A 126,659-nucleotide genomic window follows, 5' to 3' on the forward strand; every position below is an offset into this window, starting at 1 on the left:
ACAATAGTAATGAATATTGCTAAAGATAACAAACCAATTTTACCATATTCATGAATAGGGTCTGCGCCGGTCACTGCTGCTGCCCGTTCCGAAGGCGCCTCGGGACCGAGTCGTGTCATTGTGAGGTGACTCTCCGGTTCGTCCTGCCACTTCACAGGATCCGCCTCCCCTTCCATCTCGTGTACAGCACTTTCTCGAACTTCCGTGTTTATATCACCGTTCACCCCGAAGGACATAGATTCTGTTGCGTATTGCAATTCATTATTATAACCTGAGATCGCCGGGCCCGAAAGGATGACCATCTCAGACGGTAAGAGAAGTAAATTGGGAGAAACTGCCATATCAAGTTTGACACCAGTATTCATTATTGTGTCTTGATATCGCCTATAACTAATTACTTTGTCGGTATTACGAATTTCATCTTCGAGGAGAACGCCGAATTCTTTTCGGACTTGCTGTGCACTGCCAGTATCACCTACTATGGTACTGCGAATATTTGCTTGTGCGCCGAGTATGCAATATACGTAGGCTTCAAGGCTTTCATTGAGGCGAGCGAGACCGGCCTTTGTTAGTCCCGAGTCTCCCTTCAGAGGAATGAAACTATTATATTGTCCCTCCGATCCATCATTTCGGAAGAAATAGTAGTGCGGTCTGTCTTTGTCGGGCAGTACATGTTTTTTCTTTCCAAAAATGGTATGTGTATAGAAAACGCCTCCGTCGGCGGAGAGGAAAAAGTCCCGACCGTTGTATATCGCTTTTGGCTGTCGAACAGGCCCACGATTAGTGTAATATTCATATCCATAACCAAGACCTTTATTTTGACCTTTTCGATAACGAAAGTCGGACTTCGTTGGACTTATATTTCCAAATTCTGTACATAGAAGTTCATATTGGACGAGATTGTATGGATTGTCGCCGCTTTGAAGGTGGGGGTATCGTCTGGAAGTGCAACGCCCATTTCATGAAGGATACGACGTATTGTAAAATATACATGAAAACGACAGAATGATCGTATTTGTGGCGGAAAATCCCCCCTTCGGAACCGAAGAGATGTGCGAATGATATACCACAACCAGTAGTGCTGCACCATACAGCGAAATTTAATTGCTGGTCCCAGTATTTCATGTTTGGTCCGCCCAGCCAGACATTACTTTCTTTAGCTGATCGATGAGTGATTACGTTATCTTTAAATATATCCCGTGGATGAAAAGTAAATTTATCTGTCGGCGTTACATATATTTCTAAGTCCATGAGAATAGGTTTTATTCCCCCGTCCGGTTTGGAAGGGGGGGTATCAGCATGCTGTACTGTCGGTACGCTCGTCTTATTCAATTGAAAAGCAACTGGGAATGCGTCTGTACTCATTATTCGTGTTTCTATATACAGATAGATTTAAATGGAGGAGAATTTTCCCGGAATCCCTGTCGGAATCCTATCGGTACGGTTCTGTTAGGGGTACTAACATTCCAGACTATGTTAATACTTTATTTCGGATTCAGGTTTAAAACGAATTTTTTATTTTTTACTAAGAATAGATAACATACTGCAAACAATGGAGAATTTAATAAAGTCATCGGCAGCAGCAAATACGCGTTCCGAAGGGTCTTCGGTGCCTTCAGACGCTCGATCCATAATAGAAACAAAACGTGAAAAAATACTCTGTGTCATCGCAAGTGGTCAAAGCAAGTTATTTTTTGGTAAGGAGATTACAGTTAGAGAAGTGGAAACGTGGAAAGATGAATTCATAACACGAGCCTTTAAAGTCTATGAAGCGAAATACAGTTCTCTTATAAGTGATACCATCACTCAAAGTTTCCATAGATCTAGGAGCCCGCGCAATCAGTCAGGTAGTTCCAATCGATGATCGAGATAACTATGCCACTGATCTTAAAAGGATTTTATTCTAAACAGTGAAATAAAACGATTATCAGGACGGATAGCCTACACATGGGGCCCATACTTGCTCTAGTTTCCACCGGTTTAATTACGGGTAAACATTTAAATTTTAAAAAAATCGGTTTAATATAGTACCTGAAATAAATGGATTCAACTTCACCGACTCAGCAAACGGAAACGACCTCCACACCGCAAACGACTCCGTCAGGGACGACCTTCCCGACTACGTCACAGCGCAACATAGAGAAAGTTACAATGCCGCCGAAGCATCCAGGGAGAGTTGCTGCGGGCAAGAAATTAGCGGAATGGAACAGGAAAAACAAGGAGAAGAAACTAAAAGCAATGGAGGGGGGAGAGGGGGGGAGGGGAGTGATAGTGATGCGGTAGCAGACCTACCGCCTACAATGAAAGAACAGTGTGATAGCTGGTATAATAATGTTATCTTGTTTTAGGAATTGTGGGAGTTTCATTGACTGCATTAGGGCTATATTGGGGGCGTGCTCGGCATACCCCCTGTCCCGTTCGGCCTCCCCAGAAAGCGAAAAAATAGAGCACGTAGCAGCTCCATCCGGAACAGTTCCGACAGGGGAGGGGGAGGGGGAGGGGGAGGGAGAGGGAGAGAGAGGTCCCAGCTCCTCTACATTGTATGAGATGGATTAACTCCCATATTTTTTATTTTTATTTTTTTATTTTATATACTAGTCAGCAATCATGGATACTAAAACAGTTGTAAACACAATGTACGATGGTATTGTAATCGCAGGACTTGCGATGGGATATCTTATGATCTCCAGCAAATTTTGAAGATGGATATGGGCGATCCAAGTCGTCCAATTTGACTCGATTGGCAAAATTAGGCGGTGCACTGCTGCTGCGGTTGCGACCAAAGATCTCCTTGAACAGAAAAATATTATTCCTGCAGAACCTTATACTTCGTAATGGGCACCTTCGGATAATAATAATATTCATCGAACATTTATACTTAGTAATATATACATACAACGTACAACGATGATCATTTGGATTGAAAGCAAAACAGGTGAACCTGTTACTGTTAATTTTTACCCTTGTATTGACACGACACAGTTTACGAAGATAAGACTGCTAGAGTGCGGACTATATAATTCATGGCATAACATAACATCGACGAATAATGTAATAAAATATCAAGAAGGTGACCAACCGAAGAAGACTAAATCAATACGTCCAGGTAACTACAATATCGATACGTTAAACAAAGCAATCGGGTTGAAGCAAAAAATTAATTTTGAAAAACATCTGCCGACAAACCATGTTTATCTAACTTTGGCTAAAGATATTAAAGTCTATTTCAATGCCACAGGTAGCTTCGCCAACGTCGTTGGCTTTTCAGATAAACCTGAGGACAACCCAGTTATAAAAAGTACTATGAGTCCGAAGAAAGTGGATTTCTTAACAGTCACTAAATATATAGTTCATTCAGATGTAGTCGATGTTACTGGAAATTATGTTTCATTTGGTTCGGGTGCCTCCGGAGGATACATACAGGGAAAGTATCGAACTGTTTACAAATACTTCCCATCCGGGATACGAGAGAAATAAGTGAAAAGGTTACTTACGATTTTAAAAACGGAGCAATTTCTATGCCTTGAGAAAAGGGGGAGATTACATGAATTCAATGCGTATCTGGATAACAGATCAGGATGGAAACATGATCGATTTCAATAACTGGCCAATTAGCTTTTGTATTGAATTGCTGTAGTAGTCCCGAAGCGGGGCCGGTGCGTTCCGAAGGAACCCTATCGGAAGATAAACCATCCCACGACCAATCCTCCAGCAATATAGATCATCTCATATTTCTTTTGCTCAGGACTGGGCTGATAATAATCTGAGAATTGCGCAACGCTTGCGCTGGACTTGACGTAGAGTTGCTTTGCACCGCTTCTGCTTCTTCTAGGATTTCTGCATCTGTATCTCTTATTCTGCCGCAGCATGTGCATCCTTTGCCTGATTTTCTCTTCCCAGTCAGCCTGTAGTAATCTTTTTTCTGACCAGACGTTGCGATCATGTTCAAATTTTTCTAATGCTTTATCATGTCGAACTTTCTCTTCAATAAGAGCGTCACCATTCCCAGAAAGCTTTTGTCCGATAATATTTCCTCCTGTGAATGCCGTTGCATTTAATACAGCACCGAGAACTGTCATTCCTATTGCTGAAGCCATGACTGTGTATTGTATATTACAAGGTATTATTTTAATTTTCACTGTATATAGGTCCCTACGGAGTATGTCTGATCCAAGTGGCTTCGGTCTAGGTACAATTCGTATGCAAAATCTTGAGCTTGAAGATCTGAGTGATGTTAAAGTTAACAATAATACTAAGATGGCTGCTAATCATAATAAGGATTACGTCCTTCGTTATAAAGACCGCGAAAAATATTTCGTTTTAGCCAATGCCGCGGTCGCCACCCCCCACGAGCATGCTGTAGAATTTTCCGAACTTAAAGACATTGATGAAACTGTAATTGACGCCACAAAGGCTTCTAATGATTCTACTCCTTTTGCTCTGACATGGGATTCGGCTAGTCAGAAATTCATGCCTTATAATGTGCCGCGTAACATCTTAGATATATTGGATAGTGAAATTGCAGGAGGTGTTGCTGAACCACCAGGAACTCCGAATGTGATTTATTTTGATAGCAATGTAAACAAATATAAATTGTTAGATTTTCGTAGTTGGCTTACTCCTACAAATCCATACATTGCACTTCTTGGTATACCAATTCATCTTAAAATTAGTCCTCTTAATACAATAATGAAGCAGATAATACACTAAGAAGGTGGATAAACGAGGGGAGAATTATTGCTCGTATACAGCTAGCGGAGTTCCAGTAAGATTATTTTGGGACACAACTTTAAAGAAACTGGGTCTTAAAAGTGTCGGTGATGAGGCAGCTGATTAACTTTACAGACTGTAAATCAACAGATGACTGATAATATGAAAATACTTCAACATGGTACAGTTCTCATTAGATGTGTAAAGTTAGCTACTGGAGATGAATTTGACGATTTGGTTGGATATTATGCTATGAAAACAGATAACAGAACAACTTGTGATATTATCATAAGTATTGATAAAGATCGGGGAGGGGAAATGAGTATTGAATGTTTTGTTGGTGGGAATAGAATAGAGAACGACTTAGGAACTACATTTGTACGTAGAGATAAAAGAGTGAACACTTTAGATATCAGTACCATTCATCTGAAACGTCTCATATTATTTGAAGTAATGGTCTTCCGTCACATTTTAAGTTCAGAGGAAATTACTAAAATTTTATCTATCGGGTGAACAAGTTCGCTCCGATAGGAACTTCGTGTTCAACATCAGCTAGACTCCGCGACCGGCCGGACTGACAACGGGGCTCCTTTATATAGGCTGTTGACTCACACGGAATTTCCCACCTTCCCACCTTCGGAACGTGTATAAACATGCTCAGCAGGCCCGCTTAGTTCAGGACAATGCACTGTTGCGCAAGCTGCCAGCTGTTGCGCATGCGTGAGTTCGTATATAGGTCAGGGTCACACTTTAGTTACATGGATGGTTAATTTTTCCTTCGCTTCATGTAGATAAATGAATAAAATGGGGTGTAAAATTCTTACTTCATCCCAGTTGTCCACGTTTACTTTACTACTGACATGGGCACATACATGCCTAAAATGCATCGTGCCAGCCACAAATTTCAACATTCATTTGCATTGTTTGGCCCGCCCTTCGGGCGCTTAACTTTTTTATCAGACATATCTTTTCGCATGCCCTTCGGGTGCATGACTGTAATATATCAGACATATATATCAGAGATATCAATATGTTTAAAATTTTCGGCGCGCTTTTCGGGCGCATTACTTTAAACATCAGTCATATTTTTCAGCACCCCCTTCAGCCGCATGACTTTCATATATCAGATATATATATCAGAGATATCTGGATGTTTAATATTTTTCGGCGCGCCCTTCGGGCGCGGTACTTTAATGTATCAGAGGTATGTCAGAAATATCTTGATGTCTGCATGTTGAAATCTGTTTCCCAAAATATACTAATCGTTATGAAAGCTGCAACTCATATGAAAAGCATGACAAGTTCCTGATACTTTTCTGTTTTTTCTGTGAGAATTCAGAACAAGAAAGCAACATGCACTAATATTTCACAATATATTGGATACAGTGACATAGTTTAGAAAGAGAAAAATGACAAGATATTTTTCGTTGTCATTGACGCAATTATTTTCCTTTGTGACACAGGTAATTTCTGTAAAAAGCTGCATTTTTCACGACTAAAATAATAGTTAATAAAGTCGGTTTTTGTCATTATTAGCTGTGCTTTCATGGTTTCCATGTTAAAAGAAAAGATCTCTCAGACACTGGACTCCGTACATCAGATTTGGCTACACCTTATAAAAATAGCTCTCTATGACTTCTCAGGAGATGTAACTGGACAACTGGCAACAGTCTCATTACAAACTGAAATATTTGATTTACTGCTGTTCTCTCTTTGATATTAATGATTGACATCCATTTATGTACAAGATTCCTGGACATCTGATTATGCATAGAAAGTGTGGAATACATTCACAGCTCATTCAAAATATTGTATTGAAACTTAAGAATTGACACTTTTAAGTTCCTATCTTAAAATTGACATGACAACAATTTCATTAAAACATAAATGACTGAATGTTTAAAATATGCCAAAAAATTATATACAAATATAAATATAAATATATATATATATATATATATATATATATATATATATATATATATATATATATATACTAAATTAATGAATTTATATTCCACCTTTTGTTTTTACCTTTGTCGCGCAAGGGGGGTCACCCTGTTCGAATTGGAAGGGGGGGTCAACCACTTTTTGACGTTGGTAAAAAATAATCAACCCCCCCACCACCACCACCAAGGCCGAAGAAACTGACCAGTCAGAGCCTAATGGTACATGCAAGATACCTAAGCTCATCTTGGCTAACATCAACATATGCGCCTTGCCTTCAGTTTTTAACGTCATATTCTTCCGTAGTTATCAACTGCGATTGTGGAACTGTTCACAGGGGAAATAGGGGTGAACAGATGGAACATGTCCAAAGACAACGACTTGCAAAATATGTTCGCGACAATGGCAACACGTCAGTCATGTGCACATGATTTAAATTATCATTGTAACAGTCACCATAGTGTCTTCATTGGAAATATCACATATATCATAAAGATATCATGTAAAAAATGTGTGAATTTCGTGTTTCCCCCTGTGCTCCAACATCAATAAATCGGTTTCATAAATACTACAACACATTTTGTTACATTTTGCATTATTGTTGCTGTGTTCTTCAAAACGCCTGCACCATACAGCTTCTTGCTCCCCAAACCAACGTCGAACTCTAAGTGTTCAATCGTCAATACTGCTTGCATGGTTGTAATTTTAAATGTTAATGTTCATAGTTAAAAGGATACAGTCGTCGGAACTGCGCTCAAAGGTCGTATGGGACCCATACGACCAATGTAAACACTGTGTCCAATTGAGGTACGATGGTGATTGATGAAAATTAAAACATGTCTGTCATAATCTACATCGTATAATTTAAATGTTGCAGCTGTGATGATGAGGTGCATCTAGATATCGTGCACGAAATACATTGTTTGTAAACAAGAAAGTCGCACATGCGCAGTTCCGACGACCGCCTCCCTTTAATCCGGACTAAAATCCATTTGTGAACATTTACATTTTGTACACAATGCGATGTGTTGACAGGACTGGTATTTTGTATTTCAACGTACATTTGGCAGCAAAATAAGAAAGATTAAAATTAAGTTACAGGTATATTGTCCATTTACACAATGACGATTGGCTATATCGTACGTTTCTTGTCCCGGTGATAAAAAATACGTTTTAATACATTTGCCTAAGATCTGTAGATTCATTAATGTCTCAATTAATCATTGATTAAATAAAGGAGTGCATTTCAGCAATGAAACTCTGCCGTGTTGATAATTTTGTGATCGTCAAACCCATAGATTGTTGATGTGTTACCAAAAGATCGTCGATGGTTAAAATTCACATGACAAATGTCACTGCATGTAATTATATTTGCCATCAACCTGTTCCCCATTACAGAAATTTGGAAATGCCAGAATCCGAGGACAAAATTGTGATTTTAGCTTCCTTCAAAAACGACGAAGTGCTGAAATATGTTCCTCGGAGTTCAAACCGTTAACAGATTTTTAAATAACACGCTTCTGAAAACGAAATCTGAACCGGAATTGAAATTCCGTGGCGTAACCATGGTTTACAGCAGGTACGAATTTGCACTCGATGATCGTAATGTGACATATTCCCCTAAACCGCTATGTATTCCGTTTGTCACAGCTCTCGCACACTCCTGTACGCCCCAGCAAAATGATTAACAGAGAAAAGCTTAAACAGTGAAAGAAATAAAATTGTTCACACACAGGAGAGGTTTGAAAACTGATCAAATTCCAATAAAGGCTAAGCCGCTGTCACGTTAGGTTTAGTCACATCCTTACAAAAACCCTCACTTCCCGGCATTCTGTACAGTGTTTCAGCGTAGGTTTTCAAGGCAAAAAACTTCACTGTGCGTGTCTTGATTAACTTTCCTCAAGTGGTCATGAAGATCTAGCGACAACTGATTCTTAATAACTCAAGATGAAATCCACACTTGGGAGACTTCAGGATGAGGTTATATAGATGAGAAAAAAATGCTACATAGAACAAGATTGGAACTAATTTGGGATAATTGGATGGTAAAGTATGTCGGGTTAATCTGCAAATGTAAGCTCACCTGCTTTTCTTTTTAAAGTTGTACACCAATGAGTATTGCAACATTCAGCTATAGGGCACCTTATAACACTTTTGAGAAATTTGAAAATTATGCAGATCCAATTCTCCCAAATTAGTTCCAATCGTGTTAAACGATACCTCACGAGTTGATGAATGTTTGTGACGTCAGTGCGAGTCACATCATTGATACCATTGGAATAAATCCAACCCGGGCGTTAAATTGATAGCACATTGATACACACCAATACACATGGTACGTATATGTGCACGTATTTAGGTAGGGGTATGTGGGTATGTATGTTTAAGAGTATATGCAGAATACGTATGGAAACATTGTGAGCAATGCGGGTGACAGTGTCACAATTGTCAGGTTGCCTTGAGTCACAACTTTGGATATGCATCGAGCACTGTAATTTCCAAAAAGTACATCTGTATACTGAGAGAGAGAGAGAGAGAGAGAGAGAGAGAGAGAGAGAGAGAGAGAGAGAGAGAGAGAGAGAGAGGGGGGGGTGAGTTTCCTAATCATTGCTGATCATCCCTTGACATGCTTTATAGTCTGGTAGACTGTAAATTCAAACTGTGTCCTGTGTTGTCAATCTTTATCGAGTGACACCGATCATATCATGAGCAAGTACACTTTATGCCCTTTGTAGAACAGCAATTATCAAATTCTCTTCCGTAACAGTGATGTGATAGTCTATAAAACATTCACTTCTTTACTGATCAAGATCATGTATTGACTTCAAATGATTATATCGGCTGATTTGTCCAGGATTACCTCTACAATAAGTGTTTGTACAAAATTCATTGACAGTGACAAATTTTTATGGATTGCCATTATTTGCTCCTACATTTCGTTCAATTCAATGTTACTGTAGAATTGATCATTTGGATGAAGTAGGTTCTCACAGTCGAATTCCCTGACATTTTTAATTCCTGAAAATAAAGTATACCTTTCCGCCAAGTAGCGCCCTCTATGGTTCGATTTGATAGAGACATCGTGTGGTGAGCTCACGGCAAGAACGGCTTGCTTCGTAGATTGCAATCGATATTCATTGATAGTTTGCGCAGCAAACGTTTGAGGTACACTAGGGATGAAACCATGAATAAAGCATAGAGACCTACCCTTGAATTTTTTACCAACAAGTTTCCAGTAATCCCAGTCAGCTAAAGATAACTTGCAAATCATCATGGTATTTATTACCATAGCTCTGCGGGGCTGTGTGCCCTCCCATTGGCTATTGGCTTCCCACCACCTGTGGTGGTAGACCAATAGCCGGTAACACACAGCCCTGCCACGCAAAGCTATTGTGTAATACCAATACGATTGTCACTTTTGTTCTGGAGCATCACCTTTTCATTCAAACAAATTTTGCTGGCATTATCAGCATAAACAGCTGGAGAAAAAGTATTGATTATCTCCTCGACAACTGATCTCTGACCTCAGCACCGGTGGAAGTATGTTTACTGGGGACTCCCTCGTGACAGACTCTCGGTCAAGCTAACAAACCGATCAATTTAGAAAATGATCTCTGAGGTCATTGATGACCTTTGCAACAGACCCGACCATGATCACTTCAATTTATGGTACAGATTATATTACAGTTGACAAACTTAGCAGGGTGTGTGTAGCCTTCAAAATACTAGTATTCTGTGTTCTAACCTTCAGTCCTGGGCTTACCACAGTGTATCTCGAAATGTACATTTTCAAACATTATATCATTGCTATTTTAGGTATCCCTGGAGACAGTTCGATTGCTTAGGTGTCTGCGAAGTATTTAGGGAGCCCTCATTATTTACGGCCCGACGGGTCGGAGGAATGTGAGGGGGGGGGTCACTCAAAAAATTGAAAACTTCAAGAGGGTTGCTCAAATGTGTAGAGGAAGTAGAGAGGATATTCATCAATTATGCCCTTTTCTATTAGCAATGCAAGACTTGCTACCATCATCACCTGTATATGTATTCAATCATTGAATTTGATTCTATGAAAGATTGCAATTGTGTAGACTGTTTTTTAATTGTGGACAAACACCTAGACAATTAATAATAGCAAAAATCTGTTTTTTCTTGTTAAACATATAAGAAGAGTTAGATGAAAATACTCCAACCTATTGTTGTAACTATCAAAATAAGAAAATCATTTTGTAATTTTGTTGTGAAACAAATTGAAACACCTCTCAGAATGCACCATTACACACATCACTTACTAAATTTTTTCCACGCAAGATAAGGGTCACCCCCTCTGACACCTCTCCCCTTCAACCCCTCACGTGTCCCCCCCTCTGTATTTTGAAACTTTGCAAAGTCAGATATTCTCGTGCAAACCCTATCACGATACCCATCCAAATTAACAATACTATATGTTGGATACTGGCAATAGCATGAGCTTTTACATCTTTATATTGTTGTCACTTTGAATTTAATTATGTTGGTGTCACCTTTCAACCATAACGAGATAACCGATGATAATCTAGAAGGGTACATCAGGATTTGAAAGTTCTATTGCTATATTTTTGTAATTTTACAAATACATGTATTTGTATTTAAATTTTCTAAGTGGGCGCCAGTCAAATTTCTGAGTCAGGGGAGTTTACTAAAATTCATCATGGTTGGCAGGGGTTACTCAAAATTTCGAAGCTTGCAATGATGTTCCTCCGACCCCGGGGAGTAAATAATGACGGCTCCCTTAGAACTAGAGGCGTGGTTGGATCCGCACCATGGATGGCTTTCACTTGCAACGAAACACAAGGTAACGAATAAGTATTTCACGAATATGTTTATGATGGCCCCTACCGTACCGCGCCTTGTATATGCTTGATATAGGTTCAGCATATTTACGTATATGGAACGCAAAATTAGTTGCATGCGGTACGTATATCTTTGCGTATGAAACATATCGATACGCTGATATACATAGCGTATATCTATGCAGAACAAGAGTATACGTAAAGCAGATCTTTGCACACCAAGTGTATACTGTATTTGTGCATTTTATAAGTATACGTACATGTATACTTAACGTATCTGACAAATGTACAGAGTCCGTATATGTGTGTATATTGTTGTATATCAAGCATTTTGTCAAGTGAATTGCAGACACCGATGCCACATAATTGGCCAAAGCAAAGAGTCCGAGGTCAAAATAAAACCACAGGGAACTCTGACAGAATACCAGTAAACAAGTAAATGAAGAAAAGGAAAAAATAGAAAAAAACTGTTAAAACGAAAAGAAAAACAAACAAGTAAACAAGCAAACAAACAACTGACGGATCAATTGTGGGACTTCCATTGGAACAGACTAGATTCACCTTGCCAGGCATCTCTATACACTCTAGTAGTGTTATATATATATATATATATATATATATATATATATATATATATATATATATATATATATATATATATATATATATATATTCTACTTCTACTACTAGTAGTGTGTATACAGAGGAGGACCATGCCCATTGGTGGAAGTTGCATGCAGGGTGATGCTTTACACGACCTCAATGCATCAATGCTGGAATCTTTGATATCAGCCGAGAGAACGCTCATGTAAGTCTAGATACATCCACAAAGAACAATATTATTTATGTTTTGAGAAGACATCTTTGTGATTCTGAAAAGAAAACAAAGAGAGTCTTCAAATGATTATATTGGTGTTCGTGTTTTACGAATTTTGTTCGTTTGTCATTTGATCGGAGTTGTGCTCTTTGTTTCAAAACAGCGTCCCCGAATACGCCCGTGCTCCAGCATTGCACGATAGCTTGATGAAAATGTGCGCGTCAGAGGTACAAGTCAATCATTATCAGCGCTAATAAAGAACGCCTATTAGCGAAGCATAAAGTGCAGTTTTCTTTATCTAAGAGATATTTTAGAATATTAATGGAATAAGTTTGAGATTTTCAGCAACTTTTCGAACTTGGGAATTTGGGAACTTAACTGCGTCAAGTTCCTACATTGAGTAGTACATCTAAAACACATTTCCAGCAAGCTGCACCTCCCATCCCGTCCCAACAAATGTATTTGTAGTCTGAGTAAACCCAGTAGTTGTCGGGTATCGGGAATAAGGCGACGAATGTGCTCGATAAAGGTTTTGCAATACCAACCAATAAAATTGCCGAGGACTAGAAAGTCGGGCGGCGGGACTTTGGTGACCTGTGTATCCGATAAAGAACAGACAATTTTCCGTACATTAGTGCTTGAAAAAGAATATCAGCGGCGGGACCAGGGTGACTGATTGTCCGGTAAAAGACTGACAATCTTCGATACCACAAGTACGGGTATTTGAATGTTGGATGGTAGCGATTTGACAACAGGTGTGCTGATTAAAGGGGCGACAAATTTCCCGTACTTAAAGTGCGACGATTGGAATTGCATTGAATGGGCTTTCGGGGACAGGTATGCCGTGAAAGAGGTTGAAAATTTCCCGTATAAAAAGCGCGTAGGTTGGAATCGCTGTCGACCGACAGCAGACCACAGTGTGCCCGGAAAGGGTATTCATTTTCCGTACCAAAGAATGTGGATTAGGGCTTTAGCGGGCAGTTGGCGAAAGTTTTACCCAAAATGGATTGACAATCTGCTGTACCTAAGGTCCGTGAAATTGACTGACTTTGAGCGGGCAGTTTGCGACAGTACAAGTGCCCGATAAACAGCTGACTATCTTCCGTACCTAAAGTGCGGGAATTTCAATGGTTATAAACAGGCAGAAGCCCACAAGTATGCCGCCGCGGTACTACCAATCTCCCGTCAGAAAAGTAAATCAAGACAAAACGAAAAAATTTTATTCTGCGTCTACATTTGCCGCAGATGGAAATATCTCTACCTGCAAAACATCAATTTTGATTGAATTTCTTTTTTAAACGAAAGTTACCTTTCAATGAGTCAGCAAAATTTAAATTGCGGCAATGCCTATAGGTGTGTGGGAGCAGCACGGTTCTACGTGGATTTTAAAATCTTCCCTAAGGCAGTTGACGGCCGTACTTATAGAAGCTTAAGAAAGTCTCGTACTGCTCCTGAGTGGTCAAACCAAATCTTGACAGAACGGATGTATGTTGTCGAGTATCGGGAATTAGGCGACGAATGTGCTGGTTTTGCAATACCGACCACTAAAATTGCCGAGGACTAGAAAGTCTGATGGCGGGAATTGGCGACAGGTGTATCCGATAAAGAGCTGAGAATTTTCCGGACAGAAAGAGCGTGAATAACGATGTTAGGCGAGGCATGCTCCAAGACCCTTCTCAACTGTATGCATATGGCTCCAGATCAAGAACGCAGTGTTCGAGATTCTACTATCGATGCTGTTACCTAAAGTTATATTTTGACGGTCAGCTTTGCATGCAGAACTTGACAACCAATCCTATTCTTCGATATACTGTTCTTTGCTGCAAAGGGAACATTTTTCGAAAGGGCATTTCAAATGCCTACAAGCTGCAACAATCGAGGAGCCGTTAAGGTAGAACGCACCTCGGGGACAGACATTCGGACTCTCAAACTTTTACAATTCTCTTCTGATATACCACATGTGGGGGTTCATTTTAAAGCTCTTGGTGAAAGAAAACTTTTACCGGCTTAGTTTTTCGAAATTCGGAAATTTTTATTTTTTTTCCATAGAGTTAACACAGTGATGGCGGCCATTTTGAATTTCTAATATCGGTAAATCTTTGGTAATTTGTTTCTCTAGTACCAAAATTTGCACGGTGACGCCCAATTTTTATTTTTGATTTTGAAAGAGAATGATTCAAAGATTCCTTGAGGAAAGTCAGAGCAAAAGTTTAAGTCTTTCACTTTCGAGGTGCATACTACCTTAACCGACGACAGCACAGTCACCTGAGGTCTATTCCGCTCTGCGTCTATATATGCGCCCCATAGACGTGTGTACCTATGCCTGAGAAGAAGGCATATGTACACACGTCTATGGGGCGCATATATAGACGCAGAGCGGAATAGACCACAGGTGACTGTGGACGACAGTACCTGATTTAGTCTCTCTCACTCCCTCACTGTGACCTATTGCCTAAATGGCGGATTGTTTTCGTCTCGTACAACTCCATGGAGATTTTCCCATGGACTGTTGTCATGGAAATATCAAAACGAAGTAAAATGAAAGAATAAACTTCATCAGCCTGTCACGTTAGTGCTGAGGCGATCGCCAGATTGAAGCAATATATACTTTGGCGACTGACGCGTGCACTGTGGAGTGAACGCCAGTATGCATGCTCTGTATGCCCTGTCCTGCGCAGTAGTGAGTTAGTTACTGCTGGATTCACCAGGAGAAACTCCCCTGTATAGCGTTCACCCTACTCACGCGTTCTCCATTCTCAAACATTCACAAACTTAGTCTGGTCCGCCCCGCGGGGTGTAGTGACGCGTAAGAGCGCCCGCTGTGTCAAATATTTAGGATACCGGATGATGTTAAATAGATCGATTTACCACACAGTGTCGATTAAAATTAATTTCTCAATATACGCTATTCTTACTAGCCTGTACAAATTTCCCGGCTGTTGTGTTACATATTGCAAATGGGTAGCTGGTTGTGCTATAGGTGTCCTCTGAGATCTAGATGTTAGGGATGGACCATTAGATCTTGGGAGGGGGTGGTCAAAAACAGAAAAAAAAATTTTCAGAGCAGAAAGTTAGGAAAAAAAAATTTTCAAACTAGTTTGCAAAATAAAAAAAAAATAAATAAGAAGACAAAGGCGTAAAAAAAAATCTGCAAAAGTCTTTAAAATTTTGAATTTGTTTTAGATTTTACCGACAGAAAGCAACTTTCTGTATTTTTTAGTACATCCTCCAGGCACATTTTTAATTTTAATTTATACATTTAGAGTGACTGTATCCCTTATACTGGAAGTTGTGATTATCTTATCTTTTCAGGACTTTTGTATTCTGATCACTTGAAAATTATGAAATTATAGAGCCTGTTTTCTACTTGTTTCCTGCGTACAAACCAAGCAGGTACATTAGGTAAAACATTGAAACTATGGTATGGTTGTCAAGACAGAAAGTTGTATTTGCCTTTTAAGATCAAGGTAAACAGATGCAGGCCACATCAGTTTCATTTTTTCACAGCATTTTATTGCAATGATGAATGCAAGAATGGGTGAACAAGTAGAAACACGTCAATAATGATAAAACAACATATCAAGTCATTATGTATTATTTTGCTTTTAAAAAGGCATTTTCTCAAAAACAGCCTCAAAAAACAACAGCAACACATGTTTTAACATTCAACAATACACTATGTAGAATGCCATCTATCCAACAAATCCCAACACAAAAACACACAAAAGGGTTGAACTTTGAAAGTTTCTCGATAGCAAATACTGAATAAATCTGCATGAATAATCGTTTTTGTGTAGCAAATTTCAAAGAAATTGGACAAGCCCTTTCAGAGAATACAGATTTTTTTAACATGAATGGTATAAATTGCCCTAAAAAGACAAATGTTGAAATTTCAACACATCTATACACATCCAATCAATTTGGACATGCTGCTACAGAGAAATAGATGTTTTGATCAAAAAAGGGCAACAATTGCTCTAAAAACACAAATATGCAAATTTAACTATATTATTTAGCTTATTTTAGCTTCTCAGCTTGTCAAAATCAATTGTAAATCATGAGATATGCATGATGTTTGGTGGGGTGAATGTAGGCATTTCACCACGCAGTAGAAAGGGAAGCCAGGAAACCAAAATAGTCAATTTTCAAAGCTATAGGAAGCTACTGAGGAGCAAGAAGACCATGTTTCAGAGGAAGATGTGTTATCCGAAAAAAATGCTCCCAAAGTGCCACCAAATAACACCATTTTTATCTCTATTTTTCAAAAGCTCCAACAGCAGGAGGGGGAAACCCCCCTCCTGACCTCCCCCCGCAAAAATACTCCCCAAGTGCCACCAAATAACACCATTTTAATCTCTATTTTTCAAAAGCTCCAACAGCAGCAGGGGGACACCCCTCTCCTGACCTCTCCCCCCGTGACCGCTTGCGTGGCCGCTTGTGGTGCTTGGCACCACATCTTTGCCCTCTTTATCTTCAGACAGCGACGAACTAAAAATAAATTATAAGTCTGAAAATTTACTCTGAAAAAAAAAATTTGCACAGCTAATCTCAATTGGAAAAAAAAAATTTCAGAAATTTACAATAGTAAAAAAAAAAATTTCACAATTTCATTGTGACCACCCCCCTCCCAAGGTCTAATGGTCCATCCCTTAGATGTGATCTTTGAATCGGTGTGACGTCAGCATGTAAGTAAATAACTACCAAGAGTATACGTATCCTATGGTACAAGACAATTTGATCATGAAATCTTCATTCATTTCCAGGAAAATGTACATTATAAGTCCTATCATAATAGTTCCAAATAGGGCATTTTATTTGCTCACGTGTTTACCACGTGGGCATATGTCGCAGCGATGTCTGTCTGTCTGTCTGTCTGTCCGTCTGTCTGTCTGTCTGTCTGTTGGTCCATTTTCTCAAAAACGGCTTATCAGATCAGAATCAAATCTGGTACATATATTCAGTTAGCAAATGGCAAGAACTGATTAGTTTTTGGTGGGTCTGGCTTGCATAGTTTTTGCTCATTTGCATAATTAATGATTTTAGAAAAAATGGATATATATTAAAAACAACTACACAAAATTTGATGAGATTTGCTACAAATGTTGATCACACCAAGATATATCAGCAGTGGGAACCATTAAGGGTGACATGAAAGATAAATGCTAATTTGCATATTTAATGAACTTTCCTAACTAGGGATATATGTCTGATTTGACTTGATCAAAATTAACCAAACTTAGTACATGTATGTATATTAAAGATACTATGATTTAACATTATTGAAAGTCTTTAAGCGTTTTAATTTCAGCCAATTCCTAATTTGCATATTTCATGAACTTTGTTAATTAGGAATATATATTTGAAATGACTGGACCAAAGTTGATGAAACTTGCTACATGTATTGAAGCCACTATGATACAACATTTTTGAAAGTCATTAAACATTTTTACTTCAGCCAATTCCGATTTTGCATATTTAATGAACTTTCCCAATTAGGGATATATATCTGAATTAACTTGATTGTAGTTGTTGAAACTTACTATATACATCAAAGATACTGTGATATAACATTATTGAAAGTCAAAAGACATTTTTACTTCAGCCAAAACCTAATTTTAATATTAAATGAATTTTCATAATTAGGTATATTTATCTTAATGGACTTGATCAAATTGATGAAACTTACTATGTATATTAAAGACTCTATAATTCAATATTATTGAAAGTCATCAAGCATTTTCTCTTCAGCCAATTCCTAATTTGCATATTTAATGAACTTCCTAATTAGACATATATGTCTGAATTGACTTGACCAAAGTTGACAAAATTTGCTACACATATTGCAGATACCATGATACAACATTACTGACAATCACTGAGCATTTTTACTAAAGCCACTTCCTAATTTACATATTTAATTAACTTTGCTTATTAGGGATATATACCGGGATTTACTTGATCAAAGTTGGCAAAACATGCTATGTACATTGATGATTATACCAGGTACTAGATCAAAACAATATCGAAAGTCATTTCACATTTTCATGTCAGCTTATTTATAATTTGCATATCTAATGAGCTTTCACAGCTCGGCATGTATGGCTTGAAGGACTTGGCCAACGGTAATTACACTTGCTAGATAAAGTGGTGATACAATAAGAGCAGTAAAATTACTTTAATATTTTTATTTCAGCTAATTACATATTTGTATACTTCATGACCTTTTAGAATTAATCGGCGGTGATTATTGTTCATTATGTTGATCATAATAATTTCAATGAAGTTGCAAACATGTGGCAAAGGTTCAAATTTACACATAACTTCAATATATAATGAAACACGTGAGCATTTACAGTTCATATCTGGTTTACAAATAATGCACGCCCTTCGCCTTAAAATAGCTTATGGTATATGACGTTTTACATAACTCCCAAAATACTACAGAACAATTTATTTATGTTTATGACGACTTTTGAGTTAGTTCGAACTTACAACATCAACACGAGATGTTAAAAATGTTGACAGTGATGTAATGGGAGATGTTCTGCAGGGTGGATCGGACATACAGAAACAGCAAACCAACGAGACTCCATTGTTATACCGATGACGTGTGACAGTCAGGAGAGTCGCTGGCCAGTACTGTCCGTAGCATACGGAAGTGAGACTGCGCACTGGAATACCCCGGGGCCACCCATCGGAAGACAAAATAGTTGATGGACTGTGTGACATGATGCAGTTGGTTACGGTATTCCTAATCCTGTTGTTGCAGATTTGTGCGAAAATGAACCGTAAAGAAATAGACCAATGACAGATATAAATCTTACAAAAGACCAATGGGCAGCCTCATTACTGATGATTTGGACACTTTCAGGTCAACCTTGGCATGCTGACAGGGTCTCGCAATCCATTCGAGATACTGAAAGCACCAGGACTTTTTTGGTCAGTTTGGCCATTCGTTGTAGACTCAATGATTTAAAACTTTACCTGCAGTACACTATTACGCAGTGTGTCAGATCCGCCAATACATCGTCAAGGTCGGATGAAGCCCTTGGTAAAATAATTGAGCAAGTCATAAAGGGAACATTTAGACACGGAGAATATTTCGGTTAAAACACATTGATGTTAGGGCAACAAAGAGTTTTAAAACATCAGCCTTATATTTTGTGTTTAAGAAATGACCGATTGGAACATCCGGGATCTTGCGATATCAGAATATTCACTTTTTTGTTGTCTGCATCACTCACGCTGAGGTCGCACTACAGATCCATATTATGAAGGAGGACACTCGACGCAAATGCGAAAAATATTGATGTGGCGGGTAGCAACAGGATTGAACCCTTCAACGACGACGTTCTCCGTATGTGACGTACCACGATTATTTATGAAGTAGCTCAATTCTAAAGCCTGGTTTCTCCTGTTCAGATGTACAAATTATTTAGAAAGTTATGCAACCGCTGGAAACACATTTGCTGATGTTATATATAAGTCGATAAAAATATAGGCTGACACACAAAATTTGGGTACACTTCGCTACGTATAACAAGATTGGATAATAATCTTTGACTGTCCTAGTTTGTTCTGTTCCAGATGGAAATAAGTCAATAAAATTATTTCATTACAATTTTATCCGCAAGCTACTCTGAAATCTGCCTTTAAAAACAAACATTACGATGCATAAAATTCGTATTGTCAATTATTGGATGAGTTTATTTGATTCAATCGTTATATTGATGGTCGTTGCAGAATTTAACTCAAATACTTCCATATTTGATTGGCTGTTTAGCTGGTACGATTTGTACGTAAGGCCAACTTCGATCGACTCCAGCTTTGACCTTACTGCAAATGTGACAATGGACCGAGAAGAATGAAAGCAAGCTCGTCCTTGTTCCCATGGAAATTAGTGGTAACGGTACCTGTCAGTAAGTTTCTATCAGTTTCCATGGTAACAATACTTGAAGGATTGTATTTAGTTAGGTGTCCAATATAACAGGTTTAACGGCGATTAGCTCAAAGGTATGCACAGAACCGTATGATTTATGGATCAGTTTTGTCAATGTATTACCCTGTCTTAATAATTTCATCTTCCTGTCAATATTTGTTTAACGTTAGTTTTTGTTGCACGTTTTTCAAAATGGAATCTCATTGATTTATCGTGTAGCCTCGGGTACAGTGAAGGCCAGGGATTGCTGCGATGAAGTCGATTCATTGTCAAATCACGGCAAGTTGCTTCTGTGTAAACCATGCATGATTTGACTCATGGATTACTTGCTTGAAGAAACAGCGTTTGAACGGTTTGAGGGGATGATGCAGCGAAATACGGATTACTTGTGAGAGAGTGAGAGAGAGAGAGAGAGAGAGAGAGAGAGAGAGAGAGAGAGAGAGAGAGAGAGAGAGAGAGAGAGAGAGAGAGAGAGAGACAGACAGACAGACAGACAGACAGACAGAGACAGACAGACAGAAAGACAGACAGACAGACAGACAGACAGAGACAGACAGACAGAGAGAGACAGACAGACTGACTGACTGACAAAGAACGTACTTAGGTTTACACTTGGACAAATACAAATGACATACTTGCAGTACGTTCACACTAAACAACACTTCATTAACATTAAAACTCCGGAAGACACGTCGCGCTGTTCGGTAAATCATAGTTTCTCCTCTCTGATCCAACTCCTCTCTGATCCAAATTACAAGTTCATCCACAGCGCACTAGAATTCCACTGTTATCATTACTTTTCTATATCTGCAATATTACAATTGATAGTATTTGTGGAGTATTTCTATAAAAGCTCAATGTTTTATGTAACTTGATGTCTGCAAGTCTGCGATATTTATTAAGGAAAATGTAACAACGCTTGGGGTGATTGGTCAGAAGATTTCTGATTTATTGAAGTCCAATTTGCCTTCTGGCCTTGAATTCACGAGAACGACTGCTTAATGGGGAAGTGTGATCGTTTTGTTTGATGATGCAGTTAAGCCATAAATCCATATCCGAGAAACTTCGGTGGAATAATCACGCCACCACGTGACTACACGAAAATCAACACCACTAAACGATACCGTGAAAGTGACATCACCTGTTAACCACACGACTATGTAGGGTTGTCATGGGAACATTCTTCTTAAAATAATTTCATGTTTAATATAAAAATCAGTTTCTGGGTCATCATCAGTTGTATATTCATTGGCCTAAAATCGTACATGATCCATTAGTTTAAGATATAAATGAATATCAACAATTTCAGAGTAGAAAACACACTTGGTCAATGGTAGCAGGAAGGCTTTTGAGTCGTTAATGCTCAATGTATCGGTTCAGCGAATATGGACACTGGAAATAAACACGGAAGAGAAACTCTTTTCGGTTTTTCTTTCATTAGATACGGATCTTCTGCTACTACAATTTGCATGGCAAAAGTTGTTTGTTTAAATGTAAAAATACGGAATTTTCTGACTGCTCGGTTGCTACCTGAGTGTCTCTAGCATGCTAAATGTATAACAGTCTCCGTGAATTCAAAGTGATACATAAATAGCTCGTTTTCTTTGTGAGGAAACTTTGTCGTAGATGACGTATTTCGACGTGATAATCCAATCCAATAAATGCACCGTGCTTTCGTATTTATTTGGCAGTCCATGTAATTATTAAAGGTAAGCGGTCACCGTAAATATGCATATTCCATATATGGTAAAGGGGCGGGGCTTAGCGTACTACCCGTGACACATGTAGCTGTCAATCCCCACATTCGATACGTGAAAGCTCATGCAGACGACGCTGCTAAGTATGCCATGGCTTGTCGTGTGGGGCGCCCTTTTTAAAAAGCGGCCACCCGCGTAAAATCTGTGATTTGCTGTTAAAAAACAGGTGACCGAATACCTTTAACCCTGTTCACTTCCTATTCCTGTAAAAAAGTTCGAAATTATCATCGATAACAATTGGTTCTGGCCAAACCATGTTGAGGAAAATTTTAACAGAGAAGTTCGAGGGGAATACAGCGTGAAATCATGGCTCGAGCTACATATTGTCACGGGTATGTAATTGTGAAACCAGGGTTTTCACCAGACTGTTTTCAGGCGGACAACTGCACATTATTGGACAAAAATGCGGAGGTGCATGGCGGGATGCGCAGGGGAAGGGCTTGTTTTCCATGCCGTATATGCCAATTTTGAAATAAAGGTATCAAAACTTTATACCCTTAAGTGCAATCTGAGACAACTGCTATAAAATACGTTATGTATTAAAATAAAAAAATCATGGTATTTTCTGATATTTTCAAACAAAACATCGTTTTGGTGTCAGAATGAATTATCATGATACCAACATGAAAAATAATAGTTGTGACTATCGATACTAAAACTTTAGTTAAATCTGATCGATTTAAATCAGTATCTGATAGATTTCCCAAGTAAACCACTGTTTTTGTTTTTGTTTTTGTTTTGTTTTGCAGTATGTCACCTCTAAAAGAAGATTGGTGACTCTGATATGTTAAAATACACCAATGTGTTCCGTTAATGTCAAACCAGGAAAAACATTAAATCGGATATTTGAATATATTGGTCAGAGAATATCACAAAACATGCCCAAATGACAGTCCTGCCTGTATTTCTTCAAATCACTACTTTTCACAAATACCATAATGAAAACTTAAATTAACACGTGTGTATCGCTATGTAAAGAAATCTACATTGAGAGACGACTGATCACCTACCGTAACGGTGAAAACACGTGATTACAAACCCCATTCGCAGTATCTTGATCTGATTTCAACATGTGTTCAATGCGTTGCGAAAACGCACTTATTCAAACCAGAAAACGTCGCTAACACTTTCTCCAAAACAGGGAGAAGTACTAAAATGGTACATACTTCTATATGACGACTTCACAATGCCCATCAAAACATCTCCATCTGTTGTGACGTATTCGTATTACTAATATGTAGTTAGGCCTGGAAAAATATATCCAATCTCAGGCGAAATATATAATAACTTCGTCGGTCTTACTCTTAACCGTCTATGCTTCAAAACCGCAACAGATTACATTTGCTCGATTATACCTAACGGGTGAAATCGTCCTAGCCGCCGCGGTTGTGACAAAATTGACTTTCTGTCTTTGGTAAATCAACATGAGTCAATGATGAACGCCGATGGCGTTTGTGATATTTATTCAGAGTAATATGGTATGTGAAAATACTGTATTTACAGTGCATTGCTAAAAGTATTACTTGATCAACGTGATCAATACCATTGAATGTCCATATTCTAATCCAGTCTACAACTAAGATATTTTGCGTTTTCACTCCAATAATTCCATCTGGGTCGGGCAGCAATTCGTCCAATAACTTAGTACACAATTTTATTAAAAGTGACTCATATGCCCAGTGCTTAGAAATCGCATGCACAAAAGAAAATTCTTGAATGTACAAACAACGAAAGATACTACACGTCTTCTAGTACTGTTATCATATATACATGTCTGTCATTGCCTAACGTTGTTTCAATAAACATTTTTCACCGCTCGCTCACTGGCAGTCAACACTGATTTTAAAAGAAATGCTAACAAATCATTAGATACACAGTAAACAATTTATCTCAAGTTATATCTCAATGTCATGGTCAACACGAATAAACACATAAGTACCAATGGACAATCTTATCCCTGGTGTGCAGTATTAATGTTAGAAATATCCCTTAGTTTGAATGTGCACTAAAATAACATCTATCTTGACACTATGTTACTAAAAGTTGCTGTGTGAGGTCGGGAACTTTTGAAGTGGAATCCGATGTACGTTGTGGTTCCAAGGCATGTCTTTGGGATTCCGTATTTCAGTTAGCCACCAAAAGTCCAGGAGAAGCTGTCTCAGTAAGCTGGATTGTCTGATGTGATGCATTGTGAAACACAAAAATGCTGACGATACGATATGAATTTAATTTGTGATAATTTTTTAACTTATTTTAATGTAAATTTTGAAAGGAACCTTCAGGATGTACATTTAACGGCTGCCTAAGCGACATCAGATCTCACACAAAGTATTTCAAGTTCGATATTTGATGTCTTCTTGTGCGTTCTATAATGTATTGGTTTTTTTTGGTGGGGTTTAAGGGGTAATCACGCTTCACTCCTAGTTTCCAAAAGTGACATTTGTGTATACATATACGAGCACAAAACTGAACTTTCAGTAAATTATTATATCAAATCATTTATAAAAAATTCTTTAACTTGTTATCATAAAATTACAAGGAAATTGTTCTTTAAACACAATGACTTGCAGTTGTTTTATAAACACAATAACCCATATAGCGGTTCAAGGTACATACACTTACGGAAATGCTGTCACTGGTATAGCTGATTTAAATATACCTGTTTTTGAAATTCTTCTCGACTTAAGTCACGACTAAATACATTTCAACTACCAGTTATTTTTTTTACATCACAAAGGGGGATTAAATTTCAAGTGAAAATTTGCCAAATTCATATAATTACGATATTCCCTGATTATAGATAGCATCACACTTGGAAAAGCAAATGACAAAACTGGCTAAAGTTCGTACATTATTGACGTCATAACGGGTGCCCATCGTCGAAAATGTAGGATAGAAAGAATGCAAGATATATGGCCAACGTCAGGAGATGATGACCTTTGACCTCACTTCCTGCTGAGACACCATCACACTGTTGTGAGATAGGCGTCCAGGTAGTTGACGCAAGCAGGTCTCTTTCAAATTCAGGTCCATTGCCATTTCCAATGCTGGGGAAATTAACGCTTTGCATGACACCAAAGGCGGCGTCTTTAAATTTCATGTACACACCACCTGGAAACTTGTCATTAAAATGCAAATTATCACCGTAGTACCACAATTCCCCGTCGATGGATGCTTTGAAAGTATGTTCATCGTTGGTGGCGTATAGCCTGCCGCTGCCGTAGTCACCGTAGGTATACCTGAGATGCTTGTCTTCTATGTCACTTTCGGAAAAGGAAACTCTTAAGTTACCGTAAGCTAAATGTCCGTATGTTCCGACGTACTTATCAAGGCTATTAGACCTATCACCGACTGTAGGAAATGCGTCCTCTGGATCATTAGCTCCGCTATCTGGCTGAGTTGAGTTGACCCACGGATCGGGATACTTACACGCACCTTCACTGTCCATCCAAGGCGGTTCATTTAATAGGTTGTCCGCGACAAACCAAGTTATCGTTTTCATGGCAGCCACAGCGTCCCTTTCGTCCATGGGACCGTTGAGGGCGACGAATACGCCAGTGTCTTCGCTCGGAAACAAGAAGATGTTCGAAAAGTACGAAGCGATGTTTCCCGTGTGGCTCAGACGCCTGAAACCTGGAATAAAAGAGGCGTAGAAACTGCTTAACTAGTTCTGTAAAATTTCGTTGATATATGGAGCGTTGCACACATGTTTCATGCACTTTGAGCCACAGTCGCTTGTGGTTCAATGAACGGCGTACGCCCCAGTAAGCGTTAGAAAGGTTGTTTTCTATTGCTAACGGAATCCTTCGCTGTGTATCGAACCACAAGCGACTGTTCTTTGATTTAACATGCATCTAACGCAGTCTTACATGTCGGAGAGCGAAAAACTACTCGCGAAATTCTCCACTAACCATAGATGGTTGTTTTAAAGGGAGGGGTCATCGCCCGTGCGATTTCTTTCAAGTTGATTACAAACAATGTATTTCATGCATTATATCAAGATGCATCTTGTCAACACAACTAGAACATTTAAATTTTACGAAGTAGGTCTGACATTCATGGCAATCATGTTTTAACTTTCATCGATCGCCAACGTAATTTTGATACCGTGTTCACGTTGGTGGTGTGGGTCCCATACGACGTTTAAGCGTCCGACGACCCCTCCCTTACATAAAATGATCCAGGTTATCTCCCTGAGGTCTATCAGCTTCATTTCCTTGCTAGGAAACAACTGTAATAAGTTATGCATTACGTTTCATGATGTAGGGTTTCAAGCCCAAGTGTTTTAAATCTGAATTTACTTTTTTTCAGAGCGGTAGCTTTGACAGGGAAAGGGGTTGAGTCCAAGGATGAGGTCTGTACTGTATATTCCAATGGCAGATGCCCATGAACGCTGCATCCATGAACGGGTAAAGAAATGACTCATGACATCATACGGCGCTGGTTATGAGTCCAAGTAATACTTATAACAATGAAACACTGGTGAAGCTTGGTAAATATAAGAACAACAAACGAAACAGTAATTAAGTAAGTAATTGATTGATTGATTGATTGATTGAGTGATCGATCGATTGATCTCCACATCGAATAGTGTTTCAATGTATCCCTAGGTTTTGGGTTTAGTGAAGATGTGACGACACAACAAGATCAAATTTCAAGGTATTCGGCTCACTCGTATCATGGTAGACTGTGACAGTCCTTTGCGGTTTTTTCTCTCTCTCACTGGTGTTGTCTCTCGCACAAACGACGGTCGGGGGAATCGCAAGCGAAGCGCCGAAGGCGCGAACTATGCTTTCGGAATGTCCAGCTCGCGCGGCGCTACGCTTGCAATTCACCCGACCGTCGTATGTGCGAGAGACAACACAAATGAGAGAGAAAAAAGGCACAAGGGACTGTCGACAGTCTAGTTTCATGTGAAAACGAAACAATACTTTAAATTAAAACGCTGGGGTAAAGCTGTAAGGTTATATATCAGAGTTACACTGCATGAAGTAGAACTTTCATTAAGAAAACATCCCTGTGCTGAACAATCTCGTCTCGACGCCATTGGCGAAATGAAGTCTCCGCTCTGCCGTGACGGATGATACAAATTCCCAGTTCCACATTTCGATCTCCTACTAGTTTAAAGCAATTTAGCAACTCTTTGCAATCGACAATCGCTTTGAGAGTAACAAGAATTGGAATCGCTTGAGGCAGCTATTTCACGCTGTTTTAGCACGATGATTGATGTACCATACTAGTGTTGAAAAGTAACCTCCGCTTTGAATGGCAACAACACAGTGCGCTGCGCCAAGGTGTGTATGAAGTAGACATTACAACATAGACAGCACAACTCAAATGTATTTTCTACGTCCCTTTAAAGTTTCAAGTCACAACTCCTAAGTGGTTCAAATGCGTACTACATTCCAAAACGTGTTTTCCCCTATATCTGCATATCTAGGTGATCGGACTTCAACCACGAAGCATGCAGGGTAGTTTTATACTGTCGACATTTTCGAGGGTCGTTTCTTCACGCCAATGTCACAAGTAAGACTTTAGGGTCACGGTCACAAGCCAGCAAACGCCCATGTAATGTGATTCAGTATCGATCTGGTATTTACTGCAAGCTGTTCAGGGCCGTAAGGCGTAACTTAGTTTCTATAGAGCGAAACCAACCGTCTGTTCTCACGGGTCCCGGACAGGAGACCTTGGCTAGCGAAGATAAGTGAAACCGTGGAAAAGGGCAAATTTTACCTCCAATCCCAGCGAGAATATCTTCACGCCAATGTCACAAGTAAGACTTTAGGGTCACGGTCACAAGCCAGCAAACGCCCATGTAATGTAATTCAGTATCGATCTGGTATTTACTGCAAGCTGTTCCGGGCCGTAAGGCGCAACTTAGTTTCTATAGAGCGAAACCAACCGTCGGTTCTCACGGGTCCCGGACAGGAGACCTTGGCTAGCGAAGATAAGTGAAACCGTGGAAAAGGGCAAATTTTACCTCCAATCCCAGCGAGAATTGTTGTACGTTTGGACATAGAGAAAGATAGATAGAGTGGCAACGGGTATTGTTTAAGGCGTGAAGCGGTTACGTAACCCATCCATGTTCGCCTCGCCTCAGGTTGCTCTCGCCTCTCTTTTCCGAAGAGTGCCGACCATGAATCCTTCGGTAGTTTTCGGATTTTCGCCAATTGTTAAGCGAAAGTATGTTCGGCAAAGTTTGTGTTGTTGTTGTCGTGTGGTGCTGAGCAGAATTGACGTGCTGGCGAAAACGGGAGTGTTTTGAGCTTCAGGAAAACGAGTTTTACCGTTTTAAAAATTCCTCTCATATTTTATGAATATATAATGAGTGTGTTTGAACCAAATTTGAAAGTCTTTTATCGATACTGTCTGGTTTTACTCAATGGTTTACGGTCAGTCGTACCCTCTTTTACACGTGCGTCAAGGAGGACATGTTTATGAAACTGCTGCCGTGTTATGTTTGATTGGCGTGAAGCAGTGTTTCTGGCCTGAGAGTTCACAAAATAACTATGGTTGCTACGCGACTGGCAGTACGATGCCATCTCGTCGTATTTTTCGCATAATCTCGTGTAATCATCAACCACAAACAAGCCTCCAAAAGTTTTAACACCTTTGAGCTCATTTTAATATGAAAAGCCAATAGTCTACCGAGACGACCATGGAACAAAAGGCATGCAAGTGTTGCTACTCTGTCTATGTTACTCTGTGGTTTGGACGGTATGGTGAAAATTCGTGTTCTCACCGAGGATGTAGACTGTTAAGGACGCTTTTTTTAAACATAACCGGTCCGAGTCTTTATTATTGGAATATTGCAGTGACCTAATGACAGGGTTGCTTTTGAACGTCTAACAAACTATCCTCTACTTTTAGTTGCCGACAGAAAGACTGAAAATCTTACAATATTGAATCCGTGAAAGTGTGCAAAGGCTACGCGACTGCATCCGCTTGAGCAGTTGAGGGAGCTTCTGACAAAACTCTTTGAATCAGGTTTCGTTTTGCAATACTGCGATTGACAATTAGAAAAATGGCTATGTGCATAATTAATCTAAGACAAAATTGATTGGTTGGAATATGTATAGAAATATTCAATATTCACAGGAACATATGATCTACATTAATAATTACCTCTATACGCTCCTTCTATCCAACCCATTCCATAATCGTTTTTCATGTCTTCAACGGGATACTTGGATCTATCCATGACCTTGGGGTCATGCAAGGATACTTGAGGTTTCTGTGTTTCGCTGAGGAAGTCTTCCTTGACGACCACTCGACCTTGTGAGTTTTTCCCGCCATTCAGCTGGAATATCATCCACGTTGCCATGTCCTTGGCATTGGACATGATGGCCCCTGAAGCATCGACGACTTCAACAATACTGGGTTTAAAAATACATTAAAATTATGTCGTGAAGTGTATGAATTATATGAAGTGAATTCTAATTGCTATAAAATCCCTTCAATATGCTGAAAGGACTAAATATTGTCACGTCCACTATTTGCAAGTCATGGGCGTAGGGCAGCTAAACCTACTGTAAAAAACAATAATCAAGATAACTGCTGAATAGCATCGCTGCCTCTTCAAAGTTCTATGATGGAGAAACAATAAACTTGAGTATCAAACGATTTGATTTTATTCTCACTCAGGAGAAATCGCTCCGGCTCCGATGCAAAAGTTGTAAATTTTATTTTCTGTTTGATGTCTATTAAACGAACTGTTGGGTTTCAACACTCAGTATTCCTGTAACTGCGATTTGATTATTGGCTTGCGGTGAGAATCACTTTTTTTTTTAAATTTTATCTTTGAAATCGAAATATCCACTTTTTACGATATTAGTTTTAAGGCAAAAAGTAACTACAGGTACGGTTTTAGGAGGTCAGTGGTAAGCAGTGACGAGTTACCAGTGAAGATGGGCCACATCACAGGTCGAAGTTTCAAGATGCTCAGAATCATCTGCAGACGCAGACACATGTTCGGCCTGTTATCTGTCTCTTTCTGTCTGTCTGTCTGTCTGTCTGTCTGTCTGTTTGCCTGACTGCCCTCTCTTCCCCTCCCTCCCTCCCCTCCTTCCCTCTCTGTGTGTGTCTTTCTGTATCTCTCTCTCTGTTTCTCTCTCTGTTTTTCTCTCTCTCTTTCATTGAAGAGTTTAATACAAGCAGCGATTGTAGGCGACTTTCATGGATAAATTTAATCTTTCAAGGGGCAGTGATACTTCAAGTGGTATCATATTACGCATAGCAAGACGATATGGACATCCATTGAGTATTGTGAACTTCCGAGTCTTGGAATGTTCTATGTCGAGCATATCCTGAACGTTCTCCATGGTTCAGCGACCAATTCAGTCACTGCTTATCTGCATATATCAGTTTCCTGTCATGAAGCAACGTTTACCCATTGACGTTCTGTGGTTTGGTGGCGCACATATGGCAAATTAATTAGTGACCACTGACCGGATTTCTTTATCGGATTGAACCAACAATACGTTACATGCAGGTGTTTCAGGACTTAAAATATCAAAAGCGAGAGCTACTACAAGTATTAGGAGAAACAGTCCGTCAACTATGGACAATAGCAGTGATATAAGCGTGATAGAGGTATAGAATACAATCACACACACACACAGAGTCTCTCTCTCTCTCACTCTCTCTCTCTCTCTCTCTCTCTCTCTCTCTCTCTCTCTCTCTCTCTCTCTCTCTCTCTCTCTCTCTCTCTTGTGTGTGTGAGCTATTGGATTAACCTAACTCGTGCACGTTTGTACATTGTTATATAAGGAAACGTACACTTATTTTCAACTTCATCATTGTAAAGGCATGGTACATTGATGAGAGAGTAGTTATATTTCCCCAGGATGGAATATATTAAATATTTGTTAGTGTAGGCTACAATACACGGCACTTTGCTATGGCAATCACAGGGCCTTAGAATTCTGCGCATAGCTTTATGGCATCAGATATCCATACTTTCATGATAAATTCATTTCAAGCAAGGAGGAACTAATATAGAATTGATACACTGCGATACTCAACAACGTTCCACTTTACCGGCAGATTAAAGTCAAGGTCGAAAGTGATAGTTCCATCTGTTTGAAAATTAAAATTTAAGGTAAGGGATATATTATGTTTGTATTGTCTCAACGTTGGTGCATGCATCAACATTCAATACTGTGAAAGTGGTTGGGATTATATGTCAAAGCAAAATCACAATTACTTCGAAAATACATTGCGGGTGTATCCAGCACGGTTTGTCATCCAACGATTTACTACCCCTGTCAAGCATATGTATCTGAAGTTGTTGGCTGGTCATTCAGAAGATGCCACCGGGAAATATACCACCGCAATTTGTCAACGTTGGGTAATTACATGTTGGACGCCCTGAGCTAACAATGAACTTTGACTCAATAAACTCACCCCTAGGTCACATCTCCATACGTTTACATTCTCTAGAGATGACTCTGACTATGGATAAATCATTCTAATGCTGTTAAGAGGGTTCCTTATATGAGAATAAATCAAAGACTCTCAACTAACTACTTGTTAAGGTAGAGTGTGTCTCAGAGACAGATATCTTACTCTTATATTTTCACAATACATTTCTGACTTACCGTTGCTCATTTTGAAGCTCTTGTAGTTAATATAGTTTTGAAAATCTTATTTTGTGAAATCGAAAATTTTAAGTTTTCCCTAGAAAGTTAACAGCGCAGGAATAGCAGCCATTTTGAGTTTCAAATATCAATAAATTAAAGTTAATTTGTTTCTCTGCTACAAAAATTTGCACGATGATCCGGATTTTAATTCTTGATTTTGAAAGAGGACGGTTACAAGTTTCCTAGATGAAAGTTTGAGTAAAAGTTTACGTCTTTGACTTTCGAGGCGCATACTACCTCAGGCACGGAAATGTTCGAGTCAGCAGGTAAAGTAATATCTATGAAAAGTATATTGGATTTTAGGTCGAGTAATTTCATTGAGGAGATACGAGCCTGTAACGTTATTTAAATTTACGAATTAAAATTTATGATTCGTAGCGTTTCTGTCTAAAAGCCCTCGTACAAAGGCAGAAATATCATTTATCAAGTTAAACATATGTTGACTCACAATTGCAAAATATGTTGCCATCAAAATCTGTCAACCATCGCCTGTGCCCGTACACGACATCGACACAAGCCTTTTTAAAGTATAACCATATGCATGTCACGTTCGCAAATCAATCAATATAGGTGGAAGCAGACAGGGTATTAAATGTAGGGCTATTCTACTCAGAGTAGAGTTACTGACTATCTGTTTACAAAGCATTTGTTGCGTTGCTGTGTTTGCACAAACAGCCACTGACCCCCTCCCTTTTCAATGATCGATGCTTTGCACACAAAGTAATGGGACGGAAGTGTCCAGTTGTTGTGACGGAGTCACAAAGTGTCAACTTGCATAGTTGTTTAAATGGACAACCATTTGATGAAATTTTAACGCCTTTGTATGAAACAAGTTTATGTCTTTATTGTTCCCCGCGACACATGTTGAAATACAAGGTCATGACCGAGTCAACCTAACGCATTGTGTCAAATATGCAAATATACCTTATTGTCAACAAATGACTTCTAGTCCGGACTTAATATAGAAATAACGGGCGACGCGCTGACCATTAACGTTTATTTGTGGGCAAGGGCGAGAGGAAAGCCAAAATTAACGGGCGAGGCTTGCCGAGCCCGTTAATTTGGCTTTCCTCGAGCCCGCGCCCACAAATAAACGTTAATGGTCAGAGCGGAGTCTGTTATTTCCATTATATTATCAGCGAACACAAGAAAACCGTCAAAATTTCCGAAAATTTCGGGAGCGAACGACAACTGGGCCCCGAAACTGAGCAATACGCGACGCACTGTCACGCGCGCTGTAAAAAATTGGCAAATCCGGAGATGTTTTCAGAAAAAAAGTATCTCAACTTGACCTACAAGTGCTCCATTTTATTTTGTGATTGATTATGATTTACTTTTGAGCTGTAAAGTTACGATACTTTGAGTTGTTAATCTTATTATTCATATTCACGGGCCTGTAAACAAACCATTACTGTGTATTTGTGGTCAGTCACGTGGTTCAGCTCGACCAATCAAAATGCGACAGACAGGGCATGGTACTATAATTTCATTTATCAACGATAACATTGACTTTACAGACATGCTGTGTTTGAAAGCCGAACACAAGATATTTTCTAGGGGACAGATATTCGGAGTCTCAAACTTTTACAATCCTTTTCTGATCTACCACTTTTAGGTTCAATTTCAAGCTCTCGGTGTAAGAAGTGTTTTCACCGTCTTAGACTTTCGAAATTCGAATATTGTATTTTTCTTCATAGAGTTGACACAGAGATGACGGCCATTTTGAATTTCAAATATCGGTATATCTTGCGTAATGTATAGCTCTGGTACCAGACTTTGCACGGTGACTCCCGATTCCAAATTCTGATTTTGAAAGAGAATGGTTGAAATATTCCATAAGGAAAGTTTGAGCAAAAATTTAAGTCTTTCACTTTGGAGGCGCATACTACCTTAACACAATCGTTATCCGAAAACAGGACAGGTACTAATGGAGTGAGCTTTGACGGACCTTGTGCCCACTCACATACATAGGTGCACGACTAATTTTAAAATCACTTGTCTGTAATTTTAATGTCGAAACATATATTTTATAATAACTGTGCAAACAGAAATCACGCGGACAGCTTTTGAGACATACAGTGAGCAGTACTCAAAGTACGGCTGTAGCCGCTCGGCAGTCTTGTACACATTAGGGGTGTAAGTGTGTATGAGCATGGAGGTAGTCTCCTACTACCTCCATGGTATGAGTAACAGTAGAGCTGAGCGGCCACAGGGTGCCGTTCTCTGTGTGTCTCAAAAGCTTGCACATTTATTTAATGAAATGTATGTTTCGACATTAAAATTACAGACAAGTGATTTTAAAATTAGTTGTGCGCCTGTGCTCACATACACATACGCATGCACAGTAATGTCATCGATGGATGGTAAAGATGACACTAGATTCTGTGAACTGTCACGTGACTGACTTCAGAACTCACCTTAATGTGTCTATATTGTAAGGAAACACTTCGCCTTTGTCGCTTGTTCCATATCCCTTCGCCAGATTGGGAACAGCTGTTAGACTATCAAATTCATCCATCAGTCGAGATGACGTCATACCCAGTGGTCGGAAGAGACGTCGTTTGACCAGTTCCTGGTATGAATCTCCGGCCAAATACTCGGCAACTTTGCTGGCCAGAGTGTACATAAAGTTACTGTAGTAAAACTGGCTCCGAAAAGGATGCTTCTCCTTCAAGTGACCAACACGCCTGTAGAATGAATATAAAGTATAGCATTATCTTCAAATTTTACGGATAAGCATTTTTTCCAATTTTGTTTTCCTAGCCTTTGGAAGGTTCCCAATTTAATTTTACTCCATAAAATTAATAAATGACGCACGGTGTTGTCTGCATAATCTAATGTAAGAAAATGTGCATGTATGTGATCGACTTAGCGACCTCACAGAGGCATGTCCTTGATTGGAGTAAACAGTAAGCAAACGCTAGCGGTTTTTCAAATTCAATGGACAACACAGATTCGCAAAGTGTGAATTTAGATACGCACAAAGGTGGAAATGTGTAATACGTCAAAAAGTATGTCTTTGTAAAGACTTTCATTCGTTTATTTAAAATAGAAGAAACGGTATTATTAATAGGTTCGTAACCCAACCGATAATCTTATGTGCTCTATTTCAGCTGTATGTTGCTTGTATTCCATTGTGTATCTATGATCTAATGATACTCTATTCAAAGGACGATACTGTCTGTATATCGTTATGAATGCAGTTATCCAAGACTAGTAGGAAGTTGAAAGTAATGGGACCGTTGGCCATGTTGGAATTGGCCATGTTTCAGTCGTTAGACTGTCTAAATCTCTCGAATTACTGCTGTGAGAGTCAATTGCAACACTCTGACGAAAACGTCAATAGTTTCACAACGCATGGAATACATATACTTTCTTATTATTATACACTTTCCGTCTTGAAAATGTGCTTTCAGCAGTAGAAACAGTAGGGGAAAGTTACTACCACCGTGATAATAGTATGGCATCTGATGTCGATATTTTCAGTAGAATACGGCTGTTGGATCACAAGTACTCTGATCCACTGGGTTTGCAGATTATACTCGGTAGTAATATCTCTGAGTGCAACATTAAATACTGGTGAAGTACGTAGTGACAAGCGCTGCTCAGCGGGTTCGGCGTCTGTGATGAAGATTGATTGAAGCTGTCGCTGACAGACTTCTGTTTCATGTGTCGTAGGTTGTCTCAAGTTTTCCGACGTTAACAGCAGTCAAACCATTAAACACTCGTCATGTCATGTCAACACTATAGCACTCTTGAACTTGATATATTATTTACATGTATTTGGGATTGATGGGGACTAAGAGTCGCTGATTCTCTTTGTAGTACAATCCTAAACTTTCCAATGGCCCATTACAAATTAATGTGTCGGATTGTTTAGAATCCCAAAAACTGCAGGAAGCACGAGTATTGGGCAGCTGGTCACGATGACGTTCAGGGTTTTATATCTTCATGTTCAAGTTAAATGTCATGAAATATTTTGATGTTTTTGTAGGTGACGCCCTGTAGTGTTACTAGTCTACTATGGCATTATTTTGACTCAGCGTAACCAGCTAGGAAGATTGATTGATGCATGAACGGATAGATGAATTGGTGCCACGGACGCGCTGTTTCCGTGACGTCATGAACGTTGGCCAGTTACAAATGCGCACTATCGAAGCAGAAAAAATTCCAATGTGTGATTGCAGAAACTTGCTTCACGAAGACCATCATAGACGCGTTTCTGAAGTAGCGGAATCGAAAAATCGTGACCTGTAAATTCTTCAACTATATTGTTTTGCTTTTTGTGTTAACATTCTTATTAAAGCAAGAACCTGTTTTCTTGAACTTTGAAGTGATCCAGCACGTATGCGTCAGAAATACCATACCAGCGGTTTGTATTTGTATATGCTATTAAGGACGAACGCGCCTCGAACGCGCCTTTTTATAATACCTTGTATGATACTGATTATTGGACATGTTTTGATGTCATACTTGTACAAACGGTAGTAGAGTAACAAATCACCCAACATTTATAGATATTGAAATTCAAAATGGCCGCCATGATCCATATGTCAACTCAATGGGGCAAAATCACTGTTTTGATTTTCACAAAAAGGCGCCAGTAAGAACTTCATTTACTCCATAAGCGTTTGAATGAGTCAATACAAACAGCATACCAGTATTGTGAGAATGTCAGTATTTTTTATTATATCCGCTTCGAGTGTCATTTTATACCTTAAGTGTCCGCTGCATGGTCCCGTGGTTTTTATAGCTAAAGGTACAACGAGAACGTGTGCTTACTTGCTTTTTAAAGTATACATGATAGCAAACTGAAACCTGTTGGTAGGGAGGGGCTTTGGGCGGGAAAAACACACATACTAGTTGCGTGTATTCTGAACACGTATATGAACGCAGCGACAGTACATGGGCAGAATTCATCAACACGATCCTATTCAACTAAAGTTGATTTTAAGACGTAAGCTTCCCTTTCAAAGTCATTTTACATTATTTACTTAGTGTTATTTTCCACCATACCTTCCGGACATGAAAGTGCTCTGTCTAATCAGCTTTGACGAAGGGGAACTTATCACTTCTGTTTGCTATTCTCGGCTACGACACATATATGAGTAACAGATGGCCAAGACTTTATGCCAGTCATAAACAATTATGCGTAATCACATGTATTAGAATTTAATACTATTATGATATATAAGCTTAGGCCTGACTTCAATGGTTGCTATCTCCATACCCACTGCTAAGTCCATTTCATCAATGCATTGCTATCTGTTGATATTGCATGGGCTACTTGCAAATTCATAGAGTGTTAGAAGGACGGCAGTCGCTGACATATGGGGTTAGTAGCAGGCGGGACCCCCAGTGCCGTCCATTCAAGTCGTCCTTTTTATGGTAACGGACAAACGTCCAATATTGACTGCGAACAAAAGACTGGCACAGCGCGTCGGTTCCTTGTTTATGCGCTATTGTTAACGTATTCGTGACGTGACTTTGACCCCAAAAAACTTTATACGCACATACTCACCGGACGAAATTGTCTTTGTTCATATCCAGACCCATAACGGTGAGAATTTCATCTTCCTCCAGGCCGACTCGGTGCGAAAGTAAATCTCGCAGAGTAGTCTCCTCTGTTCGGAAGCATCCATCTAGGACGAAAGTTGGCCCTAAAATTTTAACCACCGGTGTATCCCAGGTGACGTTCGCCTCCTGCTGGCTCAAGACGTCGGCGATGACAGCAGAAGTGAAAGACTTGGTCAGGGAACCGATTGGGAAAAGGGTGTTTTCATCAGTTGGTTGAAGAGGGTCAGTTTCACTGTTTCCGTAACCCTGTGTCAGTAGAACGTTGCCTTCCGATACGAGAGCTATGCTGAGACCGGGAACATTTCTGCATTGCATGACCTCCTCTATAAACTGGTCCATGTCCTCCTTCCAGTCGGCCAAAGCTGCATTGCTGTCATGTGCAACGTCTAAAAATACGACCATATAGACGATCCATAATACAGAGCATTGGTCGGCGATACCCATGGTCACCCGTCTGTTTTAACTCCGTCCAAAACACTCTCTCTCAATGGCTTACCTCAATTCACTGATCAACACGCACACCTGGTCACGTGACGACTGCTGAGGTCACGAAACTGTTAAAACGGTAGGAGTAAAAAAACACGAATAAACAATAAATAGCGAGACAATAGAGGCAAATAATAGCAGTAAGATAAGCAGGGCCTACTTCTGCTTTACTGTGTAAGAATATGTACATAAATAGTTCAGTGCAGGTTACAGCCTAGGACGGAATTCAAGTCACTTCACGGTCATACCTTTTAGTTGTCTGTTAATAGGTGCCCGTTACAACATCACAAGTTCACACATATCGACCGTACAACATGCAGTGTGCATCGATCGCTTGGTAAATTATTCACAAAGTATGCCAGTGGCTGGCTCTGAGCAATTTTCCTCACTTATCCGAGCATTCGTCAAAGGCATCAAGTTTACGCCACATTACCCATCGCACGTCGCAGACAAGTTAACCATTTACGGCTTGACTGAACCTCATCATGCTTACGTATACATTACATTCTATTGAAATGAAATTTTTCCGAGCCCGATTACCCACGAGCCAGCAGTTTGATGTAGACAGCACGTAGAGGTCCGTCACAACCATCCATCTACCATGCAATCAGGCTGAACTCTGTCGGTAAACTAGACGACGGAGGTACTGAGTCAAAATTGTCCCCTTCTGCTTACGCTCATACTGTATTATACTCCAGAAGAGCCGTATAACATGCTCATTTTTTACGTGATAATTTTAATTTATGTTTGATATTAGTATCTCTTACATACCCTGAAGTTTAATATAGGCAGAGCTATTTCTAATTATGTAGCATGTATACACTGTTATGAATGCACGCTAAGGAATCGCACGTAGACGAGAACGCACGATGAAATCGCTGAAATTGGAACGTGTAGTATTTGATAGTGTTTTTTCATGCGCTAGCAAAATTGCCAAAGGCACTTTCTAAGGAGTACTTAATTTAGGTGACTTCAAAAAAGCGGCTTGCTTTCTTGACCTAGTTGAGTGTGTGAACACTTAAAGCTGTTGCTAGTGGTGTATCGGTTGATACAGTATTGGACACGGTTTTTTTTTTTTTGCGAGAATTATAGTCAAATAAGTCAGTTCACTTGTTAAAGCATTCAGGTACACCTGTATCTCAGAGTGTTGGTGACGAAATAAAATAAGACTCGCCTGTCTTCCTGTTGTGGGACTGCACAAGGTCACCGCAGCTTGATCCCTGTGGAATGCGGTGTTTTACTGGTGATCTCCATCGGAGTTGTGCTCTGGCCGTTGACTGGACAGTGCTGTCATCACCAAAATCACTCACTCAAAGCCGTGTATATATATTAATAGACGTACACTAGATGCGAGGTTTGGTTGTTGGTTGATATCATCTCACCAGTGATACGTACACGTTATTAAGTAGTGTTTAAAATAGGTACATGTATGTTTATAAACGTTTGTAAACCAATGATAAATCCGATCATTCATCTCACTGTGGGTGAATCCATTTAATTCACCAGGGAGATCAGGTTTTAAGCTGTGGATAAATCAAGGAAAGATTTACCGAAATACCCCTTTACTCCCTCTAGCAAATCAATCATAAATCGCCATCGAAGAAAATGAATGAATAAATATTTCCCAATAATTAACCTTTTCAGGAATGCATTAGCGACTTTGGCCTTGCAGACACAATTTGCATGATTAAACCACGCCGTCAAAATATAGTATTGATCGTTCATTCCACAGAAGACGACAGGAATTCCATAATTGTGCGTCATTACATAATCATAACGAAAGCTAGGTACAATTACAAGACTCGATCAAATGTAAATCAAAAGTTACAGTCAACGTCGTCGGTAAATTGATGAACTTGGTAAAAAATTCTGAAGCTTGGTACATGCAGATGTCTTCCTTGGGACCTTGCTCAAATCGGAACCAGGAGATTGTTTTTCACTTACAATTACCCACACTCCTTTATCATCCAGCATCGTTACTCTACGATATCTTAACCATATCTTTGTCCCATATAAGGACAAAATTTAATATGAAATTTTCTCGGCGGCGTTTTGCAGCTCTATTAGATTGGTTTTCTGTGATCAATAAAATGGTAGCAAGGAAATATCCTCAGGCTGAATTCAATAGCCTTGTCTGTAGATTCGCTAGTCAAACTAAACTTGATCTGGGGAATGTGACCGGAGCAGAAATTCCGCTATATTTTGATAACCTGTTTGGGATAAGTTCCACATTGAGTTGACCTCGTCTCCGTAGAAGACCCTGTATCCCGCCTAGCATGCACGTATCCTCTCGGGAGAGGAAAGCTCCGATAGGTGATAAATCGCAGCGTGACGTCGATAGCTGTCTTGATTCCTGGAAACTTGATCCAAAGCCTTTAAGTTGCAGGCCGAACATTATCTTATTAACTGTACATTGATAGATAGACTTTTAACGGACTAAAGTGTTGTTGAAACACAGCTACTGCCAACCTGTATTGGAATCTGCATAGCAAACGTGACACGTCTGCACGGCTAAATCCTCAGCTAGCACACTCCTCACAGTACAGACTTAGCTTTTCCAAATCCCTGGTGCCAAATTTAGCAACGTGTACCGCGGAGGGATGCCATTAGGTCGCTCTTACATTACGGCGCCGAAAAACGGTCGTTTTAATGTGAACTGTGAAGGAAAATCATCATCACCAAGTCGGTAGAAATGTTGCATTTGAGAAGCAGAAGCTGAAACGGAATGGCAATAACAAGATACAGGAACAAGAATTCGATATCAAAGCAACTGAATCGATGTTGAACAGTCTGTTAAATTTGTGAACGAAGTAAACTTTAAATGCAGAATTATGATAAAGTTTGGCTTTTGAAACCCTGGTCATATCTATGATGACGTCATATGTACTCACGGACAGACACAGAACAATTTAGCTTGCCAAATTATCGCCTACCTTCGTACCTGCGTTTTATCAGTTTATCAGTTGCTGCGGTTTTAATGTTTTAAATATATATATCGGGTATTTTAGTTAAACCGTATCTCAGAACAAAAATAATACCTCAATGGGGTAGTTGTAAAGTTTCGTTACTCATTTATGTATAGGGACTGTGCCTCCATCTTCAACATACTGTGTCTACAAGTCTCACTAAATCATTCTATGCACAGCAGAGCCTACAACCAATCTCCAAAATACCAAAGCAATCTAGTTTCAAGGGGCAGGCAATCAACCGTATTTGAGAACTAGTAACAGACGTTTTTTACATTTAAAGATGACATTTGAAAAAATAGTGGCTGTTTAAACTGCCCTTCCACAACGATTTGAAAACTTCCTTCCTGCTCGTTAGTTTTCCCTGCTCCCACCTCCCACCAAGATATCCCCTCACTCCCCCTCTCCCGCTGTCAATGCATCCATTGCCACCTATTCGCCACATGTTTTTCCCTCTCCGTTGGCAAACTGCCGGGAGCAATCACATATACTCTCGATACGTATACTCCCTCGCCACATTTGTCATTCCTGATGTTGTCCACTTAGTAAAAGAATGCAACTTTCCATCGGATATGAGGGGAAGCAGTCCGCTCTTGCATTCCTCTGATCCCTTCCCGCTGATGGAAAATATGACCGACGTGAAATCGCCATTGGACAGATTTTGCACGAACGTGAACAGCTTTCTTGGCTGCCCTTGTCGTCATCATAGTCGTCTGAATCGCTCATTTCATCGTTATTCAGGTTACGTAAGAAAATTTACCCAATGGGGGTTTACCCGACACATTTCTCCAGAATAATAGTTAGACACGAATTACACAAAAATCATCTATGTTAAATGCATTTAATGTTCTCGTAGCCGAGCTGTTCGGAAGCAAACCAAGAACTTGGATACTGGGCAACTGCGCTTCCATGACGTCACAATGTACTTTACAGAGCATGTGCTCGCATGTACTGTGTAAGCTAGGTGCCAAACGGTGTCGAAACGTAATATTTTCTTCGTCACTGTTTCACAGATGAGACTTTCCCCATCGGTATTGAAATACACTCTACTTTTATCTAAAAACGAGCTATTATAGTAGATTGTGTGTAAAAGTGAAATGATGTATATGAAGGCTACAATTCCGACTTAAAGACTTTTTTAATGTTTGATGCAATCAGTGAAATCAAACTGAACGTTGCAAGAAATCAGAACAGAACAAGCAACCTAATGTGTTTTTATTATTAAGTTAGCTGGGAGTATGATCGACTGCCAAAACAGCACCAATTATTTTGATCAAAACACTGTATAATCAGAAGCACACAATTTCTTTCAATCCTACATGCAAATTCAAATTTTTCCATTGATGTCGCCATGGAAATAATCGAGTACAGTAAACACGATTTGAACTAATTTGGAAGAATTGGATCCTCATATTGTTCAAATTTCTCAAAAGTGTTAGGTGCCCTATAGCTGTAATGTTGCAATATATACAAATTACTCATTAAAACAAGAGTATAATATAAAAAGAAAAGTAGATGAGCTTACATTTACAGATTATACAGACATTAATTCACTATCCAATTATCCCAAATTAGTTCCAATCGTGTTGTGTATTTTCTGTACGTTTACGATTGAGGCTTTGCCGTGTCTACTGTAATAACATACACCTTCACGTTGGTTTCTCTCATAGGAATGGTGAACTTTTTATCTGTAGAAATAGATTTACAAGTCTGCTTTATTTTTGAACTTGCAAGCCGATGCCAATCATAAATTTCATAGTTTAAGGGGTTATCATTTATTTTTCACTGTAGTGGTGTAGAAATATTCACATCAACGGTAATCCGCTGCCGTTGCAATTGTACAGGGAACATTACATGATACCCTACAAACATGAACCTTAAATGATGTACGCATTCTCAGTATATGTGGCATTGCCGTGCTTTGCGTGCCTGGCTGTACGGGTGGAAAGAAAGATGCACCCTGATGGTAGCTAGGTTGGAGAGATGACTGAGAAGAAGTTGTGAAATATCGCTGCTATTCAAATATGCAAGTTTGGAGGGGGGGGGGTTAGCCAAAGAAATCGTTGGTCATATGGTCAAAGCAAAGTGTCATTACTTCTGTAGGGACTAGCTAAAATTAACTCGACGGTATATGTATGCATAAATGCACGTCTGTCTGTCTGTCTGTCTGTCTGTCTGTCTGTCTGTCTGTCTGTCTGTCTGTCTGTCTGTATGTATGTATGTATGTATGTATGTATGTATGTATGTATGTATGTATGTATGTATGTATGTATGTATGTACGTACGTACGTGTGTGTTTGTGTGTATGTATGTATGCATGCATGCATGCATGCATATGTGTGTGTATGTATGTATGTATGTATGTATGTATGTATGTATGTATGTATGTACGTATGTATGTATGTATGTATGTATGTATGTATGTATGTATGTATGTATGTATGTATGTATGTATGTATGTATGTATGTATGTATGTATGTATGTATGTATGTATGTATGTATGTATGTATGTATGTATGTATGTATGTATGTATGTATGTATGTGTGTGTGTGTGTGTGTGTGTGTATGTATGCATGCATGCATGGATGTATGTATGTATGTATGTATGTATCTAATGTATGTTTCTATTTATGTATGTTTCTATGTATACGCTGAGTTACATAAATGCGCGTCTTTCGGTGCAATTTCAAATTCTTTTTCTCAACTGAAAAACACCAAGGTCCAATTCTTTCTCCAGCCATTACACAATTACAATGGCTAGATTAAATCTGTCTGAGAATTATGCATATTGGTTGCCATAGAAATAAGTTGAGACAGTGCAGTTGAACGAATTCTGATCTTGTTGATATGCGTTTCAAATTAACTACATTATTCCAAGGCCTTGGTCCAATTGTGTACGGTATCTCTCTCATCACACGGCGTGCATAGTTGTTGCAAGGCGTGATGACCTTGTTAGGGAGTTGATAACACACGTTGTTCATTTGATACATCGCTATGCATGACAATGACTACAGGATACTGTAGAGCGCCTCATGACACTTTGGATGAATTCCTTTTTTTATTCATCGCTTCAACGTACATTTCCCCATTTTCATGAAATGGCATGACTTTTTGCAAGACATAGTAAATACGAGCAGTAATCTACCGTATTACGAGTCGGGCATGAAAACCAATTTACTAGATCATCTCATCAAAATATCAGACCTCTTCTACTACTGTACATGTACGGAACTCAGTTTGCGATGCAAAATGACTTTGATGATGTGATTGCACCTTTCGTTTCGCTTTATCCCTTGGAAGGTACAAATGGTTGGGCAAGAGTTATTTGTAAGTATATATATATATATATATATATATATATATATATATATATATATATATATATATACACATATACATACATATATACATACATATATACATACATACGTATATATATATATATATATATATATATATATATATATATATATATATATATATATATATATATATATATATTTGGTTCAAGTGGGTGAATAAAAATGACGTCTTGTACATCTTTGCAATTCACGCACGCAAAACCATTCCAGTTTCGTGAGCGCAGACAGTATGGAGTCTGCACAGAGTAAGGCTGAACGTGATACAAAGTTTTACATGTATCTGATACCGGAATGTATAACTATCAAGTATTTCGTTCACCCATAGGCAGTAGAGAAGCAGTTTCTCTACTGTCTATGGTTCAGCACACTCAAAAACCTTTTCACGCAAGTGATTACAAATACACTAGACTTGAAACAAGTCCTACAAACTTGCTTAATAATATTCGCAATCAAAACTAATGGCACGCCCTTTTATTATACTTTAATATCTCTGCCTCCATCTTCAGACTAAAATGGTCATTCCACCTTATATTAATTTGTTTTCACAGAAAATGAATAATTTAATAGTTTCAAAGTTGTGACATAGCCAAGCCACGAAATGTTAACTGTGTCATCCATTTCACAGCGTTCCTTTAAATCTTCCTAATAAGGATAGACAAGCTTGATGGAATATTTCTTGACCTGTGTCAGGAAGGACACGATTTCTCTTCTTGACCGACGAAAGTTACTCCTGAATAAATAAAAGTCACATAGAAAATCTACATAAACACACATCCTACATACACTGCTGATCAGTGTGTCGGTCGTCGTTACTTAAAACTGGTATTTTGTCATAATGCTGATAATCCAACCGCCGACGCTATGTCATGTTAAATGCTACATTAAATGGACTTTGGGGCTAGATGCGGTATTTCAAGTGACAAGCTAATAAATTGATAAGTACCTTGTAAAAATCTGTCTTCACCCACGCAAGTTTGTGGTGCCAAAGAGAATGCTTTATTTCTATAATTTAAGGTTTGCCCCAATCGAATGGCATCAGTCGTATATATAAAATTTCTCTTCACATTACAATCTGTTCAATATCGATGTTTTATGTAGGAGTTGCCCTAAAGTTTGAGCGCTAGATTTAGTCGTAGCTAGCAGTTATTATAAATTTTGACTGCGCTAAAACGCGCCTTCTTTTGCTTCGTCTCTTTCACGCGCATGTTCTGTGGGCTCCAATGGAGACACGCTTGGCGTTGCAATCAAACACGAGCTAAGTTTTTAGGTCTATGAGCTAAGTAACAAAGCGCGTCTCAAAAAACTAGATTGTTAAAACGATAGCATAACTGTATCAATAATAGATTAATACCGCTTAATCATAGCGCGCCATGAAGGCCATTCACTGGATTTTGTAACTCAGGTTCCTACTTAATTAGACAGTTGCAACCCACGCATCGATGATGCAGCTTTCGATCGATCCTTGTACAATCCGGAAATGAATATTAAAACAGTAATAGTGTTGAGGACTCCGCCATGCACGTTAATTTGTTTACGGATGAATAACTATTTCGTAAAGGAAAGACACATGGAAAAATTATAATTTGTACAACAATCACATAGACTAAGCTGATAGTAAACGACATCGAATATAATTTAGTTTCAACAATCGTTCATGTACATTTAATCATATAAGAAATTTCATGAGTACTTTACACTTTCTTGGGGGCGCCTGATGGTCACAATTACAATTCACGGAATTGGTTAATGAAATTATTTTCTCGGTGTAAAACTGAATATTTAAAGACCTGGAGGGTAGTCAGGCAGCAGTTTATCTATCCTATTTAGCTCTTTTTTATTGCAAGATAACATCAAATACAAATTTAACTCACACGAAGTATGTTCGTGTTTGATTAACAGATCGAGAAATTGCCTAAACACATCTACAGTGTCCAATACAGGGGTGTGCTGAAAGGTTAAAAGCTATTCGCAAAGACATCAAACTCGAGGCAAATTTTGGCAAGTTGTTATTAATTTTGACATGAAACGTGAAAAAAATGCAATTACCATGATTAAAATATATGACAAGAATGGTTCAGAGCCCATGAAAAAAATTAAGGGAATTTCACAACTCGCCTTTGGCTCTAAAGCCTCCTTCTCTGTTCGCTCCTCCAGCTCTTTGGATTCCCTATAAAAAGTTGTAACTTAAAGATAGAGGGCGCAACGAGAGAGCATAGCTTTTAAGTAAATTGAATTAGCATGCTCAAGGAAATGACACAGAACAACCAACAAGAAACAGCTTTGCAGTCAGGGGCATTTGCATTACAAGAATCGTGTAACGGACCCACAAGATCTCGCTGAAATTTAGGTGATGTCGTGTAACTAGTTTCAAACGGAAACAGTACTTCGTTAACTTGTCCAGTTGCAGTTCTCATGAACTTCACTTTGACTCCCGATGCCAAATACCAAATGACAGTGTTCACTGTCATACTGAAAGTATCTTCAAGGTCAACCGCGGTCAGGAATCCCCTCCCTAAATTGCCGTATTGGAAATGAAGTTTTCCATCGGTAGAGTTTATTTTAATGGTTAGTTTTCCGTACGCATGATGTATGTAACTGCCTTCATATTCCCGGAGAGTGTTCGAGTCCGATAAGGGCATAATCGCAGGCGGATATAGTCGACTCTCCGATGCATCATTTGCGATCGGTTTCCATGGCGACGGGAAACTGCAAGCTGTGGAGGAGTTCAGCCATGGCTCCTGCTTGAGGAGAAGATCAGCGATGTAAGTGTGGATTCGTTTGAGGGCGCTGTCAGCTTCATGAGTATACGGTCCGTTGACAGCACTGAAGACACCGATCGACTTTGTTGGGAACAACCACAACAGAGAATTAAAACCAGCAAACCACCCTGAATGAGAAAGTCTAGAATATCCTGCAATAAATGACATTGAGAACCGCTTTATTTTACATTTCAAACAATGCCGTGACCTAAATTAGAGTCCTGACAGTGTCGTATTGCACAAGTGAACTTGAATTATTCTTGGCGCCCCTAGGCTCTATACTCATATTCTGGCTGATCACGTCTTCAACCCTAAAGTTTACAAGAATACACGATTCGATGGTCATGAAATGTGTTCATCCATATTATTTGTATATTTTCAACTTTTTGGGGGTGGGGTCGGGTAAGAAATGTCATTTCTGAGGCCATTTGGCGACTGTACTTTAAAAACAAAGACAGTTGGCTGCATAGGATTTGACTTGACCTACAAATAAAATGGGAAATAGTTGATAGTAATTTGATGCAAATCTTAAGCAACGACATGGTAAATGCTGTAATTCAAAACAAACCTCTATACATTCCATTCTTTAAACCCATGGCGTAGTCCGTTTCAATGTCATCCACAGGGAAATCAGCCTTGGTTTGTTTGGTATATCCATTCAGAATAAACTGAGGCGCTACGATGTCCGTGAACGGACTCACTGTACCCGTAAGCTGTAGAAAGGAACGCATCCATTTGGCCATATCATCGGCGTTGGAGACAATACCCCCGGCAGGAGAGTGAAGACGTACTATTCTGCAGACAAATGAGCATAGTGATACACTGAACACACCTGGGATTCCATCAAGGTCATGCTATTGCGTACAATTAGTGGTTATTTTCAGCAATACTGCAACTCCAGTATCTATTTTGATGAATTTGTTGAACAGCGGGGAATCTGACCTTAGTTATACAAAGACACGCAATTATTGACAAAGTCTCTTTCAAATGGACTCGTTCTTAGAAAATAGTGCAGTTGTCATCTCCATTAAATGCATCATAAAAACTATCAACAGAATGATGATGTACCATACATGTAATCAGAATGCTTATTATAGAAACATATTCAATGTAAACGTGCAAATACTCAAAATTGTCGAGGAAATTACATGGAGACACTGCAAAGTTACTAGCTGGAGTCAAGATTTCTTAATCATTCAATAAATGACTGGTGACTTTTTCAAAGGCAAGTCCTTTGTGTGGAATCCGTGGCATTATTAGGCCAACCATATTTCGATGTGGAAATCAGAGAAAGACATGATAAATTATGTCTAAATTGCATTTTGTCACAGATTTCAGACCCAAGAAAATGACGTTTACAAGCTAATTTTACATAAACCGCTGCGACTTTGTGAACGAATTCGAAACTTTAAATTGCGCGAGGTGCGCGATACATTTGGCGGCCAGGCATCTTTCTAGTTTTGAAAGAGAAAAACATTTGTGTGGAATCGGCTTTAAATTGATGTTTACGAGTGTTGACTAGCAATATTGCGCATGAAGTAGTTGCTCTTTAGCGACGTGTTCTGTCTTATGCGTGAAACAAAATCGAATATTGCAATTTGATACACTGCCACTTATTTCGGATATGCGATTTTCGATATTGGTTTGGACCCGACAATGTTACATTTTTAGTGATAATCCCGTCTCACTGAGACTGATACATTTTAGACAAAACATCCATCCGCGCCTATACTGTCAACGGTTTCCTCAATAGCTGGTGTCTACCTGTAAAAGGCGCGCTCCTTCCTGCCCTTGTGATACTTTCTGATAAAACTGCAAAGTTAGTGTCTATGCTGAGCCGCTGTTAACTCAGCCTGAGGCTGATCTGAAAGTCTGCCACAATGACAGCTATGGATCTAGAACAGCTGTCAGTCGATGATAGTTACATAAAGGCACTTCTTCAAGTTGATCCCGGGAAAAGTGAAAAAAGAAAGTATGAAAAGATATCGAGCTGTAGTGAACAGCAAATTAATTACGTGTTTTCAAACCCCCGTCAATTATTTTATTCTGAATAAGGAACGCATCTAGCCGAAAAGTAGTTACCCTGAAACTTTGGCCACTATGGCAAACGCAACTCAATAACAGCTCTATTGGGATGGGGGGGGGGGAGCATGGTGACCATGTGCCGTCTGTTTCGGAAACAAAGCAGAGTAACTGGTTTGTAATTAAATATGCCTTACTGAAACTTTCATTTAAAGTGAAACTTATTATGTTTGGCATAGCCGTCCGACTTGCGACGCCAGGTCAAGGTCAACATTAAAGCCGCAATTTTCAATCCCAGGTTCTCGCATTAGTGGAGTTTTCCTCCCAGTCAAACACTTGGCCAGTATGATGTTTGATTTCTATACCATTAATTACACAAACTGATCTCAACCTTTTGGCTTCTTTTGCTAATCCTGCAAACAGAGTTTATACAAGGTTAGCGTTTGATTGACAGTCCGTTCAAACCGCCAATGGTCATTGATTCCTTAACACCAACGCTCGAATTTCCAACAAATCATCTTCCAGTCACGTTAGAATTTGAATATAACCACAGAGTTCGATCGGCAGCAGCTTCGCGCTACTGATTGGCAGTTTTCTGCCCTGTTGTGGCCGGAAAAAACTAAAAAGTGGCAGTTTCTGGAGCATGTGCCCGCGTGTTGCCTATTTGGTGTCCACTTACACAGTGAACACAACCACGGCTTCGCGCCCTTTTAAAAGGAGGCTCCGCCTTTACAAATGAAACAATGACAAACGAATTAACTTCCTGTTCTACACCAAATTTCGATATTCGATTTATTCCTAGCATATTGCAAAGCGATGGTCTTTACATCTTCTCACTTGTTTCGTGCGAACATTGCATATGTGCTGGATTTCGAGCTAATACGCGTTTCGTTCTCTAATATCATCATCATATATAAGCTGGCCGCATAATGCACGGCGTTACATGTAAAATCCGATGTTGGAAATGCTAACTCTAAAACGACAATCACAGAAAGAAATATGACGATATTTCAGAATTCCTTCTTCGATTTCGACATTCAAATTCGGTTGGCCTGATAATCCACGGATTCAAGTCCTTTGTGTGGAAGCAGAGCGTTCTGAACAAAAACAAAAATTACTTTAATAACAAAATAATGATGATGTCAGTGTTAATTCAGTTAAGACATGTGTTGGTCGGGGTCACTTATTCCGGAAAAGCCATTTTCGCCATTTATATATCGCGCATTTTTTTACAAAATCGGACAAAAATAGTGGCGGAAGTTACAGTTTAGGGCTTCATCAAGTTAGTGTATTTTGAATCACGGGGAAAAAAGCGCCAAGCTCGGCGCTTTTTTCACGTTATATGGCATCTTCCGATGGGTATGCCATTGTCCATTTACGTTCACGCCAGGCTGTGCGTATTTGATTAAATAAACAATAGTTATGCAAATACGCACTGCCTGGTGTGAATGTGTGTATATATATATATATATATATATATATATATATATATATATATATATATATATATATATATATATATATATATATATATATAAACGATTTTTTTAAATGTTGTTCATAATAAGTAGCTACGTATACGAGACAAATTATCCTCTCACGGGAAACGTACTATTCATTTTTTCAAATCTACGGACAAAAGAATGAAAAGTAATAACGCTTACTGAAATAGTTCTTTATCCAAAGCAGTGTAACTGTTTGAGTTACCATTTCTCAGGTAGGATGTGGCAAAGTTTGTAAATCGGCTTGGCATATTGTGTACATCCGCGGCGAAAGCAGAAGATTCCATACCAATAGTGTCGAAAACTTTCTCCTTGACCAGTTGCTCATAAGGTTTGTCGGTTAAAACTTCGGCAATGTGTCCGGCAAGGGTAAACATGGCGTTGTTGTAGTAAAACTTGGTACGGAATGGGTATCTGACGTCAGCATATTGCAAATATCTGAAATTTTAACATACATCAAGTGGTGATATCACTTAGGCTAGCTACCAAGACTCGTCATTTTACTCATTCCTTAGTCAGAAAACGTTCAGATAACGTAACGGCAGCATGCATTTTATCCTTACCAACGGTTTTTATACTTCATAGGTCATGAAAAACGATCTGAGCATAGTGAAAGCTAGTCGGGAAAAGAGAAGATCGTCAGAATTTTCACCTGACAAAAAATAAAATTCAGAGGAGCTCACAAATCACAACTATGATTCATTTACATAGTAAAATATCCAATGCCGTTTTTATGGAAGTACCGAAGATCACAAAAGGTTCATAAGATTTTAAATCAGTCCAAACAGCAAAAGACGTACAACGAAACTTTGCTATTCGTCGCTCTGAACCGTTCTCCATGCCTTCTCTCAATGGCAGGAGGAATCACGATAAGAGAAACCTGTGCTACATCTATAGATATAACTTGACAGAAGTAACAAAGGCCACTGCAATATCGGTATGGATGGTGACATTGTATGTTACACAAGAAAACTGACTTTACGACATGTCCAGGGACATAAATCCGTCATGACATCAATGTTGTACTCTTCGAAAGGCAGTATTTGTGTGTTTCACCATAGATCCTTGAGAAATTGTTTCACCTGCCATTGAATTAGACTTATAGCAAATCTACTGTACAGATAGCCCGCTAAAAATTGCAAATTGAAATTCATTTAAAGACTCATACAAGAATGACACAGGATGAGTTTCACGTCTTTGAATTCGGAATGGCGCCATCTCTCAAGATAGGGATGGTTGAATGCTAACTTTGGGTAGGGTGGGTTGCGGGGAGGGGGTTATCACAAGGGGGTTCTAACCTTTTATCACACTCCGATAATTCACAGTGCTTATCATTTCGTGCCAACATTAACAATATTTATGTGCTGACAGTCACGTTCTTCTCACCGGACGTACCAGGAGATGTCACCGGAAAAGTAATCGAAAGATAAAATCTATACTGCGTGCCTCGCCAAGGGTTTTACTGGTATATTCCGTAAATCGACCGACATATCAAAAGTTTATGCAAGTGAGCATCATGGGTAGTGGTGCTACTTTCTCTTAAGTTCAGATTTGCTCCTCTTAAGTTCAGATTTGTCTGCATAAGTGCTCGAAGAATGCAGTGACTAGCCCTATATATGATCATGATGATCTGATTGAATTCCATGACGTCATCGTACACGCAATATAGTCATTCGTCGAAGAAATTCAAAAACAGCCAATCATGGAAGCATATAAAACTTTAAGGGCATTGCAGTCTTGCCTTCAGCTGTTCAATTGTAACACTCGGCCCTAGTACTACTTCTGAATATTTTTGTCAGCCACTTTTAACAGAAAAGAAAACGTAAATACACTCTGACACACCGTCAATGCCCTTACAGACAATTATGTACAGACAGATAAATGTGCATCGGTTCGCACCCTCGTACGTGCACGACATGTCGAATTTAACTTTTCAATAGTTCCCGAGGATCTAATTTGACACAGCACGTACTGACAAATCAGGACAAATGCTAGTAAGTGTTGGAAAATTCTTTATGAAACAAAAACGCTATATATAGATGGGGGGTTCAAATGTATTGGGCATTAATGACCCAAATCTGATTTATAGTGCAAGTAACTATAGTCATTATAGTTATTTGATAACGCTTGTATTCTGATATGATTTCTTTGCGTCCAATCAAATTATAGCTGGCTTGAGCTGCTCCTCCTACAACGAAACTTTTGTATGAGGGAAATCGTGTATCTCACGGTACAGGCGATAGCAATTAACCTATGCCGGTAAACCACTGTTCCAAAAGAAACGAGTTTAAAGTTCTTTCGGCATTCTTGAATACCTTGTGATCCATTAGTGTCTATAGGCGCTCTATCCGATGAATATCGCAGCCGTACAAGGCTGTGTGTTGTGTATGAAATCTCCTCGTACTACTGCAAACATGTACAGTGTGATCACTTCAATGTTCAAATACGAGAATCTCTCTCTCTCTCTCTCTCTCTCTCTCTCTCTCTCTCTCTCTCTCTGTGTTACACCAAGCCATTGCTTCGTGGAATCTTAAGACTTCGAATTTAAAGGAGTGCAAGCTATTATATCACCACATTGCTGTTTACATAGATAGCCTTGACCTACCTGGTTAGCTCCTCTCTCGATATGTTTGTATTCATAACCATGAGAAGAAAATTCTCGTATAAACCAACTTTGTGTGCCAATATATCCCTCAGACACACCTCACTGGTCCTGAAATCGCCTGGGAGACGGAAACAGTCGCCAAGGATACTCTTTACTGGGGTATCCCAATCAATGCCTGGCGTGTCTTTTATAACTTGCGCCAAAGTCATTGCAGTGAAAACCTTGGTAAGAGATCCAATCGGAAACAGTGTTTTAGCGTCCACAAGATCGCTCGTCTCTAGATGTCTTTGTCCGTAACCACTTTTCATAACAATTTCACCATCTTTGACCACTGCCAGAGCGAGACCAGGACAATGTTTACACCTCAACACGTCTTCTATGTAATTGGTAAGGACAGTTTGATGGGCTTCAATGTAGCTATCCATGGTGTCCCCACGTATTCCGATCAAAAGTATCCCCAGTGTGATAAAGTATGTCCACCACAGTAGCTCCATTCTGACTGAAACTAGCCAAACTCAAGACAAAACGACTGCGTCTTTTACAACATGTTTGTTTTCGGTTCGACAGCGGATCTGGTGTACGTCTCTCACATGAGAGCGAAATGTTCAGAATTCACCAAAGCCCCTATTTGCGTCTTTATGTCATAGGTGGCGGCTTATCCAATGAATGAGAGATGACCTCGCTTCGCTTCGCGCAATTTTGCAATTACAATAAATGCTTACAAAATGCAACAAGGGCTACACTAAAGCGGTCCTGTGACCTTTCTCTTTCTTAACCAGTCCTCATTTTCCAATTCTTCAGATTCTCACGCAAAATTCTAATTCGCGAATCCCAAAGCGCCACCCAGGTTTCTACTATTCAGGCCATCAGATTTACTCTGCGTGGTAGCTGTCAGATGGAAATACAGACAGTTCATTTGACAGATGACTCTGTGAGAATGTTAAAACAGGTATCAATTTCTGACAGAAATAGATAGTGGCCAAGGGCAAAGCAGATTTCCCAATTCATCCAGTATTAACTTTCATATCGAAATTACACGTTTTGCTGGAATGAACAGAGTAGAACTGAGCGTATGTTCATTGGCTTTCTGTTGCCAACGGCTGTATCACAGCATCTTCCGATTCCAGTACGTTCAAAGTGTCACGGAAAAACTTAAATTGATTATTTATTGAAATAAGGTTAAAAAAAGGTTGTAAGTCGGCACGTATATATATATAGATAAACCATGGAAACCAAAGAAAAAGGTACAGTACTTATATCTAAAGGTGCTTTCAAAACTTGAAAGATGCTCAGCCTTAAAATAAAGATTGAGTGGACAAAATTATGTGCATCTATTATATTGAGTGCAATCAATGCACCTTATAGCTCCCTCCCTATGTACCAATTGTGTTGGTACTTTCACTTATTCTTCCTGACGTTAAAACTGCGGAAATTGAAGTAGCCATGTTGCTGACATGACCAACTTTGATCGACATATTCTTTACAAATATCTTAAAGTAATTTTGCCTTTATGAGAAGTGAACATATTAAAAATTTATCATATTTAACACTTTTTTTTCGGGTCGTATTATTGGAATCTTTCCATTGCAACAAAAATTACCAAAAATATTACCTAAAAACTTCTCGAATGTACGGTAAAGCCTTGCCTATGTTAAACGCGCATGTAGTGATATCAATGAACGGTGAGCGACACTCATTGCAATATATTCATTTTGTAAGCCGATGAAAGGGCATTTGTTGTGCGGTCTGTTTTGCATTTTGATTGATGCATAGTTAAATCTCAATTGAATTAGGCAAAGCTGAATTCAAAATAATTTAATTTGGTCGGCGCATAGGTGGCACCGATGCACGCTTCAACTCCATTTGTCGCCACTTTCCTGCCATTTCACATTTCTTATTGTCGTTGCCTGTCACACAGCTCACAACCAATCGCTAAACTCTGATCATTAACAGTAAATACGTCTTCGCTTTATACTTCTGTAAATTAAGAACAAAAAATTGTATGCCTTTTAAATCTGATTGACCTATTAACCACAAACTTCAAACAAACTGAATTTCCCATTTTCATATCGCAAAACGCTTGGTCAGTTCTCCTACAGCGCACTGCCGGGTTTCTGACTGTCTGTATTCAACAATGTCATTCCGATACTTTACTCATAAATCGCAAGACTGTTTCAAACACTCAAAACTGCGGCACCCGAGGATCTCACGCGGCGCATCCCACGATCGCTGGCACTAAAGTGAAGTTTAAAAGACTGGTGATATCATCGTCAGCAGAAATAAACGCCCTCTCGGTTTGAACCCATTCAGCCACCTTGCTTGGTTTTATAAACGGAATACATTCATCACATATTATGACTATAGGGTGACCAAACTTGTACATGTGAAGTAGTCAAACATATTTCAATGCAACGGCAATTAGAGGCATTTTTCAGAATACGTATAGAGAGATGACTTGGTTACAAAATATACTTCGAGGCTGATTGCTCTATTGAATCAGATTTTTGGAGCGCTCAGAATCTTTCGATTCTGAAACCTACTGAGAAAATTAAGTGTCCACCATCTTATTATTTGAAAATCAAATGATAATCACTGGTTGTTCTTCGGGCGAAGAAGGTTTATTCTTACGTGTCAGTGGGTAGTATCATCTTCATTTGTAAACAGTTAATAACTACAATTCTGCACTCCAGCAACATTATCACCAATGAGTCAGCTATTCAACGGCAAATTAACAGAATTTAGAAATCAGACAATGAATCATAACTCTTCGACAAGCTGTCTCTCTACCAACATGCCGAAACAACCTCTGTCAATTTGTCTGCAGACTTTTTAAGTATCGTTACGTTTGCGTTCTGTATTAAATGTAATGTACACATACATATAAATATATATATATATATATATATATATATATATATATATATATATATATATATATATATATATATATATATATATTGTCAAGGCACTGCCGGGAGTTCTGTAAATTGTGTAAAAGACAGTCTTGGCAAGAGTCCTTGCAAAGCCAGAGTAAACTGAGCATGCTGACAATTCGCACCTTAATATATTTTTACATATAGGGAAGACCTTTATTCCTTCGGGTTAATTTCTTGTTTGAATTTCAAATTTGAGAGCTAACTCAGGGAAATTGACAACATATTGACAACAGTTATTACTTGACAATAGTTTCAATCGCATCTAACCACGTAGTTGACTGCCCATGGTGAATGCTCTGGACATCATATGGATTCCGTTTTACGGAGCACACTTGCGTTGTTTGTTGTTTGATCACCTTTTCTGTTTCCGTGTGCTTTATTTCGATGTGCGAACTTATTTAACAAATGCGAAACATATAAGGGGCTATATTTTTCTTGGTTAATTAGCATATGAGTCATTATACACTCATCTGCCAACTTTCGTGAATTATCTTTTCTTTAATGTGAGCGGATAATTTGTCGTTCTGGCCTACAGCATCGTGGATGGTTCGCCATATCCTATCTTAGAGACACAAATATTCTCATCTCGTTCGTAACGTGTCAAGGGCAATCGTAATACAGTAAAGTAGCAAACCTGCAGAAAACTGTCGCGCATATGTGTAACTGTTACAGAGTGTCACATTTTGAAACCAAATCTTCATATCTATACAGCGTAACTTCTGTAATGATTTCATTTGTCTATTTCCTAACAACCCAACATTTTCACTAGACTGTTGTCAGCGATATCCACTGTTATTGCATTCCAGGCGGTAGATTGCTCAGCTTTGGGAATAAATCCTAGATTAAAGAATAACTTTGTAAATAAATCCTCGATCAAGGAGTTATGGTTTGATAGTCTTGTGTCTCGACTCCGTTTTTTTTGGCCTTCGTCCATACTCCATACGGAGTCGAAATACTAGACTAATGGTTTGAGTGAACATTTAAACGATTAAGGTATTTCGCGCCTCGAATTGAAAGTCTTAAACTTTTGCTAGAACTTCCTGTAAGAAATCTTCAAACCATTCCCTTTCGAAATAAAGAATGAAAATCAGGGGTTATCGAGCAAAAGTTGGTACTAGAGAAACAAATTACCCAATATTTTTACACCCAACCTTGAAATTCAAGATGGCCGCCATCCCTGTGGTAACTCTATGGGTAAAAATTTTACTTTCGATTAGCCGGTGAAAACTATTTATCCCATAAGCTTCAAAAAGATCCAAAACAAGTGGTAGACCAAACAGTGTATTGTCTGAATATCTGTCATCGAGGCATATTTTACCTTAATTTCTGAATTCTGTAACTAGCGAGTTGTTTCCCAGAGAAAAAGTGCCAATTTTTACATCGACGAATTCACACCTTACCTTGCTGAAATTGCGGCCTGGAAATCATTACCATGTGCTCATGCAAAATTTGCATTGTCACTTCTCAACAACAGGTATGACAAGAAATTTTGTTTCATTACTGAATGAACGAAAAAATATTATCCATAGAAGAGTGTCACTTTCGAGTTTGTGAGAATCTCTAGTCTGTCAATGGAAGATAAGATATGGCGAGGTTTGTGTAGGTGTAGCGTTGATAGTTCTGCGAAAGTAGAGCTCAGTCGATGGAGAACAATCATACCACTCTGCTCCTGGAGATTTCAGACTTTTCAAAAACACTGCCACAACTTAGAACGTGAATCACAAATGAAAATATCCTAGTTAACATCATAGAGAGTCATTATTGTTGCACTTAACTTAAATTGACATCAAAGGATATTTGCTGAGACTGGTTTCCGCCATGACAACACTGAAACGATGACAAATCATAAAATTTATTTGAAGTAGAGAAGAAAAGAAGCTTATCGAAGAAAATGAGATTTGGCTCTGCATCTCAGGGACACTTCATTTTTTTAAAAAATTTATTTCAGATGAAAAGAGAGATTAGTAGAGACGCTTTCTTCATACTTTGCTTCATCACCGATACTCTATACGTTTTCTCTGTTTTTACCGGTATGTGCCTTCTTCATCCTGAGCAAATATCGACAACGCCCTCTGTGTTCAAAGTTTATCACTTTTTATCAGTTCATCGACGTTGAAGTTGTCAAATTTGACAGTGATGACGTGGCATGAAAGAATTGGTCTCAACGCGGAATTCCATCTACGTTGAACTTCCAAACGTGGTGCAGCGACGTGGTAGTTAAAGACTGGTTTAGACTGCAGGGAAATGTATGCGGATAGCACAGATAATTTTCCCTTGGTACAGACTTTCGATTTCAATGTAACAAGAATGTAGGTTCGAGAGATTAATAGCTGTGCCGTTATATGATGCACATTGAATACTCAAGACATAAACGATCGTCAGATATATATTTGTGGGTGTACCGCCTCGATGGTAGGAGCTAAAACACATATTTCAGTATTTCATTTGCGCCAACTCACAGTATAAACCTGTTATTGGTTTGTGTGTAACTTGTAAATCAGCACCTGAAGCAGGTAACTACAGTCAGCGGTCCATGCCGGTAAAATAATGTGGATACAAGTGATTTGTACTGTATTTGTTATACAAGACTGCAATCACCAGCCTGAGTTGGCCTATTATGCCTACTGACTTTTGAATGTCTGTTGTCAGAAATGTCAATTTTCTTACAATTATGATATTATGATTATGAAATGTATAGATCTGTTATAGTAAATATGGTTTTGATTTACACGACAGCATCAAACGTCATAGTTTATAATTCCACGGATGTGCGTCACGTCAACCGTGCCATACCGGGCATGCGCTTGACAAGTGATCGCCCTGGCGTATCAGAAGCATGGATGTAGTCAGAAGTAACAGCGTTTCTTGCTGACTGTGCTGAAACGTTAGGTATCAGTAATAAAGTTAGGACCTGGGCAGAATTAACATGAACAGGGAAGGTCTGGGACAAACAGGGACGGTTAATTTTTTTCATACCACAGTTCGGGAAGGAATATAAAATGAAAATAATAGGAAAATAATGAAAAAGACATATTGTAGTGAAAGTCTTGAATCAGTCTGAATCAGACCTAAACAAGGTACAGAGGGTAACACTGCTTGCTCTGCCGTAAACATCACAATTTCCATCATCTTCAGCAGCATCATCACTGCTGGAAGTTACCACTGTCATTAACGTCCTATCATCATCACAATCCTCCTCCCCTCTCCTCTTGCCCTCCTCTTGTTTCTCCTTCCTCTTCACTCTTTATCCCCTCCTCCTACTCCTCCTCGCCACCACCACCTCCATCAGTCATGTAACACTAAAGTTGATCGCTAGATGTAAAATATATATATTCCTTCAATAGTTTTCTTGGTTTAAAGGGAGAACCACATTTTGTAATGTTTATGTTATTTAGTATTTCAGTTATCATAAGTTCTTTCTCACTCCTTATACAATATTGCAGTACCTAAATGTTGGTTTGTCAATTCGTCATAAGCTTATACTTTTAGTCAGCTACTCTTCAATTGACACGTTGCAATTGATGTAAATTGCTTTGTCGACAATGTGCAGACTGTTTACAAGGAAAATAATCGGCAAATTGGTATTCCTACGGGAGAGTGGAAATAAGACTACCGGGCGTCCCTTATATAAATGCAAATTATTTGGTAGAGAAGGGGAGACTTCAGCATTTCTTGCAAAAGCAATCAGGGGAGGGTCAGTATTTTTCATCCAATAGCCCTATTAAAGGGACAAAGTCAGCCATTTTTCACGAATTTAGTTTGATACGAGACATTATTTAGGCCTATATTGTTTGACATGTTGACAAATACTGAATGGGTGACCATGCATATATTCAACCCCGATTTTAGACACAATACATGAAACCAGCCGACTTTGTCCCTTTAATTATCTTCAGATCCTTATTTATTAGAGCCTGTTCCGTGTAAACTCAGTTAGCGCCTTATCGATGTTATTCTATGAGTTCAACCCAACCATCACAACCGATATTTAGGCTATTATCAATTTTTTTAACGTCATAAATATTGCATCCTTGTACGTTATGGACTATATGGAGAAATACGTGAGGTATAATTATATTCGGTTCTCTGTCGTCTGTGTTTTACATGAAAGTAATATTTGTGCCATATTTGGTAAAACGTTGGGTTTGCAAAAGGTGTGGATCGTAAGCTTGTCATCCATTGGCTTATAAAAGCGATCAGAGTGTTCGTCACCTCGTACCTTTGTCAGGCCGCCTATGTACACTGATGTTGATTTAGGAAAATGGAAATGGAATTGTCCAGTGAAGGTGCATCAGTCCCAGGATATGTGTAATGCAACTCAGGGGAATTTCACCTTTAGCACTTACAAAAGTAACGGTATGCTTGTGAATGATTTAAAAACGTCTGTATATGGAATGCTGTTACTTGACAATAAGTACACCGACGCTACGAAACGACCAAACAAAAATCCCGGTCCGCCGGCCCGGATTGGACGACTTATAATGGTTTCGCCCATCTATAATTAGTATAGTATACAGTCTGGAGAATATGGCGGCTAAATCTACGATGCGATTCTTAGGTGTGTGTACATAGGACTCTTTTCACTTACAATAAGGTAACTGGACGATTTTAACATATGTTATTTACTTCAGAGGGCGTTCTGTGAATGTAGTGGCCAATACATTCGGAAACCAAGGGCGTGCTTGTCGATAAAGTTGAAGGTGAATGATTGGACGCCGGCCGGTTTTTTGGACATGAGTTGATGACGTTGCTGGTCATCCGATGCACTGATAGTACCAACATATTGAAGTCCCAAATACTTCTCTATAAAATACGACGATTTAGTCACAGGTGGGTTAACTATCACAGTATCTATGGAAGACATGATCATACGTTTGAAGTATCTGAGTATCGATCACTGTGTTTCGTAATTGCATTGACCGAAGTGTCAAAATGGGGTGTCAACCGGTATTGGAACATCCAATACAATCAAACCCTTTCAGTTGTACACGTTGCTTTGTTGTTGTTTCGAAGATCGACCGCCGTATTTCCTGTTACACGCCGGAGATATGACAGTAAAATCGTGCATTTACGCACGCACCCCCGTTAACATTTTCATGACCTCAACATGTATTTATTATCCTAGCGTCACAATATCACAATCATGATGTTAATCTCGTATTTTACAAAGGATATGTGTTTGAGGGAAATTCAGAGATATTTCAAAATGCGAGTGGTCGTTCAGAATTTTGGCGGGGTCGGATTAGAGACAGCCCCTGCCTCCGAAGCCATGCCTCGTTGCACAATGTACGTAGTAACCAATAAATAGGTGAAGACACCGACATACGTTGTGGTAAGAATGCTGTGCATATTACATAAATTTGCCCCCTGGCCGAATATTATCTGCCTTAGGGAACGGAAAGATATTTTATTGGATTGAACTGGTAAAATGTTTCTCCCAGGCCCTATGCCTACGGGATCCTGAGACGAAGTACTAGTTGAAGTAAGCTTTAGTACAACTACAACTGTCGTACGCACGATTGACCACGGGAATTCTTGGTTAGTATAAAAAAAATGGATGTGTGACTACGACAGACTTGACATGTGGGTATTTTACCAGACAGTTTACAATCTAAACTGTCAACTTGCTAACCTACTGCTGTTTATTATGTTGTCACACGGTTGGCACGAAGGTTGTCATTTCGAGTGTGGTAGTGGAAAGACAACCGAAGGTGACCTTTTGAAGGTGACAACCTGACATGACAGAGTGCAAGCTGAAACCATGCAGGCAATTGAAACTCAAGAGTATTGACACTGTGGGAGTACATCTGCTCAATTTTGGTATTAAAACCGACACCGTGACCTCTGCTCTTGTTGTTTGTGTTTCCCAGATAGTCATAACTTTGCCACATCTCACCATAGTTCAAATTTGAATAGAACAGCAGCTTGCTCCAATTCCATGTAGCTTGTCTGTGTGAAGTATTTCTTAAAACGATGTCATCACTAGGGCTGAAGGATGTTTAATGACATGTCACCAGGAATGCGTTTTGTCGAATGGACAGGAGACATCTGGTGAGGCTTTTTCGCTCTGCGAACTATTGAACATGTTGCCAAGGTTACCAGTCCTGTGAAACCAACAGCTGGAAATACTTCTTCCGAATTTGGAGAAAGTTTCGTTTTTCAGTGAAACATTCAGAAGTGAGCAAATTAAATAACAATATTTGAAAATGGTATTACATATTTAAAGGTTTACAGAAATGATGCATTTTAGATTATATTATAAATGCTGAAAAGGTCAACATTTACTTTTTCACTTCATGAATTCATCTCGAGAGGAAGTGGAAAAAGTAGCGGATATCAGTGAATACAGTTTACATGGAATCTAAGATTTCTCAAAGCTAAAGTCAGTTATCAAGTTACAGACAGAAATGTTATCGTCATCTCAATATTATCATAATTGGATCGCAGATTAATGGTACTCTTAATAGCATTGATGGCGATTTTGGATTTGTTACTAAATATAGCTGCACGCACGCGACTTTCGGACAAATAAGCTGAAATTCGGACAAAGTTTGTCGTTGTATGCGTGGCTGCTGTTGCAGCTAGTAGTCTCAGTCATCAATTCATACGAAATAAGTGTGATGCTAAATAGCCATTCTAACACTCGCAGGTTTTATTTTCGTCATTTATGCAGAAAATGCGGACAAATGTTTATTATGCATATTAATGAGAGAGAACAGTGACGTCATTGAGATCAGCGCTATTGGTACAAAGTTACAGAATACATGATGTTTATCATGAGTGTGTGTTATAGCATAGGCATCAAACCTGCCATGAAAATCAAATGCCATTGTATATAGCAAGGGTTTCCTTTTATGTCCATTGTGAGTGTCAATTGATAAGTTGCCCCGGTGTGATTAACCTTTTGAAAGTTTTAAAAATTTTTTGTTTGGTAAGAGGCATGTCATGAAATGGTTTTGCTTGAATACATGGTTTTATGTACCTTTTGTGAAAGGTGACCATTGCCCTACTGCTGCAGGCAAATACCAACCCATTAAACCCATGTATTCAGACAATTCATAATAACTTCATTCAAACATTTGAGTCAAACTAAATAATAATAATATATAATTTGTAAAAATACATTGATCATTGTGATGCATATTCATGATAAATGGATGTAGTCACAAATCAAACAAAAAATTTAATAATATAACTGAATTTTGAGATAAACACCATTCTGTAATTAGGCTTGAGCGATTACATTCTTTGTTTCACGTCCCCAAGTGTGCAGGCTTTTGGATGTTTCATGAAAAACCCCAGTGTGTTTGAGCATAGGTGCACTTTTTTAGGGCCTATGATTTGAGTAGGATTTTACCGCATAGTTTTTCTTCCTAAAAATTATTGTTTACAAATTTTGTAAAAGTAGTTAAAATGCCTGTTTGCTTACAGAATGTTAGGTTGTAGTATAAATCATTGAGGTGAAAAAGAAGTTCCTGCACTCATATAACATGGAAACAATCAAGTAAATATCAAAGTTGCATTTGTAAAATTTCTGTGTTTTTGAACCATTTACCCACTTACCTTTTAAAATTTTGAGTGGACATGAAAGAAAGAGGTTCACTTTGAGCACCAGAGTCAATTTTTGCCGCCTGTATAAAATGTACCCAGTCAATTTTTTTCAGATTTTTGCCAAAATTTTGATAAGAAACTGTAGCCAATGAAATGTGATGGACATTCGGTCCAAAATTATCACAAAATTTACAGAAAAATTAATACAAATTTGTAAAATGCTGCACTAAAATTTTGGATGGAAAAAATTACAGCACTCAAAGGGTTAATTACTGCGTGACTGCACTCAGGGTATTACATGTGAAATAAATGTGGTAATAGTCACTGCCATTTTCAATCGTGGTCAAGTCTCAAAGCATATGGAGAGTTGTTGTTCTGCTTTGAATGTATCCTTACGCTGGTATGGTCTTGAAGCAGTGATTTGGGTGCCTTGACTACTGGTCATCCTCTTACAGGAAAAAATACACACATTTTAACAAAGTAAAGCCAAAAAGGAGTCGTCAGCATTATTTAGTTTTATTTGCTACCTGCAAATGTAGTTCTGTGCCATGTGCCACAGTCATCATCTGACTGAAAGTGACCTTGAACTATCATGAACATTATGACTTTGGGATTTAAAAATGATCAAAGTGCATGGTTTACAAAGGAAACATGGTTTATTATAAAAAATTATGTATAAAAAGTCGATAAACTGGACAACAGTGATGTGAATGTATCAACGGTGATGAATATTGTTCTGTTTTCTTATGAATTTACCCCTATCATTATACATAATGTTGTGATTTGCAACAAACCCAAAAATTTGGAGTAAAAAACTATGTACGAATAGCATATAATAAAAACATTACAGCCCAAACAATGGCTATGTACCCTAGAGGCACGAGACCATTGCCCTCATTACGTTGGGCAAATGATCACCCTGGTCCAACCCTCAGGCGCATAGTCCCTTGTTTGCACTATAATATACTGTGTATTGCAGCGTTGTCAAATTGAAAGAATTTTCCAGTTTCAGTCTACTAGTTGCTAACAACAAATGATTGTCAAAATTACTGTGAGATCTCAACAAAGCTAGAAAAGTCTGCAACTTGTACACTCAACTTCCATTAGTACATTTGTAGACTACAGAATTCCACACAGAATATGCTCTGTGTGATGAGTTTCCTGTATGTTGTTCATATAGCCCCCTGGAGTACTTCTGATACAGATAAAACTCTCTGTTAACTGTAACAAATTCTATAAATTGTACATAATCCAGCTGCATGTGCCATATCTGTTCAAAATGCTGAAAATACCCGCAGAGTCAGTATGCAATGTTGTATTGGAATATTCCTGATGCTTCCAACATACAAATATACCTCACTCTGACTTAATATGATTCTTCATTTAAAAATGGACATTATTCAAATCCGTTGGGTCTTGTATCACGTAGCTCTTCTCATATCTTTCACAAATGTATTTGTTGGCCGATTATTCTATGTATCTCACAATATGTCTGACAGTCATGTGAAATAAGTTTTATATTTTATGGACAATTTCTGATTACCATGGTCCATGCTCAAAGATAAACTGTTTTATTCTTTAACCCTTTCACCAACTTCATCCAGTAATAACAGCATTTTGAATCCCTGTACATTTGTAGCATATGTGGAATTGTTCACTTTTTAGGATTTAGTTGTCCATTAAACTTTGTTGATAGAAGATAACGTGTTTTTTGCAAAAGACTTTCTCAGAACCCCTATCCATAGAGTGAAGCCTAATAACATATTTAATTATATAATGGTCATTTCGTAGACATAATTCTATTGTACAGTGATTGTAGGTTGGCTTTTGATGTAAATGACATATTTGCTATATTGTGCCAACGTGGCTAGCAAAGTCAGCACCAGACATATTGGTGTCCTTGTTGACAGACAGAATGTAGTGGGTCAGCAACACTTTCAAATACATGCCACATGTACTAGCCTATGATTTATTCCTAAACTGAAAGTTTATTTATTGTGTATGTTTCAGTGGTACTCACAGAGTACAGCTCTGAGATAAATGATGAAAGTAAAGAAGTTGTGGATCGTCATCCCACTGACAGTACAATGCACCATATTTCTATGGTTACTGCACTGTATCTATACAATAATTTCTCCTCACATACATTACCATAGTTGTTCATTTCTAGGATAGCTTAAAATTATCAGGATAGTTCAAATTTCTTGAAGAAGGCCCAGATTGTTCAACAGAATCAAAGATGGGTATTGAAGATGTTGAGGGAAAACATAAGGAGTAAGACTCGACATTTTTATCCTGAATTAAATTTTTGATGCTTTCTGTATCTTTGAAAGAGCTATTGAAAGGATGCAGGTGGTCTGAGTCCCTGAATAGCCTTCACAGACAAGTTTGCTCTGTTTCTCAGTAGTGTTTTTTACATCACGATGTCAAATTTTGTTTGGAATTGTCTTTGCGTTCTTTGATTCAGGATTGCTGTGTCAATATTTCCTCTGAGTTGTTCTGTTTATTGGTCAAGTGATTTGCTTTTACTTGTAAGTCCTTCGGTGTTGTGTGCTTTTCCTCTTTGTCGATAACTGTCCAAGGCCTGGTAAATGTCTCGCTGAGTGGAGGTAAAGCTTGTGACTCTCATAGGGCAGTTATTGGTCGCAGGTTTGGGAAATACAGCTGTACTCGCACTACATAGGACACTATTACCAAAAATTCTGACCAATTTTGTCAGTGTTGTAAGCGTTACTGCAGTACATCAGTACATGTAAGGTACTGTATGTCTTTTCTAGTACTCATCGTAACATTTGCAGTTTCTATTAAGTTGAATTTTTCATGCAGGCATATGTAATTTTCAACTCTTTATGTTTTAGCTGAATTTTCTGACAGATTTGTCTTGTGCAAAATGACAGTATGATGTCATTTACCAACACGACAGCCCTATGGACATTATAATGTTTGTCATGCCAGTATTGACATCACCATCATTTATAACATGCAAACCATGGTTTAGGTCAACTCCATGTCAACAAATAAGATTAACAAGATGTCTCATGGTCAGATTGTTCACATTGATGGAAAACCAGGGCCACAAGATCTCAGTAGTTACATGTAGCAGGATATACAAGGGCAGCTATGGTGAGCTACGTACCACACCACTGCTGTCCATCAAGTTTACCAGGTCTTAGCAGTCAGTTTGAAGAAAATGAAAATGCAAATTCTTTGTATGCATTTTGCATTCAGTACAATCATGGTATCTTGGTTACCAATATTTGTAGGTGTGACCATCCGTGGTACTTGGTGTTACGGATGTGCATGTAACTGGTACTCATTTGTACAGGTATATGTTATTTGAACTTCCTTCCATGGTTATTATAGTTGCTAAATCCTAGTCCAGTTGAACTTTTTTATGGATCATCCATAACTGTTACCCTGAAACACCCGAAACTTTGACAAAGTCAGAATCACAATAGGTGAGTGACAGTTTAATGTTGATATTGAAAAAAAATATACAAATACCAACACTAGCTAGACCACTGTAGAAATTGGATGGACTATCAAACCTAGACTGGCCCCCATCATTTGGCTTTTCTTGGCAGCAGTTACTGGCTGGCCAAGCAACACATTCACCCTACAATCCATGCAACAGCCTACCACTAACGCGACAGTCTGCTGAAGTTTATTCCTACAATTTATTTGGTTTTGATATTTATATGCCCACAGACTTGGAGCAAGTCTATATTAAACCCTGTGAAAGAAATTTACAGAGAATAAAAATGAGTTTCATCGTCTTTAGATATTGGGCATACAGTAATGGTGAGAAATCTTTAATAATTGTGTTTGAATTGCAGATTTAGTGGAAATGCGCCTTTATGTATTGTCTGACTTTTTAAAGTCGTTCAAATATAATGTGTCGGTCACTTCCCTGTTGAATTACTGTAAAAAACATGTTAATTTCACATTTGTTGAAATATCTAGGATAAATTAGACTAGTGTTTGTCAAAGTTTTACATGAACTTATTATTTGACTAATTTGATCTGTAACACTTATTTGTAATCTGATGTTGTTACAAGAGTAGCATATTTATGAAATTTATGAAAGTAATCTTATTTTCAAAAATATCACATTCCAACTTGATACAAACTGATTCTTTTATCAATATTTGATAATTCTGTGTGAAACACCCATCAACATACATGTGTGAAAGAAAACTATGAGCGGCATGCAAATACATTTTACATAATTTGACAAGTGTTAGAGCTAATTTGTAAGGCTGTTAATAATAATAACGTGAGAAAATCTTGGAATTTTTTTTGAATCATGAACTTTGTAACTTTGTGAAAGAGTCAATCCGGAGGCAGGGCAGTGAGTACATGTATAAATTTTTACAATCAAAACATGATCTGCCCCTAGTGTAAAGCTTGGTGGGAAGCCAGCAATACCGGGTGACTGAAGTTGTTAACAGCATGTACATATACAGTATTAAGTCAAGCAATGGATTAGACATTCACAAAAGTACGTCCACTGCCCTGAGATACAGTGAGTTCATTTCTTCAAACAAGATATTAGGTGAACAGAATGAATAACTGGTATGTATATCTTCCATCAGTCTTGACAGTCTGGGAACTTCTCTGGTATTAACGTAGACAGTAGCTGCTTCCAATAGCACTAAAATGTTCAATGTTATATTTAGGTTCAGTGTACCATGTTCCTGTTTGTTAGTGCAATTCATGGCTAGAAATGGAATATTTTGTTTAGAAAACAGAAAAGCTCCCAGGCTGTGTGAGTTTCTGGTATCAATACTAAAGGTCAGTCATGAGTGATTTGAGATATTTTTACCATTTGTCCAAAATTACAAAGAAATTTTCCAGGCTTTCTGTAGAAACTAACAACAGTGTTATTAGGGCAATTTGTCAAAACACTCTGTGGTCAGCTTGTCAAAACAGTCTGTATGTCTGTAATGTCCAATGTCCAATGTTTTTGATAACAAGTGAATATTTTTTAGTTTGGATTACTCTGTAGAATTGATTTGTAGAGACTGGCACATTGCGTTTTATACATATGCCTTCTGTTAGCAATTCTGATGTTTCAATATACCCTAGGAAGAAGGAAAAAAATAAAAAAGAACAAAGCGATGAACACATCAAAACCTACAGCTACAGTGACGTCAACACAGGATTTGAATTTCTTCAATTTGTTGTTGGCATTGGTCATGTACTATGATACATAATTCCCAGGTGGGATTGTAAACATTTGCGGTTTGCTATCAGTTTACAAGGTTACAATGTCGCTAACAGAATTGATAAACTTATTTGTGCAATGCAGTAGCTGAAAATTTGAACAAATAACACACAACTTTTCACTTGCTGTCTGTTTTTATTATGACAGACTTACATAAACCAGATTGCAGTAAGTTGCTCCATCACAACATGGCAAATGAAGAATTCTATTGTATTCTTGGCTGAAATGGTTCATTTTGAAGGCTCTGTATATTTTGTCTGCTATGGCTTGTCTACAAGCAATAATGTAGTAAATTTGGTGAAATAATTGTATTTCAAGACATTGATACTACCCGTACTATGTTGTTGTTGATAAACATGCATTCTCAATTTCATATTTATTAAGTAAAAATGTTTTAAGGTACAATGTACTGCAGGGAAAGGTATTTGAACTCATAAATTTTTGCATTTTTCTGGCAGCTTGTCGGGGGGTCATTTTTAAAGCTCTTTGAGTTAGAAATTTTTCACCATCTTGGTTTTTTGAAAATAAAAAATTTTATTTTTTGTCATAGAGTTAACACAGGGATGGTGGCCATTTGGGATTTCAAGTATCAGTTAATTTTAGATATTTGTTTCTCTAGTACCAAAGTTCGCATGGTGATCCCTGATTTTTATTTGTATTTGGTAAGGGTATGATTGAAAGTTACATTGAGGAAATTTTAGCAAAAGTTTAAGTTTCACTTTCCAGGTGCATACTAACTTATTAAGAAGCATGGTAAAAATTAGAGGTAATGTGACTCAACTGGACACCCCTTACCTCAACTGTTACTGGTATGTGATAATGTGACTCAACTGGACACCCCTTACCTCAACTGTTACTGGTATGTGATAATGTGACTCAACTGGACACCCCTTACCTCAACTGTTACTGGTATGTGATAATGTGACTCAACTGGACACCCTTACCTCAACTGTTACTGGTATGTGATAATGTGACTCAACTGGACACCCCTTACCTCAACTGTTACTGGTATGTGATAATGTGAAGGGTCATCAGGAAGGAATTTTGTTCTGAACAATAACATAATACCAAAATCTGACCAATTGTGATATTTCACAGACTGTAAATGTCAGAGTCTTATGATATTTCTGTGTTTTACGAGAATGATACAGACACCATCTTGTACAGGTCTGTATCTTTCTATGCAATGACTTTTTAGAATGATTTTGTTTACGACAATAAAAGATTCCATTCTGATAAAAGGCACGAAGTGAATTGACATTTAGTTTTGAAAGTGTTTTGTCATCATTTGAAATACCTCCACACACGCCTTCCGTTGTGTTCTTTTGTCAGTTTGAACACACGCTGAGTACGAAAATTGCAATGATGTCATTCGCATACACTATTCTGTGGTAGCTTTTGTGAACAGTTCAAAATAGGCGTGATAGAATACAGGCACTGAGCACAATTCCTGATACTGTGTACTTGCAGTTCTGTAGTTTTGGTTCTTTTAAATACACTGGAAGAACAAAGTGAATGTGTGAAAAACAGAACCTCTTTTTCAATATTGCTTTGCCAAATTTTATATAAGCATTAGACTTGCTCCGCAGTTGTTTATAGTTAAGTTAATAGGTACATAGCGGACAGCCCCTGTTACATACATGTACTGGTAGAATAAATATTTGTATGTCACAGAAACTATCCGCCATGTACCTATAAACCACAAGCAACTGTGACTCTCCCAAGTCTATTGACAATATAACTGATTGAATTGAAGGTATAAACTTTAGCAGTCTTTGTTGAGTTGATACTGGGGATAGTACAGTACAACAGTATCATTGTTTGTCTCCATTACAACATCTCAGTTTTGGTATGATAACGCAAAACTCACCTGTTATCAAACCAAAACAGTGGAAAGGTTGTAGACACTATCATTGTGTAATAGCAGAGTGGCCACCAAACCTACTGTAGTGTACATTTTAAAGTCCCACATGCGGCTAATGATCAAAAGCTCAAAGTACCTGGTGAAAGAAATTAAATGATTCATGCGAAGAAGGAACTGGAAAAACTGATAAGTTTGTGATCTTAATTTATGTTTGACTAACACAAACCAACTGGTCCATACAGTACATATATGCAATTTTTCAAAAAGTGTTTTTCTTTTTGCTTGAAATAAAGTGCCTTGCACATCCAAACAGGTCTCCATGGAAAGTACATTTAGAAACAGTGTGCTGTAGTCATGACATCTAGTGAATTGATTAAATAACCACTTTTAAAGTGGTGAGACTTCAAGGCCACTCCGAGTACAGTATGGCACATGTACCATTTCATATATCGTATTTTTCCAAAGGAAGGAAAATAGATGTCACGGTCATTCTCAATATCTTTCATTTCATGATCATATTCATTTGAAAGTGAACTTTTGTGTCAGTATGTCTTTATATAAAGAAATACATGTACAGAGTAATTAATACCTGAATAGATTTGTCACAGCACGCAACCATTCAATAATTTGAACTGTATAGCTCTCTGACAAGTTACATGTATGAAATCCGTATAAAATGAGGAGTAAGGGTTATTTCTTTGACGAGTCATCCTCACTTCAACATTTAATAAGTTCTATACTGACTGATAGTGCAGGCTAATTGTTTACTCAAAGTACAACTAATGAGAAATCCTAGACTACCTAATTAATTGTTATTTGGGAAAGATTTCAGTATGTGGTGTGATTGGACAAAGGTACTGATGAACTAGAGAATTTGAGAGGTTCAGACTAGCTTGTGATATTTATGAACCAAATGTTGTCTAGCTTTCCAAATATCGGATTTCATATCCTCAATTGAAATATTAAATGACAGTAAATGTAGCGTGGCGGGCTATAAATATCAAACACAGCGCAGGCTAGAAGATGAAATACAAGCAAATGTCAAAGGTCAAGCTGACATTCTTGGCTTGAGTTGTTTCCAATTACAAGTGGATAAGCAGTTAACATGCTGTGGTTTGGTATGTCATAAATTTTCACCCTCCCATTCCCAGGTCATTAACCCCCCAACCCCCCCCCCCCCCCTCCCTGGATAAAAATGATGTTGATTTATAACTGCTGTAGATGGAGGTCGAAGGTCAATGAGTATATTGACAACTGCTGTATGTGCTCCTGGTGTTGACAATCCCATGACACACATGCTCTGTAAGAGTGCTTCATTTGTGCATAACACTTCTTCAAGCCTTTTCAAATGTAATTGTACTTCTGGATCCTAACCTAAGGTACAATTGTTTACATATTTCTACCATGTACAGCAGCTTTTCATGCTTTGTAAGTGGAGTTCAGCTTTCAGGAATAACATGTATGCAAGTGTCAAAAGTGATGTTTGTGTATGTCACATGAGGTGTATGCCTAGGCCATACTCCAGGAGTGCTGATTGAAAGCAGATTATATTGGCATTTGTATATGTCAGCTTACTTTAGTCCAGAACCTAAAACTGTGATGCATTGGTACACAGTCCCTCCAGCATCAGCATGACTATGATTGGTTTTATGATCTGACTGTACTGTACCGTATTGTGCTGTGCTGTACTGTACTCTACTGTGCTCTGCTGCTGTAATGTTCTATACTGTACTGTACTGTACTGTACAGTACTGAACTGTACTGTGCTGTGCTGTGCTGTGCTGTGCTGTACTATAAAGCTCAGGAATGCCTGTACCTGTTCATCTCATTGCCAGTGGAAAGGTCTACACTTTTACCTTCACAGAATGCACCATTGCAGTTACTTACCATCGATAACAATGGTTGGGCCAAACTATTGCTTTGAAAGGGTTAAAGGTTATAAGTAAAGTCAACTAAAGTCAATATTTCTGGTTGATGTGTTTGTCTTTTTTTACGATGAAAACCTTGTTACTCGTACAACATATATGACTATATCACCAAGTAATATTTGTGATCCTGTGGTTTATTTTTGACAGATTCTATGAAGATGAAGACATCCAAACTGTGAGCGACTATGTGACCCTGCAATGGCTAGAAAAACATTCCGTTATTTTTGTTATGGATGCTTCCTGACATCGTTTCTCTGGTGTGTCGTCATCTTCTTTTACTTCAACGAAATAGATCAAGAAAATGGCATGCTGCCGGATGACCTACAGGCGGCCGGAAAGGACGGGGCGCCGAAGAAGTTTGTGCCCAGGCATTCAGTGCATTTGCAGAAAGACTCTATGTTGGACCTTAACAGGGCCGGTGGCAATAATTTCAAATTGATGAACCAAAATCTTGTACATAACCCAAACGATGTAAATGCTAACTTAAACGCTTACCATAATGGCAATCATTTACAAAACATTGGCAATACTGCCCAGAATCACAGAGTTGATCCGGAGCTGGGGCTGGTCCGGTCGCCGGAAGATCAGGTGATTCGAGATGAGGGATACCGACAGCATGCATTTAATCAGCTAATCAGTGATAGGATCGGTTACCATAGAGATGTACCAGATACCAGAAATGGATTGTAAGTACTAGTGATTTTTTTCAATAATTTTCTGTGAATATTTTCAGTAAGACTGTAGAATATGTGATTATTAGCAGCAGAAAGGATAAATGTTTAATTTTATTGTTGCTTAAAATCTCCAACCATCATAGAGGTTTGCCAAATTTCTCTGTAAACTGACTTTCAGAGCGTTCATTGAAAATACACAGATGAATTGTGCAGCAAAATGTATCAAAAGCAAAACCCTGTATACAGCAAACACGTTTTCTACATCTGCCACACCCATCCAACATGTTAATATAGACTTTGTTAAAATAACCCCTGTAAATCAAGTACCTCTTAAATTTTGAAAGACTTTCTTGGTTTAGCTCTGAGTTTTATAATATCATTTTGAAATGATCGTTTTTAGGTTGGGATCCAGCTGCTAACCCCCTCAAAGTTCTTATACACATATACTGAAGATCTAAATTCAGTGTAATATTGTTGATAAATTTCAGGGCGGTCTCCCTGTGGTATGTCTAAACTATGGAACTTTTTAATAATCACATCAATACTATGTGGGTCATATCCTCTTGAAATGGATTACCTGTGCTGTGATCCAGTAATTCTACAAAATAATTGACAAGGCTGATATTTCCAGGCAAAGATGAAATGTACATCATATGGACATATCCATCGACTAATCATGAATTTTTATAGCGTACAGTTGTAGCTAACAAGGTATCATTATCAGATCTTACAAGTTACAATACCAAAATGCAATCCATATTCTCAATATGCTATAAACTTTATCGGTCCGATTTGTACCGTTTATTGCGCCCTACTTTCACATGACCCAGCTGAATGCCAGTCGTTGAAATTCAACCAATCAGACTGCTCAATTTAGAAGTGTGACCCAGCTGAATGGCAAATCTCTGAATTTCAACCAATCAGAAAGCTTGATGTAAAAGCACCCCACTGTAGAAGAATAGAACAACAATATCAGATAATATTTCAATACCATGTCAACAATAAGGAGATAACATATCATCTCATGTTGATTATTGTCAACAATTTTTTATCAAAAACAAACAACAGTTTGACAACAGTTTGACATCCAGGTGTATGAAGTCTAACAGACTCTATTATAGGGGAAAACACCAATCTGAAGAGAGCAATTTTTGCAAATTTTGTGGCAAAAGATGAAGAAAATGAAGTATTTTGTTTTCAGAGACATGCAAACAGCTGTTTCTGATCATCAGTATATGGCTTCACGTAAAGTTGTGAATTCTGATAAGATATTTAAAAAGCAGTTACAAACTTTGTTTGTATGAGTTGTGCTTGATTGATTTGTACAGTACACATCAAAACTATACACTTTAAACAGGTTAACTGAGATAGACAGCCGATGATACAAGGCACCAGTTTAGGTAAAACAGGCCTTATAATTTCTTTAACATTTGCTCAAGCTTTCCATTACAAAATTTGAAACCATTCTCACTCAAAATTAACAACAGAAATCTGGGATCACCATGCATAATTTTTATACTACCAGAGAAACAAACTACCTAATCTTTACCGACCCTTGAAATTCAAAATGGCTGCCAACCCTGTGTTTACTCTTCAGGGAAAAATTAAACTTTCAATTTTCACAAATAAGCCAGTGATAACTTTATTTACTCTATGAGCTTTGAAATGAAACCCTCAGAAATGAAGTGGTAGACTGTGAAAGTGGTGTAAATGTTTGAGAGTCAAAATGTCTTTGAGGCCAATTCTACCAAGACTATTTTTCTGTCACTGTCGTACTTCTGAAAATAAGTGAGTGTACCAGTGGACTATACTAGTGGTCACAGGGTTTTCTCTCGACTGCGCAATTGCGAAAATTGCGCATTTCGAGCCATTGTCTGCCCTGGAAAAGTTACTGATAGCGCAGAAATTGCGCACAAAGCAAAGCAAAGACAGCCATGTATATGAGGGTGTCAACTGTGAATCAACAGTGACTGCCCCCCCAAAATGTGAAGTCTGTCCCCTAATTTTGATGAATTGGGCACAAAGTGCCCCTTACAATGAACATGCAGAGAAAACACTGTTTTCATAGTGGTACCGTACATGTATAAATGCATAATACAATCTATACTGTGCATACCTATGTCTATTTATGACTGCTGTAATATTGTCATAAATCATATTTGATATCATTTCAGATGTACATATCAAGTGTACTCAAGCAATTTACCAAGTACTAGTGTTGTTATATGTTTCTACAATGAAGCATGGTCAACTTTACTGCGGACTGTATATAGTGTTATCGATAGAACTCCAGCTTATTTATTACATGAGATTATATTAGTGGATGATTTCAGCACATTGGGTAAGTACATCACAGGGACAAAGAGGCTAATTCACTAGCTTTTTTCATATCAAGACCGAGTGAAATACGTGTACCTTCTTAAAATCATGAACTCAAAGATTGTTGATGATAGGAAGTGTGATATGATATGTGTAGAATGTAACAAAGTTTTAGGTGCAGATAGAAGTTCATGAATTTTCGCCATTGACCGTTGATTTTCTTCCTTGGACACTACAGATTAACACACTCTGCATAAATTATTACATACAGTAAATATTGCTTTTCAAGCATTAGAGGCCAAAGCTCACAGTTTACCAGAACAGAGCAAATGTTGCATGTAGATACCAAAATCATCCATTATGTCATGATTTGATGTCTGTCTGTGAGAAGAATGAAGGTGTTTTACAATTTGTTCCGAGATACTGCACAACATACATGTACCTGACTTTTCAAGTGATATAAAATTTGCAACATAATGGTCAAAGCAGTACCAGCCTTGTCGCTTTCTTAAAGTCTACATCATGCTTTCGTATATTATAGTGGGATTGTGTAGCCATGGCGATGAATACATGCTCTGTCTCCATCAGAGATATTCTAAAGTGTTCTAAAGAAACTTTGAGAGCAGGACAGGACGTTTGTTTGGATACATTCAAGTGTAGATTCAGTCAACAAGAATGTCACTGTTCTGTATATTCAATAAGTCACCCATGGGAAAATGCATCAGACCGAGATGTGCAAAGAGTATCATGTTTGGAGAAGTTGTTCTTTAAATTTCACTCAAGTGTGTTCCTGAGTGTTTATGTGTGCCGTAGTGTTTTTCTTTCCGTGGAAAAGTGTTGATGCGACCCGGTAAACTAAGAACACAGCTAGTGTGAAATGCAACACTTTGTTTTCATAAACTGTCTTGTAGACTATAGAATATAAAACCATATCCCCTGCCAAGCCAATAAATTTAATCAACATGCTCCATTTTACGAAAGTGGAAAATTTGTTTAGAAAGTAGATGAAATGCAAAATTCCTTCCATTTGGTCAAAATTTTGACAAGTTCTACACATACGACAAATGCTGTAATACTATGGTTCCATGATAGTTCAAGATGTAACTAGCTTTGTCTGAAAACTACAAAAACTTGCCATAGTCTGTCAATATTGTAATCCTTCCAAATGTTGTGACAGCAAGTAAAGAGGATAATTTATCACAAATCATTTTTTATCATTGCAGATCATCTAAAAGAACAATTAGACAACTTCCTAGCAATGAGCTTTCCCAACCTTGTGAAAGTTATTCACAATTCTCAAAGAGAGGGCCTGATCCGTGCTCGGATGACAGGAGCCAGGGCTGCCACTGGGGAAGTGGTCACATTTCTGGATAGCCACTGTGAGGTCAGTGTGTAGCCACTTTCAGAAAATCTGAAGTACTTTATTTAACATATTGCGTAATGTTGATGGTTTTGTTAGTCCCCACGGACACCGTCTGGGGGACTTATAGGTTTGGTCATGTGCGTCCGTCCGTCTGTCTGTCTGTCCGTCCGTTCACGCAGATATCTCAGACATGCCCAGGTCAATTTCTTTCAAACTTTGCACATGGAGTACCCTACCCCATACAGATGCACGTCGATTTGTTTTACAATGCACTCAAATTTGGCCATGTTAGAGGACTTTTTAGTTTTCACCTCCATAGACTCCCATGTATAAGGCAGTCTCCATAGACTCCCATGTATAAGGCAGTCCATACTATGGACTGCCTTATACATGGGAGTCTATGGAGACTGCCTTACACATGGGAGTCTATGGACTGCCTTATACATGGGAGTCCATAGACTCCCATGTATAAGGCCAAGAAAAATAAAAATTTAGTTTCTCATCGTATTCATATTGCAAAAAGGATGCAGTGACACAGTTTTTAGTCCCCACTGATGAAGTCCAGGGGGCTTATAGATTGGGTCATGTCCGTCCGTGAGTCCATCTGTGAGTCCATCCATTCATGCAGATATCTCAGATATTTTGACAAAATGTCACGTGACCTCGGTGACCTTTGACCTCAAATATATATATTTGTCCATAACTCAGTAACCACAAGTGCTACACCCTTCATATATGGTATGATGGGACAGCTTATGACGCCACATATTGTACCTCATTAATTATGCACATATCTAATTTTGAGCGAGCCAATAGAGCTAGAGGTCTGATTTTTGGTATATAGGGATAACTTAGCAATACAATTTTTTTGACAAAATGTCACGTGACCTCGGTGACCTTTGACCTCAAATATACATATTTGTCCATAACTCCGTAACCACAAGTGGTACACCCTTCATATTGTATGATGGGAGACCTTATGATGCTTCATACTGTACCTCATTAATTATGCGTATATCTAATTTTGAGCAAGCCCATAGAGCTGGATGTCTGTTTTTTGGTATATAGGGATAACTATAAGATAGAAATTTTTTGATCGAATGTCATGTGACCTCGATGACCTTTGACCTGATGTCCTTTATATTTAGTAGGGTGGGAGACCTTATGACAACACACGCTTTACCTCATTAATTATGCATACATCTAATTCTGGGCAAGCGAATAGAGCTAGAGGTCTGATTTTTGGCATATAGGGATTAATTAGCAATACAATTTTTTTTCAAAATGTCACGTGACCTTATGACCTTTGACCTTGATTATACATATATATGCATAACTCAGTAACCACAAGTTCTATACCCTCCAATTCTGATAGGATATTAGACCTTAAGATGTCACATCTTGTACCTCATTATTATGCACATATGTATTTCTTGGCTGGCCAATACAGCTAGAGGTCTGATCTTTTTTCCCGATTTAGAACCATAACTTAGACATGCCTCATGTGTTTCAAATTGGGAACAACGACATAGACCTATGTGCCCATAGATCTCAACATATACACTCCAGTGATACTTCTTAATGACCACATTTCCCTGCCCCATCAAGACTAATACTCCCCTATTACAAGTGGGGACTATGTCATTGTCAATGACTTGTTGAGTCTGGGAATGTCTGCTGTAATGGCTTGAAAACTTTCAAAATGAGATTTCATGTTGAAAGTTATACGACCACATCAATGAAAAAAGTAAGCCCCTTAGAGTTAAATATAAGTCGTAACTACATACAGTCTGTACTCCAACGAGTACATTGGATGCAAGCATCTAATGATTTTAACTGACATGACAATGACTGTAACTTTTTGGAATATTTTCATCATTTTTATTCTAGGACATCAAGTACCTATGCTTCTTCTTGCCCCTAAAAGTACATTCATTGAAATATATAAAAAATTAGTCTTTAAAACACAACATTGTGTGTGCAATATGCAATATGTTATTGTTGACAAATAGTTTATCTGAATTCTCATCCAGACTAAAATTCAGTCGTCAACAATAACATTAGACATATTACACAGTGACATACAGACAGACTTGAATAATTTAACACCAGGCATTTTGATACGAAATTTGGAGTAAAACAAGAAACTAATTTATATAAAGAACCAAAATACTAGAAAATGCATATAGCTTTTAGAATTACTGTCTTGTACTGTCAAGACAACTTTTTTGTTAGCATTAATTTAAGTGAGTCAAAAAACTATATAGAAAGTAATTTTATGAGATTATAACAGGACATTAAGTTTTTCTTGTGCATCTGTAAAGGACAGATATTCATGAGTTTGCAGAAACAAATGTTTTGAACCAAAACTGATTTCAAAGCTGGGCTGCATCTCATGAATGAGTGCTGATCAATACACACACCCAGTCAGTACAGGATAACCTCCTTCTTGTAAACCAACAGAGTAGATGTATCTAGAAAGTTCTTATACATGATAGTATTCCCATCATGCACCAGTGATGTGTCTACATCATGTACAAATAAGGTCATATGCAAATACTCACTTTTACAACCGACTGTATTCACTTATTTAACTGCCGGGTACACTTTGTTTGGTATTTTATAGCCTATAAAACTTTTGCCACTGAAATAAATGATGTAGAAACTATTGAAAGCCCTGGTATTTAACGGCTTTATACTTGAAAAACCACGGATCACACTTGAAAATGTTTGCAGATCTTCTTTGGTGTTCAGCTGGTATGCAGGAACATGTGTGTGTAATAACTGTCACATCATGTACATTGTCATTGCATATATCACATTAAATTCTTCATATTTGAATGTTAACCATATTTTGTCTCAGTGGAAACAGGCTGTTTCTGATAGGTAATAACAGGTAACGGTAATACTTCACAAAGCTTTTTGCAACTTTTCATGTAACTTAACCAAAGGAAGAATTGTTGTATAACCAAATGATACATGTAGGTCAGAAGTTTCACAGATCTCTGATTCAAATTTTCTGTGATGACAGCAGTTTAAAATCACTGATTTGTAACTGGTAGTTTCCTTCAAAAATGGGTTCTGTATATCAGTCAGGAATACTCACCAAAAAACAACTTGTTATTTATCAAAACTCTTTCTTATATTTTCAATACTGAGTTACACATTTAAAGTCAAACAGTTGATTCTTTGTTTTGGTATGATATAGCTACTTAGTGACTAAACTTGTCACAGTTTGTCCCTCACCGTAATTTCTGACCCATTCTGCATGTATGTGTACCAATATCCTGTCCAAAACAGAAATCTGATAATTTCACGGCCTTTTAAACATCAGAAATGTGTGCCTTAGGCACATATGGAGTATGTGACAAATTAACTTTTGACAATGGACTGTGACAAATAGACTGTGACAAATGCACTGTGTGAGAACTCAACGTTCGGAGAGACTGAAGAAAACTTGGCCCAAACTGAACAATTTTACAAATAAGCATAAACCTAGAGGGTCCAGTTGCTTCTATAACCTGCAGGCGGCCCCGTAGGAAACCCTAGTGTTCTCATAATGAAGACTTGACCCAGTGGTCTACAGGCACAGCCAGCATTCCAGTGGGAGCCAATAGTGATCTTCAAAACTTTGCTGTGTCTTCTTACTGTTAGAAATGCTGACAATGTCCTATTCTCAATATTTCCAGTGTTTGTGACAATAATTAATGAAGTAAGTACTTAATACCTGTAGTTTTCCATAAATATTTGAAGTCATTGTTAGACAGAATTTCCCTGTATAACATCTGAAAAGTAGAAAGAAATGACCAAATTGACAAACACTCTATTTCATATCTGTCGCAAGATCTAGTCTAGTCTGCTAATGATGATTTTAACATTTGTATTTCACATCAAAAGATTTTAAAGGTCAGAGAGTTAAACAAAGCACAGCTTTTGTACTGGCATGTTTACTTAAAATTGTGACATACCAGTAATACTGGGTAGTCATTGACTGTAGCTTGCCAGACTAGAGTGAAGAAAATTGTACCAGTATACATCTAAAGGGCATTGAAAGTCAGTAAAAACTATTGTGAAAGTTCACAAAGCATCTCTTCAGTGTGCTTATGCATTGAAAGTTTGATTGTAGAATTGTGCAATAAATCCAGACGGCACAATAATGATAACTACACACTACAGTAGAAGGTGGCTGATCTATGCTGTGCAGATCAAAAGTATTCTTCTAAAAATGACTACAAATAAATATGGATTAGATTCTGTAAGAAAAACAAGTTGAACTGTGAACATCTCAATGAAACATGTACAATGAAATACAGACAAACAAGAAATAGTTTTCTCGGAAGAAGTATTTATACAGATAACGCTATAGCAACCTCTGAATATATGTGTTTGCTGTAGTTTGCTAAATTTATTTTTAGATATTTAGTAAGTTCCACTAATGTGAAACATTACCATATAAATTGGACCGACAGAGGCACATATAGCCTAGGCATATTATTCTACATAATCTCAACAAATTTATTGGATATAAAGAAAATGGCATTTTTTGTCTGTGAATATATTTACAGAAGATTTTTCATTCTCATTCCACTGATATTATTGAAGCCCAAATTTACGTTTGATAATTTGATTTTAACCAATAATTTGTAAGAAACATCACCAGATATATGATGTCACTTATACTGGAGCTTAATTCCCATTGGGGAAAAAAGCCATGCTACTGAAATAGGTCAAACTTCCATGAGACCAATTCTTAGAATTTGCAGGATATGAAATGATCTATTACTGGACGTTTCAGTTCATGATTGCAATGTATTTTGATGACTGCTATGTGTGCGGCTATAATCAAAGAATGGTGTTGAACCCGGGGTTGATCCCTTGAATTTGTTCTAAGTTATTGTCAGTCATTTTATCCAACGAAGTATGTACCTAAGGGATACATAATCAGAATCTAAAATTTTTACAGTACTTAGCGGGTCCTCTGCTCATGGAAATTCACTTTGAAACGTGTTGAATAAATGTGTTTTCACTGCCAAGTTATTTTTAGTCCCCACGGACACCGTCCGGGGGGACTTATAGGTTTGGTCATGTCCGTGCGTGCGTGCGTCCGTCCGTGCGTCCGTCCGTTCACGCAGATATCTCTGAGATGCCTGGAGCGATTTCATTCAAACTTGGTACAAGGATTACTTCATATGTCATACAGATGCACGTCAATTTGTTTTGTGATACGATCCAATATGGCCGCCAGGCGGCCATTTTATTACGATTTTTCATGTACAGAGCCATAACTCAGGCATGTTCCAACCGATTTTATTCAAAGTTGGTACAAGGACATCGACCAATGTCATAGATATGCACGTCAATTTGTTTTGTGATACAATCCAATATGGCCGCCAGGCGGCCATTTTATTACGATTTTTTCATGTACAGAGCCATAACTCAGGCATGTTCCAACCGATTTTATTCAAAGTTGGTACAAGGACATCGACCAATGTCATAGCTGTGCACGTCAATTTGTTTTGTGATACGATCCAATATGGCCGCCAGGCGGCCATTTTATTACGATTTTTTCATGTACAGAGCCATTACTCAGGCATGTTTCGACCGATTTTATTAAGAGTTGGTTCAAGGACATTGACCAATGTCATAGATATGCACGTCAATTTGTTTTGTGATACAATCCAATATGGCCGCCAGGCGGCCATTTTATTACGATTTTTTCATGTAAAGAGCCATTACTCAGGCACGTTTCAACCGATTTTATTCAAAGTTGGTACAAGCTTATTGACAAATGTCATAGCTGTGCACGGCAATTTGTTTTGTGATACGATCCAAAATGGCCGCTGTGCGGCCATTTTATTACGATTTTTTCATGTACAGAGCCATAACTCAGGCATATCTCAACCGATTTTATTCAAAGTTGGTACAAGGACATTGACCTATGTCATAGCTATGCACATCAATTTGTTTTGTGATGCGATCCAATATGGCCACTGTGCGACCATTTTGTTACGATTTTTTCATGTCCTGAACCATAACTCAGACATGTATCAAGCGAATTCATTCAAAAGTATTTGTATCACAGACCTAATGAAGAGGACTCTATCCTCTCTGAGGACCTGTAATCAAATACCCATTAACAAGTGGGGACTGTGTCATCAGCGATGACTTGTTTTCCATACGGTTAAACACGGGGTTGGTAGCCATTTTGAATTTCAAATATCAGTGAAAGCTATATTTCGGAAGGTAATCTGTTTTTCTATCACCATAAATTGTATAGTAACTCTGGTTTTTTGATTTTTTAAAATTTTATTGTAAATGAGAATGGTTTAACCCTTTCATCCCCAGTTCCCTGTATACAGGTCCAAGATCACCATTGATAACAATGGGTTTGGGTGGAACAATGGTGGTGAAAGGGTTAAAGTTGGTTGTGGAAAGTTTGAGATTTCAGGCATGTACTGCCTTAATACACTCAGCATCACTCTACCGCTTTCAATAACAGTTGCATACGTGCAGTTTTTCAGAAATCAGAAGTTGGCAGTCACACAATTTAATGGTAATAGAACTGTAGGATGGCCAATCCACCCTCTGACTCATTGCATTTCTGAACTCTCTGAGTCATTTTAGGAATTTTCTAGAAACTTGTCTACTTCAGTTCATCACCAATACAAATAATGAGAGACTTCATCTTGCATCAAAGTGACATTTATTGAGTCATTGATGCATCAATTTAGCTTTAGGGGGCATTTTCAACAATTATACTTTGAACCCTTTCACCACCATGGTTTCACCCAAACTCAATGTTATCAGTAGGAATTGTGGATCTGTCCACAGGAATATCAGGGGTGAACAGGTTTACAACCAAGTGAGGCGCATGAATCACGCATAAATTTAGAAATCTTTAGAGTTTGCAGAGCAGTAAGATGATTGTCTGGGTTCTTGACAAAATCTAACTTTGTAACTATAGCATAACGCCAGGGTTCTATAGATAGAAACTTTTAGGGCTAGGGCAGTCAAATTTCAAAGAGGAAGCAAATATTACTGAAATCACCAGATTTCCTTTGTACAATCATGTATTTGAATATCAATGAATATCAAGCATAAAGTGTGAAAGACTTCATAACTAAAATTATAGTCATAAAGAGTTGCTTTGCTGGCATTTAAAAAAATTCACAGCAAAAATAAATTTACAAAAAATATATGTCTTACAGATCACTGGATTTCTTGAGTCATAGTTAGAATATCTGCAGCATGTGCATTGACTTTAAATACCAGGGAGGCTTGAATGGTGTGAATGGTTTGATTCAAACTGGAAAGATAGAATTGATCAACTCAGTCACATACCAGTGAAGGTCTCTGCCCTTTTGTAATTGATACACTGTCTGACTGAAACAGTGTCTCTGTGTAGAGTTGTTGAGTCGTTGCAGCTAGTCAGTTTGTAGAGATGGAATTCATTATAGAGTCAATTTGTCATAATTAGCAGATCTTCACGCAGAGAGATAACACTGCTTCACAGAATGACTCAACAATTTATTAAAATAGGTTGTTTGTAAAACGTTTAATAAGTACTCTTGTGTGATGTAATATCTCAAGGCCAGTTGAATTATCCTAGCTAGAGGTTGTCTTCCGTTTCCTGCTAGCCTCATTCCTACCAGAGGCTTTAGTTTATTCTCTGAATAGAAGTCAGTTGAAACTGACAATATATCTGGTTATGCCGATGTTAAAGTTCACTGGTCAGTTGTGTCTGTTTTATTTCTACAAGTGTTCAGGAGAAAGAGAAAAACCATGTTTTCCATGAAATACATCAAAAGTAGGAAGTATGAAAACACAGATGCATTGAATAGGGAATACAGTCAAAGTGGTAGATTCATAAATTACGGTATTTTCAGAGAGTATTTCGTTTTGAAACACCTGATCCTGTGATACTAAAATTGTCGCAGCATACCAGCAGATCCACTCCATGAAATCAATACATTTATGGTTTATATTTCAACCAGACCTCTTTATATTGGCAGGTTTAGAAATATGCTGGGCATGTTGTATATTGCATTGTGACGCTACCAGTACATATATGCATTTCTTTCTTTGTAATTAAGGTTTGTTCAGTGTTCACCTCATGCTACAGAACATGAAAACCATGACACAAATTATGTTGACACCATCAGTGATATATAAAAGACCAATTATCCACAAATGGTAATTTTCAATCAAGTGTTCTTTGTCAATATCTGTTGAAAGAAAACCAATAACCCTATGGCTGTGAAATATTTCACTGAATGATACATACTAGGTGTATAATAAGCAGTGCCAGTCATGTCTACAGTACTGTATCTTGTACTGTATACATGTCTGGGAGTATCGACATAGCATACTGGTGTATGAACTCTCCAGTCGATTTAGGAATTTTTAGAAATTTCATTGCATCCACCATGCATCAGAATGTGTAGTATATCAAATTTTGTTGCATCAAAGAGAAAACTTTATTGAATCACTGGCATGTCAGTTTAGCCTCAGGGGTACACTGACAGATGTCTCGATATGAATTCCGTCATGTATTCAGAGAAATTAGAGAAAATCTGTGATGTACAACGTGGCAGTCATGGTTTCAGCCCAGAATTTTAGCACATTAAAGTATTTAAAGGTCTTTCAAGCTGGAAAACGTATATTTGAAATTTTCAAGCACAATATCACAAATGAGCAGTGATAAGGCAACGCAGTGAATGTTGCACAAGAAAATTCACCATTGCAAATGACTTTCCCAGAGATATTTTCAAATGGAACAGTGGTAAATGGATTTATGATGAAGTGAAGTTTGCCAAGTTGAGACAGGATGACTTTTTGGAAACTGTAGAATGTTTTATGCAACTAGCTGAAATCTATTGATATTTTGACTGTTCATGATACTTCTGCCTTAAAAATTTAATAATTACTGATGCTGTCATCTTCATTCAAGCTTCTATGCATCTCACACCAGGGTCTTTTCTATGTCATGTTTCTTCACAGGTCAATGTGCAATGGTTAGAACCTCTGCTTGAGCGAATCAAAGCAGACAGACACATCGTTGTTTGTCCAATTATTGATATCGTCAATGCCGATACCTTTGAGTACCAGTCATCCCCGTTGGTTCGTGGTGGATTCAACTGGGGCTTACACTTCAAATGGGACAGTATTCCTGCCAACCAGTTCAAAGGCAAAGAAGACTACATCAAACCGGTCTCGTAAGTGGAATTTTAGACTCTCTCACAGTCCCTACATCAGCCATAGTGTCTAATCTGTGTCTTACTTTGACATGCACACTCAAGAGTCTGATTGGCCAATGCTTACACACATTATGCAGCAAAACTCATGGCAACTCACTGAGCTAGGCCATGCTGAAACTACTTGCTCAGGGCAGGAGAGGGCTGGATTGCTTCGTCAACAAGGGACTGTCAGGCAGTCTGGTGAAATTTGTATGAAAACATGAAGATTTATCACTATTTGAAAAAGAGTTGGAGAAAAGTTTTGAAATGAAAGTTGAAAAAAGTTAAAAAATTATGTTAAAAATGAAAAAGGTTACTTTGACAGTGTGTACATGCATCAAAGATGTGATCATAGAAGTGATCATAGGCTGTAGTTCATGTGTTTTATTAAGTTTTTGTTTGAGACAGCAGTACAGACTTAAACTGTTAGTATAGACAATCTAGAAATGAACATTGGTGAATTGATTGGCATGGCTCCATCATGTATTGTAGCTCGAGGGATGTATTAAATGGAATTTATTTCATGGAATGGTTAGACATGAAGCATTTTACAATATCTCAGACATGAAATTTTCAAGGAATATCGGTGTACTGTAGAAGCCATGTTTTCCGTAGGAAGCAGTTTACTCTTAGTCCCCATTCCCCCTCTCAGAATATTTGCTCCGTGAAAAGTCCCCATTCCCCCTCTCAGAATATTTGCTCCGTGAAAAGTCCTCATTCCCCCTCTCAGAATATTTGCTCCGTGAAAAGTCCCCATTCCCCTCTCAGAATATTTGCTCCGTGAAAAGTCCCCATTCCCCTCTCAGAATATTTGCTCCGTGAAAAGTCCCCATCCCCCTCTCAGAAAATTGCTCCGTGAAAAGTCCCCATTCCCCTCTCAGAATATTTGCTCCGTGAAAAGTCCCCATTCCCCCTCTCAGAATATTTGCTCTGTGAAATAATTTACACATCAGTAGCCAACACGGTAGTCCATACAAGCTGCACAATAGCACGTACGGTGTGGCTGATGAAATGCTGTGGAGCAAGAAACGGTTGGTTGTAACTCTAAAAGTCCAATGTCTGCCCTTATGTCTGTTACCCAAATACTATAGGTCTTCAATGTTCTTGCTGTGTTTTTTCTGTGTTACAAGTGCTGGCACGTCCAGATTTTCTTAATAATAATAATATTAATAATAATATTTATTTCTTATATAGCGCATTACATTAAAAATAATCTCAATGCGCTTTACACTTAAATCAACAAAGAGAAGGATGAAACATAAATTGTTTTAAACTGACAGTAAAACGCAAAAGTTAAAATTAGCAACATGTTATAAAAATTCATCATAAAAACTACAAAATTATGAATAAAAAGATGTGAAAAGGTGAGTTTTCAGTTTACTTTTAAACACATCGAAAGACTGAACCGCTTGAATATGTAATGGCAGAGAATTCACAAGCGAGGTGCACAAATTGAGAAAGCCCTATCACCGTAATACACTGTGTTTCCTATTGGCTGATATAAATATACAACACTGGAGTGAGAGCAATGTGTGCGCTGAGTGTCACGGACTGTAAGCAATTCACCTAAATACTTTGGAGCGTGACCATTGAGCATCTTATAGGCTAAGTGATGCCAAGAATTTTGAATTCTATCCTTTGCTTACACTGGAAGCCAATGTAATCTGTAAAGACTAGGTGTGATATGATCTGTCTTTATTGTTCTAGTAAGTAAACGAGCTGCAGAGTTCTGAATCGTTTGCAGCTTTTGAATTTCATAAGCTGGCAGGCCAAAAAGCAAACTGTTAGTTACAATAATCTAAGCGAGATGTGATGAAAGCGTGAACAAATTTACTGTTGTTAACTTTTAAGCTGAAGAAAGAGTAAAGCCTGTAGCACACTTATTCAAAACCACACAACTAACCTCATTCATTTTGTAAATCATGAAAATATAATAGATACACTCTACAGTATGATGTGTATAGTGAATATCTTAACCAGAATGAGGTTGTGATGGAAAAGGTATTTGAAAAATTATGTAAAGATATATATTTAGCCACATGATTATGTTCAGCAAGCATAGTGTACGCTGATAAATGTTGCTGCTCACTATAGTTATGGAGATCTTCAGATGCTTCATCTCAAGATGTTTTTATTTCACTGCATGATGGCTGGCAAGCCAACTTGCATTGATCTCCTAATTCCATTTCTTGTGTAGTAAACTCTGGCGGTACAGTCAGTAAATCGTCTTACTAAAAACTTTCTCATTTTTAGTTCCCCCACAATGGCTGGTGGCTTGTTTGCCATGAACAGAAAGTACTTTCATGAGTTGGGTGCCTATGATGAGGGCATGGATATCTGGGGTGGTGAAAACTTGGAAATCTCATTTCGGGTGAGTGTTGACAACTATGCATGTACTTGTACAAATCTTGTATTAATAAAATCATGACATTTTGTAATCATTTGGGAATCCAGTGTTCTAAGGTCTTCGATTATCAACTGTTTTACTTGGGCCAGTGAATTTTGTGATACCATTAATCCGATGAATCCAGATTCAATATGCTTGTGAATGCAAGAAATACTGAGTATTCCAGACTGCCAAGCTTGGCTGCTTGACCTGTAAATTCACCTTCAAATCAGCCTCAAGGATGGCAGAATGCTGGACTGATGTACTTATATACAGACTTAGACTCATTTAAAAGTATTTCTTCATAGAATTCTTCCGTATCATCTCATTTCTCACTCTGTGACTTGAAGCAGTAGAACATGCCAGGCAATGAAATTCTCACATCGCTGTAGAGTTGCATATGTCAGCAAAATTACCTAGCACTGTGTACCTGAAAAAAAGTTTCAAAACTTGTCTGTATGAACATTATGCCTCAATCTCATGTTCTTCATGTGGATTTTTTAACTTTCAGATATGGCAGTGCGGGGGTAGACTAGAGATTATCCCATGCTCAAAGGTGGGTCATGTATTTAGGAAACGACGTCCCTATGGTGCACCAAATGGTGAAGACACAATGTCTAAAAATTCACTGCGGGTAGCACATGTGTGGATGGATGAATATAAGGTATGTTCCTCAATACTCAGATTTTGATTGTTCCAAATTATATTCATGTTTCCATGGCGATACCATTCTGTTGGTGCTTTTGATTGTGTGTCTGTAAAGAAATGAATAGAATCGGCGGAAATGAAAAAAGTTTTGATGTTAAAATTTGGATTTGTATTCACCAGCTTGGTGGCTTTTTTCTGCAACTGTGATTGTAATCCTGAATAGAGGTCAGTTACACTGCACAAAGCCTGCAGTAACTTCTATACGTCTTAATTATTCCAGTGAGTGAACGAGTTATGAAGTCTCTATTTCATCAATTCTTTTGAATTCAGAGCTTTTTCTCACAGTCGACTTTCAATGCGCCAGACTGTATGAAAAGAATTCAAGAGATATTTGGTTTAATCAGACTCCAACAAAGAGCAAAGCCAAATGTTGCCAACAATTTTATGCAAGAACACAGGTATTGAAGTGATACTCTTCCTTTACAAGATGAAGTCAGACAGAATCAAGAAATTTTCATTGCGAGGACCTCAGGGTACAAAGACATACAGCCATAAATTCATAAAAAAGGAAACAATATCATTAAGTGTTTATGTTATGTAATTTATTTTCTTAATCACCAAGTGTAATTAAAACAGTGGTGTAATTCTTGATCTTATCTGGGCCATCAATTACCAGAAATTTATAATATTGTTGAATGTAATAATATCTTACCAATTGCATTAAAATATTCTGTATCTTTTACTATCAATTTGTTTCATACTTCAGCTGTTTTCTGTTCTTCTATTTACAGGAGTACTATTTTCAAATTAAAAAAGATTTAAAAAACAGAAATTACGGGGACATAAGCAGTCGATTGGAACTACGCCAACAATTGCAATGCAAATCATTCAAGTGGTATTTGGATAATGTTTATCCAGAATTGAAATTGCCAAATCAAAAAGGGCCCTCTGTGGTGGAGGTTGCTCTGGGAAGGAAACCCAGGAAGCCTGTTGTTGTCACCAGAGGCAGGGTATGTCTGTGTGTCTTCTGTATTTACCCACTGCTTTCTCAGGTTACTAGTGTACAGTGGAACCAACACCATCAAGATTTGTGACCTCAAAGAAACAAAGCCGTGAACTGTTTATGAAAGTGACACACTCTGATATGTTTCACATCCAAATGTAAATAAAGTTTTTCATATTATAACATGACTTCCAATATGTAGTCTCAAATTTCGAAATTTTGATCAAAATATTGCAGTACACAGAATTATGACAGAATCAACTTAATCCTCTTTCTCCCAAGTTGTATTTATTTCTGTGGTTTATCTATGGAGCCTGGTAGAAAGAGGATTATATGATTTTAAAAGCAGGATGTTATGTAGTGTTCTGTCCTTGACAGTTTCCTCAACTTCTTTGGCAAATTATTCATAGGTTATGTTTAATAGCCTAGATTTTTGTATGAGTATGTATACTTCATAACAGGAAATGTTCAAATAAATTACAATTTTTTTTTTTTTCTGTAATTTTAGGCTTAGACATGTACCAGCAGGATAATTTATACAAATAACAATCTTGTTTCTTTGTGAACAGATCCGGCATATGCTTTCAGGGTTGTGTCTGACTTCACAGCAAGATTACACCTACAAAGGTAGCATGGTCATTCTCGTTGATTGTGCAAGTGAAGAAAAGGCCCTGGTAAGTCTGACCACAACAGCTCATTCCAACTTCCGCTTTTAAAATTTTTCCGTTCAGTTTTGCATTGATCCAGCTTTCATTCAACACTGGAAAAGTGATAGTCTATCACCGTGGTAAGAGGGCCAAAAGAGATAGAATTACAGACAAGGTTGTGTTTCTAGTTGTTTTGTTTTTGAGGTCAAGATTAGGGAACACGATTACAGAACAAACAGAATGTGCTTGCAGGTAAAGTTCACAGATGTGATGTATATCCTCAAAGTCAAGACAGTTTACTGAGGCAGACTGCTTATATTTTGCTGCTGTGTTACTCTGAGCAGATCAGTTTGGCATTTCATTCCATTAACCTTTCAGGAAATGAGAGTCTGCGTATGTTGGTAGATCTGTAATTTGCTTAGGGAGCCTTTCACTGTAAATTGAAGCATACCCCCTCAGATAACATTGAATTGTAATATGGCCTTGCTGAATCTTACAGTTATTCTTACATTTCATCTGTTGATCACAGTTGATATTTCATGTCTAAACAATCACAGTCAGATGTACTCCAAATAAAAAGAATTTTGAAGCAACATTAGCTAGGTTCTTTGTTGGGTTCTGTAAAACATTTTAATGGGGTTTTTTTGGTATCGTTTAACATAATATTGAAATACTGTATTAAGAATTAACCACTGCTAACTCAATGCATTATGTGTAATATGCAATGGTTCTAGTTAACAAATTAATTCAAGTCCAGATTGGAATGTATTAAGTTGTCAGCGGTAACATCAAGCATTACACACATGTACAGGCAGGTGCAGGCAGGGTATGTTGACACATTGAAGACAGGGTATTTGGACCAGGGGATTTTTAAGTAGAACAAGAAACTTTATTTTATCACAGATCCAACAAAATTACATTAAAACTAAATGAAATTTATGCCATTATATTGATAAATTTTCAGATGATATCATCTTAAAATTTATTTATTTATTTATTTATTTACACTGTGTATACATTCAAACCATTATGGTAACACTGACAGAAATTTCTTGATCTTAATTTTCACAGGTCTGGTCAACCACTGAAGATCATGAATATCTATTAAAAGACATGTTATGCCTTGACATGCCTGAATCTGACAGTAAAGCTTACCCTAGAATGATGAAATGTCACGGTTCTGGCGGTTCACAGGATTGGAGACTTAATGAAAAGGTGAGTTTATAAAACTTATCCCAATCTGATGTAATGTCATGAGCCAAGCTGATCGCAGGATGGGAGACATTATAATGAAAATGTGAGTTTATTAAATCAAACGTGGAACAGAGGTTGGCTACAAAATTTGTTATTTGCTCAAATTTGCTGTTACTTGACATTTATTTAGGCTCAGAAAGTATTGACTTTCCAGGTTTTAACTGAAATTGTGGATAATTTGCAAAAGAATTTGTACTATGTCATTAGATCAAACAGAACAAGTGGCAATGTAATGACAATGTACAATCTAAATGGAATACCATTAATGATAACATTGTTATGGATGACTCTAACAGTTCTTAATTTGGTATGCAGATATGATATTTTCATTTTTAGCTACTATAGACTATAGTCTATAGAAGCTATTGGGATGGATATCCGTCCGGCGTCCGTCGTCAGTCTGTATGTATGTATGTCCGTTTGTGAGGCGTCCGTCCACTCAAATATCTTGAGAACCGCAGTACTTACTGATTTGATATTTGTTGTGTGGATTAAAAATATGATTTTGAGAATCTGTTTTTTTTAATTTTTTGATATTGTTGAAAATAGGCAAATTAATGCCAAAAAAGGTGTTTTTGGTAAAAAATCTTCTTCTTTATAACCACTGGTCAGACAGATTTGTTATTTGGTATACAGGTCCCTAGGGATAACCCAACTTAGATTTGTTCAAATTGTGATGAAATATGCAAATGTGTATTTTTAAGGAATTTTTTTGTCATTTTTGGTCAAAGTTTGACTTACATTGTATGTAATTCTTGTACTGTATAAACCCTATCAATTCACCCAGAAAAAAATAATTAATATGATTTTAAAGAATTGAATTAATTAGGAAATCATCAAAGCCAAAATAATTTTAGTGTGGAATTATCAGAAAGTTCAACTTTTTTGACAGTTCATAGTGAATTGAGGATTAAAACATGTAAAGGCAACTTTCCTGAATACCAACTTTGATATATTCTGAACCACCATTTATGTTATCTAAAAGAAATTGCTCATAATAGTTTGTCATGATAGGGTGGTCAAATAAATAGAGATAGAGAAAGTTCTAATTTCCATTTATGGTTGACTTGGTAAGAATAAAATAAGATTACTTTTTGAGGAAAAAAATAGAGTGGTCAATTAAAAGAGTGGTCAAAGTGATAGGGTTTTTATGGTAAAGCTGGGCTGTAAGATTCCTTATGTGCTATTTATAGCAATTATGCAATCTGTGTAAACAGTGCAATGAAAGTGTAACATGACTCCTTATAATGCTTTTGATGACCTTGAACTTCTTAAGTTACAAACATTTGTCACTTCAGTGTGCTTTCTCTGAGTAGCTACAGTCTCAACTTATTCAACAGAACTTACTTACAATGTTAATTTGAAAGTTGAAATGTGCTTGGTTAATAGGATGAAAATACTGATATTAAAAGATATCAGCTCAAGATTCTTTATAACCTTACAGATATGCTTTTTTTTTATGACATAAATCTTGATTGAAGCAAGTCTTGTTTACTTTAATTAGAATGTAATTAACTCTCGTTTATTTGCTGTTATAGACTAATATAGTCTGATGAAATATGCAAATCTGTATTTTTACGGAATTTTTTTCCATTTTTGGTCAGGCCATCCTTATATGAGCTATCAAAGATATCCACCTTCTTCATCAATACATGTGTCACAAAAGGTTATTCTCTACATAACACAGCAGAGCTCTGTCAACTGCTGAGTCGCTTGTTTTTTTCAAAACCGCTGGTCAGACAGCTTTAATATTTGGTTTACATGTCCCTAGGATGACCTTAGTGAGATAATTTCATACAGTCAGGAAATACTTAGTTTTTATCCATGTCTATAGTAGCTTCAGGGACTTTGGCCCTATGTTTATTTTAATACCTCGGCAAATTTTAGTAGCAAACTTCACGGTTAACATGTAACCCCAGCCAAATAGCTGACTTAACATCAATGAGTTTTTCTCTTAAAGTTGTAAGTTTATACAGCAGCTGAGAGGATACTCACGTACAAGAGGCCAGTACAGTATGAAGTACAAAAAGTGATAAACATTTTGATTTTTTTTTTCTTGCTCTCTAGGGCAATGACAGGATGTACCACCCAGCTACAGGGCAGTGCTTGACATTTTCCAATGACGGAAACTTTCTTCATCTGGCAATCTGTAATGATCATCCAGAACAACATTGGGAAATGGTCGTTTGATGAACCTAGATAATATCAGGAAGTTACTATGGTGATATCAATGTTCAGCCTTTATGAAATTCTCGCCATCATTGGCACTGTGCCAAGGTCAGTTCTGCTGTTGCTATGGCGTAACCAATGCAAGGCAGTGCTGGATAATGTCAATTGCAGCACGTCAGTGTCAGTGACAACACACGTCATCTCATCCACTTTTGCTGTGCATTTAATATTTACAGCAGCTTTTGTGAAATTGCTTCATAGATTACTTTGCATTCATTTTGTCTGAGTTATCTCGTCGTCATGTCACAAATGTTTTCAACAGAGGGTTTTCCCTCAAAATGTGAAGAAGCTAGACAGAATGTTGTTTGCACTGAGCACAGATGGATTTTTACAATCCTTGCAAGGGAGTTTGCTCGATAGAATGCAAACCTTTGCATGCATAATTTCCTCCGAAGGTGGGTAGGATTAAGTCAATTTTCATATCAGAATCTTATTGAGAAACAGATGCCGGCCCAGTGTTGATTGTTGACCTTCATGACAGATTGTCATTGTGAATAAGAATCTGAATCTGATAATTTGGGTAAATATTCACTCTTGCTACATAGTGGAATCTCACTGTGAACTAGAATCTGACTCTGAATGTGATGCTGTATACAATATTCAGTTCATGGTGCAATGGGATTATATGATATCAAGACTGCAACAGAATTTACAAAGTATCATAAACAGCAACTTTCTAACTCCCATCATATGAAATGTTTGTTTTGAAATTTGTCCTAAACCATTTACAAAACTGAATACTGCCAAGTTTGACATTGTTAGCCTTCAAATGTGGTTTTTGAAAAGCCTTTGTGAGTGGTATGGAACATGGGTTTGCTTGCAGTGTTTATTTGTGTTTGTAACTGCATAATTTCAATGCTGGGCAGTTACCTGACTGCTGATACTGTTCAATGGGTGCTTTAACATGGCTGGCATTTTTAAAGCAGTATCCGCCTCGTATCGTAACCTTTGCTCAAACTTTCCTCAATGAAACTTTCAACCATTCTCGTACAAAATCAAGATTAAAAATCGGGAGTCTCGATGTGAGGTTTGGAAATAGAGAAGCAAATTGCCTAACATTCATTGATATTTGAAATTCAAAATGGTGGTCACCCCAGTGTTTATTCTATGGGAAAAATATATAATTTTCAGTTTCTAAAAGACTAAGCCAGTGAAAATGTTTCTTATACTAAGAGCTTTAAAATGAACCCCCACAAGTGGTATAGCAGAAAAGAATTGTGAAAATGTCAAAGTTCAAAATATATCTGACCCAGAGGCGCATTCTACCTTAAGGGAAGTGTGACTATTCCTGGACTCAAGGAATGGAACGGGAAGGAAATTAGATGGGCTGATAATTATAGATGCTTTAAGAAGTGAATGTACAGAGATCTTCTTGAATTTATTGTTGGTATTTATTAAGCTTTAATACACATGCTGAATTGTTTTTTGTTAGAAAGTAGAAGCTACTTTAAAATATTAAACTCAAAACTGAAATAGCCAACGCTTTGCCACACCATGGTCCCAGGCTGTGGCCACACAGAGCATGAAGTGATTTTCATTTTTTATTCAAAGTTTCATGTATACAGAAAGTGTAAAAAAGTCCAACCAGACAGATTGCAGAGATACCGTTTATTGTCATCCTGTTTTGATTAAAAGTACATGACTTTTTTCTATCACAGTTTTCTTTGTACAACTGTACTGCTTTTTATGGTGAAATATGCCCTCTTCACTGAGAAATGGGGATGAGAGGGTATCAGGGGGGTGAGCCGATGGGCTTTCCTTGGGCACATTACAGCTATATCGATATCAAGATCCATGGCTAGTCAGCTGATGTTCATGCATATTGTGAAATTTTACAGTAGCCACTACATCATCACGTTGTATTATTTCATTGATCATATGACAGTGAAGCCAGGCTGTAGGATGATCCATTTAAGTAGAAAAAAAAACAGGCTTGTTTATTTATCATGCATGTCCGTTTTCTTTGTTTCTTTGATAAATTTTATCACTGGCGTATTGGAAATGACTTGGAGGGCTAGTAGCTGTAACTGTTGATGATTTTTTTCACCAATTTTGTTCTCAATGTCAACTTCAATTTCTTGTTCTACTCCCCAAAGCATGTTGACAGACACAGTATTCAGCTTGTCTACCTGTACATTTGTTATCTGCATTGTTATTGTTGACAAGTGAATTCTGGTCCGAACTAGAATTCAAATGTAAACAGTGCCTTTTAAGAGTGCATTTCACACATACATACGCTGCACTGACAAGCTAAATAGAAGATATTTCAATTTACTTTGTGGGGTTGAATAAGATTAAAATGCCAGTCATATTATAAACCAAAATAATGAAATAATAATCAGAAGTTACAGCCACTGGCCATTTAAGGAAAAATTTCAGTAAATACTGATACAAGATCAAGGTAGTAGTTGTCTATGTGAATTCTTTTGGATTTGCTGCCATCATCATGCTATCCATTGATTACAACTCAGAGATCAAATGGTTTTTCCAATGAATTGTGTTAAAGTATGTGAAATTATACTCCACTGATTTCCAACATGAGGAAAAAGACAATTTGTGTTAAGTTCTGGAATTACTGTGTGACTTTTGGTGAGAAATTTCTGTTTGATTGAATTGGATCAGATCACTACTTGCTTTGTCCAAAGTTATTGATATAAAGTCTGCACATACCACAAACTATTACTGTTTAATTTGAATGTTGTAATTATCTTGTCTACTCATTAATATGGCCTTTTTATATTCTGATACGGACATCATCTTAGATAAACAGATTATCCAGAAAGAAATTTCGCCAAATCCAATGAACTTAAATTATTCCGTGTATGCAATGTTCGCTCGATAGGGTGGCTAATCTTTGTATTAATATCTCTGAAACATCAGCGTACTCCAAGGGACCGCCATTTCATGCTAGATTATCTTGTTTTAAAACTTCTGACATTTATGCATGGTTCTGGGTAATATTTAGATAGCTCACAAAATTATAATCAGAATTTACATAAACAAAAATATCACTTTCATTCAATAATTTGCAAATTCATGTAACAGGGAATGAAACCTTTTTTTTTCCAAATAACAAAATGACATGACTTAAAAGTTTTAAAGAATAACAAAATCAATGCAACTTACAAAAATTTAGCCTCAGAGTAGATGGATATTTGTAGCAAATATCTGTGTACCAAAATTTTATAATAAATCGTCATTTCCAGATAGGTCCTGTAATGCTCATGATTTACACAATGACTTTTCACATGTATCATGTCGTGTCTGTAAAATCTAATGTTGTCTTCTACAGTGTCTGTAAATGGTTACCATGTCAACAAGTACATTGTTAATGCTGCCTCTAACATTCACTGTGAGGAAGCCTTTGACAATTGGATAAAATAACTTTGTGTAATTCATGATCAAATCACACTTCTAGAAAACTCAAATTTATAAATTTTAGAGAAACTGAAAAAGTGTTCATCTGTACAGTTCAGTGAACAGTTCAGTAAATAAATTTTGAACTGGTTATCCATGTGAAGAGGTAGTAGGTAGTGGCCAGATCTGATGTCCCTCTGAGATGTACTAGGGTAACAGTTTATATCCTTAGGTAAGCATAGACAGTAGGGGGGGGAGGTTCTACTGTCTATGTGTAAAGGTGGTAAGCTAGCTGTGATATCCCCCTGGAGAAGTAGTAGGCTCGCTGTGATATCCCTTTGAAAAGATACAGGACCCTTATAGTTATATCCTTCTGAAGAGTTAATTAAAGCTAACAGTCATATTCCCCTGAAGTGGTATGTATACACATAATAAGGTAGCAGTGATGTCCCCAAGAGTTAGATTCTCCCTTCAACAAGGTGATATGCTAGCTATGTCATTCTGAAGTAGTTCTAGACTAGTTGTATCTTCAGTGATGGTAAGCTGGCTGGGTTGTTGCTCTGAAGAAATTTAGTGCTCGTCATGCTAGTAAATTTTCCCTTCTATCTATACATGTGACAACACAACAAATGCTAGAATCTGCCCTCCTTTCAGATATTTAATCATTTAACAGAGAAAATTCACATGAGATTAACATGAAATTCACACCCTGAACAAACAATAGATATTGATGAAGTGCAGTACTTTTCTTATTGTTGTTACACAGTCAAAAACAGTCAAAATGATTCAAAGTGGTTGTAATTTTTTGTGAAAATAACCGGGAACCAACACTACCTAGGTATATTTTTACAGCTTTTAGTGACAGGAATTGCCATATTTTGCTGCTGCATTTGCAATAAATCTGAATTTGATACAAATTACACCACCAGGTGTGTTTTTTGTTTAAAGATATCACTTCATTTACTGATACATGTATTTTCATAAGCCATGAAACACAGTGTACAGATTTTGCAGTGTGAGTCACACCTACACTACAGCTTACTATTTATTCAGTTTTAGATTATGAAAATTCTACAGCCGTGAGGGTCTGTCAAAGCTATTTTAATATGCCCACCATATTGGTAAATAGTAAATGATTTAGACTTTTTAGAGACTTCTAGAATTCTGCATCAGCAAACTAATCACATTCTTGTCCTTCAAGAACACATCTTGATAAAACTACTCTACTTTCTCTTTCCATTATTTTGGCCCTCTTTGTAAAACACAATTCCTCGTCCTCTATCCATCATAATGTTGAAATGCCCAGTGTTAACACTAACCAACACCGGCCTGTACCTGTGCAATGCCCAGTGTCATTGTTGGCAACTCAATTTTTATCGCCAACAGACTGAACCAGAATTCAATAGTGTTGATTGCAATTTCAGCACGTGCACACGACATTGGACAATGCTGCCTAAAGTTCTGACAAATGTTGTTGTTGCATGCATGGCTGTTGTTGCAGTTTGCAGTTTGAGCCATAAAGTCATACGAATAAGTGTGACTTTAAGTAACCATTGTAACACTAACAGGTTTTATTTTTTGTCCTCTTTTGTGCAGAAAATGCAGACAAATATTTATGCATATCAGTGACAGAGAAAAATGACATTTGCAATCAGCGCTATTTTGAACAATAACACAATATGGGAAATGCATTATTTTGGTAAAATTAATACTGTGCAGTTCAAACATTAATGGGACAAAGAAGAGAAAGTTCTTGATTTTCAGGACAAAAATAATGAAAATTTTATCAGATGTTTCAGCCATTGTAACTTTTGCTTAAGTAGCTATGTATACACATTCTGTACAAAAACACTTTCTTTTCATTTAAGTAAAAGGTACATATACATGTAGGCTGAATTTTCAGTAGCATTACTTGCAGTCTGCTGCCATTGTATATAGTCTACTTGTTGCTGGATAGATGAACAAAGCCAGCAAGATTATCAAGTAGAGTCTATTTATGTCAGTACTGTGATGTATAGTTTTTTATGATTTTATTTATCGCTGACCCCATAATGTATCGATTTTCTGATTGAAGTGTCAGTGCAAGTCCTCTGCTATACCTCAGAGTCAATCTTCATAGTCTCACAACCATGTATGTTCATTGGACTGGTCATTTGTGGTGTGCATACTTAATATTTTCTGCCCTTGTGAAGTTTAAGTCTAAGAAAGATCTTCAAACAAAAATTGTTCACAGTTTGTGAAGGGTTAAAAGATAATATTTGCACACAATCTAGCTTTGCTTTGTGTAAGATGTCATACGGGTTGCTGCAAAAATTATGTAAATCAGCACACTGTGATGTCATAATGTACCAAGTTCTGATATGCAAATTACATGATTTGGCACCTGCACTTCCATCAATAAGAAAAAAAATCCAGATTTGCAAATTTCAATACGTACACCTGTATAGAGTCATCAATACAATTACGCCATAGTAACATCAGTGCTTCCTGTGAGGTTCCATGCACAGACTGTATGGATTTGTACGGACACTTTAATACTACTACCGGTACTTTCCTTTGCTCTGTAACGTTTCTACCTTCCCTATACAATTACTTTGTCTCATTTTCCCAACTTTTAAACAGTAATATATGTATACTATAAAATTTCCTTTGTATTTAAAACCTTTGTACATATTAGTATGCCATACCAAAGTTATTTCTATTTATGTTATAGGCAGATTCTGTCATTGCTTAGTATCTTGGCTCAGAAATAAAAGTCTATCTCAATATCAATTTCTGTCAAGTCTGATGTGTATTCTGTATTAGACGCCGCTTATGAATGCTAGACTGTATTTCCTAGTTGTAATCAAAGCCATTATCAAGGAGTTTCCACTCCTGAGTGTGTGTGTGTAGGTTGTTGATTAGTCTGGCAGAGACCCTGCGATTCGCGTTCTCCCCTGTTCGAACACGCACGCCCTTCAGAGACGCGACGCGAATCCCAGGGTCTGGACGTTCTTGCAAGCGACCGTCGGATTTCTGCCTGATCCGGGTACTTTATAGAACTCCACACACCCGTTATTCAAAACAAAATGACAAGTAGCATAGCTAAATAAAATGAAAAATGAAAAATAAAAACATACAACGTATATAGTATGGTCTACCTGCTACTAGTATATATTCTCTCCGCCCAGTTAGATAGGTGTTTCTTTTGAGGTCACTACCCTTATGAATATTCATTTACTTGCAAAAACGGACAGTCGCTGTGTCTGGCAGCGCGTGCTCACAGCTGCACAGCGTAGTCTTCGAATGCAGGCCCATCGTGGGCGCGCACAAAACAAGGCACAGCGACTGTGGAGAGTCTAGTTGTTGATGTACAGCACACTTTCCCCATTAATTCAGGAGGTAATTGTTTGATAAGAGCATATAATGGGAACTTTGGTGTACTTGAAACAGATTGGGCCCCTATTAGTAGAAATTTGCTCTGCTCTGCTCTGTCTTCCTTAAATAATTAGTCCCCACGGACAGCGTCCGGGGGGGACTTATAGGTTTGTCATGTCCGTTTGTCCGTCCGTGTGTGCGTGCGTGCGTGCGTCCGTCCGTCCGTTCACGCAGATATCTCAGAGACGCCTGGAGCGATTTTGTTCAAACTTGGTACAAGGATAGTACCCTACCTCATACAGATGCACGTCGATTTGTTTCACAATGCGATCAAATTTGGCCGTGTTAGAGGACTTTTTAGTTTTCACCTCCATAGACTCCCATGTATAAGGCAGTCTCCATAGACTCCCATGTATAAGGCAGTCTCCATAGACTCCCATGTATAAGGCAGACCATAGACTCCCATGTATAAGGCAGTCCATAGACTCCCATGTATAAGGAAGTCCATAGACTCCCATGTATAAGGCAGTCCATAGACTCCCATGTATAAGGCAGTCCATAGACTCCCATGTATAAGGAAGTCCATAGACTCCCATGTATAAGGCAGTCCATAGACTCCCATGTATAAGGCAGTCCATAGACTCCCATGTATAAGGCCAAGAAAAATAAAAATTTAGTTTCTCATCGTATTCATATTGCAAAAAGGATGCAGTGACACAGTTTTTAGTCCCCACAGATAAAGTCCAGGGGGCTTATAGATTGGGTCATGTCCGTCCATGAGTCCATCCGTTCACGCAGATATCTCAGACACTTTGACAAAATGTCACGTGACCTTGGTGACCTTTGACCTCAAATATACATATTTGTGCATAACTCTGTAACCACAAGTGCTACACCCTTCATATATGGTATGATGGGACAGCTTATGACGCCACATATTGTACCTCATTGATTATGCACATATCTAATTTTGAGCGAGCCAATAGAGCTAGAGGTCTGATTTTTGGTATATAGGGATAACTTAGCAATACAATTTTTTTGACAAAATGTCACGTGACTTCGGTGACCTTTGACCTCAAATATACATATTTGTCCATAACTCAGTAACCACAAGTGCTACACCCTTCATATTTGGTATGATGGGACAGCTTATGACGCCACATATTGTACCTCATTAATTATGTGCATATCTAAATTTGAGCTAGCCAATAGAGCTAGAGGTCTGATTTTTGGTATATAGGGATAACTTAGCAATACAATTTTTTTTGACAAAATGTCATGTGACCTCAATGACTTTTGACCTTAAATATACATATTTGTGCATAACTCAGTAACCACAAGTGCTACACCCTTCATATATGGTATGATGGGACACCTTATGACGCCTTATATTGTACCTCATTAATTATGCACATATCTAATTTTGAGCGAGCCAATAGAGCTAGAGGTCTGATTTTAGGTATATAGGGATAACTTAGCAATACAATTTTTTTGACAAAATGTCACGTGACTTCGGTGACCTTTGACCTCAAATATACATATTTGTGCATAACTCAGTAACAACAAGTGCTACACCCTTCATATATGGTATGATTGGACACCTTATGACGCCACATATTGTACCTCATTAATTATGTGCATATCTAATTTTGAGCAAGCCAATAGAGCTAGATGTATGATTTTTGGTATATAGGGATAGACTATAGGAGAGAAATTATTTGACAAAATGTCATGTGACCTCGATAACCTTTTACCTAGAATACATGATTATGTCAATAAATAAGTAACCACAAGTGCTATGTCCTTTATTTTTAGTAGGATGGGAGACCTTATGACAACACATGCTTTACCTCATTAATTATGCACATATATAATTGTGGGCAAGCCAGTAGAGCTTTAGGTCTGAATTTTGGCATATATGGATTAATTAGCAATACAATTTTTTTTTCAAAATGTCACGTGACCTTGATGACCTTTGACTTGATTATGCATATATATGCATAACTCAGTAACCACAAGTTCTTTACGCTTCAATTTTGATAGGATAATAGACCTTAAGATGTCACATCTTGTACCTCATTTATTATGCCACTATGTATTTCTTGGCTGGCCAATACAGCTATAGGTCTGATCTTTTTTCCCGATTTAGAACCATAACTTAGACATGCCTCTTGTTTCAAATTGGGAACAATGACATAGACCTATGTGTCCATAGATCTGAACATATACACTACAGTGATACTTCTTAATGACCACATTTCCCTGCCCCATCAAGACTAATACTCCTATTACAAGTGGGGACTATGTCATTGTCAATGACTTGTTTAAATAATATCCTGACTCCCAAGATAAATGTTCAGTTGTGGTATTGTTTAGTTTTCTAGAGTCAGTCCAACTACAACCATAGAAGCAACACATAGAGTGCGGGAACACACCAGGATCATGGCATAGATAAGTTTATAAAGGAGGCTGTTCAACTAGTACTTTTTGTCATCTAATGATCTTTATTTAAAATATACCATATATATAGAAGACAAACAGTACTGGTTGTATGGTTTAATTAACCCCAGTATTCTACAGTTTCACTAAAGGCATTAGTATCATCTGTTATACATGTGTTGAAATTATCCACAGTCCCTTATCGTGAGGTCTTTTATACAAATCATAAGTTTAAACTTTTAAATAAAGTACAGTGTGTTCTTGGCTGTTTTTTCCCCCAAACAATGATCTGTATGGTTATTAGTTTGCTTTGAAAGTCCTAAATAATTGTTCCCTGCAGTATGCATCACCTTGATTCTAGGAAGAATGAAATATGTGTCTGAATGAAAGTTTGATTTCCGTAATTGGCTGAGGTACAGCATGCTAATTGTAAACATTCATCTGTAGGACACAGCATACCGCAAAGCTATCTAACGTTTTGGATCTCACTTCGAGAACATACATAGACCCCGATGAAAATCACAGTTTGAATCACTGAGCTACACTTAAAGAAAGAATTAGGTTTTTCCCTTGTCAGTTTACATCAATATATATTTGACAAATATTACACTAGATACAGCGAGGATTCAGAGTTTTAGTGTTCAGTCACCCAGGGGCATAAAATACCCCTTGCTTTTTTTAGATACCTGACAATGAATTAATAGTACCTGGGCAACTTTCCATAATTTTCACCTGATATCATAAATTATGTTTTATGGATAGCCCTCTACAACACGTTTGAAACAAAGCAGAAATATGTGGCAATAAAGCTTCGAAATTACGTTGTCGAAAATTTAAAATTTGCTGCCTCATGAGGGCGCTAGTCAACAATCATGCTTCACAAGCCTTCACTTGTAGGGGTATAACCTTTACAGGTAGGTCATGTCCACATATAAAGTCGTCATCTACATTGCATCGGGAGGCACAGAGTGGCTTCATAATTTTCGACCCATTCTTTTGAAAACCAGAAATTTTTTTATCTACTCAGCTTCCACGCGAGATCAAGTGAAAGAGAAACATTTGGTGAAACCTCTAACGATCTACCGAATAAGTATTCGTGCGTCTAGTATTTTACAAAGTTTACTATGCATCACAGTTTATTGAAGTGGTAGGTTTAGGAGAAGTGCGTTCCACAGCCCTAGATTCAAATATCACTACATTCATCCAACCATCTGTCGATGTTGTCATGGTATCACCAACGCACACAAATGAGACCATTGATACAAGCCCAGTCGGGACAATATTTTGTGATCACTTCAGTTACGAAAAAATTAAGCTTAAATCACAGTCACCTGTGGTCGATCTATTCCACTTGGCGTCTATGCCCTCATAGACGTGTGTACATATGCCTGAGAAAAAGATGTACGCACATCTATGAGGGCATAGACGCCAAGCGGAATAGACCGACCAGAGGTGACTGTGCTAAAATATTACATGCAGAAACACGCGGGTAAAGTCTGGTGACTAGTAGTATTGACCCCGTATGAGCCCGGGAGCCTGAGTTTTGGTGAAGAAACCATGGCAGAAGAAGATGGCTACTGATATGTGAGTAGGCGATAGAACGCATTCCAAAGTAACAACGGTAGAATTGTTGGAAAACACGGTTTTAGAACTAATGCCTAGAAGGGCAGGTCTGATATCACCTTTATTTCTAATTAATTTGATTTACTTGACGAAACTTTCGGAGGAGAAGAAAGAGCTAAGATCACGCAATAGTCAATGTTAACAAGCACTAGAATCAGGGATGGAAGACTCTCGCTAGAAATGAAGTAAAAAAGGATCCCGTACAAGTCCGTAAATCAATTCTGAGAAAGGTTGAGAAACTTTGCTCACCTTTGTTGTGTTCAAGCATAGACCCTTTCCCGAGGGTCTATGGTTCGAGTATAATGATAGAAACTGCGACTTAAAACGTTTTTACGGAGTTTTTCCCCGATGATATTATTTTAAATATTTGTTGTGGATATGACCATGATGTAATATTAGATAGGCTGCGATTTGAATGAAAGACAAAAGCTATCATACAGTTTCAGTTGTTCATAAAATTGTCGGGACACGAGGAATTCTGTTCATAGTAACATCTGCCTAAATCCCATCCCAAACCTAACGCCCCCCCCCCCCAAAAAAAAAAAACAACAACAAAACACAAAAACTTGTCGGAATATGAGGTCACAATACTTCATTTCTGTTCTTCGTATACCTAATTTTCTGAAAGAAAGCGACTTTCTTCCATTATATTGCTCGTTAACCAATATGTTTCACTTCTCGATGTTCCTAGATATCTACCATCGTGACATCAGTAGCATTGCGGGCTATGGGATAAGGAACATCAACTCACAATGTTTGTAACGAAAGTCGGCTTTACATGGCTGTGAGCGGATGTTTAGGGTGATCGTGGGTAAATTCAGGGAAAAAATCCGTTTTTCACACTCCAAAACATGATCACATCCGTGATGTCTAAACAGCAACTAAAAAGAAGAGTGCTTCGTGGAATGTACAGAACTCGTACTTTAGGTTGGTATACGCTGAAATGAAACGTGCAGGCCACGTGGAGAAAGTTTCATAATCAACTATTACGAAGAGCCAAGGAAAAACGAGTACGAAGTATATTCCCATAAGCGCACACTTGATTCATCTTTTAGGAGACAGCTTCTCTGCTTCTCTGCTCCAACTCTGTCCAACATATTTTCATCGAGAGCCAATAAGTGCGATATACAAACCCGCCTGTTGCGTCCGACAACACTGCAAACGGTAGTACCGCCTGTACACTGAGCGATGTAATGGCTGAAATAAGAGGTTTGAGGAAAGAAATATCTACTCAAATAAAGACAGTAGATGACAGAGTACGAAAGTTAACAGGTGAAGTTATAGAATTGCGTGGTGGAGTGCGAGAAAATAGCGAAGCCATGGCTAAATTGTCAGAAGAAAACGAAGGGTTACGTAACAGGCTTGGTAAAATGGAATATGAATTGGATAAAACTCAGGCACAAATGAAACGAAACAATTTGATTATTTACGGAGTTGAGCAAGCTGGGGAAGAACCTTGGTCGCTTACTGAGCAGATTTTGACAGACTTTATTAAAGAAAAGCTGCAAATCGAAGAGGCTCCGGACTTTGAACGTGTACATCGCCTCATATACGCCCGCAGCCACCCGCAACCAATTATAGCGAAGTTTTCCAGCTTCAAGCAGCGAGAGAAAATTCTACGAGCGGCATACAGACTTAAAGGATCTGATTATCGCATTGGAGAAGATTACACTCCACGGGTGAGGGAAATACGAAGGAAACTAAGCAAGTACGCAGAAGAAGCTCGTACAGAAGGGAAATCAGTAAAATTTGTATATGATAAACTGAAAGTAAATGGTGTAATATATGTATACGATGAGTTTACCAAAAAGGTCCGTCCTTTACACCCTGTTGACGAAACACAAAGCAGAGCCGACTAGGGTTTTGGCCACGGCCAGAGTAATGTATCCAGGGTTTTCAGTAGCACAACTTCAGAAGAAAGTATTAAAGCTGACTTTGCTCATTTGAAATTTCTAGTTTGGAATGTAAATGGCTTGCTGGAAAAACTTGGTAATGCTGATTTTCGTGAATATATCCAACAATTTGATTTTATATGTCTGACAGAAAACTGGCTTTCAAAGCAAGATAAGATTTCTTTCGATGGTTATAAGAATATTCAGGCTCCTGGAGTAAAGAAAAGTAATTACGGGAGAGCCTCTGGTGGTATATTAATTTTCTTTCGTGAAAATAACAGCTGTGGTTTGAACTTAAACCTCTCTCGTGTACATCTACAAATATAGTTTGGTCTGTACTTACGAAAAACAACAACCCACGTTTATTGATTGCTGGAGTGTACCGTCCTCCAGAGGGTTCAAAATTTGCAGATAAGAGTTTCTTTGATAATTTAGAGTCTGATCTGATAAAGTATACTACTCATTACAATTGTGATGTAATTATTGCAGGAGATTTTAATGGGAGAATTGGTAATATTCAGAAAGTATTGAGTTTGATTCAGATTATCTCCCAATTGATGATTCAGTAAATTGTAATTATCAGTTACCACCTAGAACTTCACAGGATAACGTGGTAAATAATTATGGTGCACAACTTTTGGAATTTTGCTCTAGGGTAGATATTGCTGTTGTAAATGGTAGGTTATGTCAAGACAAAGGAGTTGGTAATCTTACATATGTATCCAGTATTGGGACCTGTGTAAATGATTATGTTCTCACCACAGCAAATATGTTTTGTAATTTTTGGAATTTAAAGTTGATGACCGTATTGAGTCAGATCACTTACCTTTATGTTTTGACCTCACTTTTCTGGTTCACACAGTCCATGTCTCTTCTGGCACAAATACTCAACAGTAATTTCTCGAGACTGAAATGGGTTCCAGAGAAAAAAGACCAATATTATGATAATTTCAATACAGATAATGTGGAGCACATGTGTCAAACTTTCTATGAGTGTATTGCATGTGAAAATTTTGAAAGTGCAGCTGATTGTCTCTGTAAAATTATATATTCTTGCAGCAAGGAAATGAAATTTAAGCATACACAATATACAGGTATAGACAGAATCCTTGGTTTGACAAGGAGTTTTGAATACAAAGAGGGAAGTCTATAGTTCTTTGAATAATTTCAGAAAATTTCGTAGCCAGGATAGTTTGAATCGTTATATTCAGATGAAAGCTGACTATAGACGCTTGTTACGCAGTAAAAAGTCCTCGTATCAAAAACAGAAACGTGAAGAATTAGAATTTTTAGCTATGCAGCCAAACTCAAAATTGTTTTGGCAGAAATTGAGTCAAAGTTCAACTGGTATCTCAAGTAATATTACAAGGGAAGAGTGGCATACTTATTTCAGTGCCTTGTTCAATCCAGAACAAATGGAAGTAGAGGGTGTGGAAGAGTTCTATACTTCTGTCCAGGACTTTGTAGAGCAGCTTAATTTTGATGATTTCAGTGATGTAGATATTGACTGCTCTGAATTAAACTGTCCTATAGATATGAATGAAATCAAAAATAGTGTAAATAAGTTGAAAAATAACAAAGCTCCTGGAACAGATGGTATTCCTTTGGAATTTTGGAAATATGCACCCCAGGAAATGTATGATATGCTCTGTGTTCTTTTCAATGGAATTTTGGACGAAGGTGTTTTTCCCAAACAATGGGCAGTAGGCCTAATTAGTCCGATTCATAAAAAAGGTTGTAAAGATATTCCAGGTAATTATCGTGGTATAATGCTCTTAAATGCAATCAGCAAAATCTATACATATATTATGACAGAAAGGCTCCAAAGTTGGTTTGACAAATACAGTAAGTTGGTGGAAGCGCAAAGTGGTTTTCGAAAACAGAGAAGTCCATTGATAATGTTTTTATTTTACGTACTCTTATTGAAAAATATGTATTTCATTTAAATAGTCGTTTCTACTGTGCTTTCATAGACTTTGAAAAGGCTTTTGATAGGATTCACCATTATTCATTATTTATAAACTGGCCAAGAAAGGGATAAGGGGCAAATTTTTTCATCTCTTTACTCTATGTATTCACATGTGAAAGCTGCTGTAAAATCTCCCCAGGTATAAGTGATTTCTTTGAAATCAGTACTGGTGTACAAAGGGATCTGTCGTTTCTCCACTTTTGTTTTGTTTTTATATTAATGCCTTAGAAGAAGCATTGAAATATGGTACAGAAACTGTTGTGTACTCTTAACACGATTGGAACTAAATTGGGATAATTGGATTGGCAGAATTTCTCAAGAATTTTAGAAATTTCTCTAATTTTACACCATATTTGCTTACCATCTTTAAAATTTATACACAATTTGCGATGCTGTTGAAATGTTATGAGTAAGAATCAGTGCATGATAGTATCTAATGCAATTTTGTTCAAAACATATGAACAATATTCACATTTGGATGAAAATATGAGAGTTTGTCTGTAGTTTCTTCATTACTGAAACACTAGTAATGTCAGTTTGTCATTTTTCCTCGACCAAAATGAAGCTTTTCGATTGATTTACAGGTAAGTCAGTCAGGGTCTTTTAAAATATGCCCTGACTCAATTTTATGTTTATGAAGCCTTAAATTCATGAAAAAGTCAGGGGCATTTCAAAAGTGCCCTGACTCAAAATTCGTCAATCAGAGAAATTTTAAGCATTTTGCCTCGTTTCTTCAGTACATTCACACAAAAAGAACTTATTTTCATAAAAATGAATCCGATGAAAGAGGTATGCAATAATCGTTGTGTTTTCGTTGTTTTGTCCGATGAGAACAATATTTCAAATTTTACACTATTCTATCATTTTGTAAAATTTCAGCTGTAAAAATTTCGATTTCGTTACATTTTCGTAATAATTACTCTCATCCAATTTTCCCAAATTAGTTCCAATCGTTGTTTCTTATACGTTAAGCTTCTGTATTTGTTGTATGCTGATGATCTGTCTCTTTTTAGTAGCACCCCTAATGGTTTGCAGCGACTCCTTAACCGTCTTTATGATTATTGTAAACGTTGGAGATTGACAGTAAACCTTGGTAAAAGCAAAATAATTGTGTTTCGAAAAGGAGGTCGCCTAAAAAAGACCGAGAAATGGTACTGGGGATGTAAAGAAATTGAAGTAGTTTCAAAGTATAACTGTTTAGGGGTCATTCTTTCAAGTTCAGGTGTCTGGTATCAGGCACAAAAATACATTGCAGATCAAGCCAGGAAGGCTTTGTACAATCTTGAGAGCACTTTATACAGATTTGATGGGCTTCATCCCAACATTGCATTTCACATATTTGATTGTAAGATACTTCCTGTCCTTCTTTATGGTGGTGCTATTTGGGGGACACGAGATTGTGTCGATGTTGAAAAAATCCAGCATAAATTCTGCAAATTTCTGTTAGGTGTAAATGTGAACACAACAAACTCTGCTGTAAGAGGAGAATTGGGAAGATATCCCATTAAAACTTACCTTGATATGGAAATTTTACGTTTTTTGATAAGATGTCTTCACCCTGAATGCCCTGAAATTGTCTATGATTGTTACAAGTACCAGTATGATCGAGCAGAAAAAAGTGTAAACTGTTGGGCTTTATATGTAAAACATTTGCTGTATAAATATGGTTTTGGTGACTTCTGGATAAATCAGCAAACAATCGATTGTACTTTTTTACTTCAACAGTTTAAAGAAAGATGTCGTGATATTGCATGCAGGAATGACAATCTGAGATAGAGAGTAGCTGTAGTCTCCGTACATATGTAAATTTTAAAAATGCTTTTAAATGTGAGAAATATCTTAAATGTATTCAGACTACTGTATATCGCAAGGCTTTAGCCCGTCTTCGGGTATCATCCCATAATCTTCTAGTTCAAAAAGGAAGAGAACTTGGAATTCCACTTCATGATAGATTGTGTCCATTTAATTGTAATTGTATAGAAGACGAATTTCACTTTGTCCTGGTCTGTACTCAATATGAAAATCTCAGAGCCCGTTTCATTCCTCAATTTTACTACACACCTGCTATAAAATGGAAATTTAGTCGATTATTACAATCAGAAAATGAGAGCATCTTGGAAAATCTAGCAAAATATGTATTCCATGCTTCTAAACAACGTCAGCGTCTGCTTGGCAATGGAAACTAGAAATGTAACTTTGTCTGAAACCTCAAGTGACTGTAACTTTTCAATATGAAAATTGTACATTAAGGCCGGTGGCCTATAGTACTGAATAAATATGATGATGATGATGATACAAACCCGCCTTCGCTTTAACTGTATAACGTTATCCCTGCCATGACTGTTTGAATGTATATCTGGAAATAGGCTTTATAGTTTTTAAGCAGACAACACGTTTTGCAGCCCTCCTGGGCACCGTCTTCCTATACCGTGTTCAATACAAGTTGTATATCTTTAGAATACTGATGGAGGGCGCCACCAACCATCTACTCGCGCAGGTAACTGCCGCTACCTGCGGTCTTCAGCGAAATTTCCGATTAATATTTTCAACAAAACTTTATAACATGAATTTAAATCTCTGAATTCAAAAACGGGCTTGCGATATTTTCTAAGATTTAACGGGGTTCTTTTAGAACTTCAAAAAATATTTGATGAAGGCACAGATGGTGAACTTCTAAAAAAGATTGTGTAATGTTACAGTGATTTCAGAAGTAATGAGCATGTTGCTCATTTCATGCAATGCGTTTTCGAGTATACCCTCACACTGCACCTTACATGGCTTAAGATGACCTAAATGCGATCTGGCATTCTCATCTATAGCGTTGCAGGCACGAATGGCCTTCCCTTGGGGGTCTAGGCTCCTTCTGTCGTGAATGTTTAGTTTCTGTACAGAATTAAGAGTGACTTCACAGATGAGTGACTTGACAATACAGCATGCTTATACCCTTTCATCTAGTCCCGAGAAGTTAACGCTGTAACCGACCAACTTGGGTGAAAGTTCATAGGATAACACTGACGTAATGAACAAGTCAGGAAACACGCGCATTCTGAAGAAATACAATCATTATACTTTGATGTGGTTTAGAAGCGCCGTTGCCGTTGCCGTGCTGGAATCTAAGGTCTCCGTTATTGATCAACACATTAGAAAAATAAACACGTCATTGATCATCCTACAGTTTTTGAATAGAGATCATTTACACTGTTACCTTCCGCAGGAAATCCCTTTGATGTACGATTAACAGATTCTCACCTGAAATGAATAAATTAAGCCTGATTATGAACATGACGTGTAATTACATTTTGTCCATTTGTATGTTGTTTGAGACTTACACTACACTGACAGCACACTGTACACAAAGCCATACACGTGGATGCACCGCTTGCAACGATCCACATTGACATGGAAAGTACTTCGACCAGAACAAATGCCAACATGTTAATCTACAATTAATGATTCTCAAGGAGATTCATTCGTTTCCATTTGTATCATCAATCTAGCTGATTATATAATTATATATTGGTGCACAGTCGAATCAACGCTCTCTTGGTTTTAACAAAAAGTTCACGAGATACCACAGTGCTGTAGAATAAAAAAGATGCTTTGTAAAAAGCACATTAGAAATGAACAGTAGGTTTAGTAACTGACACATGGCAACGTCAACTGTCGTGCGCAAGCAGGCTAGGTTGCATACAAGTATTTGCGTCAAAATGACACAATGGCGACTTTCGGTTTCCATTGGACATGGATCGTCGTAAACCAGGGACCTCTTTACGGATGGACCATTAGACCTTGGGAGGGGGGGTGGTCACAATGAAATTGTGAAAATTTTTTTTTTACTATTGTAAATTTCTGAAATTTTTTTTTTCCAATTGAGATTAGCTGTGCAAATTTTTTTTTCAGAGTAAATTTTCAGATTATAATTTTTTTTTAGTTCGTCGCTGTCTGAAGATAAAGAGGGCAAAGATGTGGTGCCAAGCACCACAAGCGGCCACGCAAGCGGTCACGGGGGGGGGGGAGGTCAGGAGAGGGGTGTCCCCCTGCTGGTGTTGGAGCTTTTGAAGAATAGAGATTAAAATGGTGTTATTTGGTGGCACTTGGGGAGTATTTTTGCGGGGGGTGGTCAGGAGGGGGTGTCCCCCTCCTGCCTTTGGAGCTTTTGAAAAATAGAGATTAAAATGGTGTTATTTGGTGGCACTTGGGGAGTATTTTTGCGGGGGGAGGTCAGGAGGGGGTGTCCCCCTCCTGCCTTTGGAGCTTTTGAAAAATAGAGATTAAAATGGTGTTATTTGGTGGCACTTGGGGAGTATTTTTGCGGGGGGTGGTCAGGAGGGGGTGTCCCCCTCCTGCTTTTGGAGCTTTTGAAAAATAGAGATAAAAATGGTGTTATTTGGTGGCACTTTGGGAGCATTTTTTTCGGATTACACATCTTCCTCTGAAACATGGTCTTCTTGCTCCTCAGTAGCTTCCTATAGTTTTGAAAATTGACTATTTTGGTTTCCTGGCTTTCCTTTCTACTGCGTGGTGAAATGCCTACATTCACCCACCAAACATCATGCATATCTCATGATTTACAATTGATTTTGACAAGCTGAGAAGCTAAAATAAGCTAAATAATATAGTTAAATTTGCATATTTGTGTTTTTAGAGCAATTGTTGCCCTTTTTGATCAAAACATCTATTTCTCTGTAGCAGCATGCCCAAATGATTGGATGTGTATAGATGTGTTGAAATTTCAATATTTGTCTTTTTAGGGCAATTATGCCATTCATGGTCAAAAAATCTGTATTCTCTGGAAGGGCTTGTCCAATTTCTTTGAATTTGCTACACAAAAACGATTATTCATGCAAATTTATTCAGTATTTGCTATCGAGAAACTTTCAAAGTTCGACCCTTTTGTGTTTTTGTGTTGGGATTTGTTGGATAGATGGCATTCTACGTAGTGTATTGTTGAATGTTAAAACGTGTTGCTGTTGTTTTTTGAGGCTGTTTTTTGAGAAAAAAGAATTGAAAATGCCTTTTTAAAAGCAAAATAATACATAATGACTTGATATGTTGTTTTATCATTATTGACGTGTTTCTACTTGTTCACGCATTCATCATTGCAATAAAATGCTGTGAAAAAAATGAAACTGATGTGGCCTGCATCTGTTTACCTTGATCTTAAAAGGCAAATACAACTTTCTGTCTTGACAACCATATCATAGTTTCAATGTTTTACCTACTGTACCTGCTTGGTTTGTACGCAGGAAACAAGTAGAAAACAGGCTCTATAATTTCATAATTTTCAAGTGATCAGAATACAAAAGTCCTGAAAAGATAAGATAATCACAACTTCCAGTATAAGGGATACAGTCACTCTAAATGTATAAATTAAAATTAAAAATGTGCTTGGAGGCAGAAATTTGCTTTTTGTCGGTAAAATCTAAAAAAAAAATCAAAATTTTAAAGACTTTTGCAGATTTTTTTTTTACGCCTTTGTCTTCTTATTTATTTTTTTTTATTTTGCAAATTAGTTTGAAGATTTTTTTTTCCTAACTTTCTGCTCTGAAATTTTTTTTTTCTGTTTTTGACCACCCCCCCTCCCAAGATCTAATGGTCCGTCCCTTACGACAATAGCTTCACGCAATACGTAGGTCCGTAGAAAAGATTAGAGCTCTAGCTTGCTAGAATGTAGAACATCATACACCATTGCAAAAGTATATGTGTTCTCTGAGTGAACAATTAGCAACTAGAACTATGACAACTCCAGTTTAACATTTGTAGACGTGGAAAGTCATATTTGAGAGCGGCAAGACTGGGCGACTAGGTTTGTTTAGAGAGGTGAGAATTTGAACTCTTTCTAGTCCTCAGTTGTCGTCTTTGTTCAAATACTGGTCCTCAAAACCTGTGCATTATAATTTGTTAACCGACAAATCGAACCACATCGGTCACTTTGTATTTCATCATTCAACATACCCATCTCAGCTAAATAATATTTCATCACTGTTTTGGGCGTTTCCTCTGATAGATGGACTCAACACTTCTCAAAATACATTTTCTGAGAATCTCGTCCACAGATGCAGTGACGTCACGTGCCTTCAAACGAATCTGTGGCGTCTACGTGATCATTGGCAACATTGCTACTCCCTACCATGGTTTAACATGGCTATACTCATCGAAACAACTTTCTTCATTTACTTGAAAAGATGGTGAAAGTTTTTTGCCGTTGTCTCTGACGGCTAGATCTATTATACTCGCCGTGCCGATTTACCGCCTTATAAAAATTGTGGCTAGAATCCCCAAAACATGGTTTTAATAATACGACAAGAACTAATTTGTGAGAATTGGATCTTCATTTTGTTCAAATTTTTCAAAAGTGTTAGGTACCCTATAGCTGAATGTTGCAATATTACAAATTACTCATAAAACTTTAACATGTGAGCTTACATTTGCAGACAATACCGAAATTACTTCACTATCTATTTATCCCTGATTAGTTCCAATCGTGTTATTTATATCAAACAGAACAAGACATATCAATTTACGTATGGAAAGGAGGACTTCTACACTAGTACTGTCCTGATGGATAGAAATTATTTTATTGTAAAAAAATCAGAGGGCGTGCAATATTTCATTCTAAATCGCCCACTATACCAACTTTAAGGTAGCATTTCAAGTAATATGTCAAACTATTACACATTAGATTATACTAAGACAACTTATTAAAATGGCAACTAATCAAACTTGCCCGACAAAATTAGCAAGATTTACTAAACATTGGTTTCAAATAATATTGCGACTCCTAGAGATCATTACGGTCAGCTGTTTCACATTCGCTTTAGCATTTTCATTTCATTTTTTTCCTCTTGTCTTAATGTTTTTGCCCAAAAGTGTTACTGATTTGTTATATACTTCATGATATTTTACTTTTTCATTTTCAATTTAGGCCTTATACCCTCCGGAACCATTCGGTGTTTTAAATAAAAAGGTGAAGCCGTTTGGAAAAAATAACACTATATATTTGGCACCGTCCTTGATGAGCGTGTACATCTCCGGTATACACGCGTGATCTTGCCGAATCCTGGTACAATTTTACAACGATATCAGTTCTGTTCCGAAACAAGATATGGTTTCACTTCTTCCATGTGATTTCAATAAAGTTACAGCGCAAGCCGTGAAAGTTTTCGTCACTTTAATCACCGAAAGCAAACGAAAACATACATGTAATGGCATTTCCACCTGGGCTGAGCCAGCTCGCAAATTGCCGAAAGGTGTCAAGTCGCCGCTTTTCCACGTATTGGGACGAAACGACTATATTTGGATTTCAGAAGTGATACATACCATAGCAGCAAATAAAAAAACAAGTTTCGACTGCACGGCTGTCAGCTTTAAAATATGTTTTTGACCACTTTTACTGTCTTGGTCTAAAGAGCAACTTACTTAGCGACCAAGTGATAGTGGATTATTTACATTTCAATAATCCTGCTGATGTAAATGTTTTCAGCCATTTTCTGTGTGTGAGTGTGACAAACTATAGTAGTATCTTCAGTATGGTATGGTACGATAGTTCAGAAAGGTTGAGTTTTGAAAAGGCCACTGTGCTTCCATGAACCAGGATATTTACCTATGTTCTTCGCAGTGGTATACGATGAAATAAACACACAAGTAGAAATATTTCGTTTTCTACAATTGCTGATTTGTTTTTGTCCATTAATCAAGGATATTAGTCACTAATTCGTGCACTTTGGACTGACTTGCTATGCTGTACAATGATACATGTGTCACGTGAAGGCCGTTGTGTGTGTCACCATCGCACGATCCTTCAGTGCCTGGTACAAAACCCAACATTTTTTCCGTGTATTTATTGCTCGTTTTCGGCAGCTAATTGCTTGCTTCCTTTCTAAATTTAGAACTGTGGACCAAATATTGGAAGAAAGGCAACAGGAAATGGACAAAAATCGATATCGACTTCCGTCTTGTGGGCATGAGCGAAAATTCGTAGCACTTGCGCGACCGGGAAGCAGCCGATAAGAACCGAGCACCTGCCGATAATAAATCGTCGGAGGTTGATGGGTCCTGCATATCTACGCCGTCCGTTTGTGTATTTAGGTTTTGCGTGGGTTGACATACGTGTCGGCGTCAATGAAGGATCGATGTTGGTCGACGCAAACTACGCATACTACCGATAAGACAGTTTTCTTTGAAACAGACCATTTCGGTTTTTTAGTTTTAAAGCTTCGACCAGCGCGAAATTCTTGAGATTCAACATGTCAATCCGAGATTCATCAGAGTTTGCACGTCATTCTGAGATTTCCATGACAACCTGGAACGCGTATCTTTGCTCGTCTTTGAATCTTGTTCTTGTCTTGAGAATGTCTTGCCAATTGTTTGATCTTGTTTGTTGATTTTGCTTTTATTTCTTATTTAGGGTTGAATTCATTTATCATTTCCCGCTTATGACGAAATCTCCAACGTAATGCAGCAGTGCCATTCATTTGTCTGTATCATTCTGTAACTTTACATGAGTACACAGCCTTACGACACCACACCTTTCAGGCCATAAGACAATCTCACTTTTTTGACAATTTTTACATTTTTACCGACAGTCGTCATTTCGGTTTTCCTAATTATTGAAGGGGTCAATAACTGTCACTTTTGGTGCTTTTTTTCACCATTTTTGTTTTAAATGTCAACTATAGTTTCTTGTTCTACTCCCTAAAACATGTTGAGATACACAGCATTCGGCTTATCAACTCGGCCTTACATTGTAAAAACTGCATTGTTATTGTTGACAAGTGAATTCTGGTCCAGACTAGAATTCATATGTCAACAATAACAGTGTATGCTGTATTGACAAACAAAATAGTAGGTGTTTCAACATGTAACACAAGAACTTGCAATAAACAAATAAAAGAAAAAGTCGGAAAAAAATCATCAAAAGGTACAGCTACTGCGTGTCCCTTTGACAGATGGATTGGTAGTATTGACAATTGACCTCTTGTCAGGTCAGAAAGCCAGTCGTCAACGATAAAAATAAAATTTGGTATTTCAACATGCTTTGGGATAGAGTATGTTTCAACACATATCAATGCTTGCAATGATATATTTAGAGTATAGCTTTTGAAACTGATAGTATTGAACTATTATTCAATGATGAATGAAAAGGAAATCATAAAAACAAATTGCATACTTATAGAAAATTGAAAACAGGTTTTGCAAGAGAAAGACATTTGGAAATTATGTGAAAAAGCAGATCATAGGGCAGCTATGTGAAAACTTGGAATTAATTCACACATACAACAGATTGAGACTGGTAGATATAATAATGTAAATGCGACAGAAAAAATATCCTATATGTCGAGACCAATAGTGGAAGATGGAGCACATTTACTGCTTAGATGTACAACTTGAAAGACATCAAGAATCAATTCTTCAATACGTTAAATTTCAAACCTGACTCAAAAATAGAAAATCAAGCTTTATAGGTGAACATACTAACTACTAGTAAGAGACAGGTAGTACATGAATTAGGAAAATATTCACATACAGCTGCTATATGAGAGTACAAGACGTCAAACAACAACATCGAGCAGCCCAGAGCTTACACCCATGTCCTGTACCAAAAGATGAAACTTCATTACAATATATGTGTAACTCATATACATATATATATATATATATATATATATATATATATATATATATATATATATATATATATATATATATATATATATATATATACAGACAGACATCGACATCGACAGTTAATCAGTATATATATATATATATATATATATATATATATATATATATATATATATATATATATATATATATATATATATATTTAAGAATCATTTCACTTCTGTCTGATGATTGCAGGATGCATAAAACCTAAGTAATAAATTTCATTATTTTGTACTTGAAGTAATTTTGTGTTATTATTTATAACCCTCTGCTTTAGCATCGAACACTGTAATTTCCCACGAGGACATACATGTGTACTATCTATCTATCTATCTATCTATCTATATATATATATATGTATGTGTATATATATATATGTATATATATATGTATGTATGTATATATGTGTGTGTGTGTGTGTGTGTGTGTGTGTGTGTGTGTGTGTCATATATTTGTATACATACGTGTGCATATATTTATTTATTTTTCTTTTTGTCTGCATTTTATTTATTTATTTCGATGGTGTCTTTTTTCAGATAGTATAGTTCACTTATACCTTTCTTGTAATTGAAATCCAAAGCCCGTAAGGGAGAAGATTTCAATTAGGAAAATGCATTACATTACATTGCATTAAATTACCCTACATTACATTACATATCAGAAATATTTGAAGCCTTAAATATCTGAACCAAATAACAGAGTCATTCTAAAGCAAGCAATATTACACGACTTTGTCGTTAGAGGAAAGTGCGTTACAGCATTTGTGATCAAACTTTAGGGACTGATCACTTTCAACATATACTTCAGTCATTCTACTAACAGATTAGAAATCGGGCTCGATGAACTTTAAAGTTTCCATTTAACTCATATTTTACTAGCCATTCATTTTACATCTCATTTTAGACTAGCTTATTTTGTTTTGACCCAAATGTTGAGCGTATTCAGAGCATCGGAACCTTAGCCATTCACAATATGGGCGTGGGGTGAAAAGAAATTTGAAGACAGGAAGCTTGAGGAAAGACACCCATGTCGAAACTACCCATCGACTTTATTTACGATAGTATGGGCGAGGAGATTCCGGTGATAAAGTTCTAATATAGAGATTGCTATTTCTGCAGATCAGAACGCGTCTGTGGCAACAGTCATGTGACTCTCTGTTGACCTTTTGACCTTTGAGTTTGAGGACATCACTGCGATTCTCACAAGCTTGTGCAAGAGTAGACGAGAATAGCTTAAAAGCTTATAATTCTGCTCAAATCACATGTTTTCCATTTACCACAAGTTCACTCGATGAACTGTGATGAAATTAATTTACCTTTAAAGAAGAGATTGCTGAGTGACACGGCCTTGCAACGTTTTGAGTTGATGAATTCTTGTGCCTAGCACGGATTTACTTTAATTGATGGATAGCAGTTCGTGTCATCTCAATTCGATAATGAGTGTCTGTCGAAATATCAAACAGCTGAACTCCAGATATGTTTTTGAAAACTTCACCTTACTGGTGACGTGGGTCAACACGGGCTGAATAATCGAGGACATTGAGAAAACGATCCTCACGTTTACAAAAGTTTGGACATCAGCGTTGAAAACTGTGCCAGTTCACATTTGCTCATGAATGCATATGCCAAGCTAGTACTGCACATGGGTTTTTGAAGAGCCGTTTTACATAAGAAAATATATTTAAGAAGTCCAGGTAACAGGATACAGGGATTATGCATTTTATGCATTACGCCATGTACACGATATAAAATTAGTAATGTACAATTTTAGGAAATGAACACGCTAGAAACTTGTTAACATACTTTCATCCTGCCCACATCATCTACTACAACTGCACCAGTACTCTTTGCGCGTTATAAGCGATGCTTGTTCAGATGAATATGATAGAAAGTCACACCTTTGATATAAAGTTTGTCTAAAGTAACACTGATATTAGATTGAACACAATCGGTCTCACTTTTAAAGATGAAGATCGTTTTAACTGATTTCTGCCCTTCCTGAGTCGAAGTCAACGAAGATTAATGATATTGAGGATGGGGACACAGTTGTGACAACACTCTATAGTCGAACACTCAAAACATTCCCTCGGCGTGTACAATCGGTGTCGTGTCCTTCATAAACATTTACACTGAATAAGATTGAGACGAAAACACACATTGGTGACAAAACATTGTTTGAATTTGTCAGATTTTTCCCATGAAAATGAGAACAAACACTGAACGCCACGCTTCGATTGACAGTCATGTAGATAGACTACTGAACTTCTTTTTTCCGTGCTCCCACTGTATAGCTAAACTCTCAGCTCCTGTTCCAATATCCCTGACCCATAGCACGTAATGATAGCAAACATCTGGATTTTCAGCCGTAGCCAAACCATGGATCGTAAATCCACACCACAATTCTCTGATCCCCACTCACAGTTCCATCTGCATTCTCCACCGATCAGCCACGGCCCTGCTGAGTCTCCGATCTCACCGACCATCATCTATTACACACCAAGAAACCCCTACTTTTAGTTAGCACCACACTTCCACTCACGTACACAGGCTAATCCCATAATCCTCACTGTCATAGCCATCAACAGTTCCCAAACTAATTTCAAATAAAATCCAGGTTAGGCTGCGTTCACAAAAACAGTTAGGGTGCTTGAGGAATTCCCCTCCCCAACACACATGACGTCTTAACAATCAATGCAATCTTAAACTCTACCCATCACGAACACTGTGAACTACTATAACATACAATATGACGTTGCTTTGATGGGATGACACTGAGTGAAGGCGGTAGAATTTCCAAATGTCCATCGCGTGCAAGACAGCAGTTTTCTATCTAAATGAAACTTCGTCCTGATCAAACCCTACAAACTAGACGAGTAACAGTCCAGTATGAGACGGCGTCGCTTAGTATGGTATATGGTCTATGTGATGGGGGGGGGGGGGGGGCGAAAACAACGAAATTCGAAGTGAAACATGACATGGTTTTATTGTGATATGGTAAGATGTGATGTGTTCTGATGTAAATTGATAGAAATAGAATGATATGATACGATATTATATGATATCATAGATCATATCATACCATACCATACCATACCATATCATATCATATCATATCATATCATACCATATCATATCATATCATATCATATCATATCATATTATATCATATCATATCGTATCGTATCGTATCGTATCATATCATATAAAACGATATAAAAAGCGACACGATGTCATATGATGATCATGGTGTGATGTGATTTGATGTGATGTGGCGGAGTGGAATATGATCGATGGTATGTGATGTGATATGATACGATATAATACGATATAATATCATATCATATAAAGCTGTATGACAAGCGATACAATACGATGTCATATGATGGTTATGATATGATGCGATGTGAAGTGATGTGACATTCTCTCCAAGAGACTTTCAACAATTTGCTCTAGAAAACAGGCACATTCTCCGTCTCCCTACAGTGTGTTGAAAGACAAAATATTAGTCCCGCAAATAAATACCACGATGTACAATATACAATCGTTATGTTTTTGACAAATGATTCTAGCGTCGACCAAAATTCAGCCATCAAAAGTAACAGCTGATATGACACATCTCAGATTTGTTGACATGTCAATCAAAAAGGCATTTCACCATGGTTGTGAGAGTAGAAGCTGGGATAACTGTTCCTTGTAAACAAATGAAATTAGATGGTCAGTTACACCTAGGGAGATTGTTGGAAAACTCTTGTGTATGAGTGATAGCTGTACTATGTGATGTAATTATGTGTTTGCATGGGGTAATCTGTGTACATGATCGTTGTCACTTTAAAGCTAATATGGCAAAAACATACAATTTATCCGGCGATTGGTCGCACACATGTACAGCATGTAGGCCTAACAGAATTTCTCTATTGAAACGATTCTATTTCAGTGACTCATTACGGCGTTTTGATGTCCAAGATATACAAGTGTTAAACTAATTTTAAGCCATTCGGATTTAATGAACAATAATGGCAACCTTTTTACGGTTTGCTCAAGTCCGCTCCATTCCATATTTGGAGTCGCGGACATATTTTCAAGTTTGTTGACATCTACTGGAACCGACAAATTCCTCGTTCGTTCAGTTGATGTCCACAGGAACAAAATCCATCATCGCCAACAGGTGTTAAAGTGGCGCCAAAATATCCCGGTGGTCTTTCAACCACTGTAAATAGAGCGTCCTTCACGAAATTGCCAATATTTGACGGATGACATCATCGGATTTGTTCATTTCTCAACTTAATTGATAAACAAAGAAGTTAACAGGCCATGGTCGATTTCTTTGCTTTATTCCAAACATTGCTTCACACACATTCAGCATGTCTGTAGTCAGTACATCCAGCTTTTTTGTAAAGGATTGAAAATTTGGCAGTGTTTCGTAGAGCATAAACAATCAAATAGTGATCATAAAATCATAAATATTAAATCATTTACGCTCTACGATTTGTATCCAGGCCTTACACCAAACGTGTCGCTCACGTTAACTTGAACATGGCAATGCAAGGCAATATATAAATACTTTAAGAAAGAATAGGAAGACTTAAGTTTAGTTGAGATCTGGCACAATTCAGATGGAAAGACGATGCTACGAGCATGCTAACCGGAAGTCAAAGAATTTCAAGCATGGAAATGTCTACTTAAGGTAGAATTCGCCTCGGGGATAGACACTGTGATTCTCAAACTTCAGTTCTTTTCTGATCCACCACTTGTGGGGATTCATTTTAAAGCTCTTGGTGTAAGAAAACTTTTCACAGTCTTTCGAAAATCGAAAGTTTATTTTTCTCCATAGAGTTAACACAGGCATGGCGGCCATTTTGAATTTGTAATATCGGTAAATCTTGGGTAATTTGATTCTCTAGTACCAAAATTTGCACGGTGACGTCGATTTTCATTCTTGGCTTTTAAAGAGATTGGTTGAAAGATTCCTTACGGAAAGTTTGAGCAAAATTTTAAGTCTCTCACTTTCGAGGCGCATAGCCTACCACCTTAAGGTAGAATACGCCCCTTGGGACAGATATTTGGACTCTCAAACTTTTACAATATACTTTCAGTCTACTTGTTGGGGCTTAGTTTGAAGCCCATGGGGAGAATAAAGTTTCCACCGGCATACATTTTTGAAAATCGATAATGGCAATCATTTTGAATTTCAAATGAGGGCAAATATTGGGTGATCTGTTTCTCTTGTACAAAAATTTACACGATAACCCCTGGGTTTTTTTTATTCTCGACATCGAAAGGGATGTTTCAAGTTTCCCTTAGGAAAATTTGGGCAAAAGTTTAAATCTAATTCCCCGACGCAAGCTACCTTAACCCCAGGTTACAATCAGTGACACACTAGATCGAAGACAGACTACCTGTAGCGAGTAACTTAGAAGTTGTACAGAAAATTGAAGTTTCAGTATAAATGATACTTGTGGTCGATAAGTGAGTATAGTAAAGTATTGCCCTGGAATTACCGCTAATGTTATTCTCATCAAGATTACTCTCCGCATAGGAAGAGTTCCTTTAGGATTTCTTGCTATGCGGAGACGATGCAATTACTCTACGTCCATGTTCTCAAAGCAAACTTTCTCACTTTCTACAGTACTGCCCAATGTCATGATGGACATTCTAGTGGCCAAGAAATTTGATTTAAGAGGGGCAAAGTTAGTTGCTATGAGAATGAACTGAAACCAGCGGTTTACAGTTCATGAAGTTTTTACATGTACAACGTAGCCTTGATCTTTTTACAGCGGGGCAGGCAATGTGAACAGCTATCGCTGAACAAAAGTAAGATTTCGCTAGAGTCGATAGAAGAATTGACGAGGCAAGTTCAAAGAGAGTTAAATGAGAAATATATGTAATTTCAAGACAAGTTGAAAATGATGTAGAAGTTTAATGCTATCCATGCCTTCTCTACCGTGATACATGTGTAGCCAATTCGCGTCCCTCCGCACAAATTAGGACATTTCATTCTGCTGGGGATGTTAAAAATGCGGTGTAGTGAGACCGACATGCTATCAATTCTTTACAAGGGTTAAAGACCGCATTTCAATCAGTTTTGGGAGCCTAAAAGTCAAAAGTCTGACAACTATTCGTGGTATTCCTGAGATAAGCACATAGGCAAACGTTCTTGGTGTGCAAAATTGTGACACTTGGAAAATAGGTCTAGGTTAAAGTAATCGGGTATGGCATACAGACTCCAAATAAATTACTGAAAATGTCTTGGTGCCTGGCTTTCGCGCTCGCAGGCTCCAAATCAATTAAGAGCAAGGGTTTAATGAATGCGAAACAGCGGCGAGAGTCCCGTGATCAGCGAGATATCACGTGAATGTATCCAATTTATACATTGTGATGAATGTATGGGAAGCAGAGCCAACGTACTTTTCAGGCCAAGCGCTGAGAACATCTGTGTGCACGACCTGTTTGCTTACAACTAGAGATTACTTTCGTGTAAATTCTGTAACACTGAATGCCTACGGAACAGAAGACGATCAGGAATCGGTTTTCAAATATTAGTGTTTTTGATGTCACAGCACTGAAAATCCACCTCCCTTCCATATTAAAGATCCCCTGACCCTCGCGTTGTTTAAATTGGCCATTCCCTCGCTGTTGTTTCCAAGTTCCAGTAAGTCAAATTCCTGCAGGCTGTTCTGTGAAACTATTTTTCGACGACTGTCCTCAAAGAAGGGATGTTGAGTGAAAGGAGAAGATGTTTCAGAGAGAAGAGATGGGTGGTTATTATTTTGGACAACATTTACGAAGTAGATGTAAGAGTCATGACAATTTTTTTGATCAACTGAATCAGTTACAGATTGTTGTGGTTTCGCTTGTAACATCGACAGCTTGTGTATCATCGATCGCTTGTACCATGCTGGAATTTTAATGAGCATGGTGATTGGGCTGCCTAATCAAATAATTCGGCAATGATAGATACCTTATCAAATATGCAACTAATTGATATTAAAGTTACGGTCAGCGCTTTAGTCAAAGAAGTAATGCCGCTGGGCTTTGCATGTTCGGGTTATTCGTAACAGCGTGCGATTCAGCGTATTATGTTTCGTCGGTAGAGATATCTAGTTGTAAGGATGGCTCAAATATCATTAGGTGTCACATAATCGTAAAAAACACCCTTCATGGTGTATGTTAATGGACTATCATTGCAATTCATCTTGAGTTGAGAAGAAAAACTTATTATCAGTTTTATTTTTTATGCGCAAATCGTGCGACCTTTGACCTCTGATGGCTCCGCTAAGGCAATTTGTAAGTAAAAGCGGCTTTCGAAAAACAGCACTGAGAAACTATCCAGGCACTTCACAGATTTGCAAGCGCAAAATGCAGAACCTGCGCACACAATTGCAAACTTTGATTGATACTGAGTGGAATCACTCAACGCCAGGTGCTCTCTTGTTCGCCATTATGTCGACCAAGCATTGGGGCGACTCGGAACATCAAAACACACATGAGCTGCAAATCGACTTTAAACCCCCGACTCTCTACACAAACCATTCATCGCGTTTGTGAATTTATACGTTAAGCGTGATGGTTCACTTACCAAAGTACCATGTATGCAAAAAAACCCAGATAATTGTGCGCTTTAAAACCCTTGAACCTCCGATCCAACAATGTAATATCTCCTCGTAGTTGATGCTCTGTGTTCGCTAAAAACCTTCTTTTAGAGAAAGCTTTCCCTTTGTCTATTGCCGCTTCATAATCTCGTTAGCGTATTTATTCAGACGATCCAATACAGGGATTTCCTAGGCTATAGAAAGAAACCACAGACTGGCCATTGTAACTTTATTACGGGCCAAATAAGTCCACTAATATCACAATTAAGGTAAACCTCCAAAGCTCATCTAACGAGAATGAATACCGTGTGAAAAACACGGCTTTTTTTTCCATAAACCTAATTACAGTGCCGTCAACAACAATGGAGCTACGGGAAACCGGAAAACTGACGAGATTCAAGAGGCCAGTTAGAGTCAGTGCTCGCAAATGTTCATCGTAGACAGTGGGGGGGGGGGGGGTACTCGCTATTGTGTTCGACAACTGTTAATACGCGTGAAGTACCAACGACCTTTACAGGTCAGGAAATAATGCCCACTTTTACACTGTGTATATATATATATATATATATATATATATAT

General features: G+C 37.8%; 3 protein-coding genes across 9 annotated transcripts; 1 reads left to right on the forward strand and 2 right to left on the reverse strand.

Annotated features, from left to right (window-relative positions):
- Positions 1–23,424: 23,424 nt before the first annotated feature.
- On the reverse strand, positions 23,425–39,110 carry LOC139139880 (uncharacterized). 2 transcript variants are annotated; one of them, XM_070708830.1, is made up of 5 exons: positions 38,878–39,110; positions 37,162–37,771; positions 34,058–34,327; positions 29,125–29,375; positions 23,425–25,632 (listed from the first exon to the last, which is right to left on the reverse strand). In XM_070708830.1, the coding sequence occupies exons 2-5, from the start codon at positions 37,659–37,661 to the stop codon at positions 24,860–24,862; spliced, it is 1,794 nt and encodes a 597-aa protein (XP_070564931.1). In that variant the 5' UTR covers positions 37,662–37,771; positions 38,878–39,110; the 3' UTR covers positions 23,425–24,859. The 2 variants fall into 2 exon arrangements, with proteins under 2 accessions (XP_070564931.1, XP_070564932.1); XM_070708831.1 differs by lacking the exon at positions 38,878–39,110 and adding an exon at positions 37,952–38,220.
- Positions 39,111–45,667: 6,557 nt separating this feature from the next.
- Positions 45,668–53,710, reverse strand: LOC139139881 (uncharacterized). The gene is made up of 4 exons (XM_070708832.1): positions 52,922–53,710; positions 50,479–50,754; positions 47,361–47,587; positions 45,668–46,944 (listed from the first exon to the last, which is right to left on the reverse strand). Exons 1-4 carry the CDS (start codon positions 53,413–53,415, stop codon positions 46,253–46,255), a joined length of 1,689 nt encoding a protein of 562 aa, XP_070564933.1. The 5' UTR covers positions 53,416–53,710; the 3' UTR covers positions 45,668–46,252.
- Positions 53,711–60,334: 6,624 nt separating this feature from the next.
- Positions 60,335–100,315, forward strand: LOC139139883 (polypeptide N-acetylgalactosaminyltransferase 11-like). 6 transcript variants are annotated; one of them, XR_011553892.1, is made up of 12 exons: positions 60,335–60,451; positions 72,575–73,113; positions 75,276–75,442; positions 76,644–76,804; positions 85,784–85,998; positions 88,273–88,390; positions 88,917–89,069; positions 89,845–90,063; positions 90,626–90,730; positions 91,775–91,918; positions 94,025–97,755; positions 97,836–100,315. XR_011553892.1 is itself a non-coding variant. In XM_070708833.1 (11 exons), exons 2-11 carry the CDS (start codon positions 72,626–72,628, stop codon positions 94,145–94,147), a joined length of 1,893 nt encoding a protein of 630 aa, XP_070564934.1. In that variant the 5' UTR covers positions 60,335–60,451; positions 72,575–72,625; the 3' UTR covers positions 94,148–100,315. The 6 variants fall into 6 exon arrangements, 5 of the variants coding, with proteins under 5 accessions (XP_070564934.1, XP_070564935.1, XP_070564939.1 ...); XM_070708833.1 differs by having other exon boundaries at positions 94,025–100,315; XM_070708834.1 differs by having other exon boundaries at positions 60,357–60,687; positions 94,025–100,315.
- The last annotated feature ends 26,344 nt before the right edge of the window (positions 100,316–126,659 follow it).

Source organism: Ptychodera flava, chromosome 9, assembly GCF_041260155.1.
Source record: "Ptychodera flava strain L36383 chromosome 9, AS_Pfla_20210202, whole genome shotgun sequence".
Lineage (NCBI taxonomy): Eukaryota > Metazoa > Hemichordata > Enteropneusta > Ptychoderidae > Ptychodera > Ptychodera flava.

Coding starts and splice junctions, on each gene's coding strand:
- LOC139139883 (XM_070708833.1), top strand. CDS start 72,626: ATGGCTAGAAAAACATTCCGTTATTTTTGTTATGGATGCTTCCTGACA. Junction 89,070..89,844: donor TGTGGATGGATGAATATAAG/GTATGTTCCTCA, acceptor TTCTATTTACAG/GAGTACTATTTTCAAATTAA. Junction 91,919..94,024: donor ATTGGAGACTTAATGAAAAG/GTGAGTTTATAA, acceptor CTTGCTCTCTAG/GGCAATGACAGGATGTACCA.
- LOC139139880 (XM_070708830.1), bottom strand. CDS start 37,661: ATGGGTATCGCCGACCAATGCTCTGTATTATGGATCGTCTATATGGTC. Junction 34,328..37,161: donor AACAAAGACAATTTCGTCCG/GTGAGTATGTGC, acceptor TTCATTCTACAG/GCGTGTTGGTCACTTGAAGG. Junction 29,376..34,057: donor TACAATATAGACACATTAAG/GTGAGTTCTGAA, acceptor TTTTAAACCCAG/TATTGTTGAAGTCGTCGATG.
- LOC139139881 (XM_070708832.1), bottom strand. CDS start 53,415: ATGGAGCTACTGTGGTGGACATACTTTATCACACTGGGGATACTTTTG. Junction 47,588..50,478: donor TTGGATAAAGAACTATTTCA/GTAAGCGTTATT, acceptor ATTTGTCTGCAG/AATAGTACGTCTTCACTCTC. Junction 46,945..47,360: donor AAAGAATGGAATGTATAGAG/GTTTGTTTTGAA, acceptor CATTTATTGCAG/GATATTCTAGACTTTCTCAT.